General features: G+C 33.5%; 7 protein-coding genes across 14 annotated transcripts in view; 2 read left to right on the top strand and 5 right to left on the bottom strand.

Moving 5' to 3' along the window:
- Window positions 1-498: 498 nt before the first annotated feature.
- On the bottom strand, window positions 499-17,402 carry LOC101895407 (putative fatty acyl-CoA reductase CG8306). The gene is made up of 8 exons (XM_005175978.4): window positions 17,163-17,402; window positions 7,708-7,908; window positions 7,139-7,643; window positions 5,852-6,050; window positions 1,207-1,446; window positions 1,016-1,147; window positions 825-947; window positions 499-758 (listed from the first exon to the last, which is right to left on the bottom strand). The coding sequence occupies exons 2-8, from the start codon at window positions 7,903-7,905 to the stop codon at window positions 623-625; spliced, it is 1,533 nt and encodes a 510-aa protein (XP_005176035.1). The 5' UTR covers window positions 7,906-7,908; window positions 17,163-17,402; the 3' UTR covers window positions 499-622.
- A 12,148-nt stretch (window positions 17,403-29,550) lies between these two features.
- LOC101895587 (putative fatty acyl-CoA reductase CG5065) lies at window positions 29,551-75,526 on the bottom strand. Of its 2 annotated transcripts, XM_005175980.4 has the most exons (9): window positions 75,208-75,524; window positions 52,477-52,678; window positions 49,013-49,517; window positions 33,033-33,231; window positions 32,734-32,973; window positions 30,856-30,987; window positions 30,648-30,779; window positions 30,471-30,589; window positions 29,551-30,404 (listed from the first exon to the last, which is right to left on the bottom strand). In XM_005175980.4, exons 1-8 carry the CDS (start codon window positions 75,225-75,227, stop codon window positions 30,505-30,507), a joined length of 1,515 nt encoding a protein of 504 aa, XP_005176037.1. In that variant the 5' UTR covers window positions 75,228-75,524; the 3' UTR covers window positions 29,551-30,404; window positions 30,471-30,504. The 2 variants fall into 2 exon arrangements, with proteins under 2 accessions (XP_005176037.1, XP_005176036.1); XM_005175979.4 differs by lacking the exons at window positions 29,551-30,404; window positions 30,471-30,589; window positions 30,648-30,779; ... (1 more) ...; window positions 32,734-32,973; window positions 33,033-33,231 and adding exons at window positions 38,624-38,913; window positions 41,298-41,426; window positions 41,488-41,619; window positions 41,680-41,919; window positions 41,980-42,175 and having other exon boundaries at window positions 75,208-75,526.
- Window positions 75,527-97,291: 21,765 nt separating this feature from the next.
- On the top strand, window positions 97,292-99,335 carry LOC101895871 (protein CDV3 homolog). Its single transcript, XM_005175981.4, has 4 exons — window positions 97,292-97,433; window positions 97,567-97,834; window positions 98,018-98,305; window positions 98,560-99,335. The coding sequence occupies exons 1-4, from the start codon at window positions 97,306-97,308 to the stop codon at window positions 98,791-98,793; spliced, it is 918 nt and encodes a 305-aa protein (XP_005176038.2). The 5' UTR covers window positions 97,292-97,305; the 3' UTR covers window positions 98,794-99,335.
- An 894-nt stretch (window positions 99,336-100,229) lies between these two features.
- Window positions 100,230-102,138, bottom strand: LOC101898754 (putative gamma-glutamylcyclotransferase CG2811). 4 transcript variants are annotated; one of them, XR_002195158.2, is made up of 4 exons: window positions 101,711-102,138; window positions 101,439-101,645; window positions 101,125-101,182; window positions 100,230-100,329 (listed from the first exon to the last, which is right to left on the bottom strand). XR_002195158.2 is itself a non-coding variant. In XM_059127840.1 (4 exons), exons 1-3 carry the CDS (start codon window positions 102,031-102,033, stop codon window positions 101,125-101,127), a joined length of 489 nt encoding a protein of 162 aa, XP_058983823.1. In that variant the 5' UTR covers window positions 102,034-102,138; the 3' UTR covers window positions 100,230-100,329. The 4 variants fall into 4 exon arrangements, 2 of the variants coding, with proteins under 2 accessions (XP_058983823.1, XP_058983822.1); XR_009343247.1 differs by having other exon boundaries at window positions 101,454-101,645; window positions 101,711-102,136; XM_059127840.1 differs by having other exon boundaries at window positions 101,538-101,645.
- A 2,636-nt stretch (window positions 102,139-104,774) lies between these two features.
- Window positions 104,775-105,808, top strand: LOC101898924 (receptor expression-enhancing protein 1-like). The gene has a single exon (XM_059127869.1). It carries the CDS (start codon window positions 105,044-105,046, stop codon window positions 105,764-105,766), a length of 723 nt encoding a protein of 240 aa, XP_058983852.1. The 5' UTR covers window positions 104,775-105,043; the 3' UTR covers window positions 105,767-105,808.
- LOC101899100 (GATA zinc finger domain-containing protein 1) lies at window positions 105,763-107,248 on the bottom strand. Its single transcript, XM_005176000.4, has 3 exons — window positions 106,617-107,248; window positions 106,377-106,563; window positions 105,763-106,050 (listed from the first exon to the last, which is right to left on the bottom strand). Exons 1-3 carry the CDS (start codon window positions 107,082-107,084, stop codon window positions 105,863-105,865), a joined length of 843 nt encoding a protein of 280 aa, XP_005176057.1. The 5' UTR covers window positions 107,085-107,248; the 3' UTR covers window positions 105,763-105,862.
- Window positions 107,249-109,387: 2,139 nt separating this feature from the next.
- The window catches only part of LOC101896043 (uncharacterized), a 37,071-nt gene continuing 2,279 nt past the window's right edge, over window positions 109,388-144,179 (bottom strand). For 2 of the 4 annotated variants that reach the window (XM_005175984.4, XM_059127813.1), the window contains 2 exons: window positions 110,626-111,441; window positions 109,388-109,968 (listed from right to left, as the gene is read on the bottom strand). In XM_005175984.4, coding sequence (XP_005176041.1) covers window positions 109,551-109,968; window positions 110,626-111,347 — 1,140 coding nt within the window. In that variant the 5' untranslated portion in view covers window positions 111,348-111,441 and the 3' untranslated portion in view covers window positions 109,388-109,550. Of the gene's footprint in view, window positions 109,969-110,625; window positions 111,442-116,517; window positions 116,820-135,573; window positions 135,753-144,179 lie in introns of those variants that run through there. The other 2 variants (XM_005175983.4, XM_005175982.4) reach the window with 2 other exon arrangements.

A 144,179-nucleotide genomic window follows, 5' to 3' on the forward strand; every position in this document is an offset into this window, starting at 1 on the left:
TACAGCCTATGGCAAAAATGTTGTATGCAGGTCCACGTCTTCGTATAGTCATTTAAGTGGTAGTTTTCGGATTTTTTTTTAATATATTAAGTTCCTTTCAAAAGATATTAAAAGTTCGGCCCGGCCGAACTTAGCTGCTGTTTTACTTGTCATACAAAAGAAAAAAGCGAAAACCGAATGGAGCGCCGTGGATTTTTCACAATTGCATTTCTTTTTCATCCCAAAACGGAAACATTGTTTTTCGCAAAAACTCTAATATGAATTTAAATTTTAACAGAATTTGAAAATATTTTAAATTATTTTTGTATTTTTCAAAACAATACCTACACACACAAAAACTGTATACACGTTATGAAATTACAAAACTATCATGAGAAAAAATTGAAATGGGAATACCTTGAAATAATTATACCATGTTCAAACCCCCTTAACTTTATGAATAGAGTAGTAAACTCGTATTGTCAGTTCCCAATCAGGATATTAAAACCCAAATAAAAATTTGTGACAAATAATAATAATAATTTATTGAACTGTTAACTATTAAATATTACAACATACTTATGACTACAAAAAAAAAATTAAACTAAAATTTCGCATTAAACTAAAATTACAATTCGAAATTCTATTGTTTTACAGGAGTTATTAGATGCAGCGGATTGATGTAACACACATAATCGCCGAGTCCCAATTTCGACGAGAACCAATAGAAGAACCAACTGCATAGGAAAATTTTACAAACACGATCCAGAAAGTACATTCTGCAAGTGACGTGAGCGGAAGAAAATTAAAAATAAATAATGGTAAGACATTCAAATTGGACTTACATTCTGTAGTTAACTCTTGCCCGCGCCACATTACTCATGGGTTCCTTACAGACATATTGTCGGGCGCCAATACAGCAATTGAACATGTACTCCTCTTTATCGAATTGCAGAGGTGTGGGGAAACTAAAAGAAATTATAAATTAATAAATTTTTCATTCAAAATAGTGTTAAAGTTCATTCGCAAAACTTACATTGCTTTTTCTTCGACTGTCAGTGATTCGCATAGCTCAATAAATTTCGTATTTTTAAAATTCCATGCTTTGGTGGTGAAGAATTGTAAAACTTTCAGGCCGGCCATCAGTCGTTTGTGGGCGCGCATTAAACTGAAAAAAAATCTTTTATGAGCTTTCGTTTTTGCTATGTTTCTCTATTTTGCACTTACAATCTCTTCTGTCCACACAGTGTCAGCAGACAATCGATCAGCAAAGCCGGCAGCCACATAAACAGAACGACATTGATCCAATGATAATACTTGTTCATTGTCAGTGTGCAATTGGGATACCACAGAGGCATGCTCAGAGGATATTCATTATTGAATTCCATTGATTTTTCCACCACCCACCTGCTGCTGGTTTTTTGATCTTCTCCCAGGGTGAGATTGAAAACGGGTACTTCGGCGGGTCTGAAAAAAAAAATAAAAATTAAAGAACTTTCATACATTGTTTTACTAGGGAAAAATAGTGAATGAACTGTTGCAATGCCAACTCCATGGTACTTTGAAAGACAATAATAATTCAGACAATAATTAGGTGGCAACCACAATTTCCCAAAGAAAGCACCTTAAGGTGGGAATACATAAAGCGCTTATCTGGCTAGCTTCTTCGGAAATGAACAAAGGAGCCTAGGGCCAAAATCGAACTAAGTCAACCTAAAACGTCTTGGTTTATCTACGAAGAAGCCAGCTGATGACTTCAGCCCATTGTAGAAGAATATAGGTACACGCGTCGACACAGCTGCTGGGACAATGAACTGTCAAACCAATTTTGGAATTGAAAATGTTGAATGAAAAATTATTTAAATTTGTAAAAATTGTTGAAAAACGCGAATTATAATAGCCTCCGTATGACGTAGTATAAGAAAACATATAAAAATCCACTAACATTTAAAAAAAACATTTAAATTTTTTGACATATCAATGATCCCAAGCGTTGATGCATCTACCTGTATTTCTCTGCCATGCTTCAGCCCGGCAAATATGCGCTTTATGTATTTCCACCCTTATTGTTTTTTTACGCTTAATGTTCTTACATATGTTCTTTACATATGTGCTGTCACTTTTATTATCCATGTGTATTTCAGTGTGATTGACTATGTTGCCATTTTACATACGTCTCTTAATTTTTGCTATCACACACTTGCATATGTTTTTTATTCATTGCGATTATATAGTATTTATGACATGGTAGAATTATGAATGTAAAGTCATGCAATCATATGTTTAAATTTTTTTTTCAAAATTATTCATTTGCTAACATCTCATTGTTAAAATTTATATTTATAAATCCATTGGTAACACAGAAATCAGAGATGGGAACCTGTTTTATTTAGTGAAATTTGACAGGCCAAATTACAGAAAATGCAGAGATGGATACTCTTATGTGAAATGACTTTACCTTCTTAATTTTACCATGCTTTTGGATGCATTTTTATGGAAATTTTAATTTTATATATATTTTCACACAACAAACAAACAATACCTTTGATTAAATTCTATTTTTTTTATGAAAATAGGGCTCGCTGTGATCGAAAAAGTACATATGTAATTTATTCAAAAGCTTCACAACTGAAATGTCATCCATGTGTCACACACATCTTCTACTCTTCAACTTCTACACATGGAAAATTTGACATTCGATATGTAAGAAACATTTCTTCTGATAAAGCCTTTAATTTTCTATTTTTATTGTTGTGTTTTCATTCTCATATTTACGTAGAGGGAGAGATAAAAAACTGCAACAAAGTCAAAAGCCATAATTTTTAATTCATTGGATGAATGCAAAAAAATGTCGGAAATAGCACCAAATTTTAGAATAAGTTTAGATTTGTTTGAATTAGTCACCTTTGGCACGAATTATGGCCTTCAAACGACCAATGAAATCATACGCTGCCCGATTATTTATTTTGGTCCATTCCCGGACTAAGCGCTTGCTTGAGGTGATGGACACTTTGGTATTTTTAAGTGCCAATTTTGCTTTCCAAAATACTCCAGACACAATGGTCCAACGGATTGGTATCCGGAGATTTTGGAGGTCATTGTGCGCTGGAAATGAAGCGAGGAACCTCATTTTGTAACCATTCTTGGGTGGCGAGTGCTGAGTGCAAGGTGCTAATTCCTGTTGAAATGTCCAAGGTCTGCGGCCAAAATGTTTGCTTTAATACACCTTCCTGAATTTTTTGCCATAATATTCGGCATTTATTCTATTGCCACGGTCGATTAATGCGAGTGGAGAGCGACCATCGGCTGTTATGGCGGCCCACACTATTACCATGGCCGGCGCTTGAGTTCTGGTGGCCAACCGAAGGTGCACATTTTCAGCTGACCTCTTTGGCAAGTAAAAACGATCATTTTGTTTGTTTACAAACTGCTGGACAACGAATGTTTTCTCATCGAAACAATTCTTTAGCTCTTTTGAGTCTATTTTCTTTCTGTTGCGGTGTAAGTTCTTGCACTTTTTGGAATTTCAAGGGCTTTACCCCGAGCTCATTTTTCAATATTGGCCAAATGGAATATTGCAATATGTTCAGCACACGAGTCATTTTTCGGACACTGCGACGCGGGTTTCGATCAAGTCGCTTCTTTACTTTTCGAACCATTTCTGCTGATGTTGCTGTTTTCTTCCGTCCACTTTCTTGACGTTGGGCTACGCTTTCAGTATTACGGTAACCAGCAATGGTACGAGACACCAAATATTCACATTTAAATGCTAGAGTGCTCTAACGATAGCCACTTGTGGTTTCCCAGCTAAATATAAATAAATCACACTATCATGCTTGAATTCCATCACGAATAACTTTTTTTCTGGAAAACTCTCACCAAAATGTTTTTGTTCGCTTGTAGATAATATAATGAGCTGTCACTGGAATAATTTTAACAGCTGTCGGATGAGTGGCTTAGAAATGGCAGCAGTCTGAAGTTGGTTGCAGTTTTTTTTATCTCACCCTGTATATGTATCAGTCTTTGCTTAGTTGACCTCAGTGCGACTCCATGCGTTGTTTCTCACTCACTCGTATTTATATATACTGTCCCTTTGTTGTTTACATGCATTGGTGTGTTTTTATATGTGTGTATGTTTATTTGCGAATGTGCGTGGTTTCTCTTTCGTTGGAAAATTGTATAATATTCGGAATTGTGATTCCCGGAACCTCCATGTAAATGATGACCCATAAATACGAGGGAATAAAGAGTCAGTCGTAAATCAGATCGTGAAATTAAACCGTGAGCAAAGTAAAGTGTGACCTAAACAATGTCTGAACCATTGTAGAATAATCCAACAAAACAGCTATTGGCATAATTAATTGTCAAAACATGTTTGAAATTCCAAATTTTAAATAAAATATTATTCAAATTTGCAAAAATTGTTGAATGAAATATCAATGTTCGTAATTGGATCTACCTGCTATTAAATTAATCATAAGGCGTTTACATACAACAGCATTTAATGCATGTCTTCTGTTATCAATTTATTGTGATTGGCCAATTATCAGGGTTGACCAGAGTAACGTTTTTGTATGTAAATGTACTTCAAGGCAAGTAGTCGAAAATTAACCTTTCTTTCATTTGGAGTAAATCACGTCGGGGAATACAAAAGCGGATGGACCATGGTACAATGATATCAAGGTAGGGCTATGATACCATATGATGTGATGATTTATTTGTTTATATATGTGTTTTCTTTTCAATAACAAAAAAATGGTTCAGAAAACATTCAAATTCGGGTGTTTTCAAAATGCTTATTTCAACGTATGCATCGACAAAATCTAGAGTTTTTGTAGCAAAATAATCCTTTAGAGATATGTAGTACATGACTTTGAAAAGAAGTGTTGACCTTTCATTCAGTTATCGCGGTTTTCAATTATTTATTCAAAATAAATGCAACAAGTTCTTTGATTTTTAATTGTTCTGATACTAATTCTGACATTACAAGCCAAATAGGTAGACCTCTATACTTGCAATTTTTTCAAAGTTGGCCTACCTTCTCTTCATTGTACCATGGGATGGGCGACATTTCAGTTGTGAAATACTCTTGGTAGAAGAATACAGGTAGATGCATCAACGCTTGGAAACATCGATACGTCAACATTTTTTAAACGTTTTTTTTTTTTTTCAAAAATAAGTAGATTTTTATAAGTTTTCTTATACGACGCCAATTGGAAGTCGTTATGATATTTATTTTTCAACAAATTTCACAAATTTGAATAATTTTTCATTCAAAATTTTCAATTTTAAAATTGGTTTGACAGCTCATTGTCTTAGCAGCTGTGTCGATGCGAGTAAAGTTTATATGTACTTTTTCGGTCACAGCGACCCCTATTTTCATTAGAAATACACAGTTTAACCAAATGTGTTCTTTTTTTGTGTAAAAATATATAAACTTAAATTCACGCTGAAAGTCACCCATAAAGTATTATAATTTTTTAGAAAGTACAATGTAACCAAAGGAAATAAAAAAAAGCATATGCAAGTGTGTAATAGCATGAATAATAAGTCATGTGTGGAAAGGTAATTTTGACATACACACGGAAACACACATGGATAATAAATGTGACAGCACATATGTAAAAGCCTTATTGTCTGATAGCAGCTCAATCTTTTAGTTTTGCAACGGAATATAGTTGCACACACTTTGTCATTTTGGGTCAGCCATTGCTTTCCGATTGTCCGAAGTGCCTTTAAAAATATAATAAATACCTTTGAGGGGATATGAAAGATATGCAGAGTATTTCCTTTTGAGAGAAGACCCGATTCTCCATTGCTTTTTGACAAAAAAAAAACTTATTGTTAAAACTCTTATATCTCCAATACATACCTGGTTTTCATTTGATTCACATAATGCGGTATGAAAATAAGACCTGTTGTGGCATGATCTACGGGAATATTTTCAACTTTAGCATCAGCATCACACATCAACGAACGGAGAACACCTTTACCGCCAGCAATGGCTAAACCAACTGGACCATTCATGTTGTCAATCCATCCTTCCAGAGGTTCTTTATAGGCACACGTGACTGCAATAATAAAATAACATTATTTGTGTTTTCAAAACATGTAAATTACATGGTAAAATTATGGAGGTAAATAAGACTATCCATCTCTGCTTTTTCTTTAATTTCCGTTGTCAAATTTCGCGGCATAAAAAACAGGTACCCATCTCTGATTTGTATATATGCAATGAATTTATGAATAAACAATTTGACAATGAGAAGATGCCAAACGGAATGACTTTACCTTCTTAATTCTACCATGGTAAATTATAAAAATGTGATTTTAAAGCATAAATGCATAAGATTTTTTCTGTTTTAATAGCGCGTTTAGATTACATGCTAAAGGACATTGTGTTTTTACGACGGTAATATGGTGCACTCCAAAGTCGTTATTTTTATTTATTACAAATTTTTAGTGGCAACCATGGTAGAAGAATACAGGTAGATGCATCAACGCTCGGGCGCATTGATATGTCAAAAAAATTAAATGTTTCTTCAAATACAAGTAGATTTTTATATGTTTTCTTATACTAAGTCATTCGGAGGCTATTATAATTTGCGTTTTTCAACAATTTTTACAAATTTAAATAATTTTTCATTCAACATTTTCAATTCCAAAATTGGTTTGACAGTTCATTGTCCCAGCAGCTGTGTCGACGCGTCTACCTATATTCTTCTACCATGGTGGCAACGCTGCCGAAAACCTAAAAAATTGTTTACGTTTGTGAAAATCAAAATGGGTATCACAATAGGCGATCAAATGATTTTAACTAAAAATTAAGAAAAAAAAATTATTATTTTTGTTTATAGATGTTAATAGAATGGAATCAAAATGTCTGGAAGGTCAAAAACTTTAATGCGCATTGAAGGGGGTTATAACGCACAAGAACCCTGGCGTGTGTTAACATTGTTTAAATTATCATTTAATTGATGTATAATTATAAAAACGTGTTCGGTGTAAATAAGGTGTTAAGTATTTTTGCCTTTAATCCAATTAAGATCTCAAAATGCAGAGGAAACTCGATAATTGCCTCTAACCCGTAAAAAATTAATTGGTATAAATACCATCGAGATTCAATCCATTCATCTTCCCATTTCCTGTTTCGTCTTACCTATACTTGGTCGGGCAATTACAACCGGCATCGTTTCGTAATGATTGCGAACATAAATCTCTGTCAAACGTTTCGTATAGGTATAATTATTCGGGTGAGGTTCGATTAAATCTTTTCTTATCGCATCCAATGTCTTGGCGTCCATCCATTCGGCGAGACGCATTAAATCTTCAGGTTTCTGTTGTACTTCGTAAACCTGCTCGTACAGAACTTTGTGATCGTAATTACAGAATGTCGTCGATAGGTGGACAAAAGAGACAAGATTTTTCATTTTACGTGCAACATCGAGTGCACGTCGTGTTCCGGCCAAATTCATGTTAATCGATTCGCTCAGAGGGCATTCCATTTTCAATGAGGCAGCCATGTGAAAAACAATATTCGTATTTTCTGCAACATATTTTAATTCATCATCGGATAGGCCTAAATATTCCAATGTGATATCGCCCTGAAACATGGTCACCTTTTTCAGGGCATGTGGTTTCTCGTCTTTGATGCGTTGGAAAATCTGCAAAAAGCAGGGGAATAATTATAAATTATATCTGAAAAAAATAATTTTTTATAGGACTTACAGGAGCCTTCCATATCTCCTCCAAACGTGACTGTGGACATTTACCTCTCTTAGGCCGACAAATGATGATAATTTCCTTTAGTTCACTGCATGAATAGAGTAATTTTTCGATGAGAACTTTGCCCATAAAACCGGTTGCACCGGTAATAAATATCGTTTTGTCTTTGTAATACTGCTGAACGGGTGTTAACGCCGACATTTTCTGGAAAATAATGGAGATTGTCAAAAATTTTAGTCAAGTCGATGTAGAATATAATAACGGAATAGTTTATAGAACTACTCATGGTAGAAGAATATAGGTAGACGCTTCGACACAGCTGCTGGGACAATGAACTGTCAAGCCAATTTTGGAATCGAAATTTTTGAATGAAAAATTACTCAAATTTGTAAAAATTATTAAAAAAATGCATATTATAACAACCTCCGATTGGCGTTGTGTGGTAAAACATAGACAAATGTACTTATTTTTGCAGAAATATTTAAAAAATTTTGACATATCAATGTTCTCAAGCGTTGATGCATCTACCTGTATTTTTCTAGACCATGGTAAAATTAAGAAGGTAAATTCATTTCAAATAAGCATTCCCATCTTTGCATTTTCAGTAATTTACTTTGTCAAATTTCACTGCATAGAAAGCAGGTTCCCATCTCTGATTTGTGTGTGTGTGTGCATGTGTATATATATTATAAATAAAAAATTTTGGTAATGCGATGTTGTCAAATAAATAATTTTGGGAAAATTGTAAACATATGATTGCATGACTTTAAATTCATAATTCTACCATGCTCTCAGGCAAAAATGCTACAGAATTTGTAAATAGAAAGGTGAGAGAACATTTCCCTGTGACTGTCAATTGTTCACTATTGAACAAATGATTCAGAAAACTGTTGGTAGAGAGGTTCAAAAAACAATATTCAATTTGAAAGCAATATTGATTTAAATGACGAGTTTAATCCCAATCCAGATATATAAAGTTTGTCGGAATTAAATGTGCGTTTATGGGAGAGAGCGAGAGAGCCGGTTAAAAAGAGACATTTACATCATTCAACTGCTTGTTTCTCACATACAACTGACTCTTCTTATCCGTAAACTTTCTCGTCTGATAACGGAAGTAAGGAGAGCGCAGTATTATCTTAGCACATAAAAGAGTGTAGAAATGTTATACACAAGCTCAGCTGATTACCAAAAAATCTGTCAATTAAATTTGAATTCGCTGCAATGAGAATATGCAAGATTTGCAGAAAGAAAGAGATGCCAGGGAAGAGGTATTTTTTCCGTCCCCATGGATGAAAAAATTAGTACTCTTTGTCAAGGGTTGTTCGTGCATATGGTAAAATCCGGAAACAAATATAGATTATTGCCTATCGCTGTTCCAAAATGCCGACCGTCAATGCAGCACATAAGTAATACTTCGAATTTGAGATGAGGAATTATGGCACTATGTTATTCCATTTCTTAAACGCAATATTGGGTCATTTTTCTTTATATTGTGAAAAGAGAGCTCAGATTTTAATAATTATGAAAACTACTTTCGACTTGTGTTTTGATAGATTATCGCAGGAGCGCATGGTAGAAGAATAAAGGTAGTCGCATCAATACAGCTGCTGGCACAATGAACTGCCGATCCAATTTTAGATTAATTCGCTCGAAGGAAGACATTATAATAGGGCCATGGTTGCACACTTCTAAACGTTTAGTAATATTGAAGGAATGAAGGAGAAGAGAGAAGTTAAAGGGCTAAGTAAATAAGAAGCTTGAAGTCATGGCACGGCCTATTTTGTGACATTTCACAAAGGAATTACAGAGCCCCACTAAAATCCTGCCGTCGTTTTTCATTATAATTTGGCATTAATATGCCTAGCCATGACTTCAAGCTTTTTATGTATTTGCAGCCTAACCGATGGTAGAAGAATACAGGTAGATGCATCAACGCTTGGGAACATTGATATTTCAAAAAATTGTAAATGTTCTTTAACAAATAAGTAGATTTTTATATGTTTTTTATGCGACGTCATTCGGAGGTTATTATAATTCGGGTTTTCAAAAATGTTTACAAAAATTTAATAATATTTTTTTTTCAACATTTTCAATTCCAAAATTGGTTTGACAGTCCATTGTCACAGTAGCTGTGTCGATGCGTCTACCTATGTTCTTCTAGCATGAGTTAACCGTACACTAATATCAAGTTCACATGGAACGTGATTCGCACTCTATTTGTTGTTTTACCCTAAAGTATGAAATACTTGTCGCATCTAACAAAGAATTTTCTACATTGTTCACTTTAACACACTTTCTGCACAACCGCTTAAAATGAGAGTATTTTTTACAAAAATTACTTCAAAATAAAAAGAAAAATCGAGAGAACGCTTATACAATGTTCGAATTGGCATTACGTATACGAGTTAACGTGCCATACAACATGGTTCCTAATTTCTAGTAGCATAATTTAGTTTTTACTACTTCTTTTTTGATTTTGATGGCAATTTGAATGGAAATCCATGAAATACGCACTGATACAAGCAGAAGAAAGAATTGTCTTTTCTTATACATTTTTTAAATTTTTTCTAAAAAGTTGAAACTTTAAATATAAAATTCATATGAGTACATAAATTAAAGTCACTTAACATATGATTTTTTATATCATTTCATGACTTACTCTGTTGTAACAAAATAGTTGTGTTCCAGAACCTACAAATTAGTACTAATTAGTGCTAATTCTGCTACAACGCATTCCCGTCTTCGAAAAACTAGCAACACTTGCAGCTCTCTCGAGAAAAAAAATGGCGCTGAGTAGTACACATTCCTGTTTGTTTTACCTACATGAATTTGGCCGAGCAAAAATGTGAATATTGTAAACTTGACATTTAATTGGTAGGGCTAACAAGGTTGAATAATTATTGATACATTTCAAATTTCGCGCGTGACAACAAATGTAAAGAAAAAAGATAAAATTAAAAACTAAAGAAAAACTAATATTTGTCGTGCAAAAAACAAAAAGAGAAAATATGGAGCAACTGATGTATTCACTTTTGGATGATTCCAGGAGTGAAGAGGCTGAATGAGGAATCAGACGAAGAAAACGTATTTTAAAACAGTGCAAAATTAGTGAAAGGTAAATTGAAAAATTAAGTTTAAAATGAAAGATGATCGCTTATTACTGCGAACATTTTCTTTTTATTTTTTAGGCTGGCTGTCTTCTCAACTTGTGGCATTAAGTCTTCTAGCAGAATTAACATTATTTTAAGCGGCGCCTCCAACCATGTCAGCTTCTCCGGGGTTAGGTTTTGAGAAAACTCCACCTCTAAATACTCTTCAAAGCATTCTTAAAGCAAAACTTTCTAAATAAACAACATTCAAAAATAATTATTAATTTTAACTTATTTTCAATACTAATTTTTTTAATTTTTGGCATCCATTTCAGTAAGGTTTCACAAGTCCGATTTAGACTGTTTTCTTTTGGAATTTTGAATGTTGACATTTTATCGCATTTCTCCTAATTTTCCGTTCCCTTATTTTTTGAGCACACCTAAATGAGAATGGCATTTCGTACTGTTCTCTCTTCTGCTAGTTTTACTACTAAAAAAGTACTGGAACACAACTAATATTGTTTATAAAAAGTCCCATTTTTAGTCTTCTTCTGCATTAAAATCTCAAATAATTTGTATTGTTTTTTATAGAGAATATGATTAATCTTTGGTTGTTTCTATCATTTTTTCCTAATCTCCTCATTTAAATTTGAAATATTTAAAAAATGTTCAACATTTTCGTGAATCTAGTATGAGAACGAAATATTCGTAACAAAAATTCTTGTAAACCAATAACAACACGTTCGAGCCGTTAGTTATCACACTCTGTTTATTTGCACGTAACCATGACCCCAAGCTAGGTAAAATATGCAGAATCTGCAAAGAATTTCATAACACTTGCGTGTTCTACAATGGCGATTGGCAATGGCAAAAATGCAAACTATGCGAAAATAATAAAAATTCACCTGTACCCATGTTCATTGGTGACATAACTTTTTTTGTTGGAATTTTGGCAAAGAACACAATATCACGGTGACTAGCACGTGTTTACTTTAAAATCTTTGCGTTAAGATTTACAAATCAAGTTTATATGTATTTGCATATCTGCGCAAAAAGTTTAATATATTTCATCAACTAGTCTGCTATTTAAGAATAATTTGTAAAATTTGCAAAAAATAAATAATTCATCAAGTTTTTATTCATAACTATCCATAGAATTTGATAGTTTTTAGAATTCGCTCGTTTTATGAATTTTAAATATTTGCATAAAGATTTGCGGTCATAGACATTTATAAATGGCATAAAGTTGGGCAGAACCAATATTTTTATCACCATCACGTTGAAAACGTAGCAACAATAGCGCAGTATTTATTTGAATGTCAAAAATTGTTAAGGCCAGTTTACACAACATTTCAAATTCACTTTTTTTAAAGTTAAAGTTAGTCTGCTTTACATCGAAACCTAAGTTACACATTTCACAAAGACTCACCATTTATTTGACTTATAATCAAAAGAATTGACAATCTAAATAAAACGTTTTGTAAATAAATATAAATAAGGCTTAATACTATGTTTAACTTATACTATGTTTACATCATATAATTTATTAAATAATCTAAAGCATTTCGCTGTAGTTTTAAAATTGTGAAGAGGATTTAATAGTATGCCTTAAAAATTCTAGGTATAAATGTAAACAATTCAATTTTCATATGCCTCTTAAGAAATGTGTGAACTAGCCTTTACCAAAGCGGTTTTATACACACCGGAACCCTGCTATATAGCCAAACAATCAAAAAACATGAAATTATGAAGTAGTTAACCTATCTCGCCTACATTTTATGATATCCTCTCGCCGAGTATCTTAAAAGCCTACAAAGGTCTAGTTTACATATTATGTAAGTGTCATGTGTAAAGTACAACGCAATAGAATGTACTGATACCATTATTATAATATAAATGTATTAATTTTTACTTTACAACAAAGCGGTTATTTTTAGTTTCAAAATTGTGGGGATCGTTTAAGAGCAAGTCACTTTACATATGATTCTAACATTATGTATAGATTAACGTTAAAAATAGAGGTGAGGGTTACTAATACAAAAAGTCCACTTTTATCGAATTAGCATAAGACATTTTTACTATGGTAAAGAGCATTTTCAGCCTAATCAGGATTTATTCAAATAGTTTTACAATACCAAAATAACTATTCTTACTACCAGGCCTATTTTAAATCCGATATGAAATATATATGCATATTGCTCCCGTATTCAGATATGGTAAAAGAATATAGGTAGGCGCATCGACACAGCTGCTGGGACATTGAACTGTCAAACCTATTTTGGAATTGAAAATTTTGAATGAAATATTATTTAAATTTGTAAAAATTGTTGAAAAACGCTTATTATAATAACCTCAGAATGACGTCGTATAAGAAAACATATAAAAATCTATTTAGTTTTGAAGAAACGTTTAAAAAATGTTGACATATCAATGTTCCCAAGCGTTGATGCATCTACCTGTATTCTTCTGCCATGCTATGTATTCATAAACCAAGGAAGTGAAGTACAGATGGCGTTTGTCGCAACATGAAGTTTTATACAGTTCCAATCGCTCATTTACACGAGTAATTTTTAAATCACAAAGCACCGTTCAAGAACCTGTACAAAATTTGGTACCCTACCACTTTTAAGGCTAAAATAGATCAAAGCTTCAATTTGTCATCGACGTGAAAATACGGCACACAAAAAAACATCAGCTGATCGGCATGTAAATACTCTCATGGTTATATCTAAATAACGCGAGATTTTTTTGTATAAATAAAATTTGGTAGATGTTTTACGAGTAGTCTAAATGTGCTATGAGAACTCAAATCAATTTTAAGCTCTATAGGCGGAATGTTTTTGCATAGGCAATGTCAAATTTTCCATATGTTTGTGTTACAATTATCGTGTGATACATGCTCACCATTTTATTTGTGATATATATATGTACTTTTTTGTTCACAGCGTTTACTATTTTCATCGGAAAAATATAATTTTATCAAGATATCAAGATTTGTTGCGCACAATTATACAAAATCAAATTTGTGGCAAAAACTCATTTAGAAATTACAAAAATTTATTGTACAATAAAATATAATAACAATGTAATTAGGAAAGGAAATAAAAAACATTGCAAGTATCTGATAACCACAATTATGAGTCGTGTGTAAAATGACAATTTTGACATAAACACTGAAATGCACGTTGACAGCACATATGTAAAAAAAAAAAACATTCCGTCTGATAAAAACTTTACAACAAATTTCGTAAAGGTGATAGTACATAAAAAGCTTTTTTCACTTGCATAGATAGAAAGATAGAACAAGACAGAGTCAAAATCTTGTCACCAGGTGTAAATACATCTGTTGTTACGATACCATACCTATATTAAGTAATTTAAACCGCTAAGACACTATGTAAATAATTGGCAATAAAATTTTGGAACCAAATTTTTGGATTATTCAAATTATTATTTATGTATTATTTTCTATAAATGTGTTTTTATACCCTCCACAATACATAGTACGGAGGGTATATTGAGTTCGTCATTCCGTTTGTAACTCAACGAAATAATAATTTTAGACCCAACAAAGTAAAGATAGGAAGCTAAAAGTTTGAACCGATCTGTCTATTGTCTGCAGTTCGAAATAGCAGTATCCCCGATATTCAGTATTTTGAAGTTTTTTATCATATTTTTCAATGGAATTGTCTGATATTCTACACAAGGAGTTCTCTGTGAGTACTTTAACCCCTGGAAGAGAACTGTCTATATATATTTTATGTATATGGTCTATGTTTTAGTATAGCACCCATATAACGCTACCCCGAGATATTCGGAATTTCCAGGATTTTCGCTATATTATTCACCGGAATTATGTCAAATTTCGTGTTTGAAGTTCGTAATGGGTACTATAAACTATGACGGAAAATTGTCTATGCAGGTTTACGTCTTAGCTCACATACAACTGTGCCTCCCTTTATTTGGTATTTTGATGATATTAGCGACATTATTCACCGGAATTGTTTCGAATTTCGTATTTGAAGTTCACCCCGTCTTCGTATAGCCCCCATATTTGAGCAATATTTTTCGGCGGATTTTATTTTTAATTTTTCAAGTTCCTTCCGACAGGTGGAGGGTATTTTAATTATGGACCAAAATCGAACTAAGACAACCTTAAACAAAGCAGCCAGTCGTTGACTTAAACTAGAAAAATCTTAAATGTATCTGTATTTCAAGATCTACCGACAGTTGTCAACTTTTTTTATGAAAAATTTCCGTATGAAGTTTAGCGATTTTGGGCGACAAAGAGTTGGAGAATCCCACAACAGGTGTAATAAATAGGGCTACGTTTAAAATGTTGTAAAATGTCCAAACTTGTCGCAAGGAACGCCGTCAGTTTTGGTTTGCTATTTTATTTGGTGAGCTCAAACATAGATGGCGCTCTTTATAAATATGCTCAGTCCAACAATGCATTTAGTCGCAATCTTCTTGGGCTTGCTGCTACAAATAAAGTTTTATAATCACATGTGTAAGGTATCCGGGTCCAAAAACCATATTTATAGGTTATTTTTTACTTTTTTCGGAAGCCTTATCAAAAATTGGTTCAAACAAAAATTTTAGATTCCTCTGGTATATTTGGCGTTACGTCTATACATTGATCAGTCACAGAGTCGATTTCCCTACATGTCAGCAGTACAACTGAGTAACTAACATATTTGAAGTACCAAAAATATTGTCAGTAGCATCACAATTTCTATTCACTGAAATAAACGTAGTTACAAATATAGTATATTTATACCCTACACCACAAGGTGGTCAGGGTATTATGTCTTTGTGCATTTGTTTGTAACAGGCAAAAGGAAACGAGATAGACCCATTGTTCCTTTTGATGATCTGCATAGAATCACATTCTTAGTCGATGTATGCATGTCCGTCCGTCTGTCTGTCCATGTACAAACAAAGTACAGGCCGCAACAATACAACTAATTCGTTTCACCCAAGGACGAACCCTGTTGAAATTGGATATAATCGGTCAAAATTTAGATATAGCTCCCATATATATCTTCGTCCGATTTGCCTTTTATTGTGCGCCAAACGTGTTATATCAGCCCGAATAGTATGCAATTTTGCAACCAAATTAGGCCTGAAAATAAGTATGCCAAATTTGATCGAAATCGGTTCAGATATAGCTATAGCTCCCATATATATTGTTCATCCGATTTGTTATTTTTTTCCTCCCCAGCCGTATTATGCACTCTGTAACAACAATATTTGGGGAAATATCATATATGCAGCTCAGAAATACATTTGCTAAATTTTATAGATTTCGGTTCAGATTTGGATATAGCTCTCATATATAACTTCGTCCGATTTACCTTTTATTGTACACCAAACGTCTAATATTTGCCCAAATGGGATGGAATTTGGCTCATGTGACCGAATTGAGTCTAGAAGCTAGTATGCCAAATTTGGTGATGATCGGTTCAGATATAGCTATAACTCCCATATATATTGTTCATCCGATTTGTTACCCACAGCCGTAATATGCACTCCGTAACAATGATATTCAGGGAAATATATCAAATACAGCTAAGAAATATTTTGCCAGATTTGGTCGATTTAAAATTAATTGTGCATCAAATGGGCAATACAAGTCCGAATTTAAAAGATATAAATCATTCGTCATATTTAGTCCTTTGAACTTTAAATTATAATTATAATCATAGCGTGTATGATTGAATTCTCTCATAAAAACTTTTAATTGTTATGCAGACCTCTACTAAATTAGCAAAGTCGTGTAGGGTATCATAAAATCGGCCCCGCCCGACTTTAAGACTTTATTTACTAGTTTTTATACTGAAATGTAATTTTCCATAACTTTAAAATATTTAAATTTTCCTGGAATTTCATTAATTTTTATTATTTTTCAATCGATTTGTACTTCTCACAAAATTTTTCAATAGATGTACGTCTGAAAACAGGACGATATTCCAAATCATCAACTTGTCTCACAGGAGTGACGAAACTTATTTAAAATAAAACCTTGAACTTATACACTTAAGTCTCTGTGTTTATGATCTGTCAGTGAATCAATCACTCATCACTCCATTTTTTTTCTTCTACAAATAAATATTGAATATGTTTTCTTTAAAAACACATCATTTCACATCTCATTTTTTTATTATTTTTGGTCTCAGTACGATAAAACATGTAACTTCTTAAATTTTTTAGCTCAAACATTTGTAAACATTTATCCTTTAATGACATATTTTTTAATTTTTCTAATTAAATTCATAAATGTTTTCACTAAAATATTTTATTTTGTATTTTTTTTTCAAATGTTTTCTAAATGAAATATTTCCTTTGTTTAAATTATCACTTGCATACTTTTCTTTTATTTTCGTTCGAATTTCGCAGCGTCCGCGTAACTTTTCTGGTTTGTGATTCCACCGATCGACTTAAACGACAAACTAAACAATATCTGAATCTTCTCTGTATCGTCGTTTCAAAAAAAAAATGATTTTGCTTAATTAACAAAATGCTTGCGCACGCCTTCTTTCGTCTTTGTGTTGTAGTCACGCACTCGCCTCTTTGACAGTCGTTTCACGTACGCATCTAAACTGTGACTGAAATTCTAGTGGCCGAAACGTAACTTACAAAGCTGGCTTAAGGTTGCTTGTCGTGGCTGCTAGCGTTAAGAGATAATTTTATTGGTTTGGCTTGACTTGTGACGTGAGCTGATGGAGTTTAATTTTTTGCGTTTTTGGCAAAAACCAACAACAATTATTAAATTAACATAAAACAAACATGCAATCAATGTTAAATTCTGAAGAATTTTAATATTCCCCAACCCTAAAAATTTTAATGAAAGAAAAACGAAGACAAAGACTTATAATTTTTTTTTAAAAATTCTACGCTAGAGTGGCTGCCACCAAAAAGAGGCTAAAATAATTTTGCATGTTAGCAACACACACACGCACACACACAAATATGAACCCAACATACCAAAAATACAATACAGCTTGAGAATAATATTATGAAAATAGTTTATCATAAGAATTTTTCAACAATGCTTGAGAAACACTTTTTTGCACAAACTTTTCTCAAATCTGTCCTTTGTTGACAAATTTGTTTTGATTTTTTTTTTGTGAAAATTGTCAACAAAAAATTATTTTCTTTGGTTAAAATCAAAATCACGCGAATTTAGGACCCATTTCCGGACGAAACTCTAAGGTAATGATGAATAATAAATCTGGGAATCTGTAGTATAAATTATTTCAATCTCATTTCAGAATGGCGTCAAAAAGTTGCAGGAATGCAACAGAAGTGAAGAATAAGTGGAGGAGATACAGAAGCTCAAATAAGGGGAAAGAAAGCATCTAGGTATCAAGGCAACAGGATGCAGTGACAGCTGGGATGGCAATCAATGAATGAAATGTGTAAAATAATTAAAAAATGAATAAATAAATATTTTTTACCATTGAAAAAATAAGCTTTATAAAATATTACTTTCGTAAGCTTATTCTGCAATTACAAGAATAAGCTTATGAATAAGGGTTCCTTTTCGATTATTCTATAATTGTTAAACAAACATTTCTCAATACATTCTCAAGATTTTCTCAAGCTTTAGGCTTATGTTTGTAAGCTTATTAAAATATTATTCTCAAGTCAATTTGGTATGTTGGGGAATATTTAAAAAAATGAATGGCATGGCGACAAATCTAAATCAATTACCAAATGACAAAGCCATACGAGTTGTTAATTGTCTGTTAGGGTTTTTCTAATACAACAACAAAAAAAAAAAACTCTTTGAGGCGGAAATTTTACCCAGCCAATGGGGAAGATTTCGAAGGGAACGGCCTGTGTTAAATTTATTAATCGTAAATGTTATTTTTAGTATTTGAAAAAAAAAAAAAACAAGAACTATTATTACGAGTAATTTAATTTCAATTGTTGGAAAATTAAAAAGTTAATAACAGGAAGTAAGATATATTCTGTTTAATGGGAAGTTTTGAGCGTTCTATATGTCTTCTATAAACCGAAGGCCGTTCGGTGGTATTTGTTAGATAGAAGCCATTTAAGAGGTATCCTGTACTCAGAGTTTCTGAGCCCCCGGAGGCTAGAGAATTGCATATAAAATTTTTTATAGGCAAATTAAATGATGTATCAAGTAAAAAACAGTAAGTTTGGCCGTGCCGAACTTTGAATACCCTCCACTATTTGGAATGAATTTGGAAATTTTCAAAAAATAAAATCCTTAAAAAATTCTGTTAACATTTTGAAAATACCGAATATAGCCGTTATATTGGGGTCTATACGACGGGGACCTACAAAGGCATTGTTTCTCATAAGCCATTACCATATTCAAATTCGAAACTTGAAATAAAAGGTGAATAATATAGCTAAAATCATAAAAATATCGTATATAGGGAGGTACCGTTATATCCGAGCTGTGCGAAGACCTGGACCTGATTAGACAACTTTCGGTCACAGGCTGTAGCATCCATTACGAACTTTAAAAACGATATCTCAAACAATTTCGGTGGATATTGTACCTAAACTCGTCAAAATACCGAATATTGGGAGGTACTGATATATGGGACCTATACGAAGACCTGGACCTGCATAGACAATTTTCTGTCACAGACTTAATTTCCCATTACGAACTCTAAATACGTAATTTCAAGCAATTCCGGTTAAAAATGTCGCTCAAATCATCAAAATACCGAATATACAGGGAGGTACCGTTATATGGGGGTTATACGAAGACGTGGACCTGGACAGAGAATTTTCCGTCTTAGGTGGTAGTATCCATTTCGAACTTCAAATACCAAATTTGAAAGAATTCCGGTGGATAATGTCGCTAAAATAATCAAAATACCGAATATAGGGAGGTACCGTTATATGGGGGCTATACGAAGACATGGATCTGCACAGACAATTTTCTGTCTTAGGCTGTAGCATCCATGTGGAACTTTAAATATCAAATTTGAAACAATTCCGGTGAATAATGGCGCTAAAATCATCAAAATACCGAATATCGGGATGTAACGTTATATGGGGGCTATATGAAAACGTGGACCTACATGGCCCATTTACGAACTTAACCTGCCTACTGTCAAAATAAACATGTGTGCAAAATTGTAGCCCTCTATCTCAAATCGTTCGAAATATAGCGTGATTACAGACAGACCGACGGACTTCGCTACCTTCTTCATTTTAACATGGAAAATTTATTCAATTTTTTAAAAAATTTTTGAAATTTTATATCATAGCACCTCCGGTTGGTGTCGTATAAGAAAACTTCTGAAAACTTACTTATTTTTGAAAAAAAAAAAAAAAAACATTTTAAAATATTTGACGTATCAATGTTCCCAAGAACAAGCATCTACCTGTATTCTTCTACCATGGCGCAAGCTTTAGCATAGGACTGCTTAAGCTTTATTGAAACAGATTTTTTTCGAATAACGGTTTTTTTTAGATTGTCAATTCCTTTCATTTTACGTCAAATATATTACGATTACTTATTACTTTAGGTGTCGGTATGCATTTAGGTGTCGGTATGTACTGCATTTAATGCAAAGTCCATGGGAGAATCAAGAAGGTAAAGTCAAGCAATCATATGTTTACAATATTTTCAAAAAATTATTCATTTGACAACATCTCATTGTCAAAATTTGTATTTATAAGTCGATTGTACATATACAAATCAGAGATGGGAACCTGTTTTTATGTAGTGAAATGTGACAAGGTAAATTACAGAAAATGCAGAGATGGGAATGTTTTCTTAAAATGACTTTACCTTCTTAATTTTACCACGGCAAAGTCTTTCCTATCTCTAAACCAGTAAAGAAAGTCCTAAAGTCGGGCGGGGCCGATTTTATGATACCCTACACCACTTTGCTAATTTAGTTGAGCTCCACATAATAATTAAAAGTTTTTTATGGGAGAATTCTATCATACACCCTATGATTATAATTATAATTTAAAATTCGAAGGACTAAATATGCCGAAGCATTTGTTTCTTCTAAATTCGGACTTGTATTGCCCATTTTGTACAAAATTAATTTGAAATCAGATAAAGATATATATGGGAGCTATATCCAAATCTGAACCGATCTTGATAAAATTTGGCAAAGATATTTCTGAGCTGTATTTGATATATTTCCCTGAATATCGTTGTTACGGAGTGCATATTACGGCTGTGGGTAACAAATAAAACAAATCGGATGAACAATATGTATGGGAGCTATAGCTATATCTGTACCGATCTTCACCAAATTTGACATACTAACTTCTAGACTCAATTTGGTCGCATGTGCCAAATTCCATCCCATTTGGGCAAATATTAGACGTTTGGTGTACAATAAAAGGTAAATCGGACGAAGTTATATATGGGAGCTATATCCAAATCTAAACCGATCTCGATAAAATTTAGCAAAAATATTTCTGAGCTGCATTTGTTATAATTCCCCAAATATTGTTGTAACAGAGTGCATATTACGGCTGCGGAAGACAAAAATAACAAATCGGATGAACAATATATATGGGAGCTATAGCTATATCTGAACCGATTTCGATAAAATTTGGCATACTTATTTTCAGGCCTGATTTGATTGTATGTGAAAAATTCCATACTTTTCGGGCTGATATTACACGTTTGGTGCACAATAAAAGGCAAATCGGACGAAGATATATATGGAAGCTATATCTAAATTTTTACCGATTATCTCCAACTTCAATGGGGTTCGTCCTTGGGCCAAACAAATGTTGTTTGGAAAATTTCATCTCAATCGGATATTAAATGCGACCTGCATTTTGTTCTCAAGAATACATGGCATGTTACAAACAAATGCACAAAGACATAATACCCTGACCACATTGTGGTGTAGGGTATAAAAAAAATTGCCATCATCTGGATTTCCTCAAAAGCTATACCCCAACAAACATATTTCTTCGAGTGTAGTCTAATCTTTTTGTGTAAATCACTAATTTAATAAATATTCATGAGTTAAGAAGAAAGTTTGCAAAGAAGATGAATATGATAAATCAATCAGATTGATCTCAGGTTAAGTATGTTGGAAGAATGCCATGTCATTCAAACTATGACTGTAGACCTCTGTATATATGTAAATGTATAAAATCTTATGGATACATAAATATAATGCCGACTAACTTGAATAAGAAAAAATGTCAACTTTTGTTCTTCTGTGAATATTTTGGGTCATTAAACTATTTGAAATTAGCATTTGGTGGTGTTCAGATTCGCTTTCTATAATAACACACGAATTTTATTGACATGATTGACTCTACACCATAGTAGACGTCTATTATTATAGACTCGTCTTTGATTTGCATTGATTCAATCGGATGTGATTTTCAAAAACTCTGTTTCGTTACGTGCAAGAATCTTCAACTTTAAACTCGGCTACTACTTCTATACACAAAATAGCAGTCCATAAGTAAACATTTGCAAAAGTTTAAGAGTTTTAAAGTAAAGTCGACCCGAGTTAACCTCCTGACTTAATACACATACCATAAATTCATTGTGATTAGTCAATAATCAGGATTATTCCGGGTGGAGATTTTCCATGTAAACATACTCTAAGAGGAATGAAACAAAGATTTCGTACCTGAGCGTGTTTGTCATTTCACCTACCAGGCGCGTCCCCACCAATGCCCAGCGTTTGCAAATATCAGATCCCAATTCTTAGGGAACGACTCCATACCAGACCTTAATCAGAGCATGGTAAATGATATAAGACAAAAAAAAAACCCTTAGTCTAGAGTGCACAATAGGTCTATAGTGGCTTAAGTGTATGCCCAACAGGGCATGCGGCGAATTGCTTCGCCCCTCTTTTCAACCTTATCTAACATTTCGTATGTAAACTTGTATTATATATGCAGGGTGAGATAAAAGAACAAAGTCAAACGCCATAATTTTTACATTTTATTGAATGAAAGCAAAAAATGTCGGAAATAGCCTCAAATTTTAGAATAAGTTTAGATTTGTTCGAATTGTTCCTTCAAACGGCCAATGAAACCATCTCGGCGGTATTTTTCGCATATTACCGGCGAAGCACTTGCTTGAGGTGATCGACACTTTGGTATTTCTTAGTGCCAACCTTGCTTTCCAAAATACTCCAGACACAATAGTCCAACGGAAAAATGAAGCGAGGAACCTCATTTTGTAACCATTCTTGGGTGGCGCGTGCTGAGTGCGATGGTGCTGAGTCCTGTAGAAATGTCCAAGGACTGCGGCCAAAATGTTTGCGTGCCCAAGGCTTTAATACACCTTCCAGAATATTTTCGCGATAATATTCGGGATTTATTCTGATGCCAAGCTCGATTAATACGTGCGGAGAGCGGCCCACACCATCACCATGGCCGGCGCTTGAGTTCTGGTGGCCAACTGATGGTGCACATTTTCAGCTGACCTCTTTGGCAAGTGAACACGATCACTTTGTTTGTTTACAAACTGCTGGACAACAAATGTTCTCCAATCGGAGAAAACCAAATTCGGCAGTTCACAACTTTCGGCCAAGCGAAGCAACTCTTTAGCTCTTTTGAGTCTATTTTCTTTCTGTTGCGGTGTAAGTTCTTGCACTTTTTGGAATGACAATGGCTTTACTCCGAGTTCATTTTTCAATATTTGCCGAATGGAATATTGCGATATGTTCAGCTCACGAGCCATTTTGTCGGCCACTGCGACGCGGGCTTCAATCAACTCGCTTCTTTACTTTTCAAACCATTTCTGCTGATGTTGCTGTTTTCTTCCTTCCACTTCCTTGACGTCGGGCTACGTTACCAGTATCACGGTAACGACCAATGGTACGAGGCTCAAAAGATTTATTCACATTTAAATTCTGGAGTGCTCTAACGATAGCCTCTTGTGGTTTTCCAGTCAAATATAAAGAAATCACACTATCATGCTTGAATTCCATCGCGAATAACTTTTTTTCTGGAAATTCTCGCTTTTGAACGCTTGCAAACAATATAATGAGCTATCACTGGAATACTTTTAACAGCTGTCGGACGAGTGGCTTAGAAATGAAAGCAGTCTGAAGCTGCTTGCAGTTTTTTCATCTCACCCTATAGATGAATGATAAACATGATATAGAACCGATCTTTCCATTTACGGAATACTTCCCTTCAACTAGCTCGTTCTGCAACGGCATAACCATGGCCGAAGAATACAGATTGATGCATCAGCGCTTGGGAACATTGATATGTCAAAAAATTTTAAATGTTTTTTTCTTCAAAAATTAGTATAATTTTATTAGTTTTCTTATACGGCACCAATCGTTATGACATACATTTTTCAATATTTTTTACAAATTTAAATTTTTTTTCATCAAAATGTAGAATTCCAAAATTGGTTTGACAGTTCATATTCCCAGCAGCTGTGTCGATGCGACTACCTGTATCATTTTATCATGGACATAACTGTGAATAAAACATTTTTAATGGCGGCAATAATACAGGGTTCACATATGAGTTGTTACTATGCTGAACGCCATCTATTCGTCACCATATTGACCAGCCAACAACTAATCACTTTGCCAGCCGGGTTTTGCCTATTGACCCATTTCCAGTGTATTTTATGAATTTTTGCAATTTTTCTGAACGAATTCCCAAACACCATCGCCCAATAGTGACTCATTAAAAATGCCAAGGTCATAATTGACAGACATTTCTAAGTTTCAGTCTACACGCGATATAAACACAAATTTCTGTGATTGAGTATCTAGGTCGCCCTTCCCTAACAATAATTTTATTGGGTGTCAAAAGGTTGCTCCATTAAAACAAAAATATTAGCAAGAGAAAAAATTTCGCTCCAAAGATGACTTTCTCTACTATGACTCTCTTGCAAATCCGCCAAAATCCACTTAAAAACCAGTCGATATACTACCATTTTTGGAAAAAATGAAATAAAAATAGCTGATATTCACGGTCATTGTTCTTCTTCTTCTTTTTTCGGCGAACCAAGCTCCATGTAAAATCGAACCATACATATGTGTGTGTGTATTTGTAAATTAGTTTACACACCATAAACATAGCCCCACAGCCCAATATAGGTCATCGTCATAAATGCTATGGAATTTCTATCTCTGTACTACTAGTCCATTCATATCGATCCATTCGCTGTTCAGCATCCCGCCATGCGAATGAATATCTTGCCAAACATTTTTGGGCATTTCATTAATAGAGCTTGGGTATGCGTAACAGTTATTGGCCATTGTCTTTTCTTTCGCTTTAATTTTTGCTTTATTGATGCTTTGGGACCCTGTGTAAAAGACGAGCAAATTACTTTCAAAATATCAATGCTAACTTGATTGGTAGGTTTTGGTTTTTGTTTTGCTATTTTACATCTAGCCAACACTGATAAAAATTGGAATCGATAAAACATTGCGTGTGGTAGATTAATAGGGTGGTCCGATATAAAAGTATATTAGCGGTTGTTATGACTTGTATTTTTTAAAAAATTTTTTCATTCAACATTTTCAATTCCAAAATTCGTTTGACAGTTCATTGTACCGGCAGCTGTGTCGATGCTACAACCTATATTCTTCTACCATGGTAACAGCTCATTGAGATACAAATTTGCCACTTTTTTGTATCCTCTTTTGGTTGTGTTGTATACATGGTAGAAGAATATAGGCAGATGCATCAACGCGTCAGAACATTGATATGTCAATTTTTTTTAATATTTTATTAAAAATAAGTAGATTTTGTTTGTTTTATACGACGCCAACAGGGAGTTGTTATAATATGCATTTTCAACAATTTTTGCAAATTTATATAATTTTTCATTCAACATTTTAAATTCCAAAATTGGTTTGATGGTACAATGTCCCAGCAGCTGTGTCGATGCGTCTACCTATATTCTTCTACCATGGTTGTTGCTTATTTACGTATACAAACATAGTAGAAGAATACAGGTAGTCGCATCGACACAGCTGCTGGGACATTGTACCATCAAACCAATTTTGGAATTTAAAATGTTGAATGAAAAATTATATAAATTTGCAAAAATTTTGGATCTACCGATATTCTTCTACCATGGCTGTTACCTTGTAATAATTAGGTTGGTTGGTTTACTTTTATAATAACATTTACTCATGGTAGAAGAATACAGGTAGATGCATCAACGCTTGGGAGCATTGATATGTCGAAAAACTTTAAATTTCTTTTCAAATATAAGTAGATTTTTATATGTTTTCTTGTACGACGTCATTCGGAGGATATTATAATACTCGTTTTTCAATAATTTTTACAAATTTAAATAATTTTTCATTCAACATTTTTAATTCCAAATTTGGTTTGACAGTTCATTGTCCCAGCAGCTGCGTCGATGCATCTACCTATATTCTTCTACCATGCATTTACTAACTAGAGGCTCGTTTACATATAATGTTAGAGACACATGTTAAGCTCCACTCCATACTTTAAGGCGCTTCACACAATTTGTTATCTGAAAGAAAACGCTTTATAGTATCGTATACATTAAAATATTTATAGTATGAGTGCAACATAAATGTAATATGTCTACACTATGTAGCATTGTACAGGATATATTTTATAAAGTATATACATATATATTCCTTTAAGTTTAAAAATTGCTGGGCGCGGTTAAAAGTATGTGTCAAAAGCATTAATTATTAAATGTCAAAAAATCCCTTTACACATGACTATAACACAATGTAGAAGCTAGCATTAAGAAATTACCGAGAAAAAATCGATTTTTTCTCTAACGAAAACAGTTTAAAAATAAACGGACAGTTGATCCATTAAGGCAAATTTAATGCAAATATTTTGATGTACTTTATTTCTATGCATTTTATATTTTCATTACAAAAAATTATCAATAATAAAAGAAAACTTGTCTTAGTGTACTCACCCGGAATACAAAGATTCCCTCTGCAACACAAAGATTCCTGCATTTTCATCATCAACGGATGCACATTTTTTAGCTGAATTTGACGCATAAATAAACCGAAAATCTCATCATCCTATTATATTCTTACTGGGGAATTTTGTCTCTCTCATTTCGCTCTCACTTACTGGTCAAATTATAGAGTATACGAACACTCCTATTATATCATGTATAAATTGGTGAGCCTATTTTAAGGCGCCTCAAAGTTCGTTGACATACAAAATCTCTATCCGGGTTATAGCGCGTTTAGATGCAAAATTTTATGCGCATTAACCGACATTATTTATTGCTTAAACCGGATGTATTCAACCATATTCACCACACAAGAATACGGATTTATTTCAAATCCGATATGGAATGTACATACTAACATAAAGCATTACTGGGCTCAGAATTAGTATTGTGATTGGTCAATTATCGGAGTTTATCCGCGCAGAGGTTTTGTATGCAAACACACTATTGTCTGTCTAAATATTTAGCATTATTTAGTAAGTAATTTACATCAGATTATTTTTATCCAATTTTATTTTTTAATTAAAATTAAAGAGTGCTACATTGTATTGTAATGAAAGATTGTTTTGAAACGGACTTTTCCTTGAACTTGATGGGCAGTTTAAAGAACGCCATCTATGTTTTATCTTTGACATATTGTATGCATGGTAGAATAATACAGGTAACAGCAAGTGTTGTTGTACCACAATCGTAACAACAACCACATACAAACTTGTTTTTGTACGTAATACAAACAAGTGTCAGAGTTATATGTCCAAAAATTTAAACAAAGTAATTAATTCTCATTAAATTATTTTAAATTCAAAAATATCCATTTTTGGAATTAGGATTATTAAATTGAAAATTCAGAAGAATAGTTCTTAAAATATTTAATTTTATTACTTTCACATCATTCCCCTGAATGTATAGTTGTTAGCTGTTGGTCCTAATCTATCAACACTCCGAGCAATCGCTAGAAAATCGTAGAAGAGACAACATCTCTTTCAAGTTGAAACCAAGCAGCATACATACACAAAGTATTCCCCATTTTGCAATTTTAGGAAACATGAAATATACGAATATATTGTGTAAGGTGGTGTCGCAGTTCCTTAACCGCAAAAAAATTTCCGAACTATCGCCTATGGCGTTTTGTTAAGTACAACGGCGATTTTTTCTATTATTTGGCAAAAAATATGTTCACATTGCCCTGCAGTGAAATTTTATATCAAAAAAGGGTATACCTATTGCATATCAAGAAATGGGATTATATCACAAAACGTCATATCTAGTTTGACACTAGTATTACAATAGAGTCACATCAGCTGGGACTTGCTGTTCCATGTATTGTATGTATCTAGTACATATGGCCAGGATACAATAATATAGGTAGCCGCATCGATACAGCTGATGAAACATTAACTGTCAAAAGATTTTGGAAAATGAATGAAAAATTATTAAAATTTGTTAAAACACATATCATAATAAAATCTGAATGGCTTCGCAAAAAATTTGAAATTAATTTTTTTGGCAATTTATTTTTGAAATTTCAATGTTCGCAAGTCCTAACCCTCTACCATGCATATGACATAGCAAAAATGTTTGTGTAGGTCCAGCTAAAGTCCCAATAAGGGTCATTCTGAGTCACATCCCTATAGAAGGGCTGGGGTTATGTGTCTTCAGTCCCCATTTCACCACAAGAAGAAGAAACAATGACAGCTGATCAATTCTGCTTCTTCTTCTTTTCTATATTATATTAATTGTTGTGAAGAGTACAGAAAGTGAGAAATTGTTTAGTTTAAAGAAGTAAATGAATTTGCAAATTGAAAAAGGATCAGTTTTATACTAGAGCACATATTTTGGAAGTACGAAATTTACTTTTACTAGTAGCACAACATGATGAAGGTTTAGAAGATACACCTTATTATATCCTCCACATTAAAAAGGAGGGTATATTAACTTTGTCATTCCGTTTGTAACACCCATAAATATTCGTCGTAGACCCCATAAAGTATATATATTCACGATCAGTATAAAATTCTAAGTCGATGTAACGATGTCCGTCTGTCTGTCTATCTGTTGAAATCACGATACAGCCCACATTATTTGACGTAGAGATTCAAAATTTGGCAGTACAATTTGTATTATGTCTAGGATGGTTGATATTGAAAATAAGATTTATCGGTCCACGTTTTGATATAGCCGCCATATAACGGTACCTCCCGTTTTTCGGTATTTCGATGATTTTAGCGACATTATTCACCGAAATTGTTTCAAATTTGGTATTTGAAGTTCGTCATGGATACTGCATCCTATGACAGAAAATTGTCTGTGCAGGTACACGTTTTGGTATGAGCCCCCCACCCATTATATGAATTTTTCAACAATTTTTACAAATTTCAATAATTTTCCATTCAACATTTTCAATTCCAAAATCGGTTTGACAGTTCATTGTCCCAGCAGCTGTGTCGATGCGACTACCTGTATTTGAAAATATATTAAAATTTTTTAACATATCTATGCTGCCAAGCGCTAACATTATGGCATAAAATGCCAATTTACATATGCCTCTAACACGCCGTGTAAACTTGCCTTTATAAGTTTTATAAATTGTAGCCCTCGAGTATTTACGAAATAAAACATTTTATATTTTGTATCTTTTTTTAATTTACTTACATTTATTTGTCTATAAGATAATCTTAAAATATATCTGTTATGTGAAAATATTTACAATAACAAGACATTACACTTTGATAACAGTTGATATTTTCTTTGTTTTTACAACATTTACATGCACAAACAAAATTGCGGCCTTCACCAATAACAACATCAAGAACAAAAATGTATACATATGTTTATAAACAACAATAAAAACAAAAAAGAAAATACAAATAATTATATTTAGTTTGAGATTCATGTTTGTTACAAAAGATACATAATATTGAAGTGGGAGTTTGAAATCGGGGTTGTCTTATTATTTAATAACAATTTATTTTTCTTAATTTCACACATCCGATTGGCGAGTCAGGGCTAAAACAGATCAAAGTTTAAATCGTACAACACATGATCCAAGTATAAGTTCCCCTTCCAGCTCAGCTGATTTCCAAACTATCTGTCAATTAAATTTAAAATTTCTAAAAATTGTTGCCACAAAAATCTTCTTTCTAAAAATTCGCGACAAAAATCTTCTGTCAAGGCGAAAATGTTTATTTTCGCCTCTAGCATGAAATTTGACATTTCATCTGATAAAATAACAGCTGTTTTAGATTAATTCGCTCGAAGGAAGACCTTATAATTGGGCCATGGTACAACACTGTTGCCACTTTTAGTTGGCAACAGTGTTGCATTTTCACGGTAAGACAAAAATGGCAACGCCGAAATCATTTTTTTAAGCTTTGATCTGTTTTACTCTCACTTCTGGCGATTTTTATTTTAATAAATATTTTTAAATGTAACATGGTTTCTATAAAATGTATATACATGGATTGCAATGAAAATATAAGATTTAATATCCTATAAAGAGAAAATTGAATTGAGAGTATTGTTTCTTTACATTATTAAATGAGTTATAACCTATGTGACCATATTTAGCCATATTGCACAAAATAAATGGATTTGTAACTGTATTCCCAGAGCTATGTTCATGTCTTAGATTGTACAAGGATCAGACTATACGTATGATTGTTCGAGTTGAAATAATTGATCTAAATAATGTAAAAGAGAAAAAGTTATATAAAAACGAAACCACAGATCGTGACATTGGAACCCACCTTTATTTACATAGAGTCATCAGCTTGCATTTGTTTAAAAAAATCCAACTTTCGATGCCAACCAATAGAAGAACCAACCACAAATCAATGCTTTGCAGACTCTATCCAATACGTACATGCTAAAAGAAATTTGAAAAAATTAATTTAAAATGGTGCTACGAAAAAACCCCAACATACCACTTGAAAATAATTCTAGCTCTGGGCAACGATTCCAATGGCTCTTTGTTAATGTATTGACGACCACCAAGACAACATGTCACCAAATATCCCTCAATGTCGTATTCACGATTTTCCACTTGTACTTCAAATCTATTTTGAGACAATATCAAAGGAAAATATTAATAGATTTAAACAATGAATTGAATTCTATGTCCCTTTTTCTTACATTTCTAAATCCCTTGGCGACAGACTATTCAGTATTTGTAGCAAACGTTCATTACGAAAATCCCATTTTCTTGTGGTGAAAAATTGTAAAACTTCCAATCCGACAGCAATGCGTTTTTGTACTCGAATCATGCTATAAAAATAAGAACAATAACAACATAATTTAATAAAACAGTTCAATCATTGACGTAAAATCACTTCCATAAACAATAATGTAATTTTGCCACAGACAAATGTTGTGCGTCCATGCCGAAGGAGGAAAAAATGTTTTACTTAAAATTAAATGTTGTTGGGGAGAAGTTATAAAAAAATGTGATCGGTTGCTATATCTTTCTGATAGATAAAAATTGATGTTGTCGGACACATAAATAATTTCGTTATTACACATTTTAGTTAAGTGTGTGTTGCCATATTTTATATTGATATTATATTGATAATATTTTATATTGATAATATGGCAATAAAAGCAAAATTTATTTAAATAAAAAATGAATAACGCAAATCGTTTATTTTATATTGAAGCACTGAAATATAGATTTATTTCACGACATTAATTAAAAAATTCTTTTTTTTATAATTTTTAGATTAAAATAAAGATGCCACTGTGAAAAAATGCAGTGACTACCAGTTACATTTACGAAAACCTTGCCATATGTCCGTAAAAAATCATTTATTTTAACAGGAAAATGTAATAATGAAAACCCGATAATGTGATATTTATACTTTAATTTCCTTAAAATACAACATAACTGTACTATAAAGAAAAATATGAAAACGGGACAATGTAATTAAAAATCGCACAATTACTCTTTCGGGGAATAATAAGTTAAAGTACGTTTACATACAAACCTTTATCCGGGTTAACTGTGATAATTGATAAATCACAAAAAATGTGACTGTGGAAACCATAAGTTAAATTTACAAGGTGAGATGAAAAAATTACAACCAACTTCAGACTGCTGTCATTTCTAAGCCACTTGTCCGACAGCTGTTAAAATTATTCCAGTGACAGCTCATTATATCGCAATATTTCATTCAGCAAATATTGAAAAATGAGCTCGGGATAAAGCCATTGAAATTCCAAAAAGTGCAAGAACTTACACCGCAGCAGAGATAAAATGGACTCAAAAGAGCTAAGGAGTTGCTTCGCTTGGCCGAAAGTTGTGAACTGCCGAATTTGGTTTTCTCTGATGACCAGCAAAATGATCGTGTTCACTTGTCAAAGAGGTCAACTGCAAATGTTCACCTTCGGTTGGCCACCTGAACTCAGGCGCCGGCCATGGTGAAGGTTTGGGCCGCCATAACAGCCGATGGTCGCTCTCCGCTCGTATTAATCGATCGTGACATCAGAATAAATGCCGAATATTATCGCGAAAATATTCTGGAGGGTGTATTAAAGCCTTGGGCACGCAAACATTTTTGACGCAGACCTTGGACATTCCAACAAGACTCAGCACGCGCCACCCAAGAATGGTTTCAAAATGAGGTTCCTCGATTCACTTCCAGCGCACAATGGTCTCAAAAATCTCCGGATACCAATCCGTTGGACTATTGTGTCTGGAGTATTTTGGAAAGCAAGGTTGGCACTAAAAAAAATACCAGAATGTCTATCACCTCAAGCAAGCGCTTCGTTGGGAATTGACCAAAACTAACACAGACCAACATTCGTTAAAAGATAATCGGACAGTTCATCTTTAAATTAAACTTGTAAAAACAAAAAAAAACGATTAATTTGTCCCACAACATACATTTTTTATCTATCGGAAAGATGTAATAACCGGCCTATGATCTTTTATAATACAAAACGCGCTATTATACACTTTTTAAGGGTTTTTGCTTTGTGTCATATGCCTACTCTTCTACTCGCATATTTACTTACAATCTCCTTTTTCTCATAATTGTCAGCAGACCATCGATTAACAACGCCGGCAGCCACATAAAGAATATCATATTAAACATGTGATAGTGTTTGTTCAGCGTGAGTGTTGCATTCGGATACCACAATGGCCATGACTGTGGATATTTTTCATTGAGTTCAACACCTCTCTGCAGGATCCAGCCCCATTGTTTGCGGCATTTGTCCGGCAATACCAAATTGTACACAGGTATCTCTTTGGGTCTATCAAAATAAAAAAAAAATATTTAATGAAGAATTAAGTACAGTCTTAAAGAAAATACCTCTCCTTGTATTGAGAGAATCCATAGGGTATTACAATAATATTATTAATGGCCACATCAACGGGTATCATATCAGCTTCCAGGGTGGCATCACACATCATTGAACGCAAGACACCACGGGCTCCAGCTGTCATAACACCAACGGGTCCATTTAAGCTATCAACCCAACCGGGAAGGGGATCTTTGTAAGCGGGTGAGACTATTTAAGATTTTTTAAATAAAAATAAGTGACAAGTTAGTTGGGTTGGTAAAAGAGTTGTGACAAATCAAAAAGTGAAGAATGATTCAGTTACATTTTGACTCATGTTTTATATAGCTTAACCTGGATAAATTGTCTTCAGTATCCAAATTGTTATTTGGCATGTGACTCATATTTTTTGCTGTCACAAACTTGAATATGTTTTTATACTGAATTTTATAGCAAATTTTATTAACAAATTTTTTAACCGCAAATTGATTTTTATATATTTTTACACAACAAATAAACAAGGCTTTTGATTAATATATATTTGGTCCGCTTTAAATAAGGCTCGCTGTGATCGAAAAAGTACGTTTGTGTTTAACTCATCCATTTTACAACTGAAATGTCGTTCAGGTATCACACAATGCATGCATCTTGACATTGCATGTGTAAAAACATTTCGTCTGATAGAGCCTTTAATTAAGAACTTCAAGGGACGCCTTTGAATTAGGTAGCACTTTGCTTTATTATTTTTCTAAGAATGCATCTATCCAGAAAAAGGCTCAATGCCAGAATATATGTTTTGTAGTTGCCGTTACTTTTTTTACTACAAAGACATTCTTTGATAAGTGATATGAAAAAATTAACATTCGTATCAATAATCATAACTATTTCAATAGATGATAGGTAAATAACTTTTGTGGAGAAACAACTTTTGTAATAATTATTTAGGTTATGTTATTAATATTTACATATTTTTTGTTACAACATGATTTCAAAACAAATTTAGTATTTTGGCTCCAGCTGCCCAAATCTCATTTCTCTTCATTTTTCACGACACGTGCCTTTCAAATGTAACGATTTGTTATACCCTCCACCATGGGTAGGAGGGTATATTAACTTTGTCATTCCGTTTGCAACACCTCTAAATATTCGTCGTAGACCCCATAAAGTATATATATTCATAATCAGCATAAAATTCTAAGACGATTTAGCGATGTCCGTCTGTCTGTCTGTCTGTCCGTCTGTCTGTCTGTCCGTCTGTCTGTCTGTCCGTCTGTCTGTCTGTTGAAATCACGATAGAGCCCACATTATTTGACGTAGACCTTTGAAATTTGGCACAAGTGTGTGTATTGTCTCTAGGATGGTTGGTATTGAAAATGAGATATATCGGTCCACGTTCTGGTATAGTCCCCATATAACGGTACCTCCCGATATTCGGTATTTTGATGATTTATGCCACATTTTTTCACGGATTTATCTGAAAATTGGTATTTGTAGGTCACAACGGGTCCCTGAGCGTGTGGCAAAACATTGCATGTATAGGTCCACGTTCTGGTATAGTCCCCATATAACGGTACCTCCCGATATTCGGTATTTTGATGATTTATGCCACATTTTTTCACTGATTTGTGTAAAAGTTGGTATTTGTGGGTCATAATGGGTCCTAGTTCGTGTGGCGAAACATTGTAATTATAGGTGCACGTGTTGGTGTAGCCCCTATATAACGGTACCTCCCGATATTCGGCATTTTAATGTTTTTTGCCACATTTCTTCTAATGTTCTTTTACCCTAGGGTGGAGGGTATTAAAAGTTTGGCCCGGCCGAACTTAATGTTTTTTTACTTGTTTAATATATCAATTAGTCTATTGTGATGGCTTAGTAGCGCCACCTGTTGTGTAAACTTAAATAAGTTAATATAAGTAGCGCTGGGAGGTTTCACACTCTTTGATATGTCTCAATGATGAAACCATGATAAAATATACATATAGGCGCATCACCACAACTGCTGAGACAATGAACAATATCCAACCAACTTTGAGATTGAAAATTTATTCAAATTTGTAAAAATTGTTGAAAAATTAATAATATGACGACCTCCGATTGGTGTATTATAAGAAAATTATAAAAATTTACTTAATTTTTGAAAAAAAAGAGTAAAGAAAGTCCTAAAGTCGGGCGGGGCCGATTTTATGATACCCTACACCACTTTGCTAATTTAGTTGAGCTCCACTTAATAATTAAAAGTTTTTATGGGAGAATTCAATCATACACGCTATAATTATAATTATAATTTAAGATTCAAAGGACTAAATATGCCGAAGCATTTGAATCTTTTAAATTCGGACTTGTATTGCCCATTTGGTGCGAAATTAATTTGAAATCGGATAGAAATATATATGGGAACTATATCCAAATCTGAACCGATCTCGATAAAATTTGGCAAAGACATTTCTGAGCTGTATTTGATATATTTCCCTGAATATCGTTGTTACGGAGTGCATATTACGGCTGTGGGTAACAAATACAATAAATCGGATGAACAATATATATGGGAGCTATAACTATATCTGAACCGATCTTCACCAAATTTGGCATACTACCTTCTAGACTAAATTCGGTCGTATGTGCCAAATTCCATCCCATTTGAACAAATATTAGACGTTTGGTGCACAATAAATGGTAAATCGGACGAAGTTATATATGGGAGCTATATCCAAATCTGAACCGATCTCGATAAAATTTAGCAAAGGTATTTCTGAGCTGCATTTGATATATTTCCCCAAATATTGTTGTTACAGAGTGCATATTACGGCTGCGGAGGACAAAAATAACAAATCGGATGAACAATATATATGGGAGCTATAGCTATATCTGAACCGATTTCGATAAAATTTGGCATACTTATTTTCAGGCCTAATTTGGTTGTATGTGAAAGATTCCATACTTTTCGGGCTGATATTACACGTTTGGTGCACAATAAAAGGCAAATCGGACGAAGATATATATTGGAGCTATATCTAAATTTTTACCGATTATCTCCAATTTCAATAGGGTTCGTCCTTGGGCCAAACAAATGTTGTTTGCAAAATTTCATCTCAATCGGATAATAAATGCGACCTGCATTTTGTTCACAAGAATACATGGACAGACGGACTGACATGCATAAATCAACTCAGAAAGCGATTCTATGCAGATCATCAAGAAGACATGCAAGACATAATACCCTGACCACCTTGTGGTGTAGGGTATAAAAAACATTCTAGAATTTTTTACATATTCCCAAGCGTTGATGCATCACCTAAATTCGCATGCCTTTTACATGACAAACAGCTGATTTCCGTTCCACTAAAATCCATCAGAACGAAAAATTTTGCGAACATTAAAACGAACGAAAACGTAAGCATTTCAGTGTAATTTTGCGTTCCTCTATTTTTTTCTTTCGCACGCATGCGAACATAAATGTCAAAATCAGTCACTTGTGTGATTGCTGTCGTCTAATTATAATTTAGGAGAATTTTTTCAACATAAATATTGCTATGCTTGAAAATGAAAACAAAAAGGTAAGTAAAACTAATAAGGACAATTATTATTGTCAATAACAAATATAATTTTTGTCCTGAATTCGCCAAAGGAGTCCCAATATTTGGAAGCATCAGGCTCCTTCACATTATTCATAAAATATAGGGCAATAGAAATATTATTTTTTTAAACGCAAAAAACTTGAGCATAATCTTTGGGAAACTCGGAATATTATTTTGTTTGTTTATTTGCAATTTGTTTGTTTACAGCTGAATTATCAGTTCAGGCAGAGTCAGCTTACGTTTGGTTGTATTTTTTATAGCCTTTTCGCATTTAAATCTCTTATTTTGGCGCTTTTTTGTTTAATTTCGCGATTATTTTTTTCAAAAGTATATTTAGCAATACTAAGTCACGTAAGACTATGCGAACGTATGTTAGTGGAACGCTTTCTGATACGAAAGTGAGTGACTGGCTTTCGTTCGCACAAATTTTCTTTCGATATCGTGGAAAAGGCTGATAATGATCTTCTGTTTAGCTACGTTTACACAGACATGACAAAATATCTATTTTGATTTATTTGGTTAATAATTAAATGCATGACAACAATTTATTATGGTGAAGGGTACAAACCCAACTGCGAATGTCACCTCAAAATAGGTCAGGACCCCAATTCCTCCTCTACTTGAATGTGAAAGGAAACGTTTCTTTTTATTTCATGTTTTCATTGAATAAGAATCAAGCCCCCGCTCTCTTATATTTAAAACTCTTGAAAACTCGTGTAGTAACGAAGAACCAGCCATGAATCTTCTAAATCTGAATGTTTTTTTTCGAATGTTGAAACTTTCAAAAAATTGTTGTCAGTAAATATACAAATTCGGGTATTTTCAAAATGCTTATTGCAATATTTGCATCGACAAAATCTACAGTTTTTGTAGCGAAATAAACCTTTAGAAATATATAGAATATAGTTTTGAAAAGAAATTTTGACATTTTCAGTTTTTGTGGTTTTCAATTTTTTATTTAAAATCAATGCAACAAGTTGTTTGGTTTTTTGATTGTTTTGATAGCAATTCTGACATTACAAGTCAAACAGGTAGACCTCTATACTTGAATTTTTTTTTTCAAAGTTAGCCTACGTTGTCTTCATAGTAGCATGTTATTAGCTATTCTCATCCGACTATTTTCCCATTTGGAATGACATTTACGATTTTAAGGTCAAGAAAACCGTGGTTCAAAAAGTAGACGTTTTGAACTTTAAACTTTTGATGTATTTCAAAATTGTATGCCATTGATCTTACATCGAGATAATAGATAGGCCACAATATAAACAGGAAATATCCTCACAAGAATCCATGCCTCGGTACAGAGTGAATAGATTGCTGATGATTATAGAAATATTTGTCATGTTCTCGTTGGATAGGAAATTTAAAATTCCACTATTTTGGATATCATTCATATACCCCATATTCAGCATGAACTGGATTTTAGCAACAAAATCATTGGTTTTGTACTATAGGTTGTAACGAGCGCCACCTTGATATGATAATTTGTGCGCGATTGTTGGTTTTAGGAATATAATGTGATAGGCATACTTCAAGCGAAAATACACCGGAATAATTAAATAAGCCATTCTTTAGCCGATCTTTAGCCTGTATGATTTTTGGAATTTATTTTCAGGTCTATCATATGTTAGAAAGTTCTTACATCTTTGCTAAATGAATTAATGGTAGTAGATGGTGCTCGGAACATTGACATTTATTATTTGATAACTATACCGAGCAAAAGATGTAATTAGCCTACCCAAGCCCGTTTAAACCTATATCTTTCAGGAGTATAATTCTATATTTCGACGTGCTAGAAAATATTTTAAAAACCGCTTCATATTAGATGTAGCGTGTATTTGTTATTCAATATAACATATTGAGTATTTTCTAATTATATAGTAACTGAATCATTTTTAAAAACATTAAAAATAAATGAAAAAATAATAAAACACCAAAACGATATCCTCCATATCAAATAAGGATACATTAACTTCTTTTTAATTTTTTTTTATTACCATCAACATACAAAATATACACATTTCTTCGACCTTTTGTTTTTTTTCTTTTACAAATGCCTAAATTAATTAAAACTAATTATTTTTGTGTTAATATCATATAAGGCATATTACTTAAATGAGGCTAAAGAATAAAGAAAAAGAATTAAAAGTATTTAGAACAAATTGGAAAAAGGGAAATAAATGCAAAAATATGAAATTGTTCAGCGATCGCTGAGCATTATAAGTGTCTGTAAGACATAATTTAGAAGAGATCTAAAACGCCGGTCCACTTCAATAAATATTTAAAGAAGTAATAGACAATAAAGGTTTTGCAGACGCGATCGAGGATGTACATGCTGGAAGAGAAAATAGAGAATTAGAGTTAGGTATTTAAAGAGAGTTAGAGATTTTAAGCAGGTTTAGTACGCAAAAAGAAAATAAAGAATAAGATTTGAACAAAAAAAGTCAAGGTAAAGTTTAAATAGGTGATTTGTTACTTAGAATCATGGTAAAATTAACAAGGTAAAGTCATTTAATAAAAGACTATCCATCTCTGTATTTCTGTAATTTAATTTTTCAAAATTTCACTGAATAAGAAACAGGATCCCATCTCTGATTTCTGTGTATAACTATACATTTTGACAATAAGATGTTCTCAAATTACGTTTATTTATATTTAACATTTTTAAGCAAAATACTATGTTTATCTAATTGACGTATATTTTTTCATAAATTCAAATTAATCACGATCAAGAGCGTAAGTGTAAACATTACCTGAGGTCCAGTATAAGGAAATCGATTATCATGATCGTCGCGTATCAATACAGAGAAAAGAATTCTTCAGTTCTTCTACTCACACAAAGTCAGCTGATCTTCTCCGTAGCATAACAAAAGCGATGCCAACCATCAATAATATGCCTTTTTTTGGCAACCACAAGCTTAGTGTTCCTATTTTCGAGTGCATAATTTTAGGCGTATATACTTTCAGCAAACTCTAGAGATTCCGATATTTCACAGAGTACTTTCAATTTTTGATGTATTTCAAAAATGTTTGCCATTGAATTTGATCCACGTTAGATTTTACATCGAGAGATATAGATAGGCCACATACATAAAGAGGAAATTTCTTCACAATAAACTACGAGTCCATGCCCCGATACAGCGTGGATAGCTCTCAATACAAAGAAAGGAATTTTAATTAACTGGAATACTACTAACACACGGTCAGCTGATCTTCTCCGTGCTGTCAAAATGCATTGCATATGCACGCCTATGGGCATAACGGAAGCGTTGCCAACCAGCTAAGAATCAATAACATGCGTGTTTTTTGGCAACCCCAAACATAGTGTCTGGGATAAAAATATAATGGTCCGTACCATGGTAGAATTAAGGAGGTAAAGTAATGCATTAAAAATATTTCCATATTTTTCAAAATTATTCATTTAACAACTATCCATTGTCAAAGTTTATATTTATTGATCCATTGTATATACACAAGGCAGAGATGGGAACTTGGGGTTAAATTCTTGTTCATAGTAAAAGAACTGTAGCCCCGCTTTCTAGACAATAAAATTTGACTAGCTAAATTGCATAAAATTCAGAGATGGGGTTTCTTATTTTAAATTACTTTACCTTTTTAATTCTACCATGGCCTATTTAATAACCTTTGTCAAAACAACTTAAATTGCATGAACGGAGCAAAAGTAACTCCATGGATCTCAAAGTGACGCATAATTGTCCTATTCCTAATGACTGATTAAGGTCGACACATTTATGTAAGTTTAGACTTATTAAATCGAGTGGATTTCAACTGTCAAATCCATTGCGTCAAATGAAATCGACTCTAAAATCCTGTGGGTTTCACTTGACGCATACGCATGGTAGAAGAATACAGGTAGATGCATCAAAGCTTGGGGACACTGGATATGTCAAAAATTTTTATATGATTTTTTTTTCAAATATAAGTAGATTTTTTTTGTGTTTTCTTATACGACATCATTCGGAGGTTATTATACTTCGTGTTTTTCAACAATTTTTACAAGTTTTAGTAATAATTCATTCAAAATTTTCCATCCCAAAATTGGTTTGACGGTTCATTGTCCCAGCAGCTGTGTCGATTCGTCTACCTATATTCTTCTACCATGCGTATACTTAGGGGAATCGAGAGTTGAAATCCACTCGCCTAAGTGTACATTTAATTTATTTTTTCTATGTGGTTGGCAACGCGATTTTTTGTCTTTGACACGTTTTCACAGGGCATTGGTTAGGATGTAGTTAGCTTGAACGACCTACACACATATCAAATTCCACTGGATTTGAAAGTTCACTCTTTTCTACAATATAAAACAGTTTCCAAGACTATATATTTTCTCTGATTGTCGCGAGCCTTTTTCTTTTCCATCCACAGTCAGCAACAACAAATTATTTAACAGAAAATGCATGGGAACATACGTCAAATAGATTAGTGAAAACAAGTATCACATTAAATGTCCATTCTGAACATGGCATTATTCAAATATACAAAAGGGGTGTTCACACGTTCACCCAAACTTGGAAGTCTTTAAGTTTACGGCCACACGGAAATGGATGTGAACGTTAAATGCCCATTTTGAACATGGCATTATGCAAATATACAAAAGAAGTGTTCGCACAATGCTCAAATATTTAAATGACGTTTAACACAACATTTTCTTGTTCAAATCTTCTTCTCATTTAGGGTTTCGAAAGAAAATTAACTTACAGTTTCAAATGGAATCTAGCTCGGGCTTGGTTTTCAGGCTTTTCCTTGAGCATGAAAAGACGACCACCCTTGGCACAGCTGATCATGTATTCTTCCTCAGTGTGAACGGGATCCATGTTCATGTTAAAGCTAAAATTTAAACAAAAGTAAATATTTTCGTTATAATTAAGACGTTAATCATTTCACTTACATTTCCTTATCCTTTTCCGTTAAATTGGTCCACAGTGCCGCATATTTTTCGGATTTGAAGCACCAGGGGTTCAGGGTGAAGAATTGCAAAACTTCCAAGCCAGTAGCGATCTTTTTGTGGACACGAACCATGCTACACAAAAATAATTCAATTTATTTTTATTATCTCATGCGAACTCTATTTACTACTCACAATCTCTTTTGACCAAATATCAGCAGCAGAAAATCTATGAAATACGCCGGCAACCAATGGAACAATATGGTATTGAATTTATGATACAATTTGTTTGTGGTAAGGCAGGGATCGGGATACCAAAGGCCAGCATCCAAGGGATAGGCTTCGTTGACACGTTTGCTCATTTCAATGATATCACCAATGGCCTTCTTGCGATGCTCAGCATTGGTGATGTTGTAGACGGGGATTTCTTCGGGTCTAATTTAAAATTCGATGATAAATTATCTAGCCTTTGTGAAAATGGATAAATGAACTTACCTCTTACCCTTATTGAATTCATAGGGTATAACAACTAGACCATTGATGGCATAATCGACGGGAATAAGTTCCGATTTGTTTTTCTTATCAACCAAAACGGAACGAATAACACCCTTACCACAACCGATCATAAGACCGGTGGGACCATTCAAATTGTCAACCCAACCAGGTAGTGGCTCATAGGCAGCTGGCGATACTGTTGATTGATTGCGGAGAGGGGATACGAGACGTAGAATGCAAATCAGAATGTGCGACATTGAATCGATAATAATAGACTTACACTCATATGGACATAATGACCAGAAGCATTTATACACATTTTTTATTTGGTGATGACGAACGTTGACAGCCTCTCCACAGAATTAATATTTTTCGTTTATGATTTGTGAATGCGTTTTTGCGTTTGTGTTAATGACGTGTGAATGTGGGTTAGCTTAGTTTATAAACCAATTAAATAGAAATAAAGCATTTGTTAGAAGCGTTTTTTATTACTATTTTTTTAAATTTTGGAAAAAATAAAGTTTGAAAGGAAAATAAGGAAATTTTGGTTTAGAGGTATTTAAACATTGTTTTAGCTTGAAGAAACTCTTTGAAATAAGTGAGAATAAGTTCAAATAAGTAATTAAAAATTGAGTTTTTAGGTTTGGTGGAAAAGAGAATGAGAACATTTTTTCTCTATTTCCATCAATCCCCTGAAAAACCTGCTTTATTATTATTCACTCTTTTTTACAGTATCTCGCTCTTGTCTCACCTATTGAAAAATTTCTTCAAACATTATAAAAACTCATAATTTGTTTGAGATATATTGAAATAATTCAATTAATTTGAATGGCCAATAAATGTTCAATGCGTTGCCAATCACGAAAAAATTAGTGTGGTACATTTTAAGCAATTGGCAACACCATATCATTGCAAAGTGTGGCTATTACATTGCCCTTTGACAGAACAACTGCGTTAAGCGTTGCATTAACTTTCATTGTGTTCATGTGGTTATTGTTTTGTTGACACCTCAAATGTTAATACAACGCTTAACGGACACTCTCCGCTCAGGCTACAAATAATGATCAGAAACATCAAACAAATTATCAAAAGTGTTGATTTATTGTACAACAAATACCTATGTGTGAAATAGATATGTCTTTGTTGTGTGTGTGTGTGTAATATGACGTGTCGTTGGTATTTTTGGAAATATATTTTTTTATTCATTTGGAACACAACTACAGGGATCTGTACCATGAAACTCGTATCTTTAATTGTTTTTACTACTTATTCATAATTTCTTATTTAATGTCTTAGAAAGGTAAAAAACATGTCAAATAGCTCGGCTTCAAAGAGCTTAAGCTGGGAATACATAAAGCGCTTATTTGGCTGGCTTAAGTCATCGGCTGGCTTCTTCGGAAATGAACAAAGGAGCCTAGGGCCAAAATCGAACTAGGTCAACCTAAAACTCCTTTGTTCATCTACGTAGAAGCCAGCCGATGACTTAAGCCAGCCAAATATGCGCTTTATGTATTTCCAGCCTTAAGTTTTAGAAAGTAGTTTATCTACTGTACGTGTAAACAGGCTTACATCATAAAGATATTTTAACTAATGCTGCGATGATCAGCTGATTTTACAGGGTAACTCTACAATACGGGAAGCGTACTACCCATGATAGAAGAATACAGGTAGTCGAATGGAAACAGCTGCTGGGACAATGTACTGTCAAAACAATTTTGAAATTGAAAATTTTGAATGAAAAATTATTCAAATTTGTAAAAAATTTTGGAAAAAAGGCATATCATAACAACCTGCGATTGGTGTTGTATAAGAAAACTTATAAAAATGTACTTATTTTTGAAAAAACGTTTTTAAAAATTTGACAGATGGTTGAATGAACTGTCAAAAATTTTTTGAATTTCAAAATGTTTAATTAAAAATCATTAAAAAATTATAACAACAAAATTTGAATGCCATCTTAGAAGAAAATATTTAAAAATCAACTCAATTTTGCAGCCTTGCTATTTGCCGTGAACCATTGTAACTAAAGGTGGTTCACACGTTTCTTATAAAAAGCTATTTTCTCAAGTGGCCTGGCCACACATGAAATCAAATATGTATAAAATTATAAAATAATGTATTTTACATAGCTCTTTCGTATTTTTCAAAGAGTGGAAAAGGATTTAGAAAAGAAGAAATTAAATGTTCCAGTTCAGTTTCAAGAGTTTTGTTTTTGAAGAGTTGAGAAAATTGGGGACAACTAGAGAACTACAAAAGATAGTAAAGGAGATAAAGTGTAGGTACAGTTTATAATTTTTGCAATCTAAATGTACATTGGTGTGTTCGTGTGTGGTTTGTGTATTGTCAATGGAAGTGTTTTCAAAGATTTTGGTTTTAACACTTGATTGCCTCAAGCAATACATACCATTCATGTTAGTTGTTCAGGGGATTATCCACACGTTATTTTTCTTTTATTTTAGACTCCTGTGATTTACTTTCGATTACACACAACACGATAAGTTAACCCCGATTTATATTGGACACAATTTTTAATTTTTGTAAATTATTATTATATTTTTAATAACACTGTAATAAAATAATATGTTTGGCGACACAACAATAACCCGTTATAAAGCATTTTTTTAGTTACATGAATATATAGCGTTTTAAAAAAATATATATATTAAATAAAAAAAATTGCATATAAAAATATATAATAGAAATAAAACAAAAAAAATATCAGCATTAAATCAGCCGGCAATTAAATTATGATATATATTGTAGATCCAATAGGAGAGAAGAGAAATTATAACAGCTTTGCAAGCTCGATCAAGTACATACATCCTATAAAAACAAATTATTTGTTTTAAATAAAGTTCTCAAAATTCTTGGGGTTTGGGAAAGGGGTAGGTGTCTTACATTTTTAATTGTCTTCTGGCTTTTGGTAGAGATTCGGGTGATTCTTTCATTAGATACAGACGACCGCCTTGTATACAGCTTGTCATATATAATTCTAAATTTTCAACCGTATCCATGTTCATATTGAAACTAAGAGGGTTTTTTTTGTAAAATTATTGAAATGATAATGAAAGAAAGAGTGATATCTAAAAGCAGAGACAGAATAAAAGCTTTTTCCACGCCAGCTTTGCCAAATGTAAATAAAAGCTGTGGCTCGGGATTTAAGATTTGGCAAAGTAGGCGAATCAAAAACTTAAGTTGGCAATACATAAAACGCTTTTTTTGCCTAGTTTAAGTCATCGGCTGGCTTCTTCGGAAAAGAACAAATCGAACTAAGCCACCCTAAACTGCTTTGTTCTTCTACGAAGAAACCAGCCATGCGTGTTATGCATTAACACTTTTATTCTGTTTGACCTCATCCACACATCCAAGAACTGATTTTTTAGGAATATCTTTCATGTGTGAATAGGGGTTTTCTGCATTCAGTCCACTTTAGGCATCATATGTCAAGCTTCAGGCATCACTGGTAGTATGTTTTTTTTTAAATACAAAAATTTACTGAATTATGTCAGTTTGTTGACCACTTCAGTTTGCCTGCAGCTCTGGTGTTCGTAATTAAATCTGAACTTTGTGGAACTTTGTTCTTTAATTTTTAAATTAACTTTAAATTGAAAATAAAAACTCGCATTTCAGGTGGTTGGCATCATTTTCGCATTGCCAATATGAATGTTGTTTTTCAGCAAACGGAAACTAAAGCTCACGATACTTAAAATTTGATGAAAAGTAAACTTTCGTAATGATCTAAAATAAAGTTCAAATGGGCTGTTCACCAAAAGGAACCAGTTAACTATGGAAATATAAAATGCGATTTTGTAGGTGGTATTTATATTTCATTACGAGTGCAATAATCAGCTTAACGACTGGGCATTACTACAACTATTTTGCCCTGAAAATAAGAAGTCGAAAACCCGGTAAAAATGACAATCGTTGTTGGGAATTCTTCAACAGCTGGTAATCATTACTATTTACTTGACCAAGCTTGTCCAGGTAGAAAAGATGTGGGAGAGAACACGATATGTATTTGCACTCTCTTAAATTCAAAGTAGAAGAATATGGGTAGTCGCATCGACACGGCTGCTGAGACAATGAAATGTCAAACCAATTTTGAATGAAAAATTATTTAAAAATTTGTAAATTTTGACATATTAATGTTCCCAAGCACTGATGCATCTACCTAAGGTAGAGCTCCCAACTGATTACAATTTTTTTCTAAGTGTGGCCGAGTTCTGTCAATTTTGTGTATGTATTTGTTATTTTAAAAAATAAATACAAAATATTTTCAAAATCAATGATTGAAAGAAACTTAAATTGCGGGGCGCGCATTAATAATATTAGCCAGATATGCCATGGAATTGAAAGATTAAACACTTAGCATCAACTTTTTTGAGAGAATATCCAGGCTTTTTTAAAAAAATATCAAATAAATGAAAACAACTTGTTACCTATAATTTTTAATAATTCTGACATGAAGTGGGTATAGCCTCAGGGCTGTAATTCCATGTATCCATGAACCATGAGCAAAACTTATGTTTAAAACACTCAAACATTAAAATTAAATGAAATTTCATCTGCCAACAACCAACTGATGTTGGGTACTCCACTTTATGCTGAATCGATAATGAGGAGAGTTCACATGCTACAACCCAAGAGTAAAATTTTTTAGGCCGTCTGATGAAACATTGATTTCATGCATTTAATATTGAATGTGAATTATAAGCATTTAAGGGAATTTACTTGAACTGTTGCAATGTATTAAAGCAATTTATACCGAAAAGACAAGTATCAAAAAAAACTGTCAATGTTTAATGGTTCAAAGTTCCACAAAAATCAGGAAAATCCGCAAAAAGAACATCACCACTCTTACATTAATTTATCCTGATCGTTTAGATTCTCCCACAAGGCTTCATAACGTGGCGATTTGAAAACCCATGCGCGCATGGTAAAGAATTGCAAAACTTTTAAGCCGATTTGAACACGCTGCTGGACACGTATCATACTGGAAAAATGATTTGAATATATGAAAAAAATCTCCCAAACAGAAAGCCGGAAAGAAAAACTTACAAACGCTTTTGACCCAATAAGAACAATATAAAATCGATAAAATATGCCGGCAACCAATGGAAGAGTATAACATTTAACTGATGTAAAAAGCGGCTGGTGGTTATGGTACCATCCGGATACCAGAGGCCAGTTTCCATGGGATATTGATAGCCGATTTTTTTACTCAAATCAATAACATCGCCCCAGGGCACTTTACGGCGTTCGGCACAGGTTATGTTATAGACGGGCACCTCTTGGGGTCTAAAAGAAATAACTTTGCTTGAACACAAACGTTGATTTCTCCCTTTATTCTTTACCTTGGTTTTGTACAAAATTCATAGGGTATAACAGCCAGTCCATTGATGGCATAATCAACAGGTATGGCTTCCGATTTGTGGCGTCTATCGATGAGCATGGAGCGTATGACACCTTTGCCGGCGCCCACCATAAGACCAACTGGGCCATTTAGATTGTCTACCCACCCATTGAGCGGCTCAAAGGCCGATGGTAAGACTGATTGAAGAACAAATTTATGTTATTTTCAAATTTCATTTGACAAAAGCAGGGAGAAGCGTGTGGGTAGTGTTGGCCGGGCACATTAGGACATTTTTCTTTTTTTTTCATTTTAATGGACACTTACATTTAGCTTTTGGGAATTTTGAATCCTTTCACAGTCATTTTGACAATAAGCAGGCATGGTAGAAAAAGCTCGAAACGTTTTCATTGTGTTCAGTTTTCTTGGCAAGCTTTTAGGTAATCCCAGCGGGATATTAGGCTGAGGGAAAGACTTAAATCTGTTTTTGGGCAAGCATTTGGTTGGTTTTGGTTGTTAAATAGTTGACAATCTTGATTTTTTACTGGAATTGTTTTTTTTTTTTTTATCAAAGCCTTGAGCTTTCATAGGTTAAGCATTGGGGGATAATTCACGTTATGTGTATGGTACAGATCAATTCTTCAAAGCTTTATGAAAGCTTTCGGAATATAAAATTAGCTTTTATGTCAGCATAGAAGAGAAAAAGAACAAAGAATCACAAGCACATCATTAAGCGTTTGTAAACAGGACAGAGCTGTATAAACGAGGATTGTTGGTAATGTTGGGTAAAAAGGCATATCAGGCATTTTCAGAAATATTTTAAAAAGTGTGTTTGAAATGTATTTTTAAGGTGGGAATACATAAAACGCTTATCTGGCTGGCTTAAGTCATCTGGCTGGCTTCCTCGGAAATGAACAAAAGCCAAAATCGAACTAAGTCAACCTAAAACTCCTTTGTTCCTCTACGAAGAAGCCAGCCGATGACTTAAGCCAGCCAAATATGCCCTTTATGTATTCCCACCCTTAGGTTTTTATGTAAAGCATCGATTTCTTCTTCTAGGAAAATTTAATTATCCGTATCAAAAAATTCCTTCAAAATTTGTTCTAAAGAATATTAGATGATTTCTAAAGGTGAGAATACATAAAACGCTTTTTTGACTAACGTAAGTCATTGGCTGGCATCTTCGTAAAAGAACAAAGAAGCGTTTGGTCAAAATCGAACTAAGTCAACCTAATACTCCTTTGTTCTTTTGTGAGGAAGCCAAAAAGCGTTTTATGTATTCTCACCTTAATTTCCCAGTAAGAAATTTTGACTATGCGCATCCTTTCGACTATTCAGAGCTTTCTTAAGAAAACGTATTCCGCGCTACAAAATCTTGCTAAAGCAACACAAAATATGTTTGGGATTAAAATAATTTTTAGCATGGCAATCTTATGTGGTAAAAGCAGGTTTTCTGGTTCATTTTATTTTTTATTTCACATAACTGCACCGCGACATATTAAAGCAATGGACCACCAAAGTGCAAAAGGGAATTAATTTCTCGCTTTCATTTTCTTATAACCTAAAAAGCCGCAAGTCTTAAAGCTAGCAAAACCAAATAACCTCCCTTGTTTTTTTATTTAGCTTTCTTTTTTCCGGTTAGCCTTAAAATTAAACCCAAGAATAAATTATCTTTGGACTTACCGATACTGGGACGGGCAATAATCACGGGCATTGTTTCATATTGATCACGAACATAAAGTTCAGCCAAACGTTTCGTATACGTATAGGTGTTGGGGTGAGGTGGCAACAATTTCGGTGTTACAGCATCCAATGTGGGCACATCCATCCATTCGGCGATACGCATCAATTCTTCAGGTTTGTGTGGGAAATCATAGACCTTTTCGTACATAACTTCCTGATCGCAGTTGCAGAAGGCCGTCGACAGATGTACGAAAGCTTCAAGATTTTTCATTTTACGAGCAACATCAATGGCACGACGTGTACCGGCCAAGTTCATGTTGACGGCATCGGTAAGATTACCTTCCAGTTTCAAAGTGGCAGCCATGTGGAAAACGATATTGGTATTCTCGGTAACATGTTTCAAGTTTTCTTCGGATAGACCCAACATTTCGAGGGTAATGTCACCATTGAACATGGTGACCTTTTTCAAAACTTCGGGTCTTTCGTCCTTGATGCGTTGGAAAATCTAAAAATCGGCGGAAAAAAGATTTAATTTAGTTAAACATTTTAATTTAATATGATAATATTCTCGAAATCGATTTTAGATTTGGGTTTTTCAAAACAAAGTCGAGTTAAGATTTTTGATTGATATTTAAACGTAATAATGATATATAATAAAAAGTCGACTTACACATCCCTACAAAAAACTTTTTCAAAGAAACTATGATCACTAGGGCAAGTTGACGTACAAAATGTACCCAGTTAGAATTTTTGAAAAATTTCAATGAATTTTACTATGTAAACTTGCATTAAATTTTACATACAAATTTGTATCCTGATTAAACCTGATAATTGACCAATCACAATAAATTTGACTTTGCATTTTTTGTGATTATTCATTTTTTGCGGTTAACAAAGGTAAAAACAATTAGTAAACCCGTTAACCGTGATAGACCGGGTGTAGATTTTGTATGTAAACGTGATTTAAAATCCTAAAGTCAATTAATCGAAAGTCGACTTACATATCCCTACAACAAACAGGTTCAAACTATCATATAATTGAATTATTTTTAAAATGTAGTTCTTCCCTCTTGCCTTGTCTTGTTTTTAAGCGTTGTTTTTTCATTTTAAATTTAAAATGGAAGAATACATTTAAATACAAATCATTGTCAGGGATAACGCTGATAATTGAGAAATTACAATGAATTTGACATACGTTATGTTCATGGTAGAAGAATATAGGTAGTCGCATCGACACAGCTGCTGGGACACTGAACTGTCAAACCAATTTTGGAATTGAAAATGTTGAATGAGAAATTATTTAAATTTGCAAAAATGGTTGAAAATGCGAATTATAATAACCTCCGAATGACGACGCATAAGAAAATATATATAAAAATCTACTTGTATTTGAAAGAACGTTTAAATATTTTTGACATATCAATGTTCCCAATCGTTGATGCAACTGCAAATACAAAATTAAAAAACGTTCCAGGGAATAAAACATTTATATCCTCCTAAGGTGTATCCATTGTACAATTACCAGGTCATGTTAGGAACACAATTGGAGCGAACGACGAATTTCGCCCTACGCGGCGACAAAATGAGCCGCGAAAATTCGTCGTATGGAACACAATACCGACGAAATTATAAAACAGCTGATGAAGTTGTTTACTTTTTGCTCATTTGTTGACTACAATGAAAATTATACAAGAACTCATAATTCTTTATAATTTCAGTTATGTCCATCTTTTCTATTATAAATTCACTGATATCCATCTTCACTCAGGCGCAAGTGCACAAATAAATAAACAAATTATTTATGTTTTTTTTTTATACGAATAACAGATAGTAGAGTGACCATAACAAATTTTTAAGTAAAAAGTAACTTTATTTACTAAAACACATAAAATTCGTACAAGTATGGCCACCTTGTACTGTTTTGTCGCCGTTCGCCGGCGTATGAAATAGAAATAAAGCTAATTGAGTTCGCGGCGACCGACGAAATTTTCGCCGGCGCCGTGATTGTGTGCACTTCCATATACACATATGGTTTTTATTTTTTACGACGAACATACGCCGCGAAAAAATTCGTCGTTCGCTCCAATTGTGTTCCTAGCATCATGCTATCATACGATTCCATTTATTTTTTATTTTTTGCCCCTTCATTGTCAAATGTAAACTTTATAGTTCTTCCTTAAGTATGTGCGTAACGCTAGTTAGAAATTTACATTTACTTTCGAACAAGTACTTTTTACTTTCACTCCTTTTAAAGGTTATAAAAGTCATGGAATGACTGAATTTGGGTTCGCCAAGGACAAGTATAAAGACATATTAAAGGCAGACCTAAAATAAAACGTCATTCGAGGCCTGTACAAGAACTAACATCACCAAAAAACGTTCCTTAATATGAAGAGGTTGAAATCTTTCTCTTTATATGTTTAAATCCAAGAACAGATAAATAAAGTTAGTATTCCTTAGATATGGAACCTATATATTTTTATGTGAAAAGGAATGCCGAAAATAAAAGATTATTCATTATTCTTGTAAAATCTGCCACTCGTCATACGAAAATATTTTAGATAGGATAATAGATTTCATTAAAAAACGACAACGTCGAGTTCGTCAGAAAAGGAGGGTTGCCATATTAAATTTAGCAAATGAGTTTATCTTTATTGTTTTGCCATGGGTAGAAGAATATAGGTAGGTAGCCAAATAGGTATCGCCAATTATGAACATTGATGTATCCAAAATATTTAAAAATTTCTACAAATATTAAATTGAAGTTTTTAATACTTTCGCCGTTAAAGGTCGTTATGATTTGAGTTTTTCAACAAATTTAATCAATTTGAAAATTTTTTCATTCATAATTTTGAATTCCAAAAATATTTTGACAGCTCATTGTACCAGCAGCAGTGTTGATGCGGCTACCTGTATCATTTTGCAACATGCAAGATCTGTTAAATACAGTAGGTTTACGCAGTAAAATAAATAAAGAAACCCTGGTTTCCCATGAGAAGAACGGATCCACGAACAGCTCTCTTAAATAAAAACTTCCCTCGAAAACGATAGGTTTACATTCCTTACGGATTTTTAAGGTGAGAATACATAAAACGATTTTTTGACTGGCTTCTTTGGAAAAGAACAAAGGACCGTAGGGCCAACATCGAACTAAGTCAACCTAAAACTCCTTTGTTCTTCTAGGAATAAGCCAGCCGTTGACTTAAGCCAGCCAAAAAAGCCTTTTATGTACTCTCACCTTTATTTCAGGCTTTGTTTTCTTATGACTCTTCTCTCATGCTTTAATACACCCATAAGTGTGAACATAGCCTTATCATTTTTCTAATTATCACAAGTATCACAAAATAATCTATTATTGAATGACCTATCGATTCTCTACCCCACCTCGACAACAGTGTATAAACCTCATTGATCTCTAATCGGTTGTTATCCAATGCAAAAAAATCACAAATCCACAAACTTACCGGCAATTTCCACATATCCTCCAAACGTTGTTCAGGTGTCTTGCCACGTTTGGCACGGCAGATCATAATGATCTCTTTCAGCTCATAGCAAGAGTACAAGAGTTTTTCCAACAACACTTTGCCCATGAAGCCGGAGGCACCAGTGATAAACACCGTCTTGCCTTTGTAGTATTGTTGAACCGGTGTCAGTTCAGACGATTTGCTGTAAATAGAAAAAGAAAAGATAAATGATTATTAGTTTTGCTAATAGTTATATAAGAAGACATGAATGGATTGCAAGGTTTGCAAGCAACGACAGGCGGGCGGTAAAATGATAAATCACCCACTGGCGACTTAAGCTCCCACCCAAAAGGTAATAAATGTATGATTGTAGCTGCTAAAAGGCTTGGTACATACATGTGTGGAAAGAAAAATTAGCCAGATATGTGGGTGGTAGTTTGAAATGCCAGAAATTGAAAATTAAGTATTGAGTAGATAAAAACAACCTTTGCAATATGAAATCTGAAATTTCCTTTAAAATTACAAGATTTCGCTCCAATACCCGAAATCTAAATAGCCTATAGTAGAGTAGCCCGAAGTCAAGGAAGTGGACGGATAAAAGCAGCAACATCAGCAGAAATGGTTCGAAAAGTAAAAAAGCGACTTGATCAAAACCCGCGTCGCAGTGGCCGAAAATGGCTCGTGAGCTGAACATATCGCAATATTCCATTCGGCAAATATTAAAAATTAACTCGAGGTAAAGACATTGAAATTCAAAAAGTGCAAGAACTTACACCGCAATTGAAAGGAAATAGACTCAAAAGAGCTAAAGAGTTGCTTCGCTTAACCGAAAGTGGTAAACCGTCAAACTTATTTCGAAATTCAAAATTTTTAATAGAAAATTTTTCAAATTAGTAAAAGTTGTTAAAAATGCAAATTATAGCAACATCCGATTCGTGTCGCATAAGAAAACTCATAAAAAAAAACATTGTAAATATTTTGACATATCAATGTTCAAGCGTTGAGCATCTATCTGTATTCTTCCAACATGATGTGGCATCTACGGAAAAATACAGAGAATTATAGATCGATATGGTGCTTCGAAATATTTATGAATGTAAACTAGTGGTACTTTTGTCATATTAAACTTAACTTGTTTGCAAAGTTTAAAAGCGGTTTAAGGAGAAAATAGAATAAAATAAAAATTGATAGCAAATATAACAAAAAGAATGAAAATATTTAGGTTTTACGGATCAACTTGATGTTGACGTAGAAAATTGTCTAAGATATGCCAGCGTTTATAATATTTTTTTTTCTAAAACTAGAGCTCATTATCCATTGATTGTTTTCCGGTGATATTTTTTTTAATAGAATCGAACTGCTGTCACAAATAACCCATTATTCTTCAAATTAGTAACCATTAATATTCAAATAAATCTAATTGAAATAATAACACTCTATCAACATAATCTTTATGGCAAGTCTTCAATAAATAATCTTTTCAATTTTATGGCACTCATAAAAAGTATGCAGATTTATTGCTAACCTATGACAATTTTATTAAACCACTGTTGTTAGCTAATCGGCAACATCTCAAGACTATTTACTCAGATTTCTTTAAAGCCACACAAAGACTTTCGAAAAAGAAGGAAACACCAGCCAAAATGAAAATAGCCAATATAAAGTTGCAACAGCGATCAATGAGAGAGAGGAATAAAACAAGCTGGCAGTTTAAAAAAAAAAAAAATCGAAGTGCTTGTTTTTTTGCATGTTTTGTTTTATTTTCCCAAAAGAGTGTTGCTGCGCAGCATTTTTTATTGTTGGTGCTGGTGGTGTAAGTGGTTGCAATATCGGACAATTGTGCAACTTGCAAAAGTTTTTTTCTTCTCTGCTGCTGTTGTTTTGCTTTCTGTAACACAACCAGCATTTAAAACATTCTCCTGTTGCGTGGTGTTGCACCATTAACTGGCTTCAGCACTGGCAATAAATGCCAGATACCTGTCTAGAGTAACAAACAATAATATCGCTGGTGAGGATGATGATCATTATAACAATGTTCATTATGATCATAAACATTATGACAATGATCATTATAATGCTTTGCAATTTGACAGTTAATAATGATGCAGCATTTTCTTGTAGCGTCGAAATAAGGCTGTCTCATTGTAACGCATCCGTACTACTTGCAATAGAGCCAATTCATTTAGTCGGGCGCCACCAGGCAAAACACTTGTTGTTCCCTAGCTACTGCTGTTGCATTTTACAATTGTTGGGCTTCAATTTTCCCATTACAAAACATATAATTTTGTTTCTTTTTCTGCTCTTCGTCTGTTTTTCCTTTTGTGGAGCAAATAAAATAAAATGCTTAATGCTTAATCATTGTGGCTGGTATTAACAGTTGCAATTGCAATTTGTTGTTAGCAGCTCTGGTAATTTGCCATGATGATTATTTTGATGAGCCTATTATGGTCGTTTGACCCAGATTTGGTCACGTGCAATAAGTGTTGCCTTTAGATTTTGGAATAGGTATTGGGAGGTATTAAACAGAAGGTATCTAAAAAGGAGGAAAGTGGAAATTGGAGACAATGACAAAACGAATATAACCAAGAATATCCTGCCCAAATGCCAAATTATTGCTCTGTTCCAGAACCAGCAAGAATTTACAAGTTTCGTAATATTTATCGATATCATAAAAAATCGATTCACTGAAATGAACGGCTGAACTAGTTCACTTCAGAAAGTTTCTTTTAGTTCATATGTAACCCTGGCAATATTAAGAAGGTAAAGTCATTTCAAATAAGACTATCCATCTCTGCATTTTCTAGAATCTAGTTTGTCAAATTTCACTGAATAAAAACAGATTTCCATCTCTGATTTGTGTATAAATATTAATTTTGAAAATGAGATGTTGTCAAATAAATAACTTTGAAAACAAATTGTAAACATATAATAATTAATTCTACCATGTTCATACCGAACTATATGTACTGATCAATACAGCTTACCCAAACGGCAAATCAAGAATCAAATGCCATGGACCGGTGAGGTCTTTTACTTGCATTAACATTATTAACTCAAATTAAAGACCAAAGCAGAATAAGCATTTAATGCGTTTAATCGCGTCACACGTTGAACTATATTTAAGCTTAATTTATACTGCAATTAATTTTTCCAATATGGCAATGCTGTGAAGAGTTAATCAGCTGTTGGGCAATTGTTTACGTTCACAAGCATTGTAAAGAATACAGGTATGTCTTGGCATGTCAAAAATGTTTAAATGTCTTTTCAAATGTAAGTAAATTTTTACATGATTTCTTATACGACGTCTTTCGGAGGTTATTATAATTCGCGTTTTCAATAATTTTTACAAATTTAAATAATTTTTCATTCAACATTTTCAATTCCAAAATTGGTTTGACAGTTCATTGTCCCAGCAGCTGTGTTGATTCGTCTACCTATATTCTTTTACCATGTTCACAAGTCAGCGATGACAAACGTATGTTTACATTCATATTTGTATCTGTGTTAAGCGTGATATTTGACCAATTACAACAAATGTTACTATGAAAAAAATATATACAACATTTTATCGATCTTCGGCATTAAAAGTATACCTAAGAAATTTTTACTCTGTAAAACGTGAGGAAATTCGTCATGACATATAGAAATTCCATTTAAAACTAAATGTTGCTTATTTAAACTATGTTTACACACATATTTTTCGTTTGGATTAACCGTGATGGTTAAACAATCACAGTAAAGTTGACCATTGAAAGCATACCTTAAGTCTCATGATTAATCGTATAAACAAATTATATGTAAACACGCTATAAGTCTTATCTGAAGAGATGATAGAACGCCATAAGGTGTAGATACATAAATGTCATCGGCTGGCTTCTTCGAAAAAAAAACAAAGGGCTTTTAAAATGAGAGCATGGTATAAGAATATAGGTTGATGCGTCAACACTTGGGAACATTGATATGTCAACATTTTTGAAATGTTTTGTCAAAAATAAGTAGATTTTTATATGTTTTCTTATACGACACAAATTTGATGTTGTATGATGATGGTTTCTTCGTATAGGAACAAAGGAGTTTTAGATTGACTAAGTTCGATTTTGGCCCTACACTCCCTTTCTTGCCAAAAAAGGCGTTTTATGTATTCACCCCTTTGGGCTGATTCGGTTCAATTTCGTCTCATAATTTAAACTTGTTCACCCTACGTCCCTTTCTTATTTTATAGAAAAAGCCAGCCGATGTCTTAAGCCAGTACATTGTAAAATAATTTTTCCGTATAAAATTCTGAATCTCTAAGGGTGGAAGTACATAAAGATCTTTTTTGGCTGGCTTAAGTCATCGACTGGCTCCTTAGAAGAAGAACTAAGGAGTTTTAGGTTGACTTAGTTCGATTTTCTTCCTAGGCTACTTTGTTCATTTCCGAAAAAGCCAGCCGATGACTTAAGTCAACCAAGTAAGTGCCCACCTTAAGAAAAATCCTCATCTAATTACATTTCTCCAAATAAAAATTTTCTGTTATTCAATTTCTCTTCCCATACTCGTTTAATCTAGAATTAATCAGTTTCTATTGCATCACAATAGACAAAACGTGTGATGACATGCAGACATACAAATATACATGTAGGTCTATATACCATCCCATGTTTTATCTGTAACTAGAAGAACCAGATTTAGTATCTGCAGTCTTCCATTCTTTGAATAAAACGCAATAAAAATTTGCAAAACAAAAAAAATCTAAAGTTATTGCAACTATGTTAATAAGAAATATTGTATCACGAGTTGAATAATTTAAACAGGATCTTGAGTTTTATTCATTTAATTCGCAAATTCAAATTCGCAAAATACCAATAAAATATTTCTTTCAAATTTTAATTGATTATAAATTGGATTTTGTATCAACAATTTTCTTTCATTTATTTACTTTCGTAATATCCCCTGATGCGAAGGCCCCTATTAACAGGCTGCCAAAATCATTCGATTTTTTTTATCAAAAATAAAAATAAATAAACCAAAAGTCTTGAGCAACAAACTTGTTCAAGTTGCCAGTGTTGAATAAAGGAGAAGAAATGGGGTTATTGTCCGAGTTTGTGTTTTCCTAGCGTTATTGCTGCTGCCACAGCTAACAGTTTTTTGTTTTTCAAGCCAATCGAAATTGTTTTCCACCACCATGAACCAACCATTTTGCCTCCCCAACGCAACAGGCCACATTTTTAATTTATATTTGTATGTTTCTTTTTTTCTTTAAATAAAAATATTGTCATTGTATTTAAGAGCTGCACAAAATCAAAGAAATACCATGCATGCAGAATTTTCAAATTTTGTTGACAACAACCATACAATCTTGAAAACTTGTAGGAATACATTTTTATTTGGCTATTTTTTTCTTTGTGATATCAAGGAAATTTTTAGGATTTGCATGTCACTGGAAAATGCTCAAAGATACTGCCAAAAAAACTAACGAAGTGCAGCTGTCTGCTAACTGGTTTTGCATAATAAATAAAACTAGTGGCACTTTGACCTGTTTGGGTTATGTAAAATGATTTAAATAAATTGTATTTCAAACAGGATATTTTGACAAAATTGAAATGGAAATTGGTTACGACTTTATATTTTTTTAACCAAAAGAAGAAGCATACAGGTAGATGCAACAACGCTTTGGAACATTGATATGTCAAAAAAAATTAAATGTCTTTTCAAATATAAGTAGATTTTTATATGTTTTCTTATACGACGGCATTCGGAGGTTATTATAATACGCGTTTTCAACAATTTTTACAAATTTAAATAATTTTTCATTCAATATTTTCAATTCCAAAATTGGTTTGACAGTTCATTGTCCCAACAGTTGTGTCGATGCTTCTACCATGGAGAATGCAGAAAATAGTCAAAAGTGATGATAATATGGGCTAATCCAGATAAAAATGTGCATCTAAACTGGCTTTTAGACTTAATTATAGTCATGTTAGAAGAATGCAGGTAGATGCATGAATGCGTGGAATCATTGATGTGTCAAGAATTTTAAAATGTATTTTTTTAAATAAATCGCTTTTTCCTTATGACGAAGGTTGAAGGTCGAAGGCTGTTATGATATGTATTTTTCAATAATTTTTACAAATTTAAATAATTTTTCATTCAAAATTTTCAATTTCAAAATTGGTTTGACAGTTCATTGTCCCAGCAGCTGTGTCGATGCGGCAACCTGTATTCTTCTACCATGATAGCATTTGCAATTAAGATTTTCAATATGGCAATGCTGACAAGAGTTAATCAGCTGTTCAACAATTATTTACGTTTTGTTTACAAGTCATCATGGTAGAAGAATATAGGTAGGTGCATCAACGCTTGGAAACATTGATATGTCAACATTTTTGGAATCTATTTTCAAAGCTAAGTTGATTTTTATATGTTTCCTTATATGAGACCAATCGGAAGTTATTATGATATGCATATTTTAACAATTTATACAAATTTGAATAAATTTTCATTTAAAATTTTCAAATTCATAATTGATTTGACAGCAGCTGTGTCAATATTCTTCAGCCATGATTGTACCGCAGTTAAGATTTTCAATAAATTTTCATTTAAAATTTTCAAATTCATAATTGATTTGACAGCAGCTGTGTCAATATTCTTCAGCCATGATTGTACCGCAGTTAAGATTTTCAATATGCTGTCAAGAGTTAATTAGCTGTTCAATAATTGTTTACGTTTTGTTTACAAGTTATCATGGTAGAAGATTATAGGTAGACGCATCGGCACAGCTGCTGGGACCATGAACTGTCAAACCAATTTTGGAATTGAAAATGTTGAATGAAAAATTTTTTAAATTTGTAAAATTGATCGAAAATGCGTATTATAATAACCTCCTATTGGTGTCGTAAGTGAAAACTTATACAAATCTTCTCTAAAAAAACAATTTAGAAATTTTGACATATCAATGTTCCCAAGCGTTGTTATAAAGGGTGATTTTTTTGAGGTTAGGATTTCCATGCATTAGTATTTGACAGATCACGTGGGATTTCAGACATGGTGTCAAAGAGAAAGATGCTCAGTATGCTTTGACATTTCATCATGAATAGACTTACTAACGAGCAACGCTTGCATTTTCAGTGAATGGGCCCTAGAAAAGTTGGCAGAAAATCCGCTTTTTTATCGACAAATTTTGTTCAGCGATGAGGCTCATTTCTGGTTGAATGGCTACGTAAATAAGCAAAATTGCCGCATTTGGAGTGAAGAGCAACCAGAAGCCGTTCAAGAACTGCCCATGCATCCCGAAAAATGCACTGTTTGGTGTGGTTTGTACGCTGGTGGAATCATTGGACCGTATTTTTTCAAAGATGCTGTTGGACGCAACGTTACGGTGAATGGCGATCGCTATCGTTCGATGCTAACAAACTTTTTGTTGCCAAAAATGGAAGAACTGAACTTGGTTGACATGTGGTTTCAACAAGATGGCGCTACATGCCACACAGCTCGCGATTCTATGGCCATTTTGAGGGAAAACTTCGGAGAACAATTCATCTCAAGAAATGGACCGGTAAGTTGGCCACCAAGATCATGCGATTTGACGCCTTTAGACTATTTTTTGTGGGGCTACGTCAAGTCTAAAGTCTACAGAAATAAGCCAGCAACTATTCCAGCTTTGGAAGACAACATTTCCGAAGAAATTCGGGCTATTCCGGCCGAAATGCTCGAAAAAGTTGCCCAAAATTGGACTTTCCGAATGGACCACCTAAGACGCAGCCGCGGTCAACATTTAAATGAAATTATCTTCAAAAAGTAAATGTCATGGACCAATCTAACGTTTCAAATAAAGAACCGATGAGATTTTGCAAATTTTATGCGTTTTTTTTTTTAAAAGTTATCAAGCTCTTAACAAATCACTCTTTATCTACCTGTATTCTTCTACCATGCAAATTATTAATGGTAAAAGTACATTTACATACAAATTTAAATCGGGGTTAACATATTAAAATCTGGTTTAAATCAGATTTCCAGATTCATTGACAATGAATGTTATTATGTAAAACACATTTTAAACATTTTAGATCTTTGTCATGAGAACAGGATACTCAACGAATCTTTACCTTCTAAAACGGCAGGATGTGATTGAAGGTGTTCAATGATGAACATCAAGACGGTGTGTAATTTTAAAAGCTGTTGTATATGTAAACTCGATATTGACATCACTTTTATTTTATCTTGCCAGATGGCAACCCTATGTTTACTAACATTCTCAATTCCGTATTCTTTAGTTATTCGTTCATAGTTTACTCTTGTAACTTGTACATCGCAATTTTTCTTAATGAAATAAACTGAATTAAATTAAAAATAAGAGCAAAAACAGCATAGTAATATTGGTTACAAATTCAAATATTAATATTTTGCATATGTCAATATACTGATCCACGCTTTTTAAAAATTTTAAATTAATTTTATTGCATCAGCAACAAAAGCTGTCTAAACGTGAAACGTCAATGATCTGTTGGCATGTGCCTTCTCTTTACCGTTAAATTTGTTTGCGAATTTCTACCTTAAATTTATATTTAATTAATAAATACAACTGAAACGAAAAGTACAGCCCAATACTTAAAGGAAATAATACGACAACAACAAAAACAAACATAAGCAATATTAACCATGTTTAACCTAGACCAATAACCGACAATTACAGTTATTAAATGGTTAGTTCAATGTTCTTTGAGCAACAGTGTTGCTTAAAGCCAGTGGCATTTTTTGGAAAAACAAAAAAAATGGAAAAACAAAAAAAAAAAATATCCAACACTTTATTTAATTTGAAATAAATAAATTTTTTTATAAGAGGAAAATCCGATAGCGGAATTTTCCATTAATGGCAAATGTGGAAAACCAGCAACCAAGAAGTACATACTACCAAGGACGACTGTGGTTTCGTGTTCTTTGCCTCTTGATTTATGGTTACTTCCAATGCGAACGATGTTGCAATAGCTGCGAATCTGTTCATGGTCTATTGGCAACAGACACAAGAACTGGCAGCGTGGATGGCAACACAAACTGCAGTAGTTCAATGGAAATCAATTGCTTATGATATTCTAAGTTGGTAGCATGATTTTATACTTGATTATATGTTGTCGATACATCCCAAGCATAAATCGAGTGCAGTGGACGCGAAAAATGTCAACCGCCCATTTTTGATTGAAAATATTGACAGCATGCACATATCTATGAACTTTGTACGGATATGCAATCGTATTACATGGTCTATGCAGGTCTAGATTTCAATGACCGAAACCAAAAATTTAGACTAAACTATTGGGTAATAGATATAATTTATTGTTGTTGTTGTTGTTTTACATGACGTACATGGCACAAATGTGTCCAAACGGCAGAAATAATTAATAAAAAAACCCCAAATTAAAGGTATCATGTTTGGTTTTTGGCAAACTTCCTATAAAATGAGGAAATTTTTATTGCAAAGAGTGGAGTTTTTGAAGGCAATAATTAATTAGCGGAATGTGTTTTATAAGAAAATCTGCAATTCGCATAATTTTAATACAAACTTATGTTTATTTGGATAATTTCTATACCGAAATCTATTTATCCACATACTTTCTATGGGAAAATATGCCAATTTAGTACAACAATATGGTGTTCCGCACACTTTCAATACGAAAATATGCTTATCCGCATAATTTTAATACGAAAAAATGCTTTTCCGCATTGTTTGTAGAGGGTGAGATAAAAAAACTGCAACAAAGTCAAGCGCCATAATTTTATTTATTTTTTTTTTACATTTTACGAATGACAGCTAAAAAATGTCGGAAATAGCATCAAATTTTAGATTAAATTTAGATTTGTTAGAATTGGTCACCTTTGGCATGAATTATGGCCTTCAAACGGCTAATGAAACCGTCACACCCCGCCCCAATGCGGTATTTTGGCTCATTCATGGCGAAGCGCTTGCTTGAGGTGATCGACACTTTGGTATTTTTCAGTGCCAACCTTGTTTTCCGAAATACTCCAGAAACAATAGTCCAACGGATTGGTATCCGGAAATTTTGGTGGCCATTGTGCGCTGGAAATGAAGCGAGGAACCTCGTAAACATTCTTGGGTGGAGCGTGCTGAATGGGATGATGCTGAGTCCTGTTGGAATGTCCAAGGTCTGCGGCCAAAATGTTTGCGTGTCCAAGGCTTTAATACACCCTCCAGAATATTTTCGCGATAATATTCGGCATTTATTCTAATGCCACGCTCGATTAATACGAGCGGAGAACGACCATCGGCTGTTATGGCGGCCGGCGCTTGAGTTCTGGTGGCCAACCGAAGGTGCACATTTTCAGCTGACCACTTTGGCAAGTAAACACGATCATTTTGTTTGCTTACAAACTGCTGGACAACGAATGTTTTCTCATCGGAGAAAACCAAATTCGGCAGTTCACCACTTTCGGCCAAGCGAAGCAAATCTTTAGCTCTTTTGAGTCTAATTTCTTTCTGTTGCGGTGTTAGTTCTTGAACTTTTTGGAATTTCAATGGCTTTACCCCGAGCTCATTTTTCAATATTTGCCGAATGGAATATTGCGATATGTTCAGCTCACGAGCCATTTTTCGGCCACTGCGACGCGGGTTTCGATCAAGTCGCTTCTTTACTTTTCGAACCATTTCTGCTGATGTTGCTGTTTTCTTCCGTCCACTTCCTTGACGTCGGGCTACGCTACCAGTATCAATATCACGGAAACGAGCGATGGTATGAGACACAAAATATTTATTCACATTTAAATGCTGGAGTGTTCTAACGATAGCCACTTGTGGTTTTCCAGCCAAATATAAAGAAATCACCCTATCACGCTTGAATTCCATCGCGAATAGCTTTTTTTTTCTGGGAAATCCTCACCAAAATGCTTTTGTACGCTTGTAAACAGTATAATGAGCTGTCACTGAAATAATTTTAACAGCGGTCGGACGAGTGGCTTTTAGTTGTCGGACGAGTAGCTTAAAAATGACAGCAGTCTGAAGTTGATTGCAGTTTTTTCCTCTCACCCTCTACTTTCTATACGAAAACATACTTATACGCCAACGTTTCCTACAAAAATATGCTTATCCAAATACTTTATAGTAAAAAGGGTATTTTTTCGTACTTTTTATTGTAGAATACTCCGCATTCTTACTATGTATGCAAATTTTTAAATTTAAAAGTACATTTAGATTTAAGAAATCCAATCGATCTCAAATGTCAATTCCAATTCTTATACGTTAAATAATGGACTTACGCTGGACTTACGATTTACGTGGCGTATACGCTGTGGAATTGACATTTGAAATCGAGTGGATTTTATCTAAACCTGCTCTAAGTCCGTTAAGTAAATGTTGGGATGAGCATGAGTAATACGCGTAACGTACGTTTACGTTACGTTTACAATTCAGCAATGGTAAAAGTATGTTTACATACAAAATTTTTGGCAGGGTTACCATGAAATTGGTCCATCACAACAAATTTGACTACAATGGACATACGTTAAACACTTTATCGCTGTGCTGCATTTAGAAAATATTTTGACCAGCATGAAAAATATGCAGCTAAAGCGATTTTCCTAACAAAAACTCGCATAAGTTACCTTGTGAGTATTACAATACTAGAATTTAGACTAATGACCCTTTTATTACTTCTTTCCAGATCTTTCCACAACTAAAAAAACAACAAATGAAATGAAATTTACTTCAATTGCGCACACACAATGTTTTTAAGGCCTGGCTTGTTTGTCCGTCCCTCTTCTGACTAATGACAGCTGGCAGCGGGCAATTAACCAAAACTTAAAAAAAAATCTGTTTTCATTTTGGTTAAGTCAAGCATTTAAGAGATTTGTTGCTTGATTGTTATAAATTATGCTTATTTAAATAAATAAAAACAAAACTTAGTTTGCATCTTTTGTGTTGTTATTATTTTTTTTTTTTTTTTGAAAAATAAATATGTTTGTAGGGAAGTAGGGCTTAGTAGCCGGTTTAGTGGTTGCGGGGAATTTTATTTGGAATTTTTGTGGTTGGCTTTTTTTATGGCTACAACCAAAAATATTGGCATTTACAACACATACAAACATTCGTATGCAACAAAGAGCAATGGAGATGGGAAAAGAAACCACAAAAATCAACAACAACTCTCAGAGGGGAGACCTAAGTCAAGGTCGTGTCATGAACTTGTTACAGTCAAAGGCAGATTGCTTTTGGCATTTATGAGTTGTTTTTCGGGGGGCTTTGTTTTTGTGGATAATTATCTATTATGTTTTTGTTGTTGTTGTTTTTTTTCTTTGGAGGGGATTTAATATTCATAAACGTTATTATATCTACCCCCATTGATCAATGCTAGCGTTTTCATTTAACCCACTTCCATAGTTTTTTCCTCTCTCCCTCTCTCTCTCCCCCTATCCAAAGACAATGAATGCATTCATGCATTGTTAAATATTTTGTTTTGGAAGATGGTCTTCTTTTTGGACTTTTGTTTTGTTTTGAATTTGAATATTTGTAATTTTGGTATCTGCAGTTTCTTTTACTTCATTAGGGGTTATGTGGAAATTTCCATTTGAACATTTCATGCAATATCCAATTTTTATGGTTTTTTAATAAATCATGTTGCGATTTCACCCAAATGGGAATTTTGAAATATATATATGTATTAATATTGAATGTTTCATAATGCGGGTTTTTTTTTGAAAGTTTTAAAATGAAATTGGAAATTAAGTGGAACGAATGAATGGAGGGGAAAAGAGATTACACAATTTTTATGAAACACAGCAAAATCGGATTGGAAATACATATATTGTATATTCGGATTTTGTAAAAATCTTCCATAAAACTAAAAAATTCAAAGATGATATAAATAAATAAAAAATAAAACAATAAATTTCATTATAATTTTCCTAGCAAGTATATGGTCTGTTCCAGAACTGCAAGAATGTAAAAAATTTGCAATTTTCTTCGATATCATAAAGGGAAAATCGGTTATCGTAGTAAACAGATAACCGATTTCCCCTTTATGATATCGATATAGATTCTTGCAGGTACTGGAACAGAGCAATAGTTTGTATATTAAATATAAATCAATTAAATATGAGTAGGTAGGAAATGCCGGTTTTGTCAAAGACCATTAAAATAAGGCCAGGAATTTTCTCTGGGGCTCGGCGATAAACATAGTTTCGGCACAAATCTCAACGTCGGTTGTGTAGCTGGGTACTTGGAAGGACATACACCTCTAAAGATTGAACAAAACACATATTGGTGTTTAATGTTTGGATCAGACAATAGATGGCCGACGATGAAATATGCAGACGAAAGTCCGCAGAAAACATCTCAAACATGATAGATATGGCTTCAAAAATCTATTCCAAAGCATTTCCTTGGACATTGAATCGATAAAAAATCATCGAAAATCCTATAAAAGTCTCAGCTCTGATAGAGTATAACATAAGAATATGTCGTGATATGGATAGGCAACTTTTTCTTCATACCACCAACGCCACCTACCGAAATACAAAAGCAATGAAATTCCCCATCTTATTCTCATTATGTGTCTTTACTTGTAGCATTGACCAAAGACATAAAACTATAAAGATTGGACAAAATGCATATGGGCTTTAATTTTTCTATCAGTTAAAAAATATCAAGCGACATAACAGAAATGCATTGGAAATTTTAGAAAAATATGTTATTCCGGCGGAAATACGCGGAAGAAAATATCAGGTATGGTAGACATGCTCTCAAAAATATATTCCAGACCATTTTCTTGTACATTAAATCGATATAAATCAACAACAACCCTTTAAATGTGTCAGCTCTGTTAAAGTATAACATAATGCTATGCCAGGATATCGCGGCATAACATATTTGTCCGCTACTAGCGCCATCTATTGAAGAAAAGTAACAGTGTAATGTGTCATTTTATTATATGTCTTTGCATTGACACACCCATTAGGTGAGAGTCTAAGATAACTTTGATAACAGAGCCCCTGCGCATATGCATTAACATATTTCATGACTATTTCAGTATCCCCATTTCCTACCTACTTTCGGCATTTGCACCAAATTTCCCATAGCAAATCCGTTTTGGGTGATATTATGTCAACATTCTACATAATTTAATAAGGATCTCCATTGAAAATGAATTTGTAGACATATTATTTGAAATTCGTATAGATAAATAAATTATAAGGAAATGATGCCAATAAAAAATAATTTTAGATTTAAATAATAAAATTTCGCACATAAATTATTCCATTTCGAAAAGTTGTATATAAGTTTTTACCATTACAAATATATGTTCTCCTGGAAAATAAAACCCTACGGAGAACCCCTTTCTGTAGAAAATAAATGTTCTCTTTTATCACCTATGAGATGACATCCATCAATCCCAGCGGTTCAATTGTTGTTCTATGAAAATTTCTATGAAGAAAAGAAATGTCAAATGAAAAATTTTATAAAGGATATATTTTTAAATTCATATTTTAATAGAACAAGAATCCAGCCCCACGACTTTATATAAAGACATATTATAAAGTCGGTTAATGACAGAATTGACACTTTTATTAACATTTAACCGATTTTATCAATTCCATGTCCAAGGAAGTGTGCCAAAACAGACATTTAAATCTGTACATATCATATCTAATAGTTATTTATTTTCGAGATCAAAAATAGTGTGGATTATGGATTTTACCCCATATTTGTGGCCTTTGGTTTCTTTGGTACTAGACTGGGATTCTCTAACTCATTTTTTGATTATCGACAAAAATCGGTAACTTTCAAACGCAAAATTTTGATTAAAAAAAAAAACGAAATAAAGGTTGTCAACATTGGTATCTATCGGTAGGTCTTAGCGACGACTTTTATTTCGTCGCTAGATTACCGATAAGTTTTTTTAAATTATATGCACAGAAATTATATGCATTTGAAATTTACCTATTTTTTTCGGTAACTCAGAAAATGAGTTACAGAACTTTACTCCAGAAAAGTGTCTACACTATACGCGCCTGACATCAAGATTTTTGTCCCTCTAGCGGAAATTCCTTGAGCTATTTTAATGGATTATTGTCATCACCGGCATATCCTACCTACTTTCAAAACACTACGTGCCTGACATCAAGGTCTTTGTCTTAGCTAAGTTGATAAGCCCCCCCCTAGCGGAAATTCCTTGAACTATTTTAATGGATTATTGTCAACACCGCCATATCCTATCTACTGTCAAAACATGCCCAACGAACATTACAGAAATGAAGGGAATTACAGTTCGATAACCGACCTTTTATTGGTTTGTTTTAAATATTAACTCTAAATGTAATATTTCGTCCATTGACATTTCCTTCATTAAAATCGGCTTTGAAATTTGGAGAAAAAAATTATATATTTTTTTTTAAATTTAAACATATCAACAATATATAAAAATTTAATTATGGGAACATTTACAAATAAGTCGAATTTATCGCAATGTTACATAACATCACCTTTTAAACTGGGGGGTTCCGAGTTTTGCGTTAATGAAGCAAATTTCATTTTGATTATTTGTTTTGAATTGTTTTTTCTTGTTTGATATTTAAACCAAGTTAAGTGAATTTGAAATTTTTGTTGTTGTTTTTTGTAGATTGGCCATAAATAAGCAAAGGCATTTGAGCTATATGGGCTGCAAACCATGACTAGTTGAAAAGCCAGTATAACTTGCTTTAAGGCTGATGATGATGTTGCTGCTGATTTATGTTATGGTTTATTTGATTTAAACATCAGAGTAAAGGGACCGCGGCCAGAGATATGGGTATCCATGCTATGGATATGGTGTTGGCCTTTTGTGTGAAGACTTACAAAAAATTTGCAAAGCTGCACAAATATTTATCTTTTTTTGGAGGGGGCTATTTGAACAAAAATCAATTGTGGCTTTATTTGATTTAAATGCACTTTTAAGTGTTTATGCACACCATACAGACAATGTCAACAAATGGACAAGACGACAATGAAGACTGGAGATAAAGAGACTTCACTTAACACCAAGCCTCAACGCTTTTGTTTGTCATTGTATATCGTCTAAAAAAGCCAATAATGACTTAAAGATTATTTATGCATTATAAAGTGTAAATATCGATGTCTTTGTATGGGTGTGAGAGATTTTATATATATTTTTTACTATTTCCCTAAGACCTGACCAGTGATAATATGACGTTTACGTCACTGATTATTTTCTAATTGCAGTGCAAAATTATAGCAAACTGTTTGCCTGTTGCACATTGTACCCTGCCAGCCATGATGCGAACTTTATTGCCGGGATTATTGTTTTTTTTTTTTTGTTATTCTTCTTATTTACCTTGTAATTTATTCGAAATTGTTTCATTTTTTTTTTTTTTTTTTAATCAAAACAATTTATTTACATTGAATTATCGTAATGATCGGGAAGTAATCGATTTTATTCAATTCATTCATAATCGTGCCACACACATAGTTGTCAACATTTTTTGCGTCAAAATATTGAAATTTTGATGTACTACCTTTGTTCGCTTTGTTGTAATTACTTTGGTTGTTGTGAATAATTAAGGTTAGTGTAACCAAGCCATTAATTTGGAGCAGTTAACAGAGGTAACACAAACAAAAAAAAGTGATATTGAGGGTTATGTTTAATGGCAGTTTAAGTGTGTGACGTTAAGTTCAACTGGACAATGCAACAATGGTTTCAATGGGGTCTTAGTAATTTCAGATACAGTGGTAGCCAAGGGATGGCATTATATACGAAATTATTTTCTAGAAAAAAATATTAAACAAATATTAATATTTTCCAGAGAGGTTGTTTTTTAACTTTTCGTATAACAATATTTGCATATTCCACTTTATCTATGAATTCACATTGTCTATTTTTACCATCACTAATGTAAACATGCTTTTATTTAATCTCAATGATGTAAACGTTTTTGAAAGTTGACCGCAAAAATGCAACATTGAATTGAAGCTTGACAGCTTTACAATTACGTTACTTCTAAAAATAACTAACTGTGTTCTTTAGGTTTACTTAGATCGATTTTGGCCCTACACTAATTGGTTTTTTTTCCGAAGAAGCCAGCCACTGACTTTTTATGTATTTTCACCTTAATAACTGCCTTTTATGATTCCTTTTTTTGGAGAAATATTAAATAAAGATATAAAACTAGTATAACGGATATGCTTGTATAGAAAAAATAGAAATATGCTAAGTAATATTAATTGTTAGGGTGAAAGTACACAAAATGCTTTTTTTACTGTTTTAAATCATCGGCTGATTTCTTCACAGAGGTACAAAGGAGTTATACAGGGTGAGATTAAAAAAACTGCAACCAACTTCAGACTGCTGTCATTTCTAAGCCACTCGTTCGACAGCTATTAAAATTATTCCAGTGACAGCTGATTATATTGTCTTCAAGCGTACCAAAGCATTTTGGTGAGAATTTTCCAGAAAAAAAAATTATTATAAAATTCTTCGTGATGGAATACAAGCGTGGTAGTGTGATTTCTTTATATTTGGCTGGAAAACCACAAGTGGCTAACGTTAGAGCACTCCAGCGTTTAAATGTGAATACATATTTTGTGTCTCATACCATCGCTCGTTACTGGGATACTGGTAGCATAGCCCGACGTCAAGGAGGAAAACAGCAACCTCAGCAGAATATGGTTAAGAAGCGACTTGATCGCAACCCTTGTCGCAGTGGCCGAAAATGGTTCGTTATCTGAACATATCGCAATATTCCATTTTGCAAATATTGAAAAATGAGCTCGGGGTAAAGTCATTGAAATTCCAAAAAGTGCAAGAACTTACACCGCATCTGAGAGAAAATAGACTCAAAAGAGCTAAAGAGTTGTTTCGCTTGACCGAATGTGGTGAACTGCCGAATTTGATTTTTTCCAATGAGAAAACATTCGTTATCCCGCAGTTTGTAAACAAACTGAAAATGTGCACCTTTGGTCGCTCTTCGCTCGTATTAAACGACCGTGGCATCAGAATAAATGCCGAATATTATCGCGAAAGTATTCTGGAGGGTGTATTAAAGCATTGGCCAAGCAAACATTTTGGCCACAGACCTTGGACATTCTCAGCCACGCAGGACTCAGCACCATCGCATTCAGCACACGCCACCCAAGAATGGTTACAAAATGAGGTTCTTCGCTTCATTTTCAGCACACAATGGCCACCAAAATCTCCGGATAGCAATCCGTTGGATTTTTGTCTCTGGAGTATTTTGGAAAACAAGGTTGGCACTAAAAAATACCAAAGTGTCGATAACCTCAAGCAAGCGCTTCGTCGGAAATGGGCTAAAATACCGCAGATCAACATTCGGGCAGCGTGTGATGGTTTTATTGGCCGTTTAAAGGCCATGATTCGTGACAAAGGTGACCAATTCGAACAAATCTAAACTTATTCTAAAATTTGATGCTAATTCCGACATTTTTTTCTTTCATTCAATAAAATTAAAAAAAATGTGCAAATTATGGCGTTTGAGTTTGCTGCAGTTTTTTTATCTCACCCTATAGGTTGACATAGTTCGATTTTGGCCCTACGCTCCTTTGTTCTTTTTCGAAGAAGCCAGCCGTTAACTTAAACCTGTATTTTCACCTTTAGACGTAAGTTATTGAAATATTGTTCATGGATTTTGGAATCAATAAACCCAACTTGAATGAAATCGCTCCAATAACCCAAATATCCGTAATATATATTTAGGTATGAAAATATGGTGGTGGTAGAATCAAGAAGGTAAAATCCAGCGAACATATGTTTAAATTTTTTTTTTTCAAAATTTTTCGTTTGACAACATCTCATTGTCAAAATTTATATTTATTCACAGAAGTCAGAGATGGGAACCTGTTTTTTATCCAGTGAAATTTTACAAGGCAAATTACAGAAAATGCAGAGATGGATATGCTTATTTGTAATGACTTTACCTACATAATTTTACCATGGAAAAAAATCTTAGGAAAATGTTTTCGTTCAAATAATAACTCTATTCCAGAAGTGCAAGAATTTAAAAGTTTTTACTGCAAAGCTATTAGATTCTTGCAGGTTTTGAAACATAGCATATATTCGTATAAGAATTTTTTCGTATAAAATATATGGAAATATATTCCAATTTGATATTTTCAATACTTTCTGTACGAAAATATTCTTACAAAATGCATAAAACTAGTTTGAACTATTTCTTAACTTTTGATTTAGAGATTTACTAACCACACCTTATTATTTTGAAATCTTTATTTTGGAAGAATAACTTGTTTTTTTTTAGGTTGTAAAATATTGTTGTTGAATATTTCTCCCAGACGGCCAAGTGAATTGATTTTATTAGTTCATCCAAAAACCAGATATTCAATATCTTTCATCTTCATAATGAATTCTTTTCTGCATCTCTTCGATTTGCTAATTTATGCAAAACAAAAAAAGAAACACAGAAAATAACGAAAAACATCAAAACATTGTAGTTCAGGGTTAGATCCGAACTTGCTGCTGCTCCATGCCAATCATCAATCGGTTCATAACACTTTCTTAACGCAACATTCATTTCAAATCGCCCAACTATTTTGAATAACAGCCAGAGGCTATTGTCATTTTGGTGGTTGCCATCATCGAAAACAGAAATCAATAACCTATTAATATTTCAAAATCTTCCACCACTTTTTCAATCTATCACTCATTTTCGTTTATGAGCTCAGATAAAAAAAACAAAAAAAAAAAACAAATGAATGATAGGAGAAGTGGAAGATTTTGAAAATGATGTTGGCAAATAATTTGTATTTTAATGTCTCAGAAAAAAAAGAAACTATGAATTAGGGGGAATTACATATATTTAAATATGTAAAAAAGACAAAATGTGATGGACCTAATTTCTTCGAAATGGAAACGAAACTTGGCGAAAAATATCTGCTTACTTGGAAAAAAGAAATTTGAAGGTTCAATCGTTCATTTTCGGGTTAGCTTGCATTAGATAACTATAGTTTTCCTGTGAGTGAATATTTTGGTTCATTTTCTTCTCAGAGAGAATACAATTTCTCAGAGGGCACAAATATTCTCAGAGGCAACACAATATAAATAAGAAGAATGTAAAGAATGACGATTGAGTGACATGACACTTGGATTCGCCATATATCAGTAGTGGGATTCTCTAACTTATTTTTTGAGTTACCGACAAAAATCGGTAGCTTGGAAACATAAAATTTTGATATAAAAAAGAAGTTAAAGTTTACAACACTCGTAACTATCGGTATGCCTTAGCGACTACTGTACTATCGTCGATAACTTACCGACAAATTTCATTAATTGCCGAAAATTGAATTTTACCGATTTTTTTCGGTAACTCAGAAAATGAGTTACCGTGATACTGGTAGCGTAGGCCGACGTCAAGGAATTGGACGAAAAAAGAAACAGCAACATCAGCAGAAATGGTTCGAAAAATAAAGAAGCGACTTGATCGAAACCCGCTTCGCAGTGGCCGAAAAATGGCTCGTGAGCTGAACATATCGCAATATTCCATTCGGCAAATTTTAAAAAAATAGTTCGGGGTAAAGCCATTGAAATTCCAAAAAGTGCCGAATTTGGTTTTTTCCGATGAGAAAACATTTGTTGTCCTGCAGTTTGTAAACAAAACAAAATGATCGTGTTTACTTGCCAAAGAGGTTAGCTATGCACCTTCAGTTGGCCACCAGAACTCAAGTGCCGGCCATGGTTATGGTGTGGGCCGCCATAACAGCCGATGGTTGCTCTTCGCTCATATTAATCAACCGTGGCATCAGAATAAATTCCGAATATTATGACAAAAATATTCTGGAGGGTATATTGAGAGGCTTGGCCAAGCAAACATTTTGGACACAGACCTTGGACATTCCAATAAGACTCAGCACCATTGCACTCAGCACGCGCCACCCAAGAATGGTTACAAAATGAGGTTCCTTGCTTCATTTCCAGCGTACAATGGCCACCAAAATCTCCGGATACCAATCCGTTGGCCTATTGTGTCTGCAGTATTTTAGAAAGAAAGGTTGACATTAAAAAATACAAAAGTGTCGATCACCTCAAGCAAGCGCTTCGCCGGGAATGGGCCAATATACCGCAGAGCAACACTCAGGCAGCCTCTGACGGTTTCATTGGCCGTTTGAAGGCCATAATTCGTGCCAAAGGTGACCAATTCGAACAAATCTAAACTTATTCTAAAATTTGATGTTATTTCCGATATTTTATGCTTTCATTCAATGAAATTTGAAAAAAAAAATGCAAAAATTATGGCGTTTGACTTTGTTGCAGTTTTTTTTATCTCTTGGTATTTGGTTATGCATAAGAAGTTTTATTTGGACTTTTGTAGACCAATATAGACCAAATTCATCTTCTGAAAACATACTAAAGATATTCCGATCTTGTTCTCTTATTGGAAAAATTACATTGACCTTGTATTTGTATTGGATATTTGCTCTTCCATCTGACGACCATTGAAGGGAAATATTTTGGCCTTTATTTTTAAACCATTTAGTTTTCTGCAAGAGCACATATCTTTTCCTACCTTTTTTTAATAATTCACAGAACAGTTTCCTCCTAAGACCTGTTCTGAAATGCCTATAGGGTTATATTTTTGCCTTCTTTTAAAAGACCTATCAACATTTCTATAAATGTTAGTTTTTAGTCTTTTATGGGAATATCTAATTGATCTTCAAGGTGAAGGATTATCTGAACTTCCTTGAGAATATCCATTTAGCCTTTTAAGGGAAGAGCTAGTTAGTTCTCTATTAAAATGATTTTATGATTTTTAAGTTGTTAGATCTTTTTGTCCTTTTAAAGGAGACCCATATTGGTCTTTGATAAGAATCCTTTTTTTGAAGATGCTTAAGGAAGAGCCTTTGAAGCATTCTATTGGACTGATTGTAAGAAAACTTCAGTAAGAAAACTTATTTGGTCATACATGAGAAGACCTCTTTTAATATATTTACATTTCCTATTAAAGGTCATATTTTGTATCAAACTTGAAGAATTATTAAGTCTTTTATAAATTGATTTTGGGAAGGCTTAATAGGCCTTAATTAGAAAATCTATTTAAAAACTATATTTTCCAAAATGAACCGAACCGAAAAAAAAATTCCTTACTTATTTACAAAAATTATGGGGAAGCATGAAATTAAATTTTTATTTTTGAAGACTAAAATTACTATCCTTGGTATCCTACGGCGATAAGGATAATGCCATTGAAATTCCCCCTAAAGTAGGAATTTCCCTAAAGTAGTTGAACAATTTGCCTTCTACATGCCATTGCTTAAGTTCCTTGGTTGAAGACTATTAAAAATTCCTTCATTCCACCAATTTTTTGGCTTTCTCTGAGAAATACCAACAATTTGTGATATTGACATTTATTTTCGCCAAAAAAAGAAAAAAAAAACAATAGTCAACCCTTGAAATAACATTTGACGTTAGATGACGGATAACATTTTTATACTTGACAAACTGACCACAAAAACAAATAAATGATGGACTTGATGACAGCAATAAAACTCATTGAAATGGTTTCACATCATTAAAAACTCTCGATTTTGCAAAATCGTTCATGGGCAAAAGAGGAAGAGAGAAATTGGGCCTTAGGCTTATGATGTGGAGCCACAGACACTCATGGCAAGTTGCTGTCTTAAGTCTTTCGTTTTTCAATCACTTCAACATGACTTTCATTTCTTTATTTTTATTTCAACGATATTAGTTTCTGTTTTTACTTAAATTTTTTTTCATTTTATTTATTAATTACCTTTCGACTTTGTAAATCATGATTCCAAAAAATTAGTTATGTTTCAATATTAATTTTTATTTTTGTTGTTGTTTTTGTTCACGTTTAATTTTTTTTTTTGCTAACGTTATGAACACGTCGTCTTCACACGTTTTTCAGTTTGTTAACAGGTCCGTTGTTGTTTTGAAAAAAAGGTTAGTTAGATTCGTTATTCAGCTTGGCTAAGTTAATTAAAAACAAGACACAAATGTGATGCGGTCTGTTGTATCCACCATGAAAATGAAACACTTGAAGTTGATTGGATGGCGTCCGGGCCAAGACTGAACATTTGCTTGCTGCGTTCGGCGAATATGAATGGCTGATCATCAAAATTGAAACACAAACCACGGCGACGTGAGCTGAAACGCTGACGTTCGATATAGTGGCTGCAGTATGGAGTGTGGAGAAACGAAATTGTAGCAGCGCTAGTAACAACAGTAGCGGTAATCGGCATCCATGGCGTTGAGAAGAAAAAACAAAACCAAAAATCGAATGCAATCTTCTCAATGCTTCAAATGAAAAAGCCTTACAAAATCCCAAAAAATACAACAAAACTCGTTCTTGATTAAAATTGTCCAAAAACACAAACAAACCAAAAACAAAAAAAAAAAAACAACGATGAAGTTTTTGGGAAAGATGAATGGTTGAGTGAATGACCAACAGTGGTTTGTGCAATGCTCGCAAATGATATGCGAGAAATTGGTAAATAAAAAACAAAAAATGATATTCACCTGTCACCATATTAAAAAAAAAATCCAAAAAATAAATGACACTTTTTTCTCCTAAAGAAAACTGGAGATCAGCACAGTTTTAAAGATGGGGAACCCTAACAAATATTAAAGCGCCAATATTTCCAAATTGCACCAAAATAAATCCTCATATCTTTCTTAATCCTTATTTGTTTTTTCTAAATTGGGCTCCAGTTTTGTCTAAACCATGCATGAACAACCAAAAATGCAAAAAAAAAAAAAATTAAGGAAAATCTTATTTTTGTTCGCCGTATTTTTGTTGGCATACCTCCTCATTCTCAATGAATCTAGAGCATGAAAGGAATTTCTTGCACTCAATTCCGCAATATGTGAGCTATCTCACTGTTTTTGGTGCCATGACATATTCAAAATATCCAAAATGGACTTAAGAGTCAAGACTTAATACCGTGGCGCCCAATTAATATATTCATTACAAGAGAAACCTAATGTTTCCTTACCCCATGTCAAAAAGACACAACGGATAAGTTTGGGATTCTCTATGATCTATTATATGCTATAAAATAAAACAAGTAAGAAAATATTAAGTTCTCCCGGCCCGAACTTTTAATACCCTCCACAATTGGGTAAAGGAAACGTTTTTATATACAAGTATCTGAATTCAAACGTGTTCACTTTAAACTACAAATATCTTTAATATTCTTTGGATAATGCTGACAAACTTTTCAAAAAACCATAAAGTGGGTGAGACCGTTGGGGTCCATACCGAAACGAGAGATGAAAAAACTGCAACCAACTTCAGACTGCTGTTATTTCTAAGCCACTCGTTCGACAGCTTTTAAAATTATTCCAGTGACAGCTTATTATATAGTTTAGAAGTGTATAAAAGCACTTTGGTTAGAATTTTCCAGAAAAAAAGTTATTCGTGATGGAATTCAAGCGTGATAATGTGATTTCCTTATATTTGGCTGGAAATCCACAAGTGGTTATCGTTAGAGACCTCTAGCATTTAAATGTGAATAAATCTTTTGTGTCTCGTACCATCGCTCGTTATCGTGATACTGGTAGCGTAGACCGACGTGAAGGAAGTGAACAGAAGAAAACACTAACATAAGCAGAATGGTTCGAAAAGTAAAGAAGCGACTTGATCAGAACGCAGTGGCCGAAAACTGATTCGTGAGCTGAACATATTCCATTCGGCAAATATTGAAAAATTAGCTCGGGTTAAAGCCATTAAGGTTTCAAAAAGTGCCAGAACTTACACCGCAACTGAAAAAAGATATACTCAAAAGAGCTAACGAAGAGCTGCTTCGCTTGGCTGAAAGTGGTGAACTGCCGAATTTGCTTTTCTCCGATGAGAAAACATTCGTTGTCCAGTAGTTTGTAAACAAACAAAATGATCGTGTTTACTTGCCAAGGAGGTCAGCTGTAAATGTGCACCTTCGGTTGGCCACCAGAACTCAAGCGCCGACCATGGTGTCTGGAGTATTTTGGAAAGCAAGGTTGGCACTAAAAAATACCAAAGTGTCGATCACCTCAAGCAAGCGCTTCGCCGGGAATGGACTAAAATACCGCAGAGCAACACTCGGGCAGCGTGTGTGTCATTGGCAGTTTTAAGGCCATAATTCGTGCCAAAGGTGAACAATTCGAACAAATCTAAATTTATTCCAAAATTTGATGTTATTTCCGACATTTTTTGCTTTCATTCAATAACATTTAAAAAAGGTAAAAATGATGGCGTTTGTCTTGTTGCAGTTTTTTTATCTCGCCCTGTATATGTCGATAGCGGCACTGAAAGTTTTAAGCTCCTTTACCATTAAGTCTAGGGATGTTTTTGAATGCAGGAGATCCTTGGAAAAAACTGGGTTGTCTATCAAGCTCTGTTGGATTCCTGGTCATTACAATATTCCAGGCAACGATATTTCAGACGAATTGGCTAGCTAGGGTCCAAATCAGCCATCATTGAAGTTGAGAACTCGGTTAAACCACCCCTGTGCCACTTCTTCCAGGTATTTCATAGACATTGCTCTGAGAGGAATCAACAAAAATGGCTGGATGAAAGGTGATCTAGTGTCTCCAAGATTTCAGATGAATTGGCTAGGCTAGGTCCGAATCAGCCATCATTGAAGTTGAGAACTCAGAACTCAGTTAAACCACCCCTATGACACTTCCTCCAGGTATTTTATAGACATTGCTCTGAGAGGAATCAACAAAAATGGCTGGATGAAAGGTGATCTAGTGTCTCCAAGAGAATCTGGTCCATGCTCTCTGAGAAGAGAAAAAAATCGTTATTGTCCTTGTCGAAACCAGATTTAAAACTTGTGGATGGCATAATCACAAGTCTCAGCAAGGTGAGGGCAATGACCTCGAAATGGAACAGCGATTATATTGATTACTCTAGAATCTATCAAGTCGAAAAAGTAATTGAGACGATCGAACATTTACTCTGCCACTGTCCAGCACTCATTAACGTGAAACACAGGTTAGCGGGGAACAACTGCCACACTACTTGTCTCTAAAAACTGACTGTAAATGAGAACCGAATCCAATCTCCCTCTTCGATTGTCAATTCTATTCTCTGGATCGGTTCGACTGGATCAATTTTTAGTGAGAAAGGATTACAACCGCTAGCACTGACTATAAATGAGAATAGAATCCAATCTCCCTCTTCGATTGTCAATTTTATTCTCTGGATCGGTGGTGAGAAAAGAAAGAACAACCTTTCTCTTTGAATGCAGTTTCAATTCTCGATCCGGCTAGAAGGATCAATGTAACTGAGAATAGAGTCCAATCTCCATCTTCGATTTTCAACTCTATTCTCTATTCGGCTCGACTGGAGCAATGTTTAGTGATAAAGGAACCGCTCGCTTGGGTGTAGATTCAATTCTAGATTTAATTTAAAAATATGTATCTTAAGTACTACTGAAACAAATCTAACTTAACCTAATCGCAGGCACACAATTATTCTTATATATTCTAATATTGAATGGAGAACATAGCTTGACATTTCATTCAAGTGGTCTTGTACATCTACTGAGCTCATCGATATATGTGCGTGTGGGTCAGCGCACAAGATCACCGAATTGTTCAAATGTGGTGCTTTATGGCGGCTGGGAATTATGTATTTTTATAATATTTATTGTTTATTGCTAGATTTTACCGGCGCCTCATCCGCACTCAAAAGTATGTAGAAAGTATTTTGAACACTGACTCTACAGTAATTCTTCAATTATCCTGAAGACTTAAGTGGCTAAAGACGACACCGTAAAATGTCTAGTCGTGGATTGCCCTTATAACTCCGATTCCTATTAACAACATCTCCACCTTTTCCACCAATCTTTCTTTCTTTAGGATGAACGCAATGGACCAGCAGACTCTCCAGCAAATGGCAACCACGGGTTCTTTAATCTAGCATATCCTTATTTCAGAGGTTGTTCGATGTGAGAGACTTAATGTAAAAATTATTACGCCAAAAACACTAGAAATTGTTGCAAGGCCAGACACTTCCGAATTACTTTATTTATGTTTTATTTTTTTAATACAAATAATTTAGGAAAAAAAACTGCTAAGATTTTAGTTTCACTATCTAATATTAATACAATGTCTGGTATTAAATCCCCGCTTTCACTGAGACCTACCCAAACATCGCTTACAATATTGGTGGAGTCGGACCCACCTTAATTTGCTTACATTGTCAATGTTCTTTTGGGAAGAAGCCACTCAAAAAAGTTTTTTATGTAACCTTACCTTCGAGTATGTAGGAGGCTTCCTTATACTATATTCTCATTGGAATTTGAACTAAGGACACGATTCGTAATTTATAGCAACATAATTATTTCTTACTATTTATATTCACGCAGCGAAAGTCTGCCCGAAATCCACTGACAATGAAAGCGAAAGTTAGATGGGTCACTGGTGTTATTTTATTTGGGTCACTGGTGGATACAATCCCATTTTAGCCTCAAATAGTTCAGTGATTGCGGATTTATATGTATATTATTGAAAATATAGAATTTGTCGGGACAAATTATAGATTTAAAAAAAAAATAAAACACAATGATTCTACTGTCCTGTTTTTGTAAACGAAGGGTAAGGTAAACATTTTTTTAAAATCACACATTATCGGTCCCACCTTACGTTAACCTGTGAAAACTTGTAATAATAGATTTAAAATGGATTTTAACAGCCTTTGTATGAATATATTGCGCCATTTCCCACAGTTTGAATAATTTAAGAGCTTCTCATAGGCTTAGGAATTTACTTTTTAATTTTTGTCGGTTTTTTCTTCATTTGACGAATATTTTTACTTTAAATTTTGCTTTTTTAGTGAGCTGTAAAAGTTCATATACATACAACACCCAAGGCATTACAAGTTATATATTAATGGGAAAATATTAGTTTTCAAATGAAACGTAAAGAATGACAACATTTTCGAAAGTGTTTAATTGTATTTGTGTCGGATTTCCCATCATAATAGTTACTTGCAATATAAAACAGCCACTTGAATTGTTTAACTGACCACAATTTCAAAACGTAAAGATATTTTTAGAAATAATAAAGTTTAATACTATTTCTAAAAATATCTCTCAAAATGAATTAATTACATTGATGTTTCAAATTACATTTTAAATGCGCCACCAAATACTACCTCGCATTACGTTGTCATTAAGACAAAAACTTCGTCCATAATTTTTTTTTGTCCGCTGAAAAGTTATTTTAGTGTTTTGGTGAGAATTTTTAATTTGATTAAGTTAAATGAAACAATCAGTAGTTTTTTTTAACTTCAATCGCTCAAAGGTTATGATACATATGAAGCTTGACATCGTAGCATGGCATATTAATGTCAAATTATAAAGGAAAATGACGACAGGATTCGAGTGCGGCTCTGACATTCCTTTATATCTTATCAATAAATATGCCACCCCATGATGTATAGATCTATGGTATAATTAAGAAAGTTGTACAAAATACTTTGTACATACATTTGAGTGCGGATGAGGCGCTGCGAAATTATAGCAGTAAACAATAAATATTCTAAAATTACATAATTCCCAGCCGCCATAAAACAACACATGTGGACGATTTGGTGATCTTGTGCGCTGACGCATACGATAATGTGTGAGATAATAAAGGTTGCGCTCAGTATATATACAAAACAACTTGAATGATATGTCAAGCAGCCCTGCTATGTTCTCCATTCAATATTAGAATAGATAAGAATAATTGTGTGGCTGCGATTAGGTTAAGTTAGACTAGTTTCAGTAGTACTTAAGAAACATATTTTTAAATAAAATCTAGAATTGAAACAACATCCAAGTCATTTGGTTGGTTTTCTTTTCTCGCATTTGGTCCTTCGAGGCGAATTGAGAATAGACTTGAGAATCGATGAGGGAGATTGGATTCTATTCCCATTATTAAAAACATTGATCCTTCGAGCAGGATCTAGAATTGAAACTACATCCAAAGAATAAGGTTGTTCTTTCTTTTCTCATTTCTACATTGGTCCCTCGAGCCGGATCAAGAATTTAATTAACAGCCAAACCATTCGGTTATCTTTCTCATTTCTTCATTCGTTCCTCAGTGTCTTAAGGGCTAAGTACATAAGAAGCTTGAAGTCATGGCTAGGCATATTTTGTGACATTTCACAAAGGGATTACAGAGCCGCACTAAAATCCAGCCGTCGTTTTCCATTATAATTTGACATTAATATGCCTAGCCATGACTTCAAGCTTCTTATGTACTTAGCCCTTTACAAACCTCATTAAGGATAGACGTAGTGTCATGGTAGAAAAATACAGATAGACGCATCAACGCTTCGGAACATTGATATGTCAAAAAACTGTAAATGTTTTTTTTCAAATATAAGTAGATTTTTATATAATTCGCGTTTTTCAATATTGTTTACAAATTTAAATAATTTTTAATTCAACATTTCCAATTCCAAAATTGGTTTAATAGTTCATTGTCCCAGCAGCTGTGTCGATCCGTCTACCTATATTATTCTACCATGCGTAGTGTCTATAAAATTACTGATCCCGGTTTACAGTTGTGAAATTTCTCTGCGTATAAAAGAAGTATCTGTCACTGTTTATTGTATATATAGGATGAGATGAAAAAACTGCAAACAACTTCAGACTGCTGTCATTTCTAAGCCACTCGTCCGACACCAAATTATTCCAGTGACACCTCATTATACTGTTTACAAGCGTACAAAAGCATTTTAGTGAGAATTTTCAAGAAAAAAAGTTATTCGTAATGGAATTCAAGGGTGATAGTGTGACTTCTTTATATTTGGCTGGAAAACCACAAGTGGCTATCGTTAGAGCACTCCTAGAGCACAGCTGAAAATGTTCACCTTCGGTTGGCCACCAGAACTCAAGCGCCGGCCATGGTGATGTTGTGGGCCGCCATAACAGTCGATGCTCGTTCTCCGCTTGTATTAATCGACCGTGGCATCAGAATAAATGCCGAATACTATCGCGAAAATATTCTGGAGGGTGTATTTAAGCCATGGGCATGCAAATATTTTGGCTGCAGACCTTGGACATTCCAACAGGACTCAGCACCATCGAACTCAGCACGCGCCACCCAAGAGTAGTTACAAAATGAAGTTCCTTGCTTCATTTCCAACGCACAATGCCCACCAAAATCGCCGGATATCAATCCGTTGGACTTTTGTCTCTGCAGTATTTTGGACAACAAGGTTGGCACTAAAAAATACCAAAGTGTCGATCACCTCAAGCAAGCGCTTTGCCGGAAATGGGCCAAAATACCGCAGAGCAACATTCGGGCAGCGTGTGACGGTTTCATTGGCCATTTGAAGGCCATAATTCGTGCCAAACATGACCAATTCGAAGAAATCTAAACTTATTCTTAAATTTGATGCTATTTCCGAAATTTTTTGCTTTCATTCAATAATAAATTTATGGCGTTTGACTTTGTTTCAGTTTTTTTTATCTTTAAGTTAGGTTAAGTTATATTATCACAACAAGTTCTTAAGAAATTTTTTAATAAATTCAGTGTCTTATCAATATACAATCGATTTATTTATATATATTTTGACACTGAGATGTTGTCAAATGAATAATTTTGAAAAAAAGCTACAAAAATTAATTTTAACAAGACTAGACCCATCATTTTTTCCAATTTTAAATTTATCAATAAAATGCACCAAATAAGTTTCTCCGAAAATGTTTTATTAAAATTCCACTGTCCAAGTGCAATAGCAAACAGCGTCATGGACTGAATCTACTTGTCTGCAAGACGTCTGTTACGCTAAAATGACCAGACTCGGTTTGCTGCAACGTGCCACCACAACAAGTTAAATTAGCTTCGTTGGCTGTCTTCGTAATCTGTCTGAACGACTTTGGTTCTCGTGCATGAACTAAACTTGTTGTTGTTATTGTTGCAAACGTTTTGTATTAATTTATACCCTACAGGTAAACATTTTCATTTTATTTAGAGGCTGGTTTTAATATCTATTAGTTATTAATTATATACAACATTTAAAGGCAGAATACAGAAAGCTTTTGGGGTGAAAATACATAAAAGGCTTTTTTTGACTGACTTAAATCATCGATTGGCTTCTTCGTAAAAGAGCATGTGTATTTAGGCCACAATTAAAGAGCACTGAACTTAAAAATCTGCATTTTGATGCCGTCCCCATAAAGCGATCGATATTTAAAATCTGACTGCATTTTTTTTAAGTTTGAATGAGGTTATAAGTTTCATAAATTATAATAAGATATAAAGTTTAAAGATTATAAGTATTTTGACTTTATGTAAAAAAAAATAAAAGTGGAGAAGGGGAAAGATTTAATTATTTTAATTTATTTTCTGAACCGGTCCCGACAAAACGTTGAAATATATTTATTTCATTAAATCCTTAATTTAATTAGCATTATGTGTTTGCACTGTTAAATATTTGAACTATTGATTTATTTTTATGATAATATTTAAATTATTTTTATGATAATGTTTAAAAAATCGGAATTAAATTCGATGTAAAATGTCTGAAAATACAACAAATTCAGAGAAGCATTAATGATAATGATCTCCGAAGTACACATACGCAAGCAAAGTTTAAAATCAAAGGGGTCGTTAAATCATATGGCGCCCAATACGAACCTCTTTATTAAATTCTAAGCTGTTTGCTTCCGGAATTCCTTATGTTAATTAGAAAAGATTCCAATCTCCCTCTTCGATTGTCAGCTCTATTCTGAATCCTGCTCGGAGGATCAATTTTAGTAATGAAAATAGAGTCCAATCTCCCTCTTCGATTGTCAGCTCTATTCTGAATCCTGCTCGGAGGATCAATTTTAGTAATGAAAATAGAGTACAATTTCCCTCTTCGATTGTCAACTCTATCGTCTATTCGGTGATGAGAAAATAATACAACCGCTTCGCTTGGATGTAGATTCAATTATCGGTCCGGCTGGAAGGATCAATGTTTTTAATAATGAGAATAGAATTCAATATCCCTCTTCGATTGTCAACTCTATTCTTTATTTGGCTCGACTTGAGCAATGTTTAGTGAGAAAGGAAAACCAACCGAATGGGTTGGCTGTTGTTTCAATTCTAGTCTTTATTTAAAAATATGTTTCTTAAGTACTACTGAAACTAATCTAACTTAACCTAATCGCAGCCACACAATTATTCTTATCTATTCTAATATTGAATGGAGAACATTGCAGGGCTGCTTGACATTTCATTCCAGTGGTCTTGTGCATCTACTGAGCGCATCGATATATGTGCGCGTGGATCATAACCTTTATTATCTCAACATTATCGGCTGGAAAATATATAATTTTAGAATATTTATTGTTTATTGCTAGATTTTCCCGGCGCCTCAGCCGCACTCAAAAGAATGTACCAAGTATTTTGTACACCTTAATAAAAAGTTGTAGCGTGTAAAAATATTGCATTTGCCTTCATATGCTACCTAATCCAACAATTTACCATGAGTCTACGTTGCTGCTTTTAAAATAAAGCCCAAAATGCTCTTAGCCAAAATAATTCGGATTTTTTTGATATCAGTAAACAAGTTGATTCGGCTATCCTGTCTGCTTTTTTTAATATTCAGCAAACTTCACTTGTTGCTTGTGTACTTTGCAGAAAAGCTGTTGGCTTATCAGTGGCATAACATTTTTCTCCGCTGGCTGTTTGTTTTCCACATTATTAAACTTTGAGTGATCTGATGTGATGAGCTTGATGATAATGGTGGTGTTACAGATGGCAATGATGAAGTATGACTAAATGCATGCATGCACACACACACCATACACATACAAATTGAAATGTAGTTTTTCTAAATTAAATGAAATATTTGTTAGTAAAACATAAATTCGAGTCAGCAATCCCGCTGAATGCATTCAGAGAACACATTGATAAATTTCCAACAAAGCAGAACTCCTTGTCAAAACAAAAGGTGGCCTTGATATTGGCAAATATGAATAGATTGTGATCTTGCTGTTGATGGTCCAACATCATTTGAACATCACACCCTTATTGAACTTTCTTGAAGATAAGTGTTAACAAACGCTTTGCATCATTACATCTTCATAGATTGTCGTGACACTGACAACTGCATTACCGATCGATGGCATTATTTGGGATCTGTCCTCCATTCAAGATCATTTTTAAAAGAATAAAACGAAAAGGAATAATTTAAAAAAATATTTAAAAAAATCAACAAATAAAAAAGCAGTAAGTTCGGCCGGGCTTAACTTTAAATACCTCCACCAATTGGACTAAGTTTGGAAATTTCAAAAAAAAACGTTAAAAATACTGTTTAAATCTTAAAAATACCGAATATAGGCATTATATTGAGGTCTATATGAAGACGTGGACTTGCATAGGCAACTTTTGTCATAAGTCAGTATAGTATTCAAATACGAAACTTAAAAAAAAATCCGGCGAATAATATTGCTTAAATCATCAAAATATCGAATATAGGGAGGTACCCTTATATCGGTGTGTACGCAATACCAAAGACTTAAAATGGTAAAGACTAGACAAAATGCATTTTGAGCAAATTGTTTGTGTCTACAATACATAGAGACACAGCTCATGGCAGAGACATGTTAATATAAAAACTACAATTACAGAAACGGATAACAAATAAAAATTTGAAAAATCCAACATTTAGGTTTCAAAATTCTATTCCATAGACCTTTCCGAAAATGTGCATATTGCCTTAGCGGTTTAAATCAGTTAACATTGGTAACTATGTTGTTATGATATCATAATAACAGAGGTATTTTCACAGGGTTGCCATATTGTTTCGCTGTCTTGTCCTATCTTTACACTTCTATGTCTTTGGCAATACTCTGTGCTTACTTTTGAGTGCGGTTAAGGCGCTGGGAAAATCTAGCAATAAACAATAAATATTCTAAAATTACATATCTCCCAGCCGCCATAAAACACCACATGTGGACCTGGGCGCTGACGCATACGATAATGTTTGAGATAATAAAGGTTATGACCCACACGCACGTATATCGATGCGCTCAGTAGATGTACAAGACCACTTGAATGAAACACCAAACAGCCCTGCAATGTTCTCCATTCAATATTAGAATAGATAAGAATAATTGTGTGTCTGCGATTAGGTTAAGTTCGATTACTTTTAGTAGTACTTAATGAATATATTTTTTAATAAAAACTAGAACTAAAACTACATCCAAGGTATAAGGTTGTTTTTTCTTTTCTCATTTTCTACATTGATCCTTCGAGCAGGATCCGTATAGAGAATAGTATGATGTTGATAATCGAAGAGGGAGATTGGACTCATTTAAACTTAGACAATTTTCTGTCACAGATTGTAGTATCTATTAGGAACTGCAAATATACAATTTTAAACAATTTCGGTAAACATTGTACCTAAAATCGTCTAAACACCGAATATAGGGAGGTACTGTTATATGGGGTCTATAAGAAGACTTGAACCTGCATAGACAATTTTCTGTCATAGACTGTAGTTTCCATTATGAACTCTAAATACAAAGTTTGAAACAACTCCGGTAAATAACGTCACTAAAATCATCAAAATACCGAATATTAGGCGGTACCGTTATATGGAGGCTATACGAAGTCGTGATGTGCATACTCAATTTTTTATAATAGGCTGTAGTACCCATTACGAATTCTAAACACGAAATTTGAAACAACTCCGGTAAAAATTTTAGATTTTCATTCAACATTTTCAATTCCAAAATCGGCATCTACCTGTATTCTTCTATCAAGATCTAAACATTGCTCATGTATAACACAACTGAAAGGTCATCCATGTATCACATGATGTGAGCAACTTCTACATATTGAAAATTTGACCCTACATACGCTAAAACATATCGTCTGATAGTGCCTTTACAAGTTTTGCCACATAAAAAGTAATTCATATTGTAATTTCAAAAATCAAAGGAGAGTTTCTTCCGAAAAATACTTCAGTGTTCAAAATTCGAGAATTATTTGGAATATTACATCGCAATCTCAAAAATATCAAAATATTGAAAACTCCTCTGACGCTGTAAGAGATTACATTTGTCCTAGAGTATTTTGTTTTGTTTTTTTTTTTTCAAAAATGCTGCAGAAGGCATTTTTTTGCAAAGACTCAAAATGGTAAAGACTAGACAAAATGTATTTTGAGCAAATTCTTTGTGTCTACAATACATAGAATAACTGCTCACGACAGAGGCCTGTTAATATATAAACCACAGTTACAGGAGAAAAAGTTAGAAAAATCAAAAAACTTGGTTTCAAAATTCTATTCCATAGACCTTTTCAAAAAATTGCATATTGCCTTAGCGGTTTAAATCAGTTAACATTGATAACTATGTTATGATATCATAACAACTGAGGTATTTTCACAGGGTTGCCATATTTTGACTCTATCTTGTTGCATCTTTATACTTCTAAGTCTTTGCTTATAGTGTCAAATAGACTTTTAAATATGCAACTGTTGATTTTGTTTATTTTTCTTTTTTTTTTTTAAATCTTATATTGGGGCGAAACATGAATGGAATTTTGAGGTTATTCCACAAGATTGAATCTAAAATAGTAGAACAATACAGTTTTATTCCAATATTGTACAATGTGTTGCCCCATTAACATCGAAGGTATATTTTATTTTTATTTCGGTTATCGGAGTAAAAACTTTTGGATTCTTGCAGTTCTGGAACAAACCATATGTTGTTATGATATCATAACCACAGAGGTATTTTCACAGGTTTGCCATATACTTTATATTTTATGTCTATACTATCTCTTTTTTGTCGAGCCCTGATGATAAAACCACAATTACAGGAAGAGAGTTTTATCGACATTATAGTTTAAGTAAATAATCCTGCCGCCGTTTCTTCTTATAATTTGACATTAATATGCCTAGCTTATTTACGCACACCTAAAATCCGTTTTCCTGTGGCTGATTTAAAATCGATGAAACTGGGCGCAGAACGGAATGTTTGCATTAATGGTTTCAAAAATGTTTTCCAGTGTCATTACCGGCTATAATGTATACATTATGGATCGCTGCAATCAATGTGACGCTTATTCATTGACCTTGAAGTAAAACAAGAAACAACACGTGTTGCTGTTTTTATCCATCAATGAACCTTTTTAAGCCAAAGTAGAATGGTTGCATTACACGTTTTTTCACGTCACTCTTTATTGGCAATAGGTAGTCAGATTCGTTGGTCGGACTGTGTTGATTGTTTCATAAATAATGCATGACTTACAAAAATTTGTAACACATTCGTTCTGTTTTGATCTCTAAATTGTGCCAAAAATAGATTTTTGGGTCAAACACCTGTCTCAAACTTAATAAAATTTAAAATGCAATACAACAGGCAGGGCTGCGAATTCAAAGCTGGAAAAATTTTCTGGAGTCTGAGTTGAGAAAAATACAGCCCCTGTAAGCCATCATCCACAAATAATATTCCTGATGAACGGCAAAACGCACCGAAATGTGAGGAGTGTGTCAAAGTGTGTTAATACCATGTTACGGGTGAGATAAAAAAACTGCAACAAAGTCAAACGCCATAAATTTTACATTTTTATTTAAATTTTATTAAATGAATGTCGGAAATAGCTTCAAATTTTGGAATAAGTTTAGATTTCTTTGAATTGGTCACCTTTGGCACGAATTATGGCCTTCAAAAGGCCAATGAAACCGTCACATGCTGCCCGAATGTTGCTCTGCGGTTTTTGGCCCATTCCCGGCGAAGCGCTTGCTTGAGGTGATCGACACTTTGGTATTTTTTAGTGCCAATCTTGCTTTCCAAAATACTCCAGACACAATAGTTCAAGCGGATTGGAATCCGGAGATTTTAGTGGTCATTGTGCGCAGGAAATGAAGCGAGGGAACTCATTTTGTAAGAATTCTTGGGTGGCGCGTGCTGAGTGCGATGATGTTGCAATGTCCAAGGTCTGCGGCCAATATGTTTGCCTGCCCATGGCTTTGATACACCCTCCAGAATATTTTCGCAATAATATTCGGCACTGATATCACGGTCGATTAAACGAGAGGAGAGCGAACATCGCTTGTTATGGCGGCTCACACCATCACCATGTCCGGCGCTTGAGTTCAAGTGGTCAACCGAAGGTGCACATTTTCAGCAGACCTCTTTGGCAAGTAAACCCGATCCTTTTGTTTGATTGCAAACTGCAGGACAACGAATTTTTTCTCATCGGAGAAACCCAAATTCAGCAGTTCACCACTTTCGGTCAAGCGAAGCAACTCTTTAGCTCTTCTGAGTCTATTTTCTTTCTGTTGCGGTGTAAGTTCTTGCCCTTTTTGGATTTTTAATGGCTTTACCCGGAGCTCATTTTTCAAAATTTGACTAATGGAATATTGCGATATGTTCAGCCATTTTTCGGCCACTACGACGCGGATTTCGATCAAGTCGCTTATTTACTTTTCGAACCATTTCTGCTGATGTTGCTGTTTTCTTCCGTCCACTTCCTTGACGACGGGCTACGCTACCAGTATTACGGCGACGAGCGATGGCACGAGACACAAAAGATTCATTTACATTTAAATGCTGAAGAGCTCTAACGATAGCCACTTGTGGTTTTCCAGCCAAATATAAAGAAATCACACTATCACGCTTAAATTCCATCACGAATAACTTTTTTCTGGAAAATTCTCACCAAAATGCTTTTGTACCCTTGTAAACAATATAATGAGTTGTCACTGGAATAATTTTAACAGCTGTCGGACGAGTGGCTTAGAAATGACAGCAGTCTGTAGTTGGTTGCAGTTTTTTCATCTCGCCCTGTATATGTGGTCCAATGTTCGGCACACGAGCATAATTGTTCTGGTCTAACAAAGCAGCTTGTAGGCATTTTCGGTGAGGAGAGTCGTTTTTGGTTGGACTAAAATTTCATACAGCTTCAAACCCCCATTAGCAGAACAAAACTAATCCATGCACACTCATGAAAACAAAATAAATAGCAAGTAAAATAGTTTCAAGTTCGGCCGGGCCGAACTTTGAATACCCTCCACCATTTGGAACGAATTTGGCAATTCTCAAAAAATTAAAATCCATTAAAAATTCTATTAAAATCCTCAAAATACCGAATGTAGCCGTATATTAGGGTCTATACGACGAAGTGGACTTGCATACGCAACTTTTGTCATAAGCCTGCACAGACATCTTTTTTGGCATAGGCTGTAGTATCCATTATGAACTTCAAATGCGAAATTTGAAATAGTTCCGGTAAATAATGTCGCTAAAATAATCAAAATACCAAATATCGGGAGGTACCGTTTTATGGGGGCTATACGAAGACGTGGACCTGCACAGACAATTTTCTGTCTTAGGCTATAGTATCCATTATGAACTTCAAATCCGAAATTTGAAATAGTTCCGGTAAATAATGTCGCTACAATCAACAAAATACCGCATATCGGGAGGTACCGTTATATGGGGGCTATACGAAGACCTGAATCTACATGGCCCATTTTTAATACCAAAAGTCCTGTAGACATAACATACATTTGAGCAAAATTTTATCAATCTACTTCAATTCGTTCGGAAGCTAAAGTGATTTCCACAGACGGACGGACATTGTTAAATCGACATAGAATTTTATGCTGATCAAGAATATATATACTTTGTGGGGTCTAAAATATGTATTTCGAGGTGTTACAAACGGAATGACAAACTTAATATACCCTCCATACTATGGTGGAGGGTATAAAAATACTAACCCACACAAAGCTGTGTATACGTATTCAATTGAAGACAGTTTCGTGAGCTTTGGAAAGAAATATTTTGTTTGGACTAAAAATTACTCTCGTCTGAATTGGGCCTATCGATTAAATATGACTACCCAGTAAACAATTTGTTCCGACTGCTCTGATTTTAGATTTTTTTCCGAAATTTCTGACATTTTTTTTCAGAAATTTCTGGTAGAAATTGGTCAGATTTTCTAAACGTATTTTTTTTTAATTTCTGCACATTTTCCTGCGTTTTTAAGCGAAAAAACAAGACCGGAGAGTAGACTGTCTATTGCTCTGGCATATTCTCTCCCACATGAAAACGGATGGTGGTGCTTTGTCAAATTCTCTCCCATAGTAGTTGTTGTTGTGAGCATTCATTCCAAGATCACAATAACAACAAAGCGCAAAGCAAAAATGCTATTTTTAATTGTTGTTGTGAATCAGCCTTTTTCTCTTTCGTTCTTAAAAAATATGATTGAAAAAAATTGCAAAAACAACTACATACCGGTTTTCTGTGTGCACTCTTTTTTATTTGTAGTTCTTGTTCGGCAGTTTCCCGGAATCAGGGTAAAAATACCTACCTCTGGGAAAAATTTCGAACAAATCAAAGAGTTTTTACTAAACTAGAGTTGTTCCACAAAAAGTGATTTTAAATTATATGATTTAAATTATATGTATGTATATAATAACAACAAAACATGGCAGAAGAATACAGGTAGATGCATCAATGCTTAGGAGCATTGATATGTCAATAAAATTTTAATGTTTTTTCAAATATAAGTAGATTTTTATATGTTTTCTTATAAAGAGTGATTTGTTAAGAGCTTGATTACTTTAAAAAAAAAAAAACGCATAAAATTTGCAAAATCTCATCGGTTCTTTATTTGAAACGTTAGATTGGTCCATGACATTTACTTTTTGAAGATAATTTCATTTAAATGTTGACCGTGGCTGCGTCTTAGGTGGTCCATTCGGAAAGTCCAATTTTGGGCAACTTTTTCGAGCATTTCGGCCGGAATAGCCCGAATTTCTTCGGAAATGTTGTCTTCCAAAGCTGGAATAGTTGCTGGCTTATTTCTGTAGACTTTAGACTTGACGTAGCCCCACAAAAAATAGTCTAAAGGCGTCAAATCGCATGATCTTGGTCCATTTCTTGAGATGAATTGTTCTCCGAAGTTCTCCCTCAAAATGGCCATAGAATCGCGAGCTGTGTGGCATGTAGCGCCATCTTGTTGAAACCACATGTCAACCAAGTTCAGTTCTTCCATTTTTGGCAACAAAAAGTTTATTAGCATCGAACGATAGCGATCGCCATTCACCGTAACGTTGCGTCCAACAGCATCTTTGAAAAAATACGGTCCAATGATTCCACCAGCGTACAAACCACACCAAACAGTGCATTTTTCGGGATGCATGGGCAGTTCTTGAACGGCTTCTGGTTGTTCTTCACTCCAAATGCGGCAATTTTGCTTATTTACGTAGCCATTCAACCAGAAATGAGCCTCATCGCTGAACAAAATTTGTCGATAAAAAACCGGATTTTCTGCCAACTTTTCTAGGGTCCATTCACTGAAAATTCGACGAAAATTCTATTCATGATGAAATGTCAAAGCATACTGAGCATCTTTCTCTTTGACACCATGTCTGAAATCAAACGTGATCTGTCAAATACTAATGCATGAAAATCCTAACTTCAAAAAAATCACCCTTTACTACGTCATTCGGATTTTATTTTTAATTCGCGTTTTTCAACAATTTTTACAAATTTAAATAGTTTTTCATTCAACATTTTCAATTTCAAAATTGGTTTGACAGTTCACTGTTCCAGCAGCTGTGTCGATGCGTCTACCTATATTATTCTACCATGCAACAAAATAATTGAATTATCTGTTCATTCATATAGTATTTACATGCGTGAATTTTAGCTTGTGTTCAACTCTTTTTTTAAATGCACTGTATATTATGTTCCTAATAAAATAATATTTATAAGATATAAAATATAAATGTATTATAGATATAATATCTAAACTACATTTTTTCGAATTCTGAAATAAATTGTTTATTTTTTTAAAAAAATATGTGTTTTTTTTTAATTTTTAACTGGTGTGACCAATTTTTTCAGATTTTTCTCCCGAATTCTGAGCGATTTTTTTAGAAAATCTGTTATTCCGAATTTTCTTTCGAATTCTAACCGATTTCTGAATCTGAATATTCCGCCGAATTTCCTGACGAATTCTGCCCCATTTCTTTTAGAAATTCGGAGTTGTCCTCCGAATTTTTTCCGAAAATCTAAGTTTTTCTCCTATTTTTCCAAGAATTTTCACCGAATTCGGCAAAAATTGTTTACTGGGTACTTATAACGCATTTATATGGGTTTATTAGATCAAGTGGATTAATCTTGTGGATATATAAACACACTATAACGTCTGCCATTAAACTTACTAAGTGTGGGAATACATAAAGAGCTTATATGGCTGGCTTAAGTCATCGGCTGGCTTCTTCGTAGAGAAACAAAGAAGTTTTAGGTTGACTTAGTTCGATTTTGGCCCTAGGCTCCTTTGTTTATTTCCAAAGAAGCCAGCCAAATAAGTACTTTATGTATTGCCACCTTAACAATGTCAGATCCCAAATGAATCAGGTAGTGGGCAGCCTGAGTAGCACACCAAAACAGCACCTAAAATACTTCAATTTGGAGTTATGAAAGAGAATACAAAAACCCGGCTCAATGGGTTCAAGATCGTCAATCTATCTGCAAATATCAAGTTGCTAAAAACTATGATTATTTGTTGATTTTTGTTTTGCTCTGTTTGCTTTATTCTTGTTATATAACATCATGTTGGTATTTCTCACCTACCTACTTACTATTCTCTGACAGGTGGCATTGGCTTACAAGACTTTAGCAAATTTGGTGTGGACAAAACCCCCCTCCCCCAAAAAAACAAAAGATATTCATATATACATATGTATGTAATTATCAAAACCCCTTGTCAATAGCTAAGGTTTCATCAGCATTGAAACTGTTTAAATTTGCAAATTTTAAAAAAAGCCCCGAAACAGAAGAAATAGAGACACAGCATAGAAAAAAAGATTTGCACAAAAAAACAAAATTTGCAAATTATTCGTTGATTAAAATTGAGATGAAGATGATGATGGTCGTGGTGGTGATGGTGTTGACTGGTTAGATAAGTTTCATATAAATTAGAGGTTGCTGTTGCATCTCGTTTTGCTTTCTTTGGTGTCATCTGCTTTTTTTATTTTTTGTTAAATCCAAAGAAAGTGTAAAAACAAAATTTGCACATTTTTCGTTTTATATTCGATTAAATAATACTGACTTAACGAACCATCATCATCATTACTGGAAAAAGAGTTCAGCTAATGTTTTAGATTTCATATCTGTTGCTTTTCAACCACACATATGCATATATTTCTGTTGCTGGTCGGTGAAACAAAGTGCGGAGGTCGTTGGTTGGTCGTCGTTGTGTTGTATATGCAGTTTTATTGTCATTTTATTAAATCTACCACAATATATGGATATATATGTAAGTATGCTACCGACCAAAGGCGATTTATTAGCTAATTCAAATCATTATAATAACTTATTGTCAAATATTGTGATTATGTGTCTTCGGTCGTCGCCCCAGATCAAAAACATTTAATGGTTTAATGCCACTTTTGTCATACATTTAAGTCTACAACATATATATATATATATATATATATATATATATATATATATATATATATATATATATATATATATATATATATATATATATATATATATATATATATATATATATATATATATATATATATATATATATATATATATATATATATATATATATATATATATATATATATATATATATATATATATGTATGTATATGTTGTAGACATAAATTTATAAATTTATATATATATATATACAAATTAGACCAAATTACATGGGTGAACTCAGTGACCTATTGTTAACAAATAACTTTGCGAAATGTTTTATGCGTACCAAAATCTGTGCGATATCTCATATAATGTCATATGGAATATGAATGGAGAATTGATTTCCGGAGCTTCGAAATAAAAAAAAATCCCATTCATAATATACCCTTACACGCATGTTAGTAGAATACAGGTAGTCGCATGGACATAGCTGCTGGGACAATGAACTGTCAAAATAATTTTGGAATGAAAATTTTGAATAAAAAGCTATTTAAATTCGTTAAAACTGTTGAAAAATGCACATGATAATAACCTCCGATTGTCGTCGTATAAGAAAACAATTAAAAATCTACTTATTTCTGAAAAAATATTTTAACATTTTTGACATATCAAAGTTCCCAATCGTTGATGCATGTAATAATTAAACGCATTATCTCACTTTATATGCTTAATCATCCCATATAAAATTAAATAAAATCAAAACTAGTTTTAAATCCAATGTTAAACCCATTGTAGAAGAATACAGGGGACTATGAACTGTGAAAATAATTTTGAAATTGAACATTTTGAATGAAAAATTAACAACTCACGATTGTGTTATATAAGAAAACATATAAAAATCTACGTATTTTTTCAAAAAATTTTAACATTTTTGACATAGCAATGTTCCCAAGCGTTGGTGCATCTACCTGTATTTTCCTACCATTGTTAAATCCATATATTTTGGTATACAACACTGCGATTTGCTCCTAAAATTGCAACATTTTAAAATAGCTGTCAAAAGAAACACAGAAGTACAAAGACAAGCTTTTGAAATAAATAGAAAATTATGCTCATGGTAGAATTAAAAAGGTAAAGTCAGCCAATCATATGTTTACAAATTTTTTCAAATTGTTTCCTTTAACATCTCATTGTCAAAATATTTATTTATATATCCATTGTACATATACATACCAGAGACGGGAACCTCTTTTCTATGCAGTTAAATTTGACAAAGTAAATTACAGAAATTGCAGAAATAGAAATGCTTATTTGAAATTTACCATGGCTCAAAACTAGGATTTGTTTTAAATCATTGGTAAAAATGAGAAGGTAAAGTCATTTTCTTTTTATATTTATATTTTTATAAAAATATATATATTAATAGTCAATTAAAAATCCTCTTTACCTATATATTACTAAAAAAATAAACCTGAAAAGGTTTCATTTCTACTACAAAAGGTTTAATTTCCGCTACAAAAAGTTTCATTTCAATTGCAAAAGGTTTCATTTAATCTGAAAATGCTATATATATATTTAAAAAATCAAAGGCTCAGGTACATTTTTTTATTTGTGGTCAGAACGTGAAGAGCGCTATTGATTGAAAATTAGATGTTGAAATTAACATCAAATATACAACTTTTGTGGATAAGACATTTTTACGATATGGTATGAAAAAAATTGCTAGTCATATTAGAAACTCGGAATTGTTAAAAATCCACGTTCCATAGTTTCCATTGTGTGAAATAAAAAAATTAGCTATATTAATAACTTAATATTCGTCTTTTTTTCTTAAATGTTAATTATGTGAATAATTTGTCAAATAACTAAAACTCTAGCTTCAGAGTTGTATTTTTTACATTTATCAATCTGCTTTACCTTGTAATTGCTATATTATGTATAGCATATTGTACTAGCTTTAAAATGTTTACTTGAAAACTGATTCCGTACACGAAAACCAGTAAATCTTGCAGTTAAATGAAAAGAGCACATAAGTATGGTATTCTCTTTTATTATTTTAACTGGGTGGAAAAAAGGATTTCCAACTATTTTTGAATTTTTACTAGTTTGTCTTGTTTACGGGAACACAACATAAATTCTAACAGTTTTTTACACTAGTTATTATCATTATTTGCTTATATAAAAAACTCTTTTTAATTGAAAGATACCGATTTTCTTCTGTTACGGCAAAAATAGTTAGAGACATTCACTACTGATTGCAAATATGTTGGTCTTGAAGGGATGAATTCATGCTTCGATGTTCTTACTATTGCTTCCCTCAGAAATTTGCAAAAATGTTAAAAAGAAAAAGTTTTCATAAAAAAGTTAGATATGATCCGTTTAACTCATATAAACGCCATATATGGCAACATATACTAATACGCTCAATATCTGGCTTATACAAATTTCTACATATGGACCCCCCTTAGCAGAGTTGCACTTGAAGAGCAATGAGATTTGAACGCCGTAATCAAAAACTCAGAGCCACCCACCTACAAAAGAACCCCATACGTTCAACGCCGTTGACGCTGCTCGACGACATCGTTCTTTGTCCAAACACGTTAAGTTCGTTAAGTGGGTAAGGGAAAGAAAAAAGTTAAAAGAAATCGAATTTCTGCATGCTGGCCGATTATTTTGCATAAAATTATCAATAAATGTTTCATTGATAGCTTGCCTGTGATAGATTAAAAACAAAATTTTGACATTTTCAGACACCAAACGAGTCCCAGAAGTGACCCCCGTTCGTCGTTTTGCAGCAATATGGCCGATTTAGATGATTTCTTTGCAAAGAAAGACAAAAAAAAGTCGAAGAAACCAAAGTTCTTGACTGCTGAAGAATTGGTTAAGAACCTGGAGGAATCGTCCAAACGCGAAGTGGTAAAAGTCAAGAAGCCTGAAACCACAGTTCCACCAGTAGCTGCAGCTGCACCACCAGAGGGCGGCGAGGCAGTAGAAGACAAAACTGTCGTCGTTGAACAAGTGAGTAATGTGATGGTGATGAGCGGAGAACACAAACAAAGACACGCTGGCAAAAAAAAAAAAATAAAACAACAATCCGTGCGAAACAGCCAATCAACAAAAAAATTACCATCAGTTTCACTTTTTTTGAAAACACAACGCATGATTGTTATTGACCTTTGTTTTTTGTTTCTTTTTTTCTAGACTCAAGAAGATGAGTGGAAGGAAATTGAAGAGGAACAACGCAAGGATTATTCTGGTTTGAAAATCGGCCAATTGACGTTGAATGACGATGATGAATCGAGCGGTTCTGAGGGTCAAGATGAAGATGGTGAAAGTGAAGGAGGCACTGTTAACAGCGAAACAGGTAAAAAGAGCGGCAGTGGCGTCTGGAAGAAAGTCATACCAGCTGAAGAGGTTACACAAATACCTATGGAAATGCCTGCAAAACCCAAAACCTATGTGTCTCCGGCTTTGAGAGCAGCAGCAGCGGTAAGTTATGGGAAGGAAGGATGATGTATCCTGATTTTAACACGAATTAAAAGAAAATCAAAAGTTTCCCGCTTAAAATTAAATAAGCTTTTTGTAAAGTTTTAAAACGTTTTCGTTTTGCTTTAGTCCTTTTGTAAACGGGCAATTTTAGGCATGAAACTACTAAAAATATTGTCTGTACAAAAAAGTATTATATTCCCATATATATTCCACATTATTTGAGTTTTTTAAGCCGTTTATGTTTTCTATTACAGCAAGGCACTGGCATAAAAGCCAAAGTGCGCTCGAAAGTTGCCCCTGATATTACAAACGCCGACTACTTCCCTACCCTGGGAGCCGCTAGGCCTGAGGAACAACGTAAAAAGAAAAATGAACCCGCATTTGAAGAAGTACGTCACGGTGGTCGTGTGCAAAGGGTAAAGGAACAATCTGCGGCCCCTACTAAGGCCACAAACCGTTTCCAATCGCTGGACGAAGCCGAAAGCTAAGACACACACACGCATGTAACACCTTAAAACACACATTCAAGAACAATACATGGGGAAAGATAATATAAATAAGCCTTTTGTGGAACTGCCTCTCTACAAATCAATTTTGCTTTGATTTATGTCAAATGAACAGAAACCCCTCCTAAACCAACTGTCATCCAGAAGAGCCGTATCCTTTCCCCTCCAATTTCAGTTTTCTATTTTTGCCATTCTTTTTTATATGAAGAAAAAATAACGCTTTCAAACAAACAAAAACATTTGTTGTGTTAATATCACTACCACCACCCGCCTTTCGTTTATACCGAAGAGTGTAGCCATCAGTCAGTAAAGCTCCTTTGGATGATTTATTTAAGAAAATATCCTGTTTTTTTTTCGTTCCTTTTGTAAACACCACATACCCGAAGTCCTTTTTTTGTATTTTTACAATTTTTATTTTTTTCTTTTCTAATTTTTGTATCATGATAAAGAAAATAAACAAAATGAACGTTAAAATTCTGTAAAGAAGAGAAACGGGTAAATAAAAAAAAAACAGAAAACAAAAACATGGAAATGTAAACAGAAAAAGAGTAAATAAAAAATAGCTTGATAAGCAAATAAACAAAATAAAGAAGAAGCTGATTTCAATGTAAACACATTAAGAAATTAAATATCCTAATGATGACTTTTGGATAATGAGTTAGTTTTGAACAAACAAATGAGTCTTCGGTATTTGTATTGCGAATCAGGTTTGTGTTGAAAAAAATATTTATTGTATATACCAATGTTAATGTATTGTGTGTGGAAATTGTTTACATCAAAATGTAAATAAAAAACCATTTTTTTCTTGGATCAGTCCAACGGAGTTAAATAAAAATAGGTTATTTGATCCCACAAAAAATGCTGCGAAAGTGGGTGCCGTTCTTCGTTTCGTAGAGTATTGAAAACTTATATCAAATGAAATCATGCGAGTTTTATGATAAGTTATTCTATTTTCTGAAAATTAGGAGTTGAAGTCATAAAAATGATTTGTGCATTTTGATCTGATTTTTTAAATAGTTAAGCCCGTGGAAAATATTTTTTGCAACGATTATTCTTTTGTTTTAGTCCTAAAATATTGAGAAAATCGCCAAATCCCGACCCATGATACAACCCAGAATTATTGTTCCAATAGTCCTTGATAAATGATACGATTGTTGCTCCAACAGACCTTAAAGAATATTTCACTCAAAATTCACAATTATTGCCACAACAGTATTTGGAAAAATCTCTTTATAAAAATCCATGATGTTTGTTCTAACATTCCTTGAAACGTTATCTGGGTTATTTGATTTATAGTCATTAAAAGCACAATTATTCAGTCATATTGAATGCAACACATCCGTTGGACTACATACTTATTGCAACCATGCCTAATAAGGATTGGTGTAAAAAAATAAATATGGCACAAAATCAAATCGTACTCTTTTTTAGAAATAGCATTGCTTCTAAAAACATTATTATTGTCTATACAAAATATACAACACATATTAACTTTAATACATCAACAATGCGTAACAATCAAACTTTCGGTTGTTGTTGTTGTAGCAGTAGTACATGTGTGTGTTTGTGTTCTGCTAATCTGGTTCCAGCTCCAGGTTTAGAAATTCGGCTACTTTAACGGGCTGTAGCCAGAGATCCTCTGGAGTGAGTTGGGTAGGTTTGGCTGAGCAATTAAAAAGGTGTAGCGTATTGTGCGGGCCTGTATCACACGCCGGGCAGGCGTCACGCACATCTTCATTAATTCGTGCCCAATACGAATTGAGGCGACTACACCATCCTGAACGTAATTGCGCCAAAACTACCCTGGTTTGTCTAGGCAGCTGACGTTCTTCGGCTGCAATGGATGGGGGGTGGACTCCGAGGACGGCATTCACTTTGTAACTGCTAATAGCATCCGCGACTGCATCGGTGTGAATGCCACTCAGACCTGCCTGATAGGCTTCTTGATCTAGAGGCTCTCTCTTGTAGCGCTGGACCTCCCTCTCTAGATCATGTATGTCCTTCCTGACACGCCTGGGTGGGGGAGAGTTATCCACCATGTGATGGTTGGGATGGCTCTCACGGTAACACCCAAGCAGGTACTGCAACGAAAGCATATGATTATGCTGACGTAAGGGAAGGACTTTCGCCTCCTCATGTAGATGGTCCACTGGTGTCATGAGGAGGCACCCTGTCGCAGTTCTCAGGGCAGCGTTCTGGCAGGTCTGGATATTCTTCCACTGCGTAGCACTAGTATTCGCAGACCACACTGGAGCCGCATAGTTGACCACAGACCGACCTATCGCGTTATAAGAGGTCAACAAGGTTTCTTTGTCAAACTTTCGGTGCTTCTTCGTCTTCGTACATGTCATCTTTGTCGCTATCCAAATAACTGAAACAGAAGGAAAAATAACAGTCAACATACGAATGGTTTCTTATAATGTAAGGACAATTTGGTTTCAATTCGATTTGTAATCATACGCAGTTCAATCAAAGAAAAAACCTTGGTTTACGAAAGAACTTTGATAAATGTAAGAGTTTTCCGTACTCTCTGCAAAGACCTGATTTTCTTTTTATGCTGTGCACGATATTTCCAATAGGATATTTAAAACAGTGTATGGAATTTCATGTATATAAAGATTATTTACATATATAAAATTTACCCCCTATTTGCATACATATGAAGAGATGCATCTTATCAATAATTTAAATCATCAATAGCTTTTATATTCACATCACGTTCAGACCTTTCTCTATATGGCTTGGCTGATGTATTATGGTATGACGTTAAATGTTCCTTTTCCAATAATTTTTCCGGAAATTTCCTTATCAAATAAATCCAACAAGGCACAGTTCTGTAATAATAGAGCAATAAGAATCTGGTAATCTAATCAAAAGTATCAAATTCCGTTTAACATACTCTCGACTTTCCGTTGTCGTTATCTTTTGAATTTCACGATCGTAATAATTGGGATAATCCTCCAGAATATCTAAATTGGCAAACATTGACTTATCCACCTCATAAATTTCCCCCTGAATATTATGACCCACTCCGGGATGGTCTAATAAAAATGGAATGTTATAACGTGTACCCACAACAAGTGGAAATTTCTCATCTGTCTGTCCAGCAGCTATAAAACGAGCATAACCATTCTCTGCTTTTGTCAGCCAATGATGATTTGGTTCACCTCGTTTCAATGTGCCATAGACAAATACTTTAAAAAGTTCATTGACTTTGGACATTTTCGTGAACGTTTTTTGCAGAAGAAGAAAAATATGCAAACTATACTAGATAAATTAAAAATTTATTAATTAATAATTTATTAATTTAATTTAATATATTATATAATTGTTTAATTGTGACAGCGCAACAATGAAGAGCGAATAATGAGAGCGTTGGAAACAAAAATGAAAAACGTCCCAACGAAACGAATATGAAGGCTACAAAGGAATACCCGATAAAAAATAAGCAGAAAGCAAAGACTCGGGGTACTCTGTTGTTTACGAATGAGTGTAATGCATAACGCCCGGGTACTCTGTTGTTTACGAATGAGACATGAGACAATTGAACATCTTCACTAAGGAGCTCGGAACTAGTTGCCGAACCCGACTATGGACTAGGGTGAAAACCGAGTACTCGACTATTCATAGTTGATTGTTCGACTTATGCTATGTTCTCATTGCAATTTCAATCACTTTGTTCGCTCTTAAAATTAGGTACACGAATTAACCTGTTCATACGGCACGATTAGTAATTCATAGTAAAATAATTCCATTTTTTCAAAATTTTGGTTTGTTGATTTTTATAGGAATTTGTACGAAAGTATATGAAATTAGCATTAATAATAATAGCAGAAATTATTGTTTTTCCTCCAAAGATTTATTTTATTTTTTATTTTACAACTTTCGTCCATGAACGATTTAGACTTTGTCTCATTGGGCTTTTAAGTCTGTCATTTAGGTCATTCATGTTTTGAACTTTTTGTATAAATATTGACATTTTACACATATTTTTCTGTTTTTAAATTCGGTTGGAGATATTTACGATACAAAAAATTTTGAAAATATTGCCTCTTTTGTTTCAAAAGAACATAACTACCCCAACAAAACAGATTTGCCGATATTGGTATGGTGTTCATAGAGTACAGAGTAGCATTTCATCGTATGTTACTTCAGGATGCGGAAATAACAATAACAATTCCCAATAAAAGCGCATTTCTACAATTTAAGGTAATAGCGCATTTAGACTAGTCATTTTAAATCGACTTGTTGGTGGGTTAATCTTGTGTGTTCAGTTACACCCATGTGGAAATATAAATGCCGATCAGCACATGGTTGTTTACGTATACCAACACAAAAGAGAATGCGAAAAGGCTAAGGTCGAACATTTTGCGAATAAAGAGGCCTCCTAATGCTTTACCCAGTGGTGCCATTCGTTAGTAAATAGATTTCACACCGGATTTAAAGGAAATCTGATGGTGAGAGGATCTAAAAGGTTCATAAAAGTCTTTGTTCCGTCACATTTTAATGGTGAAATAAGGTCGGATTTCTTTTCTGGAAAGAGCAACCCAATGACTTATACCAGAAATAATACTTTTGTCTATTCTCTCCTTAAGACACAGTCAGATCCTTGGTAGAATTTTTTTTTTTCAAAATTTCCCCCTTGACAACGTTTTTTTTTGTTAAAATCTTTATTCATAATTCATTGTGAATAAATAAATGGGAGATGATATCCCTGTAATGAAAAAAATGCCACGGAACTTCTCATATGTGAACCGACAAAAACATTGGTACTATTTCATGTGTATTTAAAAGGTAGGTAGTAGAAGAATACAGGTAGGCGCATCGACTCAGCTGATGGGACAATGAACTGTCAAACCATTTTAGAATTGAAAAAGTTGAATGAAAAATTATATTAATTTGTAAAAATTGTTAAAAAACGCTTATTATAATAACCCCCGAATGACGTCGTATAAGAAAACATATAAAAATCTATTTATTTTTGAAGAAACATTTAAAAATTCTTGACATATCAATAATTTTTTCGATTAGAGATTATCCTATTTTCATCTGACAAAAGTAATGAGAAGCGTTTTTGTTGTTGTAAGAAATTAGGTGAAATGAAATTTGCAGTAATAATATTTTTAAAATAAAATAACATTACAGTATTGAAAAAAAAAATATATATATATTCAAATGTTATGATATCAAAATCTTATATAAAGTGAACATTTTGACAATAAAACGACGCATAAATAAAAATCATTGTGCAATAAGGATTTAGAACATCTTCTTAAAAGTATTGAAATACAGTCCTGAGGCCATGCCCGCTTTCTATCACAATTGTTCAAAATTACACGTTCGATATATTTCCTTATTTTTAAAATTTCAAAAATTTGAAAAAAATGAACTATTTAATCTTTCAATTCCATGGCAAAAATGGTTATTATCTTTAATCCGCGCTCTGCAATGTACGTTTCTTCCATTCATTGATTTTGAAAATATATTGTTTTTGGTTTTCAAAGCAATAAATATATACACAAAATTGGCAGAAGTCGAACACACTTCGAAAAAAAATTGTAATCAGCTGGTAGCTCTACCTTACCTTTTAATTGTACCATAATAAAAATGTTACAAACTCATTCCGTCTGACAATACCTTTAACGTTGGTATTTCTCAGACGCCGACCAAATTGAAATCGCGTCGCCACCGAAAAATCCTTCCGCTTCGTTGTGCAGTTTGGCGCTAATTGTGATAATTCCATTTTTAAAAACCAACTTTGCCTTGTCGGCTCTGTTTTCGCAAATATTTGATATAAAAGTAAATTAAACCCGCCAGTGGGTTTACATTTGCCGACTTACGCCGTCCGTCTGTCATGTCGCACCGCCGTCGAATTCAATTTAATTTGTAGCTAGTTCCGAGCTCTTTAGTGAAGATGTTCAATTGTCTCATGTCTCATTCGTAAACAACAGAGTACCCGGGCGTTATGCATTACACTCATTCGTAAACAACAGAGTACCCCGAGTCTTTGCTTTCTGCTTATTTTTTATCGGGTATTCCTTTGTAGCCTTCATATTCGTTTCGTTGGGACGTTTTTCATTTTTGTTTCCAACGCTCGCAACGAACAACCAAACCAAACGAAAGCGCGCGCTTCAAGCAGTTCAATTAAAAGAGGGATAAAAACCAATAAAACAACCAGGAAATTGGATAAGAATTGTCTTGATAAGTCTTTTCCACAATCCGAATCCGAACGATGATTAGCAGCATATTCTCCCGACTGACCATACTTACGTTTGGCACCTTGTATCCTGCATATTACTCTTTCAAAACGGTTCGTGCCAAATCTGTTGATGAATATATGAAATGGATGACATATTGGATAGTGTTTGCCATTTTCACAGCGGCTGAAACGTTTACTGATGTGTTCCTGAAATGGTTGCCGTTCTATTATGAATTAAAAATATTGCTAATTTTTTGGCTACTACCATCCATGGGTAATGGAAGCCCAGTAGTTTATCGCAAGTGTTTGCATCCATTTTTGAAGAAACATGAGACACGTATTGATAGAACTTTGCAGGAAGTCAAGCACCGAGGTCAAGATATGGTATTCCATTATGCCAGTGAAGCAGTTATGTTCCTAGGTCGTGCTGTTATGAATGTCGTACAGAAAAATATGCCTCATGGTGTATTATCATTGTTGGCGAATCATGGAATCAATGACAACAGATCAACTATGCAACCAGTAGCAAATTCTACTCTGGTTATTGAGGAACAGCCAATACCAAGTACTTCTTCGGGAGGTCATAAAGTACCAAGTAGACGTAAGTCACCAGGCAGAAGGGCGGCCAGTGAAGCACCAATAAATGAGCAGCAGCACCAGTCATCGCATAACAACAACAATACGAAGGCAAGGAATCGTCGAGCCCGCTCAGTAAAAAATGAATCTGATTTGGACATTAATTTAAACGAAAGTTAAATGGTTTATGTTTCTTTTATTTTATTTATGTTTTGAGAATTTCTATTTTTAAATAAATATTTAATTTTGTTTTGTATACAACTTGTTCTGGCTTCCTCACACTTCGATGGCTTTATTCCTTTGATATTCTGGTAATTTGGTCCATATATAACCGCCTGGCTTTGTGTCGCATTCCATCGAATCAGGCAGGGGAAATGGTGTTGTTCGATCTAAATAGTAATTGCTAGGAGCATGCATAACAAACTCCAGGCAGGACAATTTTCGTGAAAGTTCTTCGTCAGGGCCTAGAAGAATTAAATTTAAAATAATGAGCCACTTTCCGTCAAAAAAAAAACTTCGTTCTAATATATATGTAATGTCTTATAACGAGCGTTCTATAGAGATATGACATTCCATGTGTTTTCCCAACAAAAAATAATTAAGAGGTTTCCTACAAAAAATGTCGGAACCCTCCTGAAATTTCTATTTCATTTTATAGACTTTAATAATAATTTAAAGACTAAGTGATTTCTAAAAATAAGTCATTCTTGATGAAAGTTTCTCCTTTGTTTAGCAATAAAACCCATCCTACTAAAATTTTAATTATTGAGTTAACTTCTTGGTAGCTTACCTATCAAATATGTAGCTGGATCAAAACCATCCTTGGGATCTGGACTTTCTTGTGTGGGTATTAGCCAGGTGAGGAAGGCAGATTTTTCACAATAATTATCGATCAATAAGCCACGTATTTGAGCATAATATACATTATCTTCACTATCCACAAGCGATACAATGTCACCAACTTGCAAATAGGAACCCTATAAACGAAGTGCTTTAATTAGAAATTCACACATTTTTTGACACCAAATACCTTGTGGAAGACACTTTCAACGGAGTGTGTGGTGGCTTGAGCCTGTGGTGTTTTAAATGGTACACGTTTGAAAAGACTTCGTCGATTACGACCCTTAGTCTGTGTCTTTGAATTACTACCGCCAGCGTTAGATTTTTCTCCATTTCCATTTGTTGAATTGCTGTTTGTGGAAATTAACTTGGCCTTAAAACGTGTTGCCCTGGTACTTTTTCTTAGGCGAGAACATTTGTCCTCTATTGTTGATGTCGTTGCAGCTTCCTTCTTCTCTTCCTTTACGTCTTTGTTGGGTTTTTTATTCTTGTCTTGCTCTGCGCTGGTACTATCCACATTTTTGTTTTCATCCGTGGCTTCTTTTTCCTCACGCAATTCACTGCAGGTCAGGCATATTTGTCCATTCTCAACTGTGCGCCACAAAAGCGATTCTGTCGTTTTACAATCGACGCAGGTTGGTGTTACTTTCGGAGGCATTGGAATATGCTTTAATTAATTGTACGAATACAAATTTTATAGACAATTCTGTTGTTTTCCTCGATTTTGTCCAATTTAATCGAAGACCAAAAGAAATCCAAAGATGTTTTGACATTCACATATACACGCAAATGACGAATGGTGTAAGAGGCATAATTACAAAAATATCTATTGTTGACGAATGAGGGAAGTAGACATACGGACGAAAACAGCTGTTTCAGAGATACTTAGTTGCATGCTTAGTTGCTTATGATGTATTGTGCTATTCACTACACGTTGATAGCTCCTATTATAGCTAAATTAATGTTGTTCGTTACATTTTTAATAAACCGATATACCGTTAAAAATTAATTTAAGAAGAGACTAACCTTCAATACCATTAACAGTTTTACAGTTGTCATCGATATGCTTTGGTGAGAATTATGCTTACAGTTGTTTTCTGTCACTCACTACAGATTGCTAACATTTCTGAATTCCATAACCGGAAACAAAATGCCTTTGAAGCAAATGGTGTAACGTATAGGTGTCGGTGAGTGAACTTACAAACTCTACAGAGACCCGAGACTGGACTGGTGGCAGTATTTGACAATGGGGCTTGAAAGCCAGCCAATTAAGTTGGACAATGTGGCAGATATCTTCAAAATGCTAAAATAAGATACTTCCAACCATGGTACAATGAAGAGAAGGTAGGTCAACTTTGAAAAAATTGCAAGTATAGAGGTCTACCTGTTTGGCTTGTAATGTCAGAAATAGTATAAAAACAATAACAAAATCAAACACATTGTTGCATTTATTTTGAATAATTGAAAACCGCGAAAACTGAATGAAAGGTCAACACTTCTTTTCAAAACCAGGTTCTTTATATCTCCAAAGGATTATTTCGCTACAAAAACTCTAGATTTTGTCGATGCATACGATGAAATAAACATTTTGAAAACATCCGAGTTTGAATGTTTTCTGAACAATTTTTTTGTTATTGAAAAGAAAACACATACATAAACAAATAAAGATGACATAATAAGCCAAGAAAATGAAAAAATTGAAATCATATGGTATCATTGCCCTACCTTGATATCATTGTACCATTCTTCCAACCTATACAAAATGTTCGGCCTGCTATTTTTTTTTTTGAGATTTTGTGTCACACTACCTAAAATCAGTAGAAGGCTTTATATTGGGGCTTTATCGAAATTGGGTGTTCTGGGCAGTCTTAAGGTCATGAATGATACGATAGAGAGATATCATGGCATGGCATATTCGGTGATGTATAATATAGAGATGTTTGATAATAACTTGACATTAATATGCCATGCTAAGCTGCTCGTATATCATCACCTTTACATGCCGGAATTTTCAGCCATTCATTAGAACAAAAAAGAAAACACCAATAATTGTAATAATCATTTATAATTTGGATTTTATTTTGTTAATAACTTAAATATGTTTGTTATTGTTGTTTTACTTTTTTATATTATTTGCTTATATTCCTTGTTTTTTATTCTCATTTTTTTTCGTAAGGATCAATTGATCAGTGATTTCTAAGCAAAGTGAAATATAACATTATAATTAATAATATTAAGCAATTTAACAGTTTTTAAGTCGCATTGTTTTAATGTTTACAGGTTGTCCGTTGTTTTTTTTTTTTTTTAATTTTTGATAAATATTATTTTTAAAAAGAAATAAATTAAAAGACAATAAAAAGTTCTCATATGTTTTTGTGTATTGTGGTTTGTAAAAAACTAAAACTAATAAATTATAATAATTAAACAAAACTAAAATCTAATATATTGCATTCAAATAATAAATACACTGGGTTGGAGGATGTTTTTGCTTATAGTTAATAATTGTTTTTTTAAAACTAAATATGCCAATATAAAACCAAAGAAAAATATCATGAAGATGTTTTTTTTTTAAGAAACTTAAATTAAAATAATACAAATAATAATGGTCATTCTTTTTTTCAGATCATTTCAAGTCTTAAATATTAATACAATGAACCTATCAATTAAGATGTACATAAGTATGTAGCTTTGCGTGCATAGGTCATGGTGGGGAATTTGAAAATAAATCGCATTAAAGGAGAAATCTTTCTTGCCATCATTCCACCATTGTCATCACACACATACTTTTGACGCATATTATATCAACAGTTAAATAGACATTTATGTAAGTATGTATTTTTTGTTTAAGGGTTTTTTTTTTTGAATGATCCTTCCTGTTTTGGTTTTTTGTTTTCTTATTGTTCTTTTCTTATCTAATGAGAGAGGTTTGGTTTTGTTATCAAAGATTTTTCCAGCATATAAGGTTTCCAGTATATAAGCCCGGAAAACCTTTGAAATGTTCTTTTTTTAAAAATTCATCTTAAAACTGTGTAATTTTGAATACTAGAAAATCGCCATTATGAGATGAGGTTGTTTATATATGTATGCATGTTTGTATGTTTTGTACACATTGATATCCAAAAAGTTATTCAATATCATGGAAACGTAAAATGGCACGTCCTGGTATCTCAGAACTACACAATTTCTGTATAACTTCGGCGGCCTGTTCACAGGGGAATACCGAATGTGGTGGTGGTTCAATTTTCTTATCGGCCACCATGTGTACCAACTCCTTCAACTGTTCCACAGAGCCGTTGTTAATGGCTATAATTTCTTGTTGATACTCCACGGAGAGACGTGAAAATTTAGGCATTAACTTCTCGGCTACTTCATCGCTGATCAAGACAACACCGCCCTTGTTGAGGCAATGCATTGAACGATGTAGCGAACGTGAGGTGGTGCCAAAGTCAATGACCACATCTACAGTGCCGCCGCAGACATCTTTTGTGCGTTCAATTAATTGTGGTTCGTAGAGGCATTCGTTCCACTGGACAACACTGACACTGGAAATAAAACGAGAAGAAAAAAATGGAAATTAATTGAAAGTTCAAAACGAAGGAATGTGTTGATCAAATAAAACAGTCTTCCAAAAAGATCCAAATAGAAAAAAGACCCGCCATTAAAAAATCCTTATCTGATTGCTTCATGTTTTCCTGTTGAACACGGGATAGAGTTTTGTCTAGGTTACTTTAACTAGAGTGAAGTTCGGCCATATTTTCACATAATATAGCCAATATACGGACCGTTGAGTGGGACCATTTCTGGCCACAGTTGAACAAGATGAAAAGGAAATGGGAGTAGACCAATTGAAATGATTGAGCACTTTATTAGCCGTAGCTTCAGAACACAATTTTCTATGAAATTATCCCCCAGATTTTAAAGCAATTTGACACTTTGTCTTCTCCATGAGTACCGTGATGAGGTATCCTCACAAAGTTGGAAAACTTCAAAGGAACATGTAACATTTACAAGATTAGAAATACTTCACAAATTACAGCTTTTGCAAATTTTGGAGCTTTTACAGTTTCAGGCATGTTCTCCCATAAAATATATGTTAATTGGGGTCACAAGGAGGTAGTAAACGTCCTTGCCATAATTTTATCCAGTCTATTTTTTTGCTGGTGGATATAAAAGACTGTTCGAGACTTTTCTCTACTTACTTTTCAATTTCGGTAGCCAAACGAAAGCCCTCATCACGTAAGCTAGCCACAGTGATGTCAATATGTTTATCTGCCCCAGTCGTGGCATAATGATGTGATGCTATGCGTACAGCCCACAATGCCAAACCGCCAGTGCCGACAATCAATAGTTTACATTTTTTGTCTGCATCTTCAGGGGCACGTTTCTTCAGCATTTCCCTGACAACTTCTTCCGCTTTGAAGACAGCATTCATGGCCAAGAGGGCGCCTGTTGGCAACATGGCGGCCACACAAATGGGCAAACTATCCGGTATGGGTACAATGTATTTCAAATCAGGAACAACCAATAGTTCAGCATAGCCAGCTGGTGCCTCATCAAATGGATAGACAATGACACGTTGTCCAATGCGCAGACCACAATTGTTGCTATCATTTATGGCACTGCCCAGCGATTCGATGACACCGGCTACCTCGAAGCCGGGGAAAAATGAACCTTCCCGTATGCCAGCATGAGCCGGTGACGTTTGTGACGGACAATAATCACTTAAGTCTGAGGACACGGATGACATGCTAGTTATGGATGCTGAACGATCACGACGACGATAACAGGCACCGGCACAGACGATTTTGATGCGTGCCCCCGTCGGGGGTGTATCTTCGATGGGTACAAAGAAATTGAAGACACAATTTCTGACCTGAGGTCCAGGCGATTCAATTGACACTTGACGGCAGAGTTTGTTCATGTTGTATGGTGTGCTGCTATCGCTGGGTGATGAAGAAATGGGACTATCGATACCCGAGTAGGTTGCGCTTGTTGTGGCCAAGGGAGCTGTAGCTCTGTAATGAAGAAAAAGAGGGGGCAAAATTAGTAAAATTTATAAATTAATTATGAAATTAAGATACGATTTTAAAAATGGTTGCCATAACAACAATCGTGGAGTTTCATAAAATAGTTTTTATTGTCATAAAATTGTGGGTATTGCGGATTTTTTTTTTAATTGTGGATTATTACATGGATTTTTAAGCTTTCTATGGATTTTGTTTCTATGGATCTATCTGATCAACAATAGGAAATCATAGGATTTATTAAAAACCCCAAATTGGAAATACGCAATTATTTGTGATGCTGCGCAATATTCCCAATTGCCATTGCCAAAACATTGTTGTTATTTATTTTCATGTTAGGAATTTTGATATATTTACTTTATGCCTCACTTTCTTTTTCATTCGGTACTCTTCTATAGATAATTTTGTTTATCTTTGAGATTTTTTTTTCAAACAGAAGAACAATTGTTCTATAAATATTTAAACTAGATAAGGGACAATTCAAAGTTTATGACTCGAAATGCTACTTGAGAAACCCCACTTGATTTGGTTATCAGAAAAATAGAATTGTTATCACGTTTCATATTTATGACCGATCATACATGTTGGCCATGTGCGGACGAAAGTGTTTTTTTTTGTGATAATTAGATTTAGATATTCTCAACAAGTGTTTTCCTCATTGTGGCACTTAAGTTGTGCTACGACGAACTTCCTTTTTATTACAATTTAAAAATAAATTATTTCAAAGAATATTCTTTTAATATTTATGGGATGTCAATTGGGGTGAACAACAAGTGACGATATTCCCATCAGCCATTTACTGATTGACCGGCTGTTGTTGTTTACTTAAACTTTGCGCGCATGCGTAATTAATTAATACCCAATATGTTGTTGTTTATCTGAACATGAATTCCATTCGTTTTAATGAAAACAACAACAAAAAAATAAAAACAAATAATAATGGTAAACAAAGTATAGTTCTGTCTAGAATTTTTAATTGACTGAGAGAATACAAGTTGCCTGGCAAAAAAAATCGAAAAAAAAACTATTGATTCTTTTGTTTGTCACTCAGCAAAAACTATTCAACAATTGAATCAATATTTATGAAGGAATTATACAAAAGACAAATACGACAATTGAAATTATTATTATTTTTTTTTGTTAAAAAATGAAAGTCATTTTGAAATCAATAGCAACAGATGTTGCCTGAAACTGTGTGAAATTCTGATCGATTTTTTTAATAATGACAGAAATATCTAAGGATTGAATTGTTTAAGTTTTTAAACGAATTGTTGTATTTATTAAACCTTGGACTTTGTTTTTTGTCTATTATAGCAGCAAAGAGGGTTAACTATTTTCATAATTCTATAATGCCCGTACTCTATATACCTACTTCGAAATAGTTTACATGTGTAATAGATTACAAAATTAAAAACAAATTATTTAATCGTCTCAAGTTGTCTAGTCATTTTTCTGTGTTTGTATACTCCATTAGATAATTTTAATTGTTGGGCAATTGCAGACATATCTATTTACAAAAAAAAAGAGTTTTGATAAATATTAAGGCATAGTAGAAGAATACCTGAGAACATTGATATGTCAAAAATTTTAAACGATTTTTCAAAAATAAGTAGATTTTTATATGTTTTCTTATATATATTTGTTTCAACATTCACATGCCTTCGGAGCGTAGTATAACTTTTATGCAATACGATGTACAGGGTGAGATAAAAAAACTGCTCTTTCTTAAATTTTATTGAATGAAAGCAAAAAAGGTCGGAAATGGCATCAAATTTTAGAATAAGTTTAGATTTGTTCGAATTGGTCACCTTTGGCACGAATGAAACCGTCACACGCTGCCCGATTGTTGCTCTACTGTATTTTGACCCATTCCCGGTGAAGCGCTTGCTTTGTGTGATCGACACTTTGGTATTTTTTCAGTGCCAAACTTGCTTTCCAAAATACTCCAGACACAATAGTCCAACGGATTGGTATCCGGAGATTCTGGTGGCCATTGTGCGCTGTAAATGAAGCGAGAAACCTCATTTTGTGACCATTCTTGGATGGTGCGTGCTGAGTGCGAAGGTGCTGAGTCCTGTTGGAATGTCGAAAGTCTGCGGCCGAAATGTTTGCATACCCAAGGTTTTAATACACCCTCAAGAATATTTTCGCGATAATATTCGACATTTATTCTGATGCCACGGTCGATTAATACGAGTGGAGAGCGACCATCGGCTGTTATGGCGGGCCACACCATCACCATGGCCGGCGCTTGAGTTCTGGTGGCCAACCGAAGGTGGGCATTTTCAACTGACCTCTTTGGCAAGTAAACACGATCATTTTGTTTGTTTACAAACTGTTATACAACGAATGTTTTCCCATCGGACAAATTCGGCAGTTCACCCCTTTCGGCCAAGCGAAGCAACTCTTTAGCTTTTTTGAGTCGGTTTTTTCTGTTGCGGTGTAAGTTCTTGCACTTTTTGGAATTTCAATGGCTTTACCCCGAGCTAATATTTCAATGTTTGGCGAATATTTTGGAAATATTGCGATATGTTCCGCGAATAACTTTTTTTCTGGAAAATTCTCACCAAAATACTTTTATGCGCTTGTAAACAATATAATGAGCTGTCACTGGAATAATTTCAAAAAGCTGTCGGATGAGTGACAGCAGTCTGAAGTTGGTTGCAGTTTTTTCATCTCATCCTGTATATGTAACACTATACATAGAAGTTTTCCTTTGCAGTTTTATACATAAGAAACATATGTAGGGTACCGTGTATGCCTGCCTTCTCTAATGTATTTTATTTTTTTTTCTCCCTCTCTCTTTTACACTGTTCGTGATATCCAATATGTCAAAGTTTTTAATGCCGCAATACTTCCATTTTGGCAAATTTAAGTTAATTCGTCTCAGGCGGTGCATCAAATGCATGCATGATTAGAATCTAATGAATTCATTTTCTACGTGTGAATCAGCGTCATAAAATTGTTTTTTTTTTTTTTTTTTGTAGTAATTTGCTAACAATTGCATTTTGGCATTGTAATTAGTTTCACTTCCACCACTCAAATGCTAACAAACAATGACGGCTTATTCTAATTTATTTAGCCATTTGTTGAAGTAGTCAGTTATTTGATAATTACAGAATGTTTATGGGCTATAATTACACAATGAAAGGTAGTAATTATTTGTATCTTGGTAGGCATGTCATTGGGAAAATTTTAAAAAATATAATAATATATAAATAATTTTTAATAATTTAAATTGATTTAAAAGACTGAAATTTGATGTGGTTCTTGAAGCCTTTTAAAAAATGTTAAAGATATTTATATCAAACAATATAACATTTTCAAAGTCCAAACCATTTCCAGCTAGAAATTACAGATTCTACCATCCATGCATCCCAAATAAATGACAATTCTCGTAATTGCTGTTATTCCTATTGACATAACCCAATGATTTCACAAACAAAAAAAAAAATATTCATATAATCAAGTGTTCATATTTCATTTTATGCCAAGGTTGAAATAATTATTTTGCCATGAAAATATCACACAAAAAACCTCTCCCCTCCTTTACTTTTACAATATTTTCTTTAAATACCCAAACAAAAAATTCTAGCTTTCAAAGTGTGCATGTATGTCTGTAATGGCTTCTCAATATTCTAATCAATGTAAGGTCGCCGCTCATACACCGATATGACTCAATGTTGGGAAAGGTCTAGATAACATAGAAGTGCCACAACACTGAGTAGAACACATTTAGATATTTTACGATAATTGAGTGAATGTTTTTTTTTTTTTTGAAAAGGTTGTTGCGTGCAATCGAGGTTGCAATATGCGCATACACATAGATATTTTCATATGTTTTTAAATAAATAAATTAATTTGGAAGAAATTTGGGAGAAGGCAACTCTGTAGTAGATTTATTGTGTCAAATAGATTTATAAAGCCTGCAACATTTGGTTTCGTTTATTTAAGATTCATTATGAAAAAAATATATATTCAAGAACCTGTTTTATATACACAAATCTGCGATGGGAAACTACTTTATATGCAGTTAAATTTCAGAGCAAATGCAACATAACTAGATGGTATGAAAACGTAAATAAAAATCATGGTAGAGGAATACAGGTAGATGCATCAAAGCTTGGGAACATTGACATGTCAACATTTTTAAAATGTTTTTCCAAATTTAAGAAGATTTTTTTGTGTTTTCTTATACGACGCCAATCGAAGGTTGTTTTTTTTATCACTCAATATTTCAAATTCCAAGTTTGGTTTGACAGTTTAATGTCCCAGCAGCTGTGTCGATACGACTAACTTTTATGCTTCTACTATGATATAGATACAATATTACTCCTTTCTGTTGATTGTTCTGTTAGATTTTTCTTTTTTAAATTTGACAATACTTTATATTTTTATAATGTATAATGTGCATGGTAGAAGAATACAGGTAGTCGCATCGATACAGCTGCTGGGACAATGAACTGTCAAAACAATTTTGGATTTGAAAATTTTGAATGAAAAATTATTCAAATTTTTAAAAATTCTTAAAAAAGGTATATCATAACAACCACCGATTGGCGTCATGTAGGAAAACTTTCACAAATCTATTTATTTTTGAAGAAACTTTTCCAAATTTTGACATTTAAGAGCCCTCAAGCTTTGATGCTTTTACCTGTATTCTTCTGCCATGATAATGTGCATCATCATGTAATTACAGTGTGTTTACATTAGGCACTTTTACCGTGTTTATCTTTTTAAGACTTGACGTATATGCAATGGAAATTACAATTTAAATCCACCGGGTTTACTAAATCAGGTAAACAGTAAATCTACAATTATTGAGAGCACGTTTAGACTACTAAATCCACTCGATTTCAAATGTCATTTGCATAGCGTATACGTCACGTAAATCGGATTAATAAACGCACTGGACATTATTTGACGTATACGCTACACTTGAGATCGAATGGATATCGTAAATCTTAACGTATTTTTAGCTAAATAATATAGTCAATTTCACTTAAATAATAATTCACTTTACTTAAATTAAATTGTTTTGTTGTTGTTTAAAAATCAAAACCCTACCTTGGCTCAATGAAATGTTGTGTGCAAATTTCAGCCGGCATTTTGTTGCAGACTTTTTTTTTAAAACCTTTTGTTTTATAATTGTTTTTTAAATTCTTTCATGAAATTGGTAATGCAAAGTATTTCTTTTACACAAAAACTTGTTTTGGCAAATTTTTCTTTGTTTAATTTTGTCAGAAAATCGTATAATTTTTTTTCTGCTCTTTTCTTTTTCAATGAAAACTTTCTTTGTGTTAAAAAAAAATTTGGTATTTTTTATTAATAATTCACTTTTTTCCTTTTTTGGAAATAAGAACTTGTTTTCTTTTCTCCTTTATAGCTTGCTTTCACGGTTTGGTAGCTGTAATACAACTAAGCGTTTGGGCTTCATAACATGGGTCTTTTGTTTTAGTTTTCTCCACAGCTAAAACTTGTTTGACTCACACAAACGCACACGCTCACATTTCCTCGTGAAAACGTTCACACAGATTCGAGCATAGAAAATACTCGATTTAATGACATAAACAAATAACAATCTCTCTCTCTCTCTCTCTATGTCAATGCTACGCAAGCTTAGAGTGAGTGCTTATTGTTCAGACGACTCAGCAATTGAGTGGAGAATACAATAAGAAAACAATAATCAAATACTCAATGATGCTTCTTCTTCAGCCAAGAAACGCGTTGGGCGTTTTAAAAACAAAACAAAGTCGTAAACAAACCATGTGTTTTGTTTTAAAAGATAAATATACAAACATCTTTACATACATACACATGTATATCTTATATATTTACATGAATTTTACATAATACGTTTGTACCTACACTCACAAAAATATTGTCATTTCACATGCAATTGACGGATAGTGTGAGAGATTCATCTCAATAGTATGTCTTGTAATGCTCTTGAATTGTCATTGCCAGCAGTACTGGGTAAACGGCCATATATATACAATTCATAATTAATAACCGGAAAACTTATAATTGTCTACATGCGTATTTAATGTGAAAATAATTGTATTCATTATTCTCACAATAAGGAAGACTAAGAAGACTAGCTGTGACTGGCGTCGTATTTTAATGGACATATTAGAGTGTCCTAAAAAACAAGAAAGAATGGTTTAATCGGGACATTGTTGTCATTTGTTTTCATGGTAGAAGAATAAAGGTAGTCGCATCGACACAGCTATTGGGACAATGAACTGTCAAACCAATTTTAGAATTGAAATTTTCAACTGAAAAAATTATTCAAATTTGTAAAAAATGCATATTAAAACAACCTCCGATTGGCGTCGTATAGGAGAACATATACAAAGTCACTTATTTTTGAAAAAAAAAAAAAAAAAAAAAAAAACATTAACAAAATTTGACATATCAATTTATCCAAGCGTTTCTGCATCTACCTGTATTCTTCTACCATGTTTGCTTTTTGTGAAAGGTTTACACAACACAAATTGTATTAATTCAGAGTTGTATTTTATTACAGTAAGGAATGTCAAGCTTTTTTCGAAGGCTTATAATTGTTGACATTAAAAATTATTAAACAATGCAATCTAAATTTCTTAGAGACCCAAGAAAAATAATTTTTAAATTTTGCATACATAATATTTTTTGGAACTCTTTGAAAGAGTAAAGCTGGGAATACATAAAGCGCTTATTTGGCTGGCTTCTTCGGAAATGAACAAAGGAGCCTAGGGCCAAAATCGAACTAGGTCAACCTAAAACTCCTTTGTTCATCTACGAAGAAGCCAGCCGATGACTTAAGCCAGCCAAATAAGCGCTTTATGTATTTCCAGCCTAATATCAGCTGTCTTGTCTTTCGTTAAAGTAGGGAAATGGTACAAATAATTAGAAATAAATATCCTAAATTGTCAAAAATTATACGAAGAGACCATAATCAATGTAATCGACAATCTAAAGGCTCTTTCACACGATATGTTTTTATTTTTTCCATGCATGCAGCCATAAAACTGTATACGAATAATATAAAACTATTCGAGAATTCAAGATGCGAATATCTTTATTTTAGACCATCAGCGTGGAAAGAATTCTTCAGAAGATACTAAAAATCATAATCCTGATGGTTATTTTTAGCCTTAGATCTCGGTGCGGTGGTCTAAATAGTAACACATTTTCACTGGATTTCAGTTTTGACAACATTTTAAATTTTTTTTTCAAAAATAAGTAGGCTTTTATAAGTTTTCTTATACGACACCAATCGGAGGTTGTTATGATATGCGTTTTCAACAGTTTTTACAAATTTGAATATTTTTTCATTCAAAACTTTGAATGAAAAATTATTTAAATTTATAAACATTGTTGAAAAACACGAATTATAATAACCTCCGAATGACGTCGTATAAGAAAACATATAAAAATTTACTTATATTTAAAAAAAAAACATTTAAAATTTTTTGACATATCAATGCTCCCAAGCGTTGATGCATCTACCTGTATTCTTCTGCCATGGATGCAACTATCTGTATTCTTCTAAAATGGTTAATATGCTACATTGCTTGCAAATGTTGGTTCATGTTTGAGACATGAGTTGTGCCTGGTTACCCTAAAGTTTGTAACAATTGTTACAAATTGTTACTGGAAGTCGTTACCCGGAAGTTCTGCAAAAGAGAGCGGTTGGAGAGAGAAATTTTGACAGTTCATTCAGTGAGAGTTGGCAAATTCTTGCTGGACAAATTTCTTCTTGCAATCACTTGCAACTCTGTTTCTTTTAATTCATCGATATTCAATCAGATGTTTTCTATTGTTTGTTTATTTCTTTTTCTACTTTTAATTTGAATATTTATTTTTTTTTTGGAATTAGCAAGGCTAATTGTTTTTGGAGAACAACTATACAAAATGTGAAAAACGCAAATATTAATATGCTATAAGAAAATAAAAAAAAACTATTTCCAGAATTTTTAGACAAACGCCATTAGCAACACGTTTAAAGGATTCCGAGGAACTCATCAAACCTATGTTTTATTGCTCATATTTTTATTTTATTTCTTTTAATTCTTTTAATGAGGGACAAATTGGTTTGTTTTGACAAATCAGCTGATTAGTTGCAAGCTTCTGCAGGAATGCCATCTGTTTACTTTTCGCAATTTCCTTGCAAAAGAGAATAATACTCTCTCAGAAAGTTGTTTCTGGACAATTCCTGCAGGAAAAGTAACCAGACACACCTGTGAATGGTTAGAATCACGATATAATAATGCAGGTAGTCACATCGACACAGCTGTTGGTACTATAAACTGTCAAAGCAATTTTAGAATGGAAAATTCGGCAGGATTCTAGGTTGGACTCAAAATTAATTTGTTTCTAATTCTTAAGATCTGAACCATAGATCTATAAAAAATACCTCGACTGTTATGTCAATTCCTGGTTAGAAATTTCACAAGTTTATGAAAATAATTTTATATTTTTTCTAACAACATCTTATTTTTATTGAAAAATAATATTTGTTCGGGCACTTAGAACAATTTTTATTTTTAAGGTTAAATTCAATTTGTTGTTAATAGATATTATAAATATTATTGAATGTCGACAATTATGATGATGGATTTGTTTTTTTTCCTCGCTATTCAAATACAATGTTTACACGTGCTTGAATTAGAAAAACAAAACACACACAACAACACTTGAGCTTAAATTATAAACAATTTTGCTGTTGTTATTCCTTTGTTTCTACTTTTAATTATAAACAATTGAAATAACCCACAACAAGTCGCTGGTAATGAGAGACAGACGTTGACAACAGTTCGATCTATTGATAAATTGGATAAAAATAAATATTATATTTTTATATGTCATACATACAACAAGTTGCTCATGCGAGGTTCGTATGTGTATACATTTGTGCTATTGATGCTGGAAAGAGGCTATGGAATATTACGGTAATGGGAAATAGAAAAACAGGGCAATACATAATATAAATTTAAAAAATAAAAAAATCTTTTATTAAAATGCCTATTTTCATGTTTTAAATTTACATGGATTATGCACCCACGAAAAAAGCCTACGTGCCACACAGAAGAATTTCGTTTTCTCAACCTTATGTGAACTAAATTTTTTTCTTGAGAGTTATCAACAAAATGTGTAATAAAATGTTTATATTTGTCACATTCAACATCCCAATGCCATTTCTACATCATAACTTAGAAATTTTGTTTACCGGCATAGGCTCATTTCAATGAAGCTAATCCATTTGTTTACCTTTTTCGAATTTGCAATATCGTTGTTGTTGAAAAAAAAAACATGGAAATTATGACGAAAACAAACAAAAAATTATGTGAAAACATTAAATTAAATATAAAACCAAAACAAAACTGTATACAACAACAAAAACACAATCCAAACAAAACGAAAAAAATTTGAAAAGAACTGCGTATATAATCTGAACCGCAAGCACAGTGGGGGAAATAGTTGCTCTAAATAAATATGAAAGACATGATAGAAGAATACATGTAGATACATCAACGCTTGGGAACATTGATATCATGGTAGAAGAATACAGCTAGTCGCATCGACACAGCTGCTGGGACAATGAACTGTCAAACTAAATTTGAAATTGAAAATTTTGAATGAAAAGTTATTCAAATTCGTAAAAATTGTTGTTTGAAAACGAATATCATAAGAATCTCCGATTGGTATCGTATAAGAAAACATGTCAAAATCTACTTATTTTTGAAAAAGCATTTCAAAATTTTTGACATTTCAATGTTCCCAAGCGTTGATGCATCTACCTGTATTTTTCTACCATGATTGATATGTCAAATTTTTTAAAATGTTATGTCAAAAATAAGTAGATTTTTATATGTTTTCTTATACGACGCAAACCGGGGGTTGTTATGACATGCATTTTTCAACAATTTTTACAAATTTCAATAATTTTTCATTCAAAATTTTCAATTTCAAAATCGGGTTGACAGTTCATTGTCCCAGCAACTGTGTCGATGCGACTACCTGTATTCTTCTACCATGATGGAAGAACAGTCTCACAATAGGTTTACATATATGGGAAATCTAGCGTATTTTAAAAGTAAAACCTATTACGCATACGTAAACTCTAAAATTATACGTCAAATAAATCCATTTGACACATACCCAAAGGAATGAATACTTATAATCCACTGGATTTCGTATGGGTAAACATGAGCTTAAATTTGAGTATTAGTATTGAAGTGGGCAACTACAACTAACTTCGGACTACTGTCATTTCTAAGCCACTCGTCCGACAGCTTTAAAAATTATACCAGTGACAGCTCATTATATTGTTTACAAGCGTACAAAAACATTTTGGTGAGAATTTTTCAGAAAAGAAGTTATTCGTGATGGAATTCAAGTGGCTATCGTTAGAGCAATCCAGCATTTAAATGTGAATAAATCTTTTGTGTTTCGTACCATCGCTCCTTACGCTCGTGATACTGGTAGCGTAGCCCGACATCAATGAAGTGGACGGAAGAAAACAACAGAACATCAGCAGAAATGGTTCGAAAAGTAAAGAATATTGAAACCGCGGCAACTGCGAAAAATGGCTCGTGAGCTGAACATATCGCAATATTCCATTCGGAAATATTGAAAAATGAGCTCAGGGTAAAGTCATTAAAATTCCAAAAAGTGCAAGAACTTACACCGCAACGGAAAGAAAATAAACTCAAAAGAGCTAAAGATTTGCTTCGCTTGGCCGAAAGTGGTGAACTGCCGAATTTGGCTTTCACCGATGAGAAATAAATCGTTATCCAGCAGTTTGTAAAGAAACAAAATGATTGTGTTTACTTGCCAAAGAGGTCAGCTGAAAATATGTACCTTCGGTTGGCCACCAGAACTCAAGCGGCGGCCATGGTGATGGTGCGGGCCGCCATAACATCCGATGGTCGCTCTCCGCTCGTATTAATCGACCATGGCATCTAAATGCCGAATATTATCGCGAAAATATTCTGGAGGGTGTATTAAAGTCTTTAGCACGCAAACATTTTGGCCACAGGCCTTGAACATTCCAACAGGAATCAGCACTATCGCACTCAGCACGTGCCACACAAGAATGGTTACAAAATGTGGTTCCTCGCTTCATTTCCAGCGCACAATGGCCACCAAAATCTCCGGGGACCAATCCGTTGGACTATTGTGTCTGGTGCATATTTGAAAGCAAGGTTGGCACTAAAAAATACCAAAGTGTCGATCACCTCAAGCAAGTGCTTCGCCGGAAATGGGCCAAAATACCGCAATTCTAACAAATCTAAACTTATTCTAAAATTGTGATGCTATTTCCGACAGTTTTTGCTTTCATTCAATTAAATTAAAAAAAAATTAAAATTATGGCGCTTGACTTTGTTTAAATTTGTTACCAACATAAAAATTCGGATATAAAAGCATGTACGCAATGGCATTGACAGATGTAATCCACCAGTTTTGTGTATGTTATCATACTTTAACAGACGGACATGAAATCGAAGTAATACTGCTATTAGATGTTAAGGGTATTAATATGTGCTGTCACTTTTATTATCCACGTGTATTTCCGTGTGTATGTCAAAATTTCCATTTTACATATGACTCGTAACTCTTGCTATCACACATGGTTGCATTGTGATTATATTGCGTTTTCAAAAAAAAAAAAATGTAATACTCTGTGGATCAATTTTTACCGTAAATTTAATATTATACATTTTCACACAACAAACAAATAACACTTTTGCTTATATTATATTTTTTCTATTTAAATAGGGCTCGCTGTGATCGAAAAAGTACATATGTACTTTACTCATGTATATAGCAGCTTAAGCAACACCTTGAAATGACGCAAATTCTTGTGGACAGAAGACTCTCATTTCACCCCACGTCCAAAAGGTGTCAGATAAATCTACAAGAGCAGTAATCAGGCTTTTTCGAATAATACCTAACACTAATGGACCAAATCAAGTACTAGTCAATTGAATAGCATTTCTTTTAACAGAAATAGAAAGAAAAAAGAAACAGTTTTAAATTTCTCCCCCACTGTGCTTTAATTTCATAAAATCATATTTAAAACAAGATTAGTTCCCCTACTGGCGTCTAAAGAACACGCACACACCCAAATACACAAAACAATATGAAGTGTGTCAAACGTCACAGCGCAAAATTATAAACATGATATGGGTCCAATGATCTGAAGTGTGGCGTGGTGGATCAACAATGAATGTTGGTCACGTAGACCACGGGGACTAGGAATATAACTTCGTAACACGCGCCCCCTAAATGTAATAAACATGTTTATGTGTATCTATTTATATTCACACACACTCATAGGAACATTACTTGTGAATTAATTAATTTATTTAATAAACAACTAATTAAATCAACCGGCCTTTGATGTGATATCGATTCCGAATGGGTGTACACAGTATAGGGTTACAAATAACGGTTTATTTGTACAAGTAAAGACTTTATTAGAGCGAATCTTCTTAATTTGGTGGAACCATGATAAAGAGAGTATCAAACTGATGTGTAAACTATTGGGCGCCAAATAGTGAATTAGTTTTTTTCAGTGAATAAAATGAAAATAAACTTGCTACGTTTGGTCAATATTGTGTGTTGGGAGTTTGGAAATGTGTTCCTAAACTGAGTGACAGACAAAGTGACGATGCAAGGTCTTTAACATTTTGTATAAGAATACTAAAGGTGAGAATACATAAAACGCTTTTTTGACTGGTTTAAGTCATTGGTTGGCTTCTTCGGAAAATAACAAATGAGTATAGGGTTAACAAGTATAAATTATCGGCTGAAATTGAACTAAGCTAACCTAAAGCTCCTTTGTTCCTCCGCGAAGAAGCCAGCTGATGACTTAATCCAGTCAAAAAAGCTTTGTATGTATTCTCACCTTAAGCTTGCCAAAATGTCCCCATATCCTGAAAACAAAAATGACGCTTCCTTTAAAAAAATCCTTAAAAAGACCTAGGTTTAACTTCTAATTCTGACTTGAGTTCATCCTTGCGTTTCTTATGTTATTATTTTCACTGTTTCGTGTCCAAAAACTCTTTCGAAATCAAAAATAGTAATAATCAATGACATCGGCGTTCCCATTGAAAATATTTTATGTGGATAGAACTCCTTGGTCCCACTTAAGATGTAGATTTTAGACGTAATGCAACTAATTATGGCTTGACTCCCATAGACATTATTGCATGTGCTTTTTTATGAAAAACTCTTTCAAAAGTCACCATAAAAATACAAAAACAGAACTTAAACTCAAGGCAATCAAGATGAAAGCATGGACAGAATCATCAAAACAAAAAAATAACATAAAATTCAACTAGCGAAAAAGAAGAAGAACAGTAACAACACTAACATGTAAACAATTGACTGCTGGCAAGCCAGATAGCCCAGCAACTACTAACAAAATGCTGCAGCAACCGTAACAACAATGCCAAACGACCCCAAAAACAAGCATAGCCACCAATTCTCCATCCATCCATTCGTCCATTCATGTTCATTCACTGGCAACGTGATCGTCACGCACTCGAGTAGTGATCAGTTGTATATGCGGTAAACTTTTCCCCAAGCCACCACATCTCCTCTCTCCCTCCCTCTCTCTTTCACAGTATTTCTTTCTTATTAACACACACTGTTTCTCTACCAAAACTCTGATCACGGTTTTTTTGCACACATTTTGTTTTTTCGTACCAAACAAAAAATAAAAAATAAACATTGGATTCTTGTTTACAACAGCCAGTTTGTTAGTCAGTCAGTGTGGTCAGGCTACAAACAATAAGAGAGAGACAATCAAACACAATGTCAATTATGATGGTGAATGTTTGTTTGGAAAGTATATGTGTGTGTGTGAGTCCATTTACTGAGATAGAGAGTAGAAGAGATAATGAGAGTTTCACTTTGAGATATTCAGATACAAACGCATGCATACATACATACGTGTTTGGATATTGAGTAAAATTTGGAATGAGTTACAAATGTTGTTTGTTTTGAGTAGTATCCGAGGTTTTATGCTCAATGGGAGTAGTAATTATAAGTAGCAGATTCAAACCTACATTTAAGTTGAAAAATAAGTTACCAACACTCATGGTACAAGAAAAAGGTAAAGTAGAGCTACCAGCTGATTAAAATATTTTTCTAAGTGTGCCCAACTTCTGCCAATTCTGTGTAGGGTAAGTGTGCCTAAGTTCGGCATGTCCCAGTAGTCGGCACTTTTTATTTATAAGCCCAAATAAATGAAACTATTATAACTAAATATATTTTGTTTATTTCAAATATAATTGTCAGCTATCTTTGTGCACAATTTCGCTAAGAAAAGATGAATTATTCTAATAAAAATTACATTTTTGTCTGTGAAGGTCCTCAACAATTCATATTCTTAAGAAAAGTACAATAAAGACGTCGAATCAGTTTAACTAAACAAAAATATTATATTTTAATGAATGAATTTATTATAATTATTAATTATTCTTACAAAAAAATTGGTATGCCGACTGTTGGAAAATGCCATACCGACAATTGGCAAGTGGTGCCGACTACTGGCAAAAAAGCATTGTTTTAATAAAACTACAAATTTGTGAAATTTAATAAAAAGTTATTAGAACTTTATTTATTATTGCAAAAACTATACAAAATTTCGAATCTGAATAAATTAACTTTGTAATAATTGAAATGTTCCCCTCTGAATGGTGAGCGTTTAAAAACGCGAAAATCCTAAAAGTGCCGACTACTGGTACACTTACCCTATGTAATTATTGATTTGAAAAATAAAAAAAAGCCAATGATTAGAAGACATGTACATTGCGGCTCGCGCATTAATGCTATTTACCAGTTTAGCCATGAATTTGAGAGATTGAACAGTTTGGATCATGGTACAATGAAGAGAAGGTAGGTCAACTTTGAAAAAATTGCAAGTATAGAGGTCTACCTGTTTGGCTTGTAATGTCAGAATTAGTATCAAAACAATAAAAAATCAAACAACTTGTTGCATTTATTTTGAATAAATAATTGAAAACCGCGATAACTGAATGAAAGGTCAACACTTCTTTTCAAAATCATGTACTATATATCTCTAAAGGATTATTTCGCTACAAAAACTCTAGATTTTGTCGATGCATGCGTTGAAATGAACATTTTGAAAACACCCGAATTTGAATGTTTTCTGAACAATTTTTTGTTTATTGAAAAGAAAACACATACATAAACAAAAAAAGATGACATATTAGGCCAAGAAAATAAAAAAATTTAAATCATATGGTATCATAGCCCTACCTTGATATCATTGTACCATGGTTTGGATCATATTTTTGAGAGAATCCAGAGATTTCATTCATTTTTCGAGGGATAATATGAACAAATTAAAATAAGAAGTTGTATATAATTTTGAATGAGGCTGACAGAAAGCGGGCATAGCCTCAGAGCTGCATTTCTGTAGTTTTACGAAGCTGTTCTACCTCCTTATTGCACCATACCAACACTTAAATATCGAAACAAGGAACCCTTAGAATCATATCTAAGGTGTAAATACATAAGAGCATTTTTGAGTTCAAAAGTCATCGGTTGAAAATTATAAGCTATGTCTCCCCAAAATTCCTTCATTTTTTAAATAAAAAACCAGCGGATGACTTCTGACAGTTAAAAATCGCTGTATGTACACATCAGAGGGCTGCAACGAGTATGCAAAAATTCAACTACACTCGGTTTCTTACATGATTTTTGTTGATGCAGTCGTTTGGTTTGATCTGAATGAATTGACCATTTTCGGATCGGATCGAATCGAACGCTCAGTTTGAATCACATCACTTCCAATCAAATATGAGTGTTCGAGACGGTTTGATGTGTTCAGCAACATGAGTTGATCGAACACATGAATGTAAATGAGCAATCACAACCGTGATTGTTTTCTTTGAATCGAGTTCGCTCAGCGTCATTGTTTATTCATCCAAATAAGCCTGCGAAGGTAATTTTGACGAACTATATTACAGAGAAAAGGAACAGTATTGGGCCGAGAGCTGTTGACAGTTTAATGTTTTTAAATTCTTTTAACAAAAATTGCAACTAAATACTGAAGACTGATATATGTTCCTTTTGTAGAAATAAGCAACTGAAATATATTTTTTGTTATTATTATTATTATTATTTTTTTTTTTTTTTGAAAAAACGTTTTCCTTTTTTACAAATAAGTGACTGAAGTCTGATTTTTTGTTATTTTTTTAGAAATAATGAAATAAGCCACTGAAGTCTGGTATACTATAAGCCCAAATGAAATAAAAAATCGTTATTTAATAAATACCATTTGTTTCGATTTCTTCAATGGGTACTGCTTCTAGTACTGATAACCATACCAAAATTACAATACATGATTACGCTCAGATTCGATCTTTCGTATTTAATCGAATCAAATCACTCACCCTTCAAAAAAAAATCAAACCGATCATACTCATCCGAGATGATCGTTTCGGTATGTATTGTTCAACATTAGTTCGTAAACAAAACATTCATGTGAGCTGTTTGATTGCGAACACAAAACTTCGATCAATACATGTTCGATCACAACTTTTTCGTTTGGCTTGAGCAACTCGAATGAACATGTTACATTTGACCGACTGATTGAGTTTGATTGTATTTCCAGTGTGTGTAATCAAGCCTACTCGATCATACTCATTGCAGCCCTCTGGTACACATATGCTTTGTTCCAGTGCCTGCAAGAATCTACTAGTTTTGCATTTTTCAATATCAAAAAGGAAAAGTCGGATTTCGTGGTAGAAACGTTTTTCTCTTGCAGTCCTGGAACAGACCAATCGGACCAAGATATATATTTGAGCCATGTCCAAATATTAACAGATCTCGATAAAATTTAGAAAGGGTATTTTTGAGTTATATTTGATATATTTCCCCAAATATCGTTGTCACAGAGTACATATTACGTCTGCGGAGGACAAAAATAACAAATCGGATGAACAATACATATAGGAGCTATATATATATATCTGAACCGATTTCCATCAAATTTGGCATACTTATTTTAGGTCCCATTTGGTCGTACGTATATTCCATACTATTTGGGCTGATATTACAAGTTTGGTGCACAATATACGGCAAATTGGATGAATATATATGGGAGCTATACCTACATTTTGACCGGTTATATCCAATTTCAATTGGGCCTTAAGTCAAACTAATTATTTGTGCAAAATTTATCTTTGATTTAATTTTACATTAAATTGTTATTTTATTTTGTTTACAAAAAATAATCAAATTTGGACTTGATTTGTATAAAAAATGTTTCTATTTTTGGAGGTACCTTACAAGGGACTTTACCTGATGGCGGGCTGTTCCAAATAATTTTCAGTAAGATTATTTTTTAGCTCCTTAGAACGTAAAATGTCAAATAACATTACAATCTGGTGTAGAAATGTGACAAGAATTGGGCAAATAACCCTTATTCGGGAGGTACGTTGCAAGGGGACCATGCCAAAACATGCATCGACCATATCCATTTTGTCACATTTTTATATTTATCCCATCAAGGTACCATAACCAAAGATTCATATTGATATCTGCACTGAAAGTATTTTTGGCCGCTGTTCCCATACGATCTCTACCACTGTGCAATGGTGAGTTAAATTTGTTTGATATGAGTATACAAAATTCACTTGTTTTGTTCCTTTACTTTATAAAATGGAAAAGGCAGCAAAAGAAGTGAACTGTCAACACTGATCATCTTTAAAGGAGTTGGTACATAAGCAATTTGAAGTCTTCGCATGACATATTTTGTGGCATATCACAAAGGGATGCCAGAACCGCACTCGAATCCTGTCGTCGTTTCCCCTTATAATTTGACATCAATATGCGTCGCCATGATGCCAAGCTGCTATGCACCATAAATTGATGCTATTAAGGTGAGAACACAAATTAACAAGTTTTTTACTGATTTAAGCCAATCGATGCTTCTTCGTAAAAGAACAAAGAAGCGTATGCTGAGCAAGTATAGATTATGGACCGGTATAGAACTAAAGGGGGGAATACATAAAGCGCTTATTTGGCTGTCTCAAGTCATCGGCTGGCTTCTTCGAAAATGAAAAAAAGGAGCCTGGGGCCAAAATCGAACTAAGTCAACCTAAAACTTCTTTGTTCCTCTACGAGAAAGCCAGCAGATAACTTAAGCCAAATAAGTGCTTAAGACAACCTAAAGCGACTTAAGCCAGTAAAAAAAACATTCTATGTATTTGCACGTAATCGAAAAGAAAATTCAATTTTTAAAACGTTCAGTTTGTGTCTTCAATAAAAATCGATCGATCTTCGATTTTGACCAATGTTGGTCCACCATATCGTATAGCCGTCATATAACGGTAACACCCTATATTCGGTATTTTGATGATTGTAGCCAAAATTTTCAATAAAATTTTCTGAAACTCCACTAAAGAAGTTACTTCTGAGTACTTTTATCCCCTGAAAAAGTATTGTCTATATAGGTTCACGATATCGTATACCCCCATATAACGGTACATTCCTATATTCGATATTTTGATGATTTTAGCTACATTTTTCAATGGAATTGTCTAAAAATCCATACTAGAAGTTCTTTCTAAGCACTTTCCTACCTAAAAGAGAAATGTCTACATAGGTCCACGATATAGTATAACCTACATACAAAGGTAGCCTCCTAATAGTTCCTAATAAATACTACAGCCTGTGACTAAAAATCGTGTATGCAGGTCCAGGTCTTTGTATAGCCCCGATGTAGCGGTTCTCCCTGTATTCGGTATTTTGATGATTTTAGCTACATTATTCACCGGATTTTTTCAAATTTCGGCTGTATTCGGTATTTTTAAGATTATAACAGAATTTTTAACTGATTTAATTTTTTTTTTTGAAAAATTTCAAATTCGTTTCAAATGGTGGAAAGCATTTAAAATTCGGCCCGGCCGACCTTACTGCTTTTTTTGTTGATACACATAATTATGAATGTACATATGTCATTCAATCACGAGTCGTGCGAACATGGTATAAACTTGTCACAACCAGGTGGCAATCCTTCAAAAGCAAAATGCGCTCAAATCATGGTAGAAGCATATAGGTAGACACGTCGACACAGCTGCTTAGGCAATGAACTATCAAACTAATTTTGGAAGTGAAAATGTTGAATGAAAAATTACTTAAATTTGTAAAAATTGTTGAAAAGCGCGAATTATAATAACCTCCGAATGACGTTGTATAAAAAACCTAAAAAAATCTACTTATATTTGAAAGAACATTTAAAATTTTTTTGACATATCAATGTTCCCAAGCGTTGATGCATCTACCTGTATTTTTCTACCATGGCTCAAATTTAAATAAGAATTGTAAAAATAGTAAAATATAACATTACATTGAAGATTCTGGAAAATATCTATAGCAAAAAGTTTTTGTGTCTTTGCTGATACGAGAATATATCTTCAATAATTTTTACTTAAAAAATAGGAATTTATGTTAGCTACAACCATAATTACATATAATAAGTACAATAGAATTCAAATGTCAATTCCATTGCGTAAATGTCAAATCTGAAATCTAGTGGATTTTATGTGGCGTATACACAATGGAATTGACAAAAACGAAACAAGTATTGAAATGGATGGCAACTCTTCTTAAATCAAGCAAAGTCTGATTTTAAGTTGGTTAATAAAAATAAACAATATATATATGGAAATACCGCTAAAACTCTATAAAAAAAAAACATTCTCTAATTTAAGAAGGCAATTCCCCGATAATGACCCATTTGTATCATTATTAAAATACCTCAAGAAACATTTTTACTTAAAGCTGTACCTGCCGAAAGTTTCCTATCTAAAATTAATTTTTGAATTTGAATTGAATATTCTCCGAACTTTTCATTACAACCATAAAATTCCCACATTCAATTTGTTCATTGTCATTGTTATTTTGCAAAGAATTAACATTTATTGACGGCCATGTCCTATAAATTCGATCACACTGTCAATTAAACTTTGATATTTGCCACAAATGAATTGAAACGAATGAAAACCAATAAAATAATTATTTTCAATTACAAATAGAGAATAACAACAGAATGATGAATGTATAATATACAAAAATAGAACAACCTTCAATTGTTTAATAAAATCGAGAGCAGATAGAACCATTAATAGACTTTAGGTTGTAGGATATAAATTAGAATATATGGCAGATTATAAATCCAGCGGCTGAATTCGTTTTCTATGGAAACATGAATTGAAAATTATTTTCTTTATAAAATTTTGTATTTGACGTTTCTCTATTTTATAAAAGTTTACATTCTATATTTTCACAAAAGGGAATTGAGGCCCAATTGCAACGAACTCAGTATAACCACGTTCTACTATGTCCTAATGAAATTGGTAACCCATAGGATTTCCAGTTAACAAAATTAAGGTGAGAATACATAAAACGTTTTTTTGACTGGCTTAAGTCATCGACTGGCTTTTCCGTAGAGGAACAAAGGAGATGTAGGTTTACTTAGTTCGATTTTGACCTAGGCTCCTTTGGTCTTTTCCGAAAAAGCCAGCCGACGACTTAAGCCAGTCACAAAACCATTTTATGTATTCTCACCTTTGAAACAAAAAACACTAGGATAAATAATAATTAAATTACAACTATACCAATAAGTCCCTAAAGTGCGGATGCGAATAATTGCACATAACGTAAAGAAAACTAATAAAATAATAATCATTTTAATAAATATTTACTATTATTACAAAAAACGCACACACAACTTCATATGGTTCGACAATTGATGGAGGCGACTTTGACAAATGATGATTACATAGCCATCAAAACGGGCAGCCGGCGAGCCAGCCAGCCAGTCAGCAAAAGTACTTGTTACCGCTTGGGATAAATAGAAACAAAAACAAAAAAATAACAAATAAAAAAACTTGAATGCAAAAATGAGGCAAACAATAAAATTCTTATTGACACAATTAGTAACGAAAAGATAATTGAAAAGTATGGCAACAAAAAAAGAATAATTCAATTTAATTGACATGATAAACGCTGTATGAGCAATGATGATGATGGATGGCGGTATAATAATTTGGGTCAACTCTATATTGGAAAATAATTGGGTGTCATTTAGATAATAACTTTAAAAGAGAAAAACATAATCCACCTAATTTCGATCTGATGTACGGGAAATGTTAGAAGGATTTGGATCGAGACTTTATCAACTAGGATTCAACATTTTTTTAATAAGGCTCTATTCATGGCAAATAAATAAAGGTAAACTAAATAGCTTAATTGAATATGGCAACCCTTTTCTGACGAACTCGATCTTGTCATTTTTCAAATAAAATCTATTGTCATATCTAAAATACTTTCGTATGGCGAGTGGCAGCTTTTACAAACCCTCTATCTTTAGGAAACGTTTTCGGTGATGTTAGAGTGAGAATACGTAAAACGCTTTTTTGACTGGCTTAAGTCATCGGCTGGCTTCTTCGGAAAAGAACAAAGGTGCGTAGGGCCAAAATCGAATTAAATCAACCTAAAGCTCGTTTGATCCTCTACAAAAAAGCCAGCCGATGACTTAAGACAGTCAAAAAAAGCGTTTTATGTATTTTCTTCTTTAGTTCTTGTGTAGACTTCAAATGAGGTTTTAGTTTAGGTTCGCCTTTAAGGATCAAATCCGCAGAATTATCAGCTGACAAATGTTGCCAAAATTTTGACAATATCTTCTATATGAATTATGCACTGAAAAGAACGCTTACACTGACAATTTCTTGTTACGCATTTAATGTCAATTCGACTAAAAATCGGAGATGAGAATCTTTTACCTGTATTGTAGCAAACAAGTCGTGATATTGTCTTCATACTTTTCCTTTGGTTTGGTTTTATTCAACCTTTCCATAATTAAGTCTTACATGATTTATCAGACTAATGTTTTACATTTCTGTTTTAGATTATATTCTTACTTGATTTTTATACACTCCTAAAAGGTGTGAATATAACAAAATATTCGGTCTTAAATTAATGAAAAACTATTTCCAGCGTACGCCCATATTTAAGGAAGAACTACAAAATATAAATTTGACAATAAAGGAACATAAAAGAAAAAAATTGTAATCGTATGGATAGCAAGAGATTACCTTTGTAATTGTACCATGGCTAATAATTGTACCAATGGTTTTTAGATATGTAATGTCAAATTTTCCATATGTAGAAGTTGCACATAGCGTGTGATACATGAACGACATTTCGGTTGTGAAATACATGAATAAGAAGGTACGTAATTTTTTCGATCACAGAAAGGCTTATTTTCATCGGACAAAATATAATTGAATCATAATATGTGAAAAAATACGTTGATGAGAATCTTCGTGATGGAATTCAAGCGTTATAGTGTGATTTCTTTATATTTTTCGCTGGTAAACCACAAGCGGCTATCTTTAGAACAATCCAGTATTTAAATGTGAATAAATCTTTTGTGTCTCCTACCATCGCTCGTTACCGTGATACTGGGAAGTGAACGAAAGAAAACGGCAATATCAGCAGAAATGGTTCGAAAAGTAAAGAAGCGACTTGATCGAAACCCGTGTCACAGTAGCCGAAAAATGGCTGAACATATCGCAATATTCCATTCGGCAAAATTGAAAAATGAGCTCGAGGTAAAGCCATTGAAATTGCAAAAACTTACACCGCAATTGAAAAAAATAGACTCAAAAGAGCTAAAGAGTTGCTTCGCTTGGCCGAAAGTGGTGAACTGCAGAATTTGGTTTTCTCCGATGAGAAAACATTCGTTGTCCAGCAGTTTGTGAACAAACAAAATGATCGTGTTTGCTTGGCAAAGAGGTCAGCTGAAAATGTGCACCTTGGGTTGGCCACCAGAACTCAAGCGCCGGCCATGGTGACATTGTGAGCCGCCATAACAGCCAATAGTAGCTCTCCGCTCGTATTAATCGACCGTGCCATCAGAATAAATTCCGAATATTATCGCGAAAATATTCTGGGGGTGTACTAAAGCCTTGGCACGCAAACATTTTGGCCGCAGACCTTGAACATTCCAGGACTCAGCACGCGTCATCCAAGAATGGTTACAAAATGTGGTTCCTCGCTTTATTTCCAGCGCGCAATGGCCACCATCTCCAATCTCCGTATACCAATCCGTTGTGTCTGTAGTGTTTTGGAAAGCAAGGTTGGCACTAAAAAATACCAAAGTGTGGATCAGCTCAAGCAAGCGCTTCGCCGGGAATGGGCCAAAATACCACAGAGCAATATTCGGGCAGCGTGGCTGTTTGAAGATTATAATTCGTGCCAAAGTTAACCAATTCGAACAAATCTAAACTTATTCTAAAATTTGATGCTATTTCCAACTTTTTTTTTGTTTTCATTCAATAAAGTTAAAAAAAATTAGAAATTGTGGCGTTTGACTTTGTTTTGCATTTTTTTATCTCTCCCTGTACAATGGATAAATAAAGGAGGAGTTTTAGGTTGACTTAGTTCAATTTCGGCCCATAATTTATACATGTTCACCCTACTTTTACAAGGAGGCCACCCAAGGTATAATCAAATAAAGGTCACTCATTTCAAATTAGCATTCCCAGTTCTGCATTTTCTGTAATTAACCTTGTCAACTTTTAAGGCATAAAAAACAGTTCCCATCTCTGATTTCTGAATATAAATTTTGACAATGCGATGTTGTCAAATGTATAAATTTGAAAAAATTGTAAACATATGATTACATGACTTGACCTTCTTATGCCATGTTTACGTTAGAACTTTTTGTAGGGTTAACCTACTTTAAGAGGATTTATTTGAAGTATAATAAATGGATATGACAACTTTAATCCAAATCCAGTAGGTTAACCCATTTATATGTAAATGTGCTATTAGTTTTATAATTATAATATTTTTATTTTATTTAATATTTCAATTATATTCGCATTGTATTTTTGCCAGAGGAGTGTCAACCCCAAATGAATGAAAACTTCATATAATATAAATTTTCGATTAAATAACCCTATCACATTTTTTTGGAGTAGTTTCCTTTGAATATATATTTATTTCGATATCATCTCGATCGTAGTCGAGTGTAATACACAATTGAACTTGAATTGTTCGACAATTTGTTCATATTCCACTTACGGATCCATGACTTGAGATTTTTGTTGTGGTTGTTTTCGTTTTCAACAATTGTCAATGATGTCAATACTTTAAGTTTATTTTTTTTACTTATTTTTATGTATATGTATTAAGAAATATGAACACAATTAGTTTCAGTTTTATGGATCACTAAATTTTCAATTTAATTTTTTTTTTTATTTTTGGCACAGCGTTGAACAATTCCTTGCGTTAATTCACTTGGATATTTCAAGACAAAATAACAACAAAGAAGTCCGACAATGACGATGTGGGGTTTTTTGCTCAAAACATTTTCAATTATTTTGAACAAATAAATAAATAAATTTCACCTACACAGATATTACACGCATGTATGTACGACGTACACACGTATGGATTTTGAAAAACAAATGAACACAAAGAGAGCGAGAAAGTGAGAGTGTGAACAGTGTATTGGAAAACGAAAACGAATAAATTGAAAAAAAAAAGATGTCAGTACAACACTGTTTTCCTGTGTAACTTTGTGCAATAGATCACGTTTCATAGGTTCTCATCTGAGATTTAAGCGAAAAAATACCACAGATAATGTCATAATCAAATAAAAAATTGTGTTTTATCTCGATTTGTGTTGGATTGTGTTTATAATGTTTGACCATAATACATGGATATTTTCCTTAATAAATTTAAATGGTAAAGAAACGGGCAGAACAATTTTCTTTCGAATTATAATTTGAAATGGTGCAGCTGTTGTTCGTGTGCATAATGGTGTGGGTAATGGTGGGAATACATAAAGCGCTTATTTGGTTGGCTTAAGTCATCGGTTGGCTTCTTCGGAAATTAACTAGGGCCAAAATCGAACTATATTAACCTAAAACTTCTTTGTTCAAAGACATAGAAGCGTGGTAGAAGAATATAGGTAGACGTGTCGACACAGCTGCTGGGACAATGAACTGTCAAATCAATTTTGGAATCGAAAATGTCGAATGAAAAATTATTTAAATTTGTAAAAATTGTTGAAAAACGCGAATTATAATAGCCTCCGAATGACGTAGTATAAGAAAACATATAAAAATCTACTTATATTTGAAAAAATATTTAAATTTTTTGACATATCAATGCTCCCAAGCGTTGATGCATCTACCTGTGTTCTTCTGTCATGCATAGAATTATAAAGATGGGACATGGCAGTGTCAAAATATTGTCACCAGGTGTAAATACCTCTGTTGTTATGATATCGCAACAACATAGTTACCAGTGTTAAGTCGTTTAAACAGAAAATGCAATTTTCAATCAATGGAAAACGTCAATGGAATACAATTTTGAGGTCAAATTTTTGGTTTGCGGAAAATGTTATTCGAAAATCTTCTCTGTTTTTATGCTAACATGTCTCTGTTGTGAGCAGCGCCTCTATATATTTTTCACATTAACTATTTTTCCATAATGCATTTTGCCTAGTCTTTACTATTTGAGGTTCCTCTACGAAGAAGCCAGCCAAAGACTTGAGCCAGCCAAATAAGCGCTTTATGTATTACCATCATAACTACACCATTAGCTTTATGGCCTCAGTGGGTATATATCTTGTGATGTGGTGAAGTTGTGACTAAATCCGATGTACTGTAATAACACATAATCCCTTGTAGATACCTACCACTATAGTTTGCTCATTATAGGTGTGTCTGGTTGCCCCGTTTTAAAATTATGAAAGGAACGTCATGCGTCATGCGAACGTCATTTGATTGCATTTTTTCAGAATTATACATTTGACAATATCTCCTTGTCAAAATATTTATTTACGAATTCATTGAATACACACAAATCAGAGATGGGAACCTGTTTTCAATTTAAGGTGAACTTGACAATGAAAACTACACAAAAATCCAGAGCTGGATGAGACTACCTTGATTTAATTAGACCATGGATTGCCCCAAAATTTGTAACAATTGTTGTGACTCAGATTGAATTTCTCATTTAGTTCTCTAACCGGTGTTAAGGTGAGAGTACATAAAAGGTCTTTTTGACTGACTTAATTCATTGGCCGCCTTCTTCGTAAAAGAGGCAAAATCGAATTAAGTCAACCTAAACTCCTTTCTTCTTCTATGAAGAGGCCAGCCGATAACTTAAGTCAGTCAAAAAAAAAAAAACATTTTATATTATATCATCGTTATCAATAAAAAGATAAAGGAAAGAAGTCCTCAAAACAGAGCCAAAATCGGTCTGTTGTAATAGTATGTTTACTTTAGAGTATTTTGCCAGGTTAACATCCGATATGATGATTTATTTGTAGTATATTGTCAACTTTTATTCACTGTATTTACAAAATCGTGGCAGAAGAATCCAGGTAGATGCATCAAAGATTGGGAGCATTGATATGTCAAAAAATTAAGGTTTTTTTTAATATAAGTAGATTTTTATATGTTTTCTTATTCGAGGTCTTTCGGAGATTATTTTAATTCGTGTTTTTCAACAAGTTTTACAAATTTAAATAATTTTTCATTAAACATTTTCAATTCCAAAATTGTTTGACAGTTCATTGTCCCAATAGCTGTGTCGATGATGATGCATATTCTTCGACCATAGTAGAATAATACAGGTAGATGCATGGGAACCTTGTATATGTCAAAAATCTTTAAATGTTTCTTCAAAAATAAGTAGAATTTTTTATGTTTGTGTATACGACGCTAATCGGAGGTTGTAAAGATATGATTTTTTTTTTACAATTTTCACAAATTTTAACAATTTTTCATTCAAAATTTCCAATGACAGTTCATTGTCCCAACACCTGTGTCGATGCGACTACCTGTATTCTTCAACCATGTTCTTCTACCATGTACAAAATAAACGTACAATGCTATTTTGATCAAACTTATACCATGTTCTCACTGGCATTTGAATCATGTTTTTGCTCTCAGAATTACTTTAACTTAGTATTAAACTTATCCTGCTGAAATTAGAAATTCCGTCGAAAAATACCGCTCAAATGAAAACCTTTATATGGGGACCATACCATACCATACCGATTTCTTGAACCTATATTGAGAATTCTTTTCCAGGGAATAAAGTGGTCACGCAGAACTCCTTGTGTAGTATATCAGACATTGTCATTAAAAAATGTGACTAAAATCATCAAAATACCAAATGACGACAGGTACACGACGAAACGACAAATCTTTTTCAATTCTTTTTAAAGTACTCAGAAGGAACTGCTTGTGTAGATTTTCAGACTATTCCATTGAAACATGTAGCTAAAATCATCAAAATACCGAATATCGGGGGGCACCTTTCTATGGAGGCTGTACGATATCGTGGACCTATATAGACAATTCCCTTTCAGGGGGTAAAGTACTCACAAAAAAAAAACACCTCGTGTAGATTTTCAGACAATTCCATTACGAATTGTGGCTAAAATCATCAAAATACCGAATGACGGGAGTTACAGTTATATGGGGGATATACGATGTCGTGAACCTATATAGACAATTCTTTTTCAGGGGATAAAGTAGTCACGCAGAACTCCATGTATAGAATTTCAGACAAATCCATTACAAAATGTGGCTAAAATCATCAAAATACCGAATACCGGAAGGTACAGTTATATAGGGGATATACTATGTCGTGAACCCATATAGATAATTCTCTTTCAGGGGGTAAAGTAGTCACGTATAATTTCAGGAAAATCTATTGAAAAATTTGATTAAAATTATCAAAATTCCGAATATCGGGGGTACCGTTATAGCCCGAGGACCTGCCTGCAGACAAAAGACAGGAATTTTAGATTCCTACCTTTATTCGTTTTGACAACTGACAAGGCTAAATCGTCTTAGAATTTTACTCTTATCAAGACTATATATACTTTGCTGGGTCTAAAATTATTATTTCGATGAGTTACAAACGGAATGACGAACTTAATATACCCTCCATACTATGTATGGTGGAGGGTATACAATTGTTACGCCATGTTTCATATCCCATTAGGTACCTCCCTTAATTTTTTTTTTATAATTTTTATAAATTTTTTATATCTGTCAATTTTGTAAAAGTTAGTTTAGACGACATATTCGAGTCAACATGCCATTGTAAAATGCTAAATATACATGCTCTGCTCCAGAACCTGCAGGATTCTATTAGTTTTCCAATTTTTTGTCGATATCATAAAGCATGGTATAATTAAGAAGGTAGTCTTTTAAAATAAATATTCCCATCCCTGCACTTTCTGTAACTTATCTTGTTAAACTTTACTGCGTAAAACTGGGTTCTCATCCCTGATTTGTGTATATACAATGGATTTGTAAATATAAATCTTGACAATAAGATTTTGTTAAATGAATAATTTCGAAAAAAAAAATTGTAATCATATGATTCCATGACTTTACCTTCATAATTCTGCCATGTCATAAAGGGAAAATCGATTATTGTAGTAAAAGCTTTTACATCGTTGCAATTCTATAACAGACCATTTAATGTGAAAAAGGCACTTTACATATGACCCTTGACCCTTGATGTGTGAACAAGTCATTAAATGAGAATGGTGTTGAGAAATATGTTACTTAACTATGGTCCACATGCAGCTTCAGTTTGGTACAATATTACATTTAAAGGCTAAATTGACAGTCATGGTGAATTTATAGTCAATTAAACTTCCTGTGTGAACTATTTATAAAGCATGTTGTACACTATCAGTGACCTACAAGTCACATTTTATATTTTTAACATTTTGCCCTAATTTGAAATATATGCTATACAATACCATATTATATATTCAAACTATGTATATATCATGCTTAAATTAATTTATAGAATCAATCGATTATTCTGAATGGATCCTTAAAATATGTTTTAAAAATTTCAGGAAGATAATCATTCATATTGCCGGCATTGCCTCTATTACTTTCTTTACCAAAAGTTTTTCCCAAATTGTCAGTATTTTATGCTACCCACCTTTATGTTTCCGCCTCCCTCTAAAAATATGTGCCGTTCGAGAGGTACCATTGAAAAATAGATAAATAAAACCGACAAAAAATAATGTTATTTTTTCGTTGTTTTGTATAAAATGTAATTTAAAAACAAAAGAGCAGCGCATCAACAAAAACAACAACATTACATACATACATACATATCTACATCAGTGTCTACATACATATGCAATTATTTGTATATTTTCCATTGTATTGCAGTGCAGTTGGTGCTGCTGTTGTTGTTGTGGTTGATCTCATCTACAAGTATTTGGCAAAGTAATTATTTCTAGAAAACGACTCGATTCGTTCGATTTTTTGTTATTTTTTTGCTTCAATTTGGTATTTTTATAGTCATTTGTATCTCTGTCGGAGAGGGAGGAGGCTAGAATGGGCGGTTGCTCACCCGCATAGCCAATAAGTTGGGGACTTTGTTATTTTTTCGTTGCTGTTGTTATTGTCGACGGTTGGTTCCATCAGCATGAAGAACGCACAATGACCTCATATCCGTATATCTTTTAATTCGTCTTGCCGCGGTACATTTGTTATTTATTTAAACAATATTTAGTTCTCCTCTTAAAAAATTGTAAAGTAATTAGTTAGAAATCGATCTAACAGTATGTTTACATTAGAGCCTTTTACTAAGTTAAGGATTTATGTATGTGCAACGGAATTGATAATTTTAAACGACTGGGTTTACTTAATCCCGTAGTCTGTAAATGTACTATGAAGCTAAATGAAAAAACATAAATTGTTACATAAAACTAATTTCTTGTTATTTGTAATGAACAAATAAAGTTGTAATTAAAATGTAAACGGCACGCAAAATAGCAATCAGTAATAAAAATATATTCTATGTGTGCATGTTGTATTATAAAAAGTAGGGAACATGGCAGAAAAATATTGGTAGTCGCATCAACACATCTGCTGGGACAATGAACTGTCAAACCAATTTTGGAAATGAAAATTTTGAATGAAACGCTATTGAAATTTGTAAAAATTGTTAAAAAAAAATGCATGTCATAACAACGCCTGGTTTGTGTCATATAAGAAAACATATAAAAATATACTTATTTCTGTCAAAAAAATTTTAAAATTTTTGACATATCAATGTTTCTAAGCCTTGATCCATCCACCTGAATTCTTCTACTTTTTATCACACCCCTTTTTTTGGGGCTATACGAAGACGTGATACTGCATAAGTAATTTGTATCAAAGGCTGTATTAAGTGTTCCGAACTTTATATACGAAATTTGAAACAACTCCAGTGAATAATGCCGCAAAAATAATGAAAATACCGACTATCTGGGGGTAAAGCACTCAGAGGGATCCATTGTGTGGATTTTAAGACAATTTCATTAAAATTTTTTTCTGAAATCATCTGAATATCGGAGGGTACGTTATATGCGATATCGTGGACCTATACCGACAATTTTCTTCTAGAGGATAAGTACTCACAAGGAACTCCTTGTGTGAATTTTCAGACAATTCTATTGAAAAATGTGGGTAAAATCATCCAAATACCGAATATCTTGGATCGATATAGTTCATCTTCGAACTTGACCTGCCTGTAGACAAAAGACAGATCTGTGCAAAGTAAACCAAATGTATCAGTCGGATAGTCGAAAGGTGACTTAAGCCAGCAAAAAAGCCTTAAGAATTTTTCACTAAGAAATCAATTTCTCATAGTACCTACTAAAAATCGGGTTTATGCCATGGTACAATTACAAAATGTAGTCTCATGCAATCACAATTAATGTTCTTTCATTGGGCACATAAGCAGCTTGAAGTCTTCGCATGGCATATTTTGTGGCATATCCGAAAGAAATGCGGGAGCCGAACTCGTATCCTGTCGTCGGTTCCCCGTATAATTTGGCATTAATATGCCGAGCTATGATGCCAAGTTGCTCATGTACTCACATCTTAAAGGTGAGAACATATAAAACGGGTTTTTGACTGACTTAACCAACTTTTTTCAACTGGTAATTCTTAAAAACTAAATTAAACTAAAACGCCACTCTGCTACTATACACCAACTATCTGCAGGAAGAAAATTTCCTTAGGATCATGGCAAAATTGAATGAGTAAGGCTGGGAATACATAAAGCGCATATTTGGCTGGCTTCAGTCATCGGCTGGCTTCTTCGTAGATGAACAAAGGAGTTTTAGGTTGACCTAGTTCGATTTTGGCCCTAGGCTCCTTTGTTCATTTCCGAAGAAGCCAGCCGATGACTTAAGCCAGCCAAATATGCGCTTTATGTATTTCCAGCCTAATCTATTTTACCTAATCTATCCATGGTACAATTAAGAAGGTAAAGTCATGCAATCATATGATTACAGCATTTTTCAAAATTATTCATTGTCAAAATTTATGTTTACAAATCCATTGTATACACACAAATCATAACCTATTTTCTATGTAGAGAATTTTGACGATGTAAGTCACAGAAAATGCAGAGATGGGAATGCTTATTTGAAAGGACTTTACCTTCTTAATTTTACCATGCTAACAACACAACAAGACGAGTGTCATATTTTTTAGTAAAATTAAAATAATAGAGCCGTTTGAGGTTTTTGCGTTGATTGAATTAAAAATTATCCGTTATTTATATACATTATGAGTATCACGCATGTGTCTATTAACATATGGTCTGTTCCAGAACTGCAAGAATGTAAAACTTTTTACTACGATAACCGATTTTCCCTTTATGATATTGAAAAATATTGAAAAACTAGTAGTAGTTGCAGGTTCTGGAACATACCAATAAATTCATTAAAAAATCTGATTAGGTCGGTAAAAGTAGAGGTCAGAATACATAAAACGCTTTTTTGACTGGCTTAAGTCATCGGCTGGCTTCTTCGGAAAAGAACAAATTAGCGAAGGGCCAAAATCGATCTAAGTCAGCCTAAAACCCCTTTGTTCCTCTGTGAAGAAGCCAACCGATGACTTAAGGTGAGAATACTTAAAACGCCTTTTCGACTGGCTTAAGTCATCGGCTGGCTTCTTCGTAAAAGAACAAAGGGGCGCAGAGTTAAAATTGAACAAAGTAAACCTAAAACTCCTTTGTTCATTTATGAAGAAGCCAGTCGAAAAAGCGTTTAATGTATTCTCACCTTAAAGCTGTAATTTTACTCTATTGTACGATCCACATTGTTCCCCCGATCTATTAAACATAAACAATATTTTTTGTAGAGTTGAGTTGAGTAGAGTTGTTGTCAAGGAAATATAATAAAAAAATTGTATATTAGATGTTAGCATAAGATTACCCTGTACAATTTTTTTAAATAATAAATAAAATTCGTCTTCTTCAGATATGGAACAAAAAAATGACCATTCGCCATACGTAAATATTTTAGGTATGAAAATAATTTTTATTTGAGAAATGACAAGGTCAAGTTCATGGGATAAGGGTTGCCATATTCGATTTACCAAAATGATATTAATTACACTTTAACAGCCTGTTCCACGATATCGAAAGAACACGTTCGCACAACTTTTACACGACAAACAGCTGATTTCCCTTCCACTAAAATCCATCAGAACGAAAATTTGCACGAAAATCAATGCGAACGAAAACGTAAGCGTTTCAGTGTAATTTTGCGTTCCACTATCTTTTTTCTTTCGTACGCATGCGAACACAAATGTCAAAATCAGTCACTTGTGTGTTTGCTGTCGAATGAT

The sequence above is a fragment of the Musca domestica genome, unplaced genomic scaffold (assembly GCF_030504385.1).
Source record: "Musca domestica strain aabys unplaced genomic scaffold, Musca_domestica.polishedcontigs.V.1.1 48, whole genome shotgun sequence".
Lineage (NCBI taxonomy): Eukaryota > Metazoa > Arthropoda > Insecta > Diptera > Muscidae > Musca > Musca domestica.

Bases quoted from the DNA above. Each gene is read 5' to 3' on its own strand.
- LOC101899100 (XM_005176000.4), bottom strand. From the start codon at position 107,084: ATGCCTCCGAAAGTAACACCAACCTGCGTCGATTGTAAAACGACAGAA. The intron at 106,564-106,616 runs GTATTTGGTGTC...CTTCGTTTATAG, and splicing joins TTGAAAGTGTCTTCCACAAG to GGTTCCTATTTGCAAGTTGG. The intron at 106,051-106,376 runs GTAAGCTACCAA...TAATTCTTCTAG, and splicing joins TCCAGCTACATATTTGATAG to GCCCTGACGAAGAACTTTCA.
- LOC101895407 (XM_005175978.4), bottom strand. From the start codon at position 7,905: ATGTCGGCGTTAACACCCGTTCAGCAGTATTACAAAGACAAAACGATA. The intron at 7,644-7,707 runs GTAAGTCCTATA...TGCTTTTTGCAG, and splicing joins AGGAGATATGGAAGGCTCCT to ATTTTCCAACGCATCAAAGA. The intron at 1,148-1,206 runs GTAAGTGCAAAA...ATTTTTTTTCAG, and splicing joins CTGTGTGGACAGAAGAGATT to TTTAATGCGCGCCCACAAAC.
- LOC101895871 (XM_005175981.4), top strand. From the start codon at position 97,306: ATGAGATTTGAACGCCGTAATCAAAAACTCAGAGCCACCCACCTACAA. The intron at 97,434-97,566 runs GTAAGGGAAAGA...TGACATTTTCAG, and splicing joins ACGTTAAGTTCGTTAAGTGG to ACACCAAACGAGTCCCAGAA. The intron at 97,835-98,017 runs GTGAGTAATGTG...CTTTTTTTCTAG, and splicing joins AAACTGTCGTCGTTGAACAA to ACTCAAGAAGATGAGTGGAA.
- LOC101898754 (XM_059127839.1), bottom strand. From the start codon at position 101,484: ATGCATCTCTTCATATGTATGCAAATAGGGG. The intron at 101,183-101,453 runs GTAAATTTTATA...CTTCTGTTTCAG, and splicing joins CATATGTATGCAAATAGGGG to TTATTTGGATAGCGACAAAG.
- LOC101895587 (XM_005175979.4), bottom strand. From the start codon at position 75,227: ATGATTTACAAAGTCGAAAG. The intron at 42,176-49,012 runs GTAAGTCCAAAG...ATCAATCAACAG, and splicing joins TATTGCCCGTCCCAGTATCG to TATCGCCAGCTGCCTATGAG. The intron at 41,920-41,979 runs GTAAGTTCATTT...ATTTTAAATTAG, and splicing joins GAATTCAATAAGGGTAAGAG to ACCCGAAGAAATCCCCGTCT.
- LOC101898924 (XM_059127869.1), top strand. From the start codon at position 105,044: ATGATTAGCAGCATATTCTCCCGACTGACCATACTTACGTTTGGCACC.